The sequence below is a fragment of the Odocoileus virginianus genome, chromosome 30 (assembly GCF_023699985.2).
Source record: "Odocoileus virginianus isolate 20LAN1187 ecotype Illinois chromosome 30, Ovbor_1.2, whole genome shotgun sequence".
Taxonomy (NCBI): Eukaryota; Metazoa; Chordata; class Mammalia; order Artiodactyla; family Cervidae; genus Odocoileus; species Odocoileus virginianus.
The window spans coordinates 43,369,216-43,486,755 of NC_069703.1; the positions used below are offsets into that span (position 1 = coordinate 43,369,216).

At 54.0% G+C, this 117,540-nt stretch overlaps 6 protein-coding genes and 2 long non-coding RNA genes across 12 annotated transcripts; 2 read left to right on the forward strand and 6 right to left on the reverse strand.

The window, feature by feature from the left end:
• Window positions 1-4,103: 4,103 nt before the first annotated feature.
• On the reverse strand, window positions 4,104-33,836 carry EIF4E2 (eukaryotic translation initiation factor 4E family member 2). 3 transcript variants are annotated; one of them, XM_020896025.2, is made up of 8 exons: window positions 33,727-33,836; window positions 25,882-25,996; window positions 24,718-24,852; window positions 20,571-20,675; window positions 18,874-19,026; window positions 18,635-18,771; window positions 11,889-11,967; window positions 4,104-6,691 (listed from the first exon to the last, which is right to left on the reverse strand). In XM_020896025.2, the coding sequence occupies exons 1-7, from the start codon at window positions 33,744-33,746 to the stop codon at window positions 11,922-11,924; spliced, it is 711 nt and encodes a 236-aa protein (XP_020751684.1). In that variant the 5' UTR covers window positions 33,747-33,836; the 3' UTR covers window positions 4,104-6,691; window positions 11,889-11,921. The 3 variants fall into 3 exon arrangements, with proteins under 3 accessions (XP_020751684.1, XP_020751685.1, XP_020751683.1); XM_020896026.2 differs by lacking the exon at window positions 11,889-11,967; XM_020896024.2 differs by lacking the exons at window positions 4,104-6,691; window positions 11,889-11,967 and adding an exon at window positions 16,640-16,905.
• A 1,686-nt stretch (window positions 33,837-35,522) lies between these two features.
• Window positions 35,523-41,013, reverse strand: LOC110138702 (acetylcholine receptor subunit gamma). Its single transcript, XM_020895915.2, has 12 exons — window positions 40,959-41,013; window positions 40,613-40,752; window positions 40,299-40,343; window positions 40,034-40,143; window positions 39,342-39,497; window positions 38,412-38,509; window positions 37,920-38,120; window positions 37,634-37,748; window positions 37,334-37,448; window positions 36,423-36,639; window positions 36,103-36,236; window positions 35,523-35,818 (listed from the first exon to the last, which is right to left on the reverse strand). The coding sequence occupies exons 1-12, from the start codon at window positions 41,011-41,013 to the stop codon at window positions 35,645-35,647; spliced, it is 1,560 nt and encodes a 519-aa protein (XP_020751574.2). The 3' UTR covers window positions 35,523-35,644.
• A 6,136-nt stretch (window positions 41,014-47,149) lies between these two features.
• On the reverse strand, window positions 47,150-54,502 carry CHRND (cholinergic receptor nicotinic delta subunit). The gene is made up of 12 exons (XM_020895912.2): window positions 54,360-54,502; window positions 54,000-54,145; window positions 53,550-53,594; window positions 52,914-53,023; window positions 52,649-52,804; window positions 52,387-52,496; window positions 51,417-51,617; window positions 50,206-50,317; window positions 50,002-50,116; window positions 48,744-48,948; window positions 48,536-48,654; window positions 47,150-47,610 (listed from the first exon to the last, which is right to left on the reverse strand). The coding sequence occupies exons 1-12, from the start codon at window positions 54,409-54,411 to the stop codon at window positions 47,428-47,430; spliced, it is 1,554 nt and encodes a 517-aa protein (XP_020751571.2). The 5' UTR covers window positions 54,412-54,502; the 3' UTR covers window positions 47,150-47,427.
• Window positions 54,503-54,928: 426 nt separating this feature from the next.
• On the reverse strand, window positions 54,929-60,418 carry PRSS56 (serine protease 56). Its single transcript, XM_020895911.2, has 13 exons — window positions 60,204-60,418; window positions 59,460-59,570; window positions 58,793-58,846; window positions 58,469-58,658; window positions 58,107-58,206; window positions 57,859-58,018; window positions 57,479-57,621; window positions 57,047-57,209; window positions 56,676-56,852; window positions 56,424-56,588; window positions 56,276-56,344; window positions 55,774-55,880; window positions 54,929-55,428 (listed from the first exon to the last, which is right to left on the reverse strand). The coding sequence occupies exons 1-13, from the start codon at window positions 60,304-60,306 to the stop codon at window positions 55,132-55,134; spliced, it is 1,839 nt and encodes a 612-aa protein (XP_020751570.2). The 5' UTR covers window positions 60,307-60,418; the 3' UTR covers window positions 54,929-55,131.
• A 15,369-nt stretch (window positions 60,419-75,787) lies between these two features.
• LOC110138698 (uncharacterized) lies at window positions 75,788-77,252 on the reverse strand. The gene is made up of 3 exons (XR_002314273.2): window positions 77,201-77,252; window positions 76,206-76,241; window positions 75,788-76,052 (listed from the first exon to the last, which is right to left on the reverse strand). It is a non-coding gene; the product is annotated as an uncharacterized lncRNA (long non-coding RNA).
• Window positions 77,253-77,322: 70 nt separating this feature from the next.
• Window positions 77,323-92,163, forward strand: LOC110138697 (uncharacterized). The gene is made up of 4 exons (XR_002314272.2): window positions 77,323-77,522; window positions 77,727-77,804; window positions 88,888-89,086; window positions 90,289-92,163. It is a non-coding gene; the product is annotated as an uncharacterized lncRNA (long non-coding RNA).
• A 518-nt stretch (window positions 92,164-92,681) lies between these two features.
• ECEL1 (endothelin converting enzyme like 1) lies at window positions 92,682-101,353 on the forward strand. Of its 3 annotated transcripts, XM_070459118.1 has the most exons (19): window positions 92,683-92,837; window positions 93,810-94,699; window positions 95,395-95,463; window positions 95,569-95,679; window positions 95,756-95,848; window positions 96,037-96,161; window positions 96,780-97,002; window positions 97,197-97,289; window positions 97,518-97,616; window positions 97,855-97,929; window positions 98,131-98,234; window positions 98,515-98,573; window positions 98,671-98,722; window positions 99,312-99,379; window positions 99,541-99,665; window positions 99,995-100,060; window positions 100,402-100,497; window positions 100,702-100,778; window positions 100,916-101,353. In XM_070459118.1, exons 2-19 carry the CDS (start codon window positions 93,914-93,916, stop codon window positions 101,013-101,015), a joined length of 2,421 nt encoding a protein of 806 aa, XP_070315219.1. In that variant the 5' UTR covers window positions 92,683-92,837; window positions 93,810-93,913; the 3' UTR covers window positions 101,016-101,353. The 3 variants fall into 3 exon arrangements, with proteins under 3 accessions (XP_070315220.1, XP_070315219.1, XP_020751569.1); XM_070459119.1 differs by lacking the exon at window positions 100,402-100,497 and having other exon boundaries at window positions 92,682-92,837; XM_020895910.2 differs by lacking the exon at window positions 97,197-97,289 and having other exon boundaries at window positions 92,684-92,837.
• Window positions 101,354-113,846: 12,493 nt separating this feature from the next.
• Window positions 113,847-116,965, reverse strand: ALPI (alkaline phosphatase, intestinal). The gene is made up of 11 exons (XM_070458457.1): window positions 116,688-116,965; window positions 116,491-116,607; window positions 116,265-116,380; window positions 115,899-116,073; window positions 115,647-115,819; window positions 115,256-115,390; window positions 115,094-115,166; window positions 114,860-114,994; window positions 114,585-114,776; window positions 114,247-114,363; window positions 113,847-114,139 (listed from the first exon to the last, which is right to left on the reverse strand). Exons 1-11 carry the CDS (start codon window positions 116,755-116,757, stop codon window positions 113,847-113,849), a joined length of 1,596 nt encoding a protein of 531 aa, XP_070314558.1. The 5' UTR covers window positions 116,758-116,965.
• Window positions 116,966-117,540: the final 575 nt, after the last annotated feature.

A 117,540-nucleotide genomic window follows, 5' to 3' on the forward strand; every position in this document is an offset into this window, starting at 1 on the left:
AAATAGTATCATACAGAATAGCAGTTTCACTGCCCTAAAAATCCTGTACCCACCCCCCATTATTCTCCCTTCTCCCCTGCAACCACTATTTTTTTTTTTTTTTGCTGTCTCCATAATTTTATTTTTTCCAGCATGTCATGGAAACACATGGTATGTAGCCTCTTCAGACTGGCTTCTTTCATTTAGTTTCTTGCATTTAAGTTTCCTTCATGTTTTTTCATAGCTTGATAGTTCATTTCTTTTTATGTTACTTAATAACATCCCTCTGTATAGATGTAGCAGCTTGTTTATCTATTGAGCACTTATTAAAATAAGGAAAAAAACACCCTTCCTTAGAAAGGAGTACAAAGCATATTCCAGGGAGAATGAGACCGTGTGGCAAAGGCACCATATGATGGTGCTGTGGGCTGGGCATAGCTGGGCATTCCAGGGGGCAGGCGTCAGCTTGCCTGGGCTGGAGAGGGGACTGTGGAAGGAAGGGCCCCAGAGGAGGTGCTTTGCTGGAGCCCTGGGCTTCTGGGAGAGAAGGCGGAGGCATGACAGGTGCTGGAGCGGTTAGATATTATGTTGCTTCGTGTTGACCTGTGTCTTGAGGAATTTCCTGCCCAGCTTATGGTGGGTTTCAAACCACTCATCCTACCCCTTCCTAGCAGCTGCAGCCTGGAAAAGCTCACCACCGAGCCGTCACTTTATAAATATGCTGTAAGAATTTCCCAGGAGGCCAAGGGCTCAGAGCCTGGACATTTAGCACCTTTGTGGCCAAACTGGCAGGCTGCTGGTTGTCACTGGTGCTGGGGTGTAATTCACCAGCTAACAACAGGCTGAGAGCCTGACGCCATTGTATCTCCAGAAGCAGGGTGGCTATGGGAGTTGGTAGAGAAGTTGCTCTCTGAATTCTAAGACTGTCAGATAGATCCTAGGGATGACTGTGGCCTTAAAGGCCATCTGGTCTACCCTAGAATGGGCCATTGGAATCTTCCCGGTAAATCCCCCACATACGTGACCTTCCGGCCTCTGCTCGTTCACCTGCACTGCCTGCACCAGTCACTCCATCTATAGACAGCTCAAATTATCAGGAAGCTTTTCTGAAACTGAAAGCCTGTCTCTATCTACCCAGAGGTCCTGGTTCCATGGCACAAGGCCATTTTTCCATAGTCAATGAGCCATTTGAAGCCCTTCACCTGTCACTCTTCCTTTGTCCAGACTAGAGGACTTCTGTGGCCACCCACCTTCCCCCACCAGACCCACCATCTGCATTAACCCTGTGTGTAGTTAGCTAGTCTCCCTTCTTCCAGAGAAATGAATAAGGTTTCTCTTTCTCCAGTTGTCAGCACACCTCCTATCTCCTGCCTGGCTTAGTGCTGAGCATCCATATTTCTGGGTTCTTGTCTGCTCCCAGGCTGCTGGGCCCACCCTTTCCAAGCTGGGAGACAGTTCGATTTTCCTCTGACAATACGATCTCGCACCAACTGGCCCTTATTCTTTTTATGCTCTGATCGTCAATTAAATGATCCTTTCTGGTGCCCGTGGTCATTTGGTGGGCCTGCACCCATTCGGGACTTCAGCTTACCAGTGGTTGTTCTAGAGGTCCAGTTTTGGTATGGTGCCCTTTTCCTGCCTTTCCCCCTGGTATGGTTTACTTGTGACCACCTTACCAAGCCTTAACTTGGGAGAAGACAGTCTTACCATTGGCCCATCAGCCGGTGGGGTGCCCCCTTCCTTTGGCCTCCAGCTGCCTGCCTTGTGTATCTCACCCAGAGCCCGTACAGGGCTGGTGGGGGGAGTCTGTGAGGCTCCTTGATAGGAAAAGGGCTCTGCCTTCCACTCCTGGGGCTCCCACCATGTCCTCTTTCTGCTGGTCCTTCAGCAGCCACACCTGCTCTCTGGGGCCCCTTTCTTTGCCCTCTGCTCCTTTGGTTCTTACTGTTCCTCCCCTCCCACTGTGGTTAGGGTGGGGGGTGGCCCCGTTCAGCTTTATAAGCATTTTTTAAAATCTGAGCTCATGGAAATGTTTCCCTCGTGTCAAGTGGGGCTCATGTTGATTTACCGTCAGGCTGGAAACCTACATCAATTGCGGGCTGGGTGCTGACTTAGGACAGGCATTGGGGAAGGTGGAGGCTGGTGGGTGGAAAACAGGCAGAGTTTCCCTGAGTAACAGGCTTGCAGGCGTTCCCCCTGGTGCTGGCACTGATGGAGCTGCTGGAACCTGCTCTGGGAAGCAGGAACCCGGGCGCCACCATAGAGCAAGATCTGGATGTTCAAATCAAGCATGGCCCCTCGAGAAACTTCTGGGGCTTCTTATATTGAAATAATTTTAGATTTATCCAAGAGTTGCAGAAATAGTACTGAAAGTTCCCATATACCCTTCACCTGGCTTCTCCTAGTATTAGCATCTTACATAACCATGGTACACTGATCAGAACTAAGAAGTGAGTTTTAGTACACTGCTTTTTTTGGGGGGGGGGGGGCATGCATGTGGTATTTTAGTTCCCCTACCAGGGATCGAAACCATGCCTCCTGCAGTGGAAGCACAGAGTTCTAACCACTGGATCCCCAGGGAATTCCCTGATACATTGTGAGTGTGCTAAGTCGCTTCAGTCCTGTCTAATTCTTTGCAACCCTATGGACTGTAGCCTGCCAGGCTCCTCTGTCCATGGGATTCTCCAGGCAAGAATACTGGAGTGCATTGCCATGCCCTCTTTCAGGGGATCTTCTTGACCCAGGGATTGAACATCTCCTGCATCTCTCAAACATCGCCTGCATTGGCATGTGGGTTCTTTACCACTGATGCCACCTGGGAAGCCCTCCCTGATACATTACTCTTTACAAAACTTCAGGATTTTTTCAGATTTCCCCACGTTTCCCATTGGTGTCCTCTTTTTTCTTGCCCAAGATTCCACATTAATCAGTCATGTCTCCTTCCCTTCTCTCAATCTGACAGTTTCTGGATCTTTTCTTTTCTTTCATGATGCTGACCCTTGGGAATAGTACTGGTCAAGCGTTTTGGTATTCTGTAGACTGTCTCTCAGTGTGGATTTGTCTGATGTTTTCTCATGAGCAGACAGGTTATGAATTTGGGGGGAAGACATTAAGTGTCCTCAGCACGTACCAGCACACATGGCGTCAGCACGACAGTGGTGCCATGAACCTGGATCACTTGGCAAAGAGGGTCTCTGTCAGGCTTCTCCACTAACAGTTACTATTTTTTATTTTCCACACATGCCCTCATTAGAAGGGAGTCTTTTCTTCTTATTATTCTTTGGCACCACCTTGCAGCTTGTAGGATCTTAGCTCCCTGAGCAGAGACTTGTACTTTGGCAGTTGGCGGACCACTGGATTTCTCCAGCAGGGTGCACTTGAGTGCTGGAGAAGGGACGAGCTCTGGCCTCATCTCAGTGGTAGCAGTGTGTTCCTGAAGCTGAACAAGCTCAGGCCAGTTTCGTTCCACCCTCAGACACCAGCACCAGGTGAGCGGCATCCACCCCGAGGCGCCTCCCCCTGGAGTCACTACCTCCTTGGTTTTGTCTCCTTCAGGCCTTTTTAGTGGCTGAGTCAACAATTTGATCATCTTGTTAAAATAACTTGCCTGGTTTGTGCTTCCACTTGGACCATGGCTGATAGACAGAAAGGAAATTTCTATTGAAATGCAGTCTCAAAACTACACTGCTTTAAATCTTTTGTAAGGCTTTGCATTAAGTTTCATTCTCCCCTGGTATTTCACATGGGCAATGGTCACTGGAATGCGTTACATGCCCACCTTTGGGCTAAATAAAACATTCCAGGCTAAGACCCGGGGTGGTATCTTATTTCCAAATCTAAATCTCTGAATTCCAACATTCCTCATTCCAAATTAAGAATTAAAATTAACAATGTATTTTGGTATTAAAAATGTAAATTAAGTTTTGGCAATGATTAATATCAATTAGAGAACAGTATTCTGATATTACATTCATGTAAATGATACTGGCAGTGTCTGGACTCTTCCACATATTTAGTTCTGGAATGCACTTAAAAAAAAGACTCAGGTGCTGAAGGGCAGAAGCAGGAAGCAAAACACTACTATTCTCCCCATTTTCCACTGTATTAAAGAGTCCACAACCAGGTTCTTGCTGATATTTTCCATTTATTACTGCAGTAGACAATTGCTCTGAAAGTGCAACACTAAATCACTCTTGTCACAGCCTCTGCTCCTCCACTGGTAAATACTTGGAAATTCATTCTTGGAGCATCGTGGACCACAAGCGTCTCTCTGGGTGGAAAACTGTGACTGCCAATGTCACAGGGCAAACATACACACACACACACACACACACACGAACAGGAGGGTAAGAGGAGAAGAGCACTGGCGAGGTGTGGAGCCAGTTTCTGGGGGTCCTGGGTACAGCCGGCCTGGGCATAGGGGGCGCCCCACCTCCAGCAGCCACACCGCATGTCTGCTAGGTTGGCAGATGCCTGGTGTACCTTGCTTCCTGTTTCTCCGGAAATGGTGACACCATAACCGCAACTGCGTCCTGTCTGTGTCACAGAGGTCCATGGAGTCATTAGGAATTGAAAAGACCTCGCAAACTAGTGTGGAAAACAGGTGGTTTGGAGAACTAACTCTTCGATCCCTGGTTTAAAGCTGTTAGGCAGAAGATCTGGAACGTTCTAGGGTGAGACACTGCCTAGCAGAAATAACTCTTGTTCTAGCCAGCATATTTTTGATGGGGAAAAAATAACTTTCAAATACTACAAAGACAAAGAGGAAGGCAGGGGGCAGGGAGTGACATCAGCAGCTCTAGAAAACACGAGACTAAGAAATTAAAACGAGAACCCCCACCCCCCCAAAAAACCCCCACAAATATGGACAACTAAGCACTCGGTCTGACAAAACCTTCACTCGTGAACATGTAACAAACATATGAACCCACACACACATACTAACAGTCAGTCAGGTAGATGCCCAGAGGGCAAATCCAAACGTCCGCTCTCTTTGGGATTTTCAGGGCAAATCTGAGTTTAGGCAAAAGTGAAGACCTCCCTGGGGTCTAAACTCAGGAGGCAGCGTTTGTCCCCTGCTTGGGCCAACGTTGCTCCTGTATTTGTCTGAGCCCTTCACAACTGTCTGGGCACTAGAGTTTATTCTTCATACTCCTGGAGTTTAAATCATTGCTAGACCTTCTCTGATCTAACTTCACCTGCAATGGAAGCACCTCCCTTTTTGGCCCCTGTTCTTTTATATGCCTTTGTTCTTTTAGGAATAAGCACCCCAAGACAGTGGTAATGAGAGAGTGTTCAGGAGTTGGAAAGTAGGAAGAGTAATATAAATACCAGAAGGAAATGCCTGTTACTCTCCTATCATTTCTCTGAGACCAGGTGGTCAAGGACCCCGGCCTACAAGGATAGGTTTTAGGGGAGGCCTTAATTTAAGGTACTGCAATCTGTGCTCACAAGAGCCAAGTAAGATGGCGCTCCTCAGAGGTTGCTGAGGACTGGTCTTCGGTACTTATTCCAACCCTAGGTGCTCTCTGACCTCTCTGACTTCAGTCCTTCTGGAGTCAGATCACCCGGCTTCTCTGGCGTGTGCCTGGTCATTTTTAGAGCCTGCCTGCAACAGCCCACAAGCTTTGTGTTGGGCTTCCTGGATCAGCACACACCAGCTAACACATTTACCGGGTGATGAGGACTGACAGCAGCGTTCTCCACCACTGCAGACAGGAAGAGCCATGCAAAGAAAGCCGTCCATCACGGTCACCTTTTCTCCAGATGTCCCAGTTTTGAGATCACAGAACTGACCATGTTAACACCTGGCAGCAGCCAACTTCTGCTTCCCTTCCTCCACGAGGGGAATGCAAGAACCCACAGCAACAGGCTGGACACAACAGGTCCTGCCCATCTGGGAACCTGGGTCAGAAAACACCCTCAGCTCCAAATCCTGCCCTTGGAACCTCTAGTACAACTTCGCTCCTCATCAAACTGCAGTTTGGTGCAGTTTAATTTACAATCATACCTTCTAAGCTGCCTCAGTGAGACCTGTGTGGCCCACTGGTTACAATTCTAAGTGCAGCAGTGCCTAAAAGGAAAGAGTCCCACAGGAGGGAAGACTGGAGGGCGTAAGGCAGGAAACTACAGAATTAGTAACACACATTCCAAAAGGGTGGCCTTGGGGGACGAGGGGTGTGAAATAAACAAAATGTCCCAATAATTTAATGGCAGATCTAGAAGAGAGCGTTTATAGCTATTCTGGGACTCTCCAACAAAACGCTTTTCCTGGACGCACAGACATTCATAATACTGCTCACTCTCAGTCGACAGCTCTGCTTGTACACATGGTCACGATGCCCTTCGTACAGCAGAGGCGAGCACGACAGAGTGCCCGGGAGGCACCTGGACAGCACACAGCAAGACGAAAGGCTGGACTTCCCCCCATAGAACCCCGTTAAAAAAAAGTCTGTCTATTACAAAGTCACGTGTTCCGTTTTTCCCGCTTTATAAAGTCAGCGACGCTGGAGGGTGTCTAGCGGAATCCGTCCTCCAGGAATGAGTGCAAAAGGGGAGCACGCGGCTCGGGGACGTCGCTTCGGTGAGCAGATAGGGGGCCAGCCGGAGACCTCCCATCCGCTTCGACACACACACACATACAGAAAAGGATTATTGCCAGCTTGTGTACTCTCACAAGGTGATTTTTGTATTTCGAAAGCTTGAATTGTCCCTGAAAGAAAAAATGGGAGAAAAGAGGGCATTCAATACACAGTGTCATCTCCAGGCAACACACACACACACACACACAGGGGGAAACCTGAGCTCGGCAGCCCTGGGGCCCACCTGACACCCTGGGACCTTCCTTCCTTGCTCATCTAATGCCAGCATGGCCATCTGCCCCACAAGTCCCTTCAAACGCTTGGGCTCAACTGGTTGTAATAGCAAGAGGTCAGAAACAACCCAAATGCATGTGACCAGGGGACTAAATATTAATGGGATAATGTGCAGCTTTTAAAAAGGGGGAAAGATGCTCTCTACTGAGACTTCTGAAAAGAAGTCTTTCTCCCAGAGAGACCAATAGGTTAAGGTGCAGAACAGCATGTGCATGTGACGCGCGACTGTCTGTGTAAGCAGGGGTGGAGGAAATAAGGTTTTTATTTGCCTCAAGTTAAGCCATACATACTAAAACGCTGTAAGGCTCCATGGGAACCAGTAACAGTGGCTACCTGGGGCGTGTGCTGGCAGAGGAAGGGGACTCTGGAAACTGGGCTGATGGAGAAAGAGTGGAAGGGAAACCTCTTTTTCTGTTTTCTTACACACACATATGCACACAGAAAATGTTTTAAAAAACTGAATCATCAATTTGTATTACATACTCAAAAAAGAGAAACAAAAAAAACCAACCAACCAAAAATCCCTTGGTTCAAAACTTACAGCTGCTTACAAAAGGATATTCCAAATCTGGATACCCTTCACTTTAAAAACCTGGCATGTACATTTAAGTGTGCATGTGTATGCATGTGTGCGTGTAACAGATCACAAGATATCTTCTTAGTTGCCTTCTAGGGGATGCAGACAGGTTTGACTGCCCACTAGCAACCTCTCCTGTTTCAGCCTAGAAATCCAACACCTTAGCCATTTTAATCCCAAAATCTCAGGGGTGGAAGGGGCTTTAAAAGTCACTGCACCTACTACTCTGGCCCCAGGCTTTGGATTTAAGTTTGTGTGAACTTTTGAGACATAAATTCTCATTAATCTGATTTTGGATTCATTTCCTCCGTTTAATTTTAATGGCACATTCTAGAAGCTTTGGTTTTCACTGACTTGTCGGAGAATTGCTACAATCGACTGGGTATCTGGCAACTGGACTGGAGAGACTTAATACTGATGAATACGTATGCTCAGCCCAGCCAAACAGCAGTGTCTTCCTGCCGATGGCTAACCAAGTCTCCCCCATGATGGTGGCAGGCTGACAGTATCTTACAGCCCTCACTACATAGACAAGTAACTGCAGATAAGAACGCTGAGAGGGAAACCGGAGCTGGCATGGGTGAACTCTGGCTGGGAAGAAACTGATATTATCTCAAAAGCCCACTGGCAATTTTGTAACTGACACGCATGACCATGCAGCTCCATGATCAATGCTACTAGAATTTGAATGATTTCCATCTAAGGAGTTGACTGAACACAAAGAGAACTTAGTGGAGTGATCATCTTTTTAAAGGAATGTCCAAAAGGACAGACTCCCCTGAGGTGCCACAAGTAGCTAGCAAAGAAGGAGGCATCTGATAGTGAGACAGAAAAGCAGGAGTCACTGAGGTGTGCTAGTTGAGTGCCCCCAGGAACACCGTGCTGCAATACCGAGGGCTGTATGATGGAGAACGCCTCTAAAAACAAAGAAGTGGTTGGGAAGGAAGGATTTGTTTGGCTTCCTTCTTCCCCTTTGATGCCATCTCGATCCCCATGGGCAATCTGGTGGCTCAGATGGTAAAGAATCCTCCTGCAATGCAGAAGACCCAGGTTTGATCCCTGGGTGGGGAAGAGCCCCACAGATCAACTGGATCACGAAAGTCAATCAGCAGGCAGACCAGAAAGGCAGGGCTTCGGGAAAGCAGAATCAGAGAATCTTCTGATTATGGGAAAAGGATCTATCTTGAAGTGGGAGAGATGCCAGGCAAATATCTGGACTCAGTCCTTTCACAGCTGTTTAGTGATGTAAAGAAGAACATTCTCAGGATTAATCATCCCAGTGAGCAGGACATCTTATCTTCTGGGAGAACTCCTGTGCTGTGCTGGAGCTGGGCCAGAAACAAATTCTCTCAGGTGGCAGGTAAACTGAAGAGCTCTACAACACGTTCCCGTTCATAAAGAGGTAATATTTAATTCTACTGTCATAGATCTCTTCACAGAAATCCTAACAAGTCAGAAACATTCTAAAGTTTATTTGCAAAACAGAAATGGGGAGGAACAGAGTAATGGAGCTAGAATCCAGCTGTTTTTCCTCCAGAATCTGATATAAAAGAAAAACAGAGAGGAACGAGGGTGGGCAGCCTGATGACGACAGGCTGAAGCAGGCTGATGGCAGTGGGCCCCTCAGGTCCAGCCTTTGTTTAAAAAAAAAAAAAAAGTGGGTTGAAAACAGCCTGGTGCCAAATTTAGTCTGAGGAATGTGTTCACCTCAAAGCAGCTGAGAACTAACCCTCAGCTGTCCCTCACCCCAGGCTGCAGTGTATAGAGAGATGAGAAGATGGGAAGGGAAAAGGTAGACAGGAAGTGGCAGAGACCACAAGCAACTTTTTTTTCCCCCTAAAGATGGGTTTCTGTTCTTTTAAAAGCAAATTAAAATTTAGACAATTAAGACTGAGCACTGAAAAGTTAGACCCTACAGGCATCTTGCAGTGGGCAGACTATTGGCAAGGTTTATTGGTTTTGTTTTTTCAATGGTTCTTAATAATATAAAAGATCATTCAGAAGGAAATGATAACATGTTTTACATCATGGTCTTCAGGGAAACATTCTCTGGCTATTCAGCTGCCCAGCCCAGGCCAGCTCTGGCTTTCTCCTCGTGCCCTCCCTGCACAGTTAATAAAACGGCAAAACACCTAGGTTCACTTGGGTAAACTTCAATCTCTCATCTCTGTGAAGTGACCACATTAACTTCATTCCCCATCAGTAGAGACCACTGCTCTGCGCATGCCAGTCTAGACATGCAGGGACCCAGAATCTCCGCCCCTATCCCCCAGCAGCTAACTGGGACTTCTGCTGAAGCTATGGTTAACAGTGCCATGCTTATTTGTAACGGTAATAGAGGTCACATGACCCAGTCCTAAAATATCAGCAGCCACATGGAATGGCACAAAACAGCAGATAAATTGAGGAGAAGTATTTGTGGTTCAAGAATTATTTAACTAGCAGTTTATCCCTTCATAGATCATAATCTACTTGGTGGGAGAAAAGGCAGGGAGGATGAGAAGGCTTAAGACCTAGGGGGCCTCTGAAATGGCAGCTAGTATGTGCATCTTCTTGGAACACCCAGTTAAACACTTTCAAGGTAAAATTAAAACACATGAAATAAAAAAATCCTTCTCAAGTCTGTCGTGACAGGGAAGTGAGCTGGGTTTTTTGTTTAGATTCGAATATTCCTCTCATTCTCCCAAGTCTGTGCTTCAAGGAGAATACTTAACCCATTGAAGGAATGTACCCTTCAACCTGCCCCGTGAAAATGATATGGGGGTGGGGTGAGACAACAAAAAGAACAAAGAGCCTACAAAATGGCAATTATGCAAATATGACTGTTCAAAAAAATTCAAAGGTATTTTTCCTGGGGAATCTAGCGCCAGCTGAAGGGAGAGGGAATAATTTTAAGTTTTCTTCTATTCTGTCTCTTCCAACTTCATTTTAAAGCCCTCTCCCACGACACCAAGACGGAACCTAAGATGCTGTTGAATTTTAAAGGTACCATCATTCTATGTACTTTGAGAGGTAAACACTGCCATTAAACTATGACAAAAACCTTTCTTATCACACTCAGTGTAAGAAGCCCAATTTTAGGGATCTTCAAAGCAGAAAAAAAAGGAATTTTATATGTGATCATGCTGTTAAAGCAAGTCCCATATTGCACCAGGACTCTGGAAATTTAACTTATGGATGTATTTTGAATGCCTGCTATTTTCCAGGCTACAAGTCAATGTGTCAGTATTAGAACTAATACATGTTTTCATCCCTCTTTGATATACTAGCCACCATCTCAGAATTCTATATTGAATATACTTTACAGAGAATCACTTTGAATTTCAATTCTGAAAACCTAGCATTATCATCTAAAAGCTGAATTCGGGATGAAGGAATTAAATTATTTGAAAAACAGATATGAGTGGCGTGAGTGTACAGGAATTCTGGGACTGTCTGTTACTTAGACCCCAGCCACTCGCTCTGTCCCTCAAAGGGTCATACTCTTTTTGGCTCATCTAGGGAAGAAGGGAGGTCTCCTTTCCTGGAAAAAGTCCCCCTTGCTTCCTGTTCTGAAGTGGAGTTCTGCAACAACTATTGCAGCTGGCATGTTCTTCTCCAATTTTAGAAACTCTCCATTTCTTAGAGATGGGGTCAGGGGGTTGGGGGCAGGGATAGTTAATGTCCAAGGATGTGCTTTTGGGCCAGGCACATGCAGACACTGTCCCTGTAGCCATTCCTCTCATCCAGAATAAATTCATCCAATCCCTTCTGCTAAAGAGACAGACATGGACTTGGAACTCCCTTAACTGAAATATAAATATTCTTAAAATGAATGCTTCGCTGACCCAGCCTTTGCTATCCCAGGGCCCCTCTCTGCCAGCAAACACGTGTTGGTCTTGCCATGATACAACCTGGAACCATGCTTCCTACACAGCCCTGAAATCTCCCCTATCCCCCACCATTCATTTTAGCCTTTGAAACTTAGAGGTTCCACCACTGTTTCCTCACAACTGACAAACACCACCAGCAAAGGAGACACACCTCTCGCCTAAGTCATACAGGGGCCAGAGGAACTGCCCCATTAGTCACAGGACACTGCCAGATAGCTTAAACATGGCCACGTCGGGAATTAAATTAAAAAAGACCTCTGGTCCATTTATAGTCATGAAATGTCAGCATCCAAAGAGACCAGAGACATTAGTCCATGGAACCTCATTTTCCAGATCAGAAAGCAGAGGTGCAGTGAGGCTCATCAACCTACCCAGGGGTTCACTGGGAGACACATGACCCAGGGAGGAAAAGTCAGCAGCTCTGGACTCAGTGTTTCCCTCCAAGACGGTGGGTGCCTGGCAACAGGCTCAGTGTTGGCAGAGATAAGCCTGGGGGCAGATGTGGAGGGTCAAGCCCTTTGGAGGAGGGTCCTACGGCTGGGAGGGACATCACAGGGTTACAGAGTAAGATAGACGAGGCCCTACCCTGAGTGTGAGAGACAGAGGGGGAGCGTCCGATCAGCGGCCGCTGCTGTTCACCAGGCCATGAAACTCCTCCCAGGCCCTGGCAAACCAGAGACAAAAAAACACAACAGCACATTCAGATCAGAGGCTTTTTAACAAAGAGAGCAGACAAGATAACCCCACACCCCAATTCAGATACCCTCAAGGTCAGGTGGGGCCCACCGATACCTGGAAGCACAGCTGTGAGGGTCCCCGCCTAGACTTTCCTGTTAAGCAGGGTGGCTGACACCTTTCAGGGGCACCTGGCACTTCTGGCTTGTGCTACTGTCCCCGAGAGGACTTCCACGTCCTTCCAGACACTCCTTCCACAAGTCTACTGGGGAGGCCACGGGAAGTCAGATTAAGTTCACCCACCATGGGAGACACTTCCAATTCACTGAGGCGAGGGGCAACAGCACTTTCTGTCTTCGGGATGTGAGGAGAGGAGGCAGAAGTGATTTTTCTCCATCAGGCCTCACCCTGAGGGGAAAGGTAGGCACCCAGCAGCATTGTGATGCTGATGCAAAGACGGGGTGAGGAATGAGACTGCTTCCTCTGCTGCCATACTTCACACCTTCTAACCTTTTTCAACTCAGATCCCAAATTCATGTCAGGTTCCACGCGTTTCTGATAATACCCAAGTAATGATTATCTTAAAAAATTGTATGTGCCACACCATTTCCAAGGACCAAACTCCTTTGAAATTCCCCAGGACCGATGCTCATAGCAACTTTAATGCTTACTACCTGAATTTAGCAACTGGAGCTAGGAAGGGATAAGGAATGTGACTGAGGGGCAGAGTCTCTTGGATGACGTTCCACAGAGAACAAGCCTTGGTGGCTGCAGGCCAAGCACCAGGAGAAAGAGGCTCCCTCATGCCTCCGAAGCCCTGACCCACCTCAAGTTCTGAGAGGAGCTGACGTCCTTCCTTTTGGCCTGAGCCATTTTTCAGCCACTTAGGGGCAAACTGTCAGGTAACTTCCCTGGGAATTATACATAAAATGGGTAATTTGGTGCCTTTGAATCTAAAATCCCTTACCATCAATTATTCCATTCGTGGCTTAAAGGGGTGAAATACTCATGGTAACAACATAGAAGTTTAATATGTTAAATTATTTGCTCACTACAGGTTTAATATTATGGCCACTAAAACTACACTTCATCACTAGGTCTCCTACAGATAGCTTTTCTTCTTTTCTCAAATAGGAAAGGATGAAGCAAAGACCTGGCCCAATAAATTCATTCTTCCACGCAATCATCACATCAGTTTCATTAGTTATTTCCCGTTTGAAGAGCAACACTTATAAGTTAATGATGTAGCTCTCGGAACAAGAGACTGATCCACAGTCAATAGTTTCTTCAGAATATCGCCAAAATCCAGATACATGTATGTTCACTGAATGGAAGGAAAATGTTAAGAGTACCCAGTAAGCATGCGTCTTGTCAGTTCACAAACTCAGTTTCCATAGAAAGACATGTTTCACAGCTCTTTCTGGAGAGATGGTAACACAATGAACTTTGAGAGTCCATCAGTGATGGCAGGAGGTCATTTCACTCTTCACTCCAAATGAAGATAAAGAGAAAGCAAAATCTGACACCCAGGCAATGACCCAGGAAACACCCTTTCTCATTCTAAGAGTGAGGTTTAAGTTATATTTAAGCAAGTTAGATGTCAACAAGAAACTGCATGGCTGTGTTGAAGGTTCACCTCACTTATCCTTTAGTTTCCAGAAAGGCCTACACTAGTCCAAATGGAAGTTCTCTATGTCAAGAACTTACAGAAATATGGATTTCAGAGTTCCCCTCTAATCCAGTTTAGCATTAAACTGCCCTCCTATTTTCTTCAGCAGTATATTCTTTACATGGAAAACTTCAACATGAAGAATCTGGGCAAAGAAATTTCCTCAGGTGGATTCAGTGGAGACAAAACCACTGCTCACAGTCATTGGTACAATCGCTGGTTCTCAATGATTGACTAAGTAAACCAACCGCCTAAAACTAGGTGCGAATGTTCTAGCTATTTTCCACCTGGCATCCCAGGCATATATGTAATTTTAAAACTTGTTTCTCTGAAAGGTAAACAAAGAACAAGTTAAATGTTGTATCTGTCATGTAAACTGAGTTTCCTAAAAACTTTTTTATCCCCCTATTATCCTAATACAACCTACAGGGAATTCTAAACAGATTCAAATGACAGGGTAACAATGAGTCCTTTCAAGACCACTTTTCACCAGCTGGCTTACCAGAGAGCAAATTCTAAGGGCAGAGATCTCATCCCTTAACTCTGCATTTGCCCCCACTCTGGCGCAGCCCACTTCACAGCCTTGCCCTCAGCTGGCCCTCACACTCACAGATGAGCTGGGCCTCATGCTGGTCTGGGTTTTACCTTGCACATCAGCATAGAGGGGCATTTCCCAAAAGCAAAGCCTGGCCAGCAATGATGCTGGGTGACGCAGCACCCCCAGCTATGATTTAGCCGTGGCAAGAGAAGGGATGGTTGCTCCCTACCTACCAAATTCAATATTTAAATAAAATGAAATCTAGATGTGGTGGAGTCCCCATGATTTGACCCATTTCTCCTCTAGAACAAATGAATAAAGACAAGTCACCTACCCTCAGCTCTCTGTGCAGAGGAGGCTGGTCAGTCTTCCCAACACTGTGGCCCACCAAGTGCAACAGGCCCTGTCTTCCCCTTCCCATCCCAGGCCAGAGGCACAAAGGGACTCAACAGACTATTCCAAAGAGGGATTTCCTCACAAAAGACACGGCTGTTTTATACGGCCCTGTGACCCAAGTCTTCTCCTGGTGGTCCCATGATTCTAGGGTGCAAGTCTGGCTGTGTTATGAGGCTGTCCACCGGCACGGACCCAAACCTCTGAAACCTCAGCCGCACACCTAACACTTGATTTAACCATTTTCCCACTTCTCAGTGGGCCCATGCACCCTTAAGGGACTGACTGTTAGCAGTAAACAAGGGTGCGAGGCAGCAAGCAGCATTCCCTCTGCAGCAAAGCGGCTCACCATGCCCCTTGCGCAGTGGCAGCGGTCACCTCAGCTCAGCAAGTGGTGCTAGCAAGGAGCGCAGCAGGAAAAGGCCATGAGCAGTGTGATGAAGGCAGGCTGGGGAACTAGACACTTGAAATAGGACGTTGGAGACTGGACGGAAACACAGCAAGGGGGAGGGACACCTGACCAAGAAAGCTAAGCCACCCCTAAAACACTCCCCTCACCATTTCCAGGACCCCTAATCTCCAGAGTACATGGGAGAGAACAAGTGTTGGCTCTTTCCTCCTCGTGTCCCTTCAATTCTCAAGTCCAAGCAGTTGCTGTTCCTTGACTCAAACACAGCCACGCCTGTGGGAGAGCCACGGGGGAAGGACAAAGCAGAACAGTCCTGGCTTCTGTTCAGATATGGCAAGGCTCAGAGGGGTCAAGGTCAGTTTGGTGCTTTCCGATCAACTCTTACTCTGGTGGGTGGAATCAGGCTCAACCTCTGCACCAGCTATATTAGCTGAAATTAAGATCAATACATGTGGACATCACAGCGGAAGGCAAGAGGGAAAGGGCCATAGAACGTCATTCTTTGACAAATGTTGAAAACATAGAAAATATGTATTTCTACACATCAACCATCTCCATCTTTTAGGAACTTTAAGTAATTTGGGGTAAGTGATCACAAAAAGCAGCAATGACAGGGCCACCTCCAGGATGCTCAGCCCACGTGCTAGTCCTGATGTGTGGTCTGTGGGATCCCAGGCCTCATGGAGATGGATGGGCAGTCAGGATGGCACAGCTCAGGGCATCACTGCCAAAACGGAGCAGCACAGCCACTTTGGAGAACTCCACACTACACCCACAGTCACATTCACAGATGCTATCAGGTCACCTGGCCTAGTGTCGGCAGAAGTGGTTTATTTATGGTTTGGGTGGAAGCTCTAAAAAACCTAAAGTCACATTAAGCCTTGCTAGATTTCTCCATGCAGGTTAGGGGCCTGAAGACCAAGTTGCAGCACATACATGCCGAGCCTCAAAAACACATGAGGGGTTGGGCCATGCTGTGGTCAGATGTCCTAAGGAGCAAAGTCACACAGGACAAAGATACGTCCCCACCCCCAGGTCCTGGTGCACGACAACCCTAGGGACTGGGGAAAGGGAAGGGCTAGAAGTTTGCAAAGTGTAAACAGTATGAGCTCAGAAAGGAAGACGAGCTGGCTCCAAGGGGAGAACAGAAGGGAAAAAGCTTGCAGAGAGCTTGCGGTTGGGTGGTTTTGGCCAGTGAGGAAAGCCCACTTACACAAAGCAAGGAAGCTCTACACACACAGCGGCACACAGACAGAAGCAGGGCTTTACCTCCAAGCAAGAGATATTTTTGAAGTAAGACAAATGAAGTCAGCCAAGCGAAGGTCAAGATCCCCCTTTCCAACCTGATGGACTTTTGAGCTTAATTCTAAATCAGAAATCACTCTGTTCCTGTTCTCAGCATGGCTGGTGGAAACTTAAATACCAAAAAAACTGGGGTCTCTTTCTGAGAGCCAGATGTCACCTCAGTGTCGGACCTCAGCGGAGATGGAACAAAATACCGTGTGATGTGATACCATGAACTTATGGAAATGAGGCTGCATTCCCCGGATGACCCTCCACGGAGAAGTCTGTGCCATTCCTTAATATGGTGACAGTCAGTCTGAAAGGCCACTTCTTTGATGCACCATAAAGAGCAAGAGCATGAGACAAGCTAGTTTAGCACCATTTATTAAGTGATCTCAGCTGTTGTTGTAGCTGCTGCATGTCAGCCTGTTCTTAAAACATAAAATGCTCTTCCAATTCCTCTTGTCCGGGACGGAAGGGTCTTCCAGGTAGCACACCAACAGAACAAGAGACTCCGATGACGCCAGCTTCAATGACGGTGCCATCCAGAGAGGGAGAGGGTCATGGCACATTCAACCGCGGCTTCCAGAGGTTTTGAAAAAGGAGCCTTTGGGAGCCCAGCCTGCCTGGCATTCTAGTGGAAGTGCAAAAGGTTGGCACGTTGGGAGAGAAAGAGAGGGAGCCGCGAGGGGAAAGTGGCATCTAGGTGTCAAGGAGGGGTTTCTGGCCCCTGTGGCTGCAAGGCTGGAGGACTAGGCAGACCTCTGATAAAGCAGCAAGCAGCAGACTAAGGCACCAAGCCCCAAGGCTAGCCTAGACTCTATGGACCTGTACACATTGCTACAGAAGTCAGGAAGAGCTGCTTCAGGGTATTTGAAAGGGAGAAGAGCGGAGAGGGGAGAATTGAAAAATATCTCTTTCCCTTTCCTATCTGGGTGAAAAGGTTGCTTGGGGGTGGGGTGGGGGGATGCGGGGGGCATTTGGGAACACAAGAGTCCTAGGAAAAGTAGGTGTGGATCTCTCCAGCCTAGACTGAGTCTGGCTGGAGGGCAGAAACTACTTGTATTCCAGAACAAAGAATAAGAAAAATCTGCCAAGAGAAAAAGAGTGCTGACCCAGGGCTGCCAAGGCAAGCCCTCAGGGTCGTAATGGCTAGTAACTGCTAGTGGCTGTGATGAGCCACACCCAGCCATTTCATACAGACCACCTCCTATGGCAGCATTCCCAGTTAAAAACTGGAGCTTAGCTGGTATGAGCCAGTTCCACCCACAACATGATCTGTAAATGCAGGGGAAAAGATTCCCAAATGATCTGCCTGCTGAGCCATTATTGGGCTCATTACTATAATGCTTGTAATAACAGTGTGATGATGTTATTACTAACAATGATGAGAGCAATAATCCTTGACCCTGTTAGAGCATACTCCATCTGAGGACCTTCAATTACAAGGACTGAATCAGCCTCACAAACAACCCTGCTCAGTAAAGCACTCTTACCCCCCACTTTTCCGATGGGACACGTGAAGCGGAGTGGCAGACTTTTCAAAGGCACGCACTGGTATCTGAGTCAGAGGACAGAACTACACCTATGGGTCCTGACTCCTAGCTGCCTTGCTCTCCCTTCACATGTGAGAAAACTCTTAACAGCCACTCCCCACAACGTGTCTGTAACACCCAGAGTTTATTTATGATCTTCGGTCACTGAAGGAGCAACCCTGGCCAGTGATTCTCACTTGTGGACGTCCAGCTTCACTCCCCTGGGTCCCAGGTAGACTGCCAAGCTAACTTCCCCTCTGGCATTCCTGCTCCCCTTAAGAGTCTACCCTCACACACACACTATTCTACTTCCACTTCAACTTCAGCTCTGCACACAAGGAAATGGGAGTCATCATTCCTGGTAAAGAAGTCAATTTCCCAGGACAAAGAGAGCAGACTGAAGCTAACAAGTTAAAAAGACATGCAAAGTGGAGTGAGGGACAGACAGGGAGGAGGGCCTCACTGTTCAGTGCAATTATTTTATAAACTGCAAGAAAAAGAAGAGCACTTTGTCTTTCATTTTAAGATAGTGGTTAGTGAACGAAAGACAAGACAGCCTGTGTGAATACAGCAAGCCCAGGCGGTTCAGCTGGGACTCTGCAGAAGGGATCTCTCTCATCCAGAGCACCCAGGGTGCAGGCAGGCAGAGAACCACACCAGCAGAGAACTGCTATGAGTGGACAGAAGCACTGGGGGAAGACTGGTCTGTCCCTTCTCCTTAAGTCAGTCTCCTGGAAGACCATATTCCTCTGGACCCAACTAAGGACCTACTTTTGCTGAACTCAGGGACATGCCCCTCACACCCCCCCAAACCCCCACAACACATACTTGATGCTGTCGGTGTGGGTTTTGTATTCCATAATGGTGTTGGGAGGTAGGTTAAGCACTCGCCGAAGCGTATCCCGTATTCGGGCCGTGGTGGCTTGATCGCTGGCAGTCTTATTCCATATGGAAATAATGTCCTCCTATAGGAGGGACGACAGAAGGATTCATCAAAGGAAACTGGAGGCAGTGAGAAGAGCAGAGGTAACACACATGAAAGCAGACCTGCCCGCGAGGCGGCTTACCTGAAAGCGGACAGAGACCACAGCCCCGCAGATCTCCTCCCCAACCATGAACTGTTCCCCCAGCATAGCCAAGATGAGATTCTCCCAGCAGCGGGATGCCAAGCCCTTCCGCAGTCGAATTATCCATTTTCCACCATTTTTATTTGCATCATCCTGTAAAAAGAAAGTATTAAAAGTTAAAATATCATCTCACAGCATTAGGGCCAAGGATTCATGACCACTGAGAAGTCTTGCCGTTTTCCAACTATTCAACTCTACAGGAAAATGTGGTAGGACTATAGGCAGAAGAAACGAGAAAAAAGAAACACAAGGTGGGGATCCTTGCAACCAGCCATTAAAGAAAAACAGCCAAACAGACCCTTTAAAAATAATCCTCTTTTGGGAACTCCCTGGTGGTCCAGTGGCCAAGGCTCAGCACTTTCAGTGCCAGGTCCAGGTTCAATCTCTGGTCAGGGAACTAAGATCCCATAAGCCATACAGTGTGGCCAAAACAAACCAACCAACCCTCTTTGTTGAAAACTACATTAAAACGAAATAATGTCAGATTTCAAACACAGATCATTCCTTACTTCATTTGCTAAAAGTTTATCATGTGTCACCATGTCCCCAAATACAGACATGAAGTCACGATCTCTACCCAGATCCAGTCAAGTAAAGCAGATGGACAAGAAAACTAATTACAGTAGTATAGTCTGACAAGTACCACTGTAACAGAGGCACACACAGGAAGTTTATGAAGAACAGGACAGTCAGAAACACCCAGGAACAGGAAAACATTTCAGCTGGGTTGTAAGGACACAGAAGTTAGCCAGGTGAAGGGCTCCGCGGGCACCAGGAAGGACACGGCTGTGTGCAAACACTGACTGTGAGGCGGAGACGCAAAGAGGAAGATCTAGCTACATGAAGGGAGGATCTGGAGAGGACAGGTGACAAGTGCTGAAAGGTAATTAGGTGTAAGATCATGTGTGCAACAGAAAACTGCATAAGATTTTTAATTAAGGTATGTGTGTGTGTGTTGTGGGGGCAGGGGTTCCCTGGTGGCTCAGATGGTAAAGAATCAGCCTGCAATGCAGGAGACCTGGGTTCGATCCCTGGGTCAGGAAGATCCCCTGAAGGAATGGCTCCCCACTTCAGTATTGTTGCCTGGAGAATCCCCGTGGACAGAGGAGCCTGGTGGGCTACAGTCCATGGGGTCACAAAGAGTCAGACAGGATGGAGTGACTAATGACTAAGTACAGCACATGTGTGTGTGATCAGAGTCTTCTGGAAGAATGCTTTGGCATCAGAATAGAGAAGATAGACTACAGCAAAGAGATCACAGAGCTCAGCTCTGGGTGTCCGGTGACTGCCCCTAAGCTTATTTTTACTCACTTTAACCATATGTATACTATGGTAATATATTACACACACACACACACACAAAACCAGTCTATGGGAAGAGTAATCCACAAAAATCCTTCAATGTTGTTACAACACCATGTTAGTGAGAGAACAATCTTTGAAAACCATCCACACAAACAATGGAATCGAGGCTTCTTCCTAGGGTTCCCATTTCCAAGAATGTACCAAACTGTGACGTAGCTTTCAAAGAAGACTTTAACCAATGCCCGGCACTAACCCCCAAACCAAACAAACAAAAAACCCCCGAAAAACAGAAAACTTCCTCAGAAAAGCAGTCTAAGGCTCTCAGTTCTCACCTCCCACATGGGTTTAATTCCTTCTTTGAAGAGATGGAAGTCGCTGTGGCCTGTCAGGTCCCCGGGACGCACCATGTGGCTGTAAAACCTCCAGAACTGCTCCACCTACAGAGAGAGGATGGCAGAGTCAAAAGAGGTGCCTTCTTTTTGTTTGAGCGAATGTGAGATTTAAGAGAAGAGCATAACCATGGAAGGCACTCTGCTAGTGGCTCTACTTTTTGGAGGACAGATGCTCATTCTGGGGATTGTGGGGGAAGGACAGCAAGTTAGAGGGAAGCAGACTGTCTATTTTGATAAAAAAATAATGTCACACTGTCAACACAAGAATAAACTCTTTAGATGAGAAATGCCAGCCTCAGCCAGGAGCCTTATTTGGTAAAATGTCAATACACATCCTCCTGTGGAAGCCACAGGAGAATCACCACATGCTCTAGGAGGTCTTTGTTTTACACAATAAAAACCACTTAGGTTTGAGGTATATTCAGTGCCATATAACCTCAGCCTGAACCAAATCACTTAAAAAAAATACAGTGTTATTAACAGTGTGAGTTAACTAGTCATTGTGCTCTACAGTACACGCCCAAGACTTATTTATAACTGCAAGTTTGGGCACTTCTTGATCAGAGGTTTACTGTCAAAACACAGCATCAGCTACTCTGAAGTACACTTTATTTCTATGTAGTTACTGAGCATTAAGTGACAGAATCAACCGCAGGCACTACGCTATACCACGGTGCCCTTGCTAAGGCCCAGACGGTCCAAAAACCAAGCAGGCCTTAGCTTCCTCACTCAGGGTTTAAGTTTCTCTTCTTAGCTATAAAATTTCTCTTTGCTCCTCCTTCACAGTCCTGTTAGAAAATCATACATATTTCTCTGTAAAATGTATGCTTATTTATATTTATCACACTATTTCTGTTTTTCTCACTAGTGATTGGATAAGAAGAAATTAATTACTTCTCTGTGTGTGTGCATGCGTTCATGCTAAGTCACTCCAGTTGTGTTCAACTCTCTGGGACCTTATGGACTGTAGCCCACCAGGTTCTTCTGTCCATGGGATTGTCCAGGACAAGAATACTACAGTGAGTTGCCATGCCTCCCTCTAGGGAATCTTCCCACCCCAGGGATCGAACTCACATCTCTGGCATCTCCTGCATGGGCAGGTGAGTTCTTTACCACCAGAGCCACTTGGGAAGCCCTTGATCACTTCCCTATTCCTCTGCAATTCACAGAGAACACCTACAAAGTACTGGGCAGTCAAGTGCACACTTTACAAGGAAGGAAAAAATCTGAAACAGTCTGAAGAAAGCAGTTGGCATTTGCCAAGAAACTGCTGAAGAGGCTCTAAATAAACATGAAGCAAGATTCCATAATGTGCAGGTAAAAACAGGTACCATGCAGACAGAGATTCAGGTCACACTCCGAGATCTGGGTATCAACTGAGGAGAAACCCTAGACTGTGTGAAATGGTTGTGCCTCTCGATCCTCTAGAGCACAGAAACCTGGGAAACATCTCATGTTACAAGGAAATTAGGAACGAAGCCATCTGCAGGACTTCAACACAGTATTTCACCTCAGCAAGTGCTATGCTTAATGATACCCAGGGATCTGGGTCAGTGAATGGTCCTATGCATACAATGAGCAATAATCTTTTCCCCACCCTAACACAGTGCAAAGAAATGAAGCTCGCCTTCTAGAAACTGTGGCTCACTGTGAATGAGGACTTGAAAGAAGTGGTGGGGATAGAGCATACCAATCACCTCCAATCCTCCAGTGGAGCACTGCTTTATTAACAGTTTGGTCTCCACCAATCTGGGAGCCATTCTCTACAATCTTATAGCCAGAATTCTATACCCAAATCACGAGAGATGAAATAATAAGCAGGTCAAGAAACAGTAATACTATAAACCTTTTTTTTTTTTTTCATTCTCTTAAGGCAACTTGCATTTTTGAAACTTTCAACTGGAACCAAAAAATAAATATTTAAACTTAGAACATGAAGTGCAGAAAAGACTTTAGAAATCATTTCAACTACTTTCTTTGCTTTATAATTGAGAAAACGGTTTCAGAATTTGCCCCAGCTCACAGTCAAGCAGCAGAACTTGTGATCCCCGAGTCCAACACTTTTTCCATTTCAAGATACAGTTTCCTTAGTCACCTCAAGAACTTTTAAATGTTGTCAAATACTAGGATCAAGGACCAGTGGGAAATACTACTTTAGCATCATTAGTTTCACAATGTAATTACTTTTCTGTGAGGAATACTGTGGGACATTTCCCAATGCCTCGACTTACATGACATTGGTGAGTATAAAGCAGTATTAACCCAAGATGATGCTGATGATAAAACTGTTCAACTTAGCATATATGCCCAAAGAAAACAAAAACTCTCCTTGCACAAGCTGGGAAAATTCACACATGCTTTTTTTAAGCGGGAAAGAAAAATGCTAGAAGTAGTTGTAATTATGCTAAAATAACTGAACAAAATCCTGAATGGTTCAGTTTCTTCTCTCATCCTAAGTGCTTAACCAATTGTTCATAACATAATGGCTGCCATTTTACCCTAAATGTCTAGCAACCTATCAAAATTTTTGTGGATTCAGGAGTGTTAGGATGATATGGATAATTTTTTAAATTCTACTGTTCTCTCTTCCAAGAATTCCTTCCTCTTATCACTTGTTCAAATTTTCTGAATTCAATCTTAAACCCATCTTGCTCCCAAAGAGGCTTCTCCAGGCTGAAATGAATCCCTTTATTCTGAACTGCAAGAGCATCCTGGCTATATATGTACCTCCTACTGTCTCCCTGTATTAGAAATTCCTGGGCATGTCTTTATTTCCCTAAGGGCAAGGTTTTTTAGTCATTTTAGAACCCTATTATGCCCCAAATTCATTCAACAAACTTTTCTTGAACCATACATGTACCAGTGCACAGCTACTTTTAATAATTCAAAAAACTAAATTTAACAGTAATAAGAGAGCACAGGCCAACTAATACAAGATCTCTGCTTGTGGCTGAAATATCAACTCAACACAGTAATCAGATGATATGATTATCATTATATAGGCATATCTGATTAATAAACAGATAAATAAATACAGCCTGTCTCGTAAACAAACACTGAAAAACTGGAGCATCCTGGCATGCATTTTGGTATATGGAAGACTGAAAGAATGTAGGCTTTGGAAGGTGGTTTTTACAGCCTACCCAACCTGAGTCTCAATACTGGTTCTGCCACTTAATCAAGTTAATTATAACTGACTTGAGACATCAGATCAGATATTTAACCCAAGTCTCATTTTTCTCATTTGTAAAATATGGATAACATCACTGACCTCATAGGGCTAGCATAATGATCAAAGGAAACTATACAAAGTGACTATAATTGTGTGCCCTTCCTCTTTACTAATTTATTTTAAAGTTTACTGTCTATTATAGTTTCCTTTTCCAATGTCTGCATTTTAAACAGAATGAATACCTTAGTAACTTCAAAAAAATAACGAATCCTGCATTTGATTCTGCCCACACATCAACTGTACGAAATACATAACAATCTTCACCAAACAAGACTGGCTTTAATCACAGACAAGCCTCTCAGGGTTTACAACTCTAGTTTTCTGTGAGGAAGATGAGACAGTGTGTGGGCTAACTGTACTGACAGTGCCCACAAAAAAACAGAAACTTCCTTTTCCTTCTAAACACAGAACAAAGATGCTAGTTTATGCATAATCACTGACATATCCAAAACCCAATGTGAAGTTATTAAAACAAAAACTTTTAAATTTTGTTCTCAATTTTATTGACAAGCTTCATGAGGACACCACATACTATAAAATTTTTTATCTCCCATGACACTTTGCACACAGAAAGGACTCCAAAAATACCCACTTAAACGAAACCAGTATTTTTGTATTATCCCCATCTGATCAATTCCACAATTTATGCACTTATTGATTCTGACATATGTTGCCTACGGATATATATAATGAGAAACAGAAGAATGAGCCAATTTAGCTTTACAGATTCAGGTCAGTCAACTAAGGAAACCAGAATCCTATGCAGGTTACCAGGAGGGTAGATAAACACAACCATGTAAATACAGACAAGAATGTACTACCGAAGCTTAGTACATTAAACCACCAAGTACTCACAGAGGCAAAGGTGCCAATCTGTTTGATATTCTGTTCATAGCTCTGTGAGCTGGTGGGACGGCCAGGGGTTCTCCTGGAGTACCAGAAAGTGTAGTTATACTGCAGGGGGTGCTCGGCTGGCCCAGGGACGACAGCCTGTGAATCAAAGGAGACGTGTTAATCTGGGAATTTTCCACATGCTCTGAGACTGAGAAAACATTTCCCAGTGTCACCCCTTACCACCTCCATTAAAAAGGATACATCCTCAATTACCTGCAATGGGCTCAAGACTCTGCTTACATGGTAAATTAGTGGTTAACTGTCTCTACGTTCCTGTAATACTTTCTCTGTTCTTAATGCTTTCAAAACTTTCTACCTCCTACCATGAGTATTTATGCTTGTATCTCATCTCAACATATTCCCAGGCCAAACACTGCCTCCTCTATGACACCCTATCACTTGCTGGCTCATGACACTGGGCAAGTTGCTTAACCAGTTTGCGCCTCAGTTCCTTATCTGCAAAATGGGGAAAACAATAATGACCACCCTCATGGGGCTGCTGAGAGGCTCAAATTAACAGATGTGAAGTGCTTAGTACCATGCCTGACACACAGAAGTACTCAATAAATGACAGCCTAGGATTACTGCTACTGTTAAATGTAAGTGCCTTGATTCATGCTCACTCACTTGTGTCCTCTTAGCATGTAAAATGCCTGCATTTGGAATGTACTAAATACTGTGATAAATGAATTAATGATTGCTTTAATATTTCAAGAAAGAAACTGAGAGATCTATCTCTTGTTCTCCAAAATTCATTTCTTCCAAGTCACTTTCAGCCTGAATTATTATCGACTAAAGAGTCGAACATTCTAAGTGATGGGCAGGATTTGAAATACTGAACAGCAGCTTCTGAAGCAACTAACACCCTTGCTAAATTCCAAGATTAATCTCCCCCACCTCAGGCTCAGAGAATGTTGGAAAGCGAGGCAAGAACTCAAGATCCTGTGGCAAGGGGAACCTTCAAAGTCCCAAGATGAACTCCAGTGATGCAACAATCTTTTTTGAGAACAAAATCAGATACTACAAAACCGGGTGTAATCAAGTTCATGAAGTATCCTTCAGATTTCACAAGATCACCAAGTCCCAAATCCAAAGGCAACGACATCTGTGCAGCACAGAACTCACCTTCCTCTTGCTGCCGCTCTGACTCTTGTCTCGTTCCGTTTTTTCCTTCTCACCATCTTTCTGTGTGCTGTTTTCTTCATTCTGATCATGGTCCCCACTGTCATCATCTTTCAATCTGAATGGAAAGGCAAAACAACAGTACCCCATGACTGAGCTAATTCTTGTTTATCTAACTTATTCTTGCTTATCTAAGGCCACCAAGTCAGATGAACTACCATGTAACCAACCAGAGGTCACTCAAGTCACAAGCAATGAGGTGCCCATGAAAGAGGGAAAAGGAAACAGAAAGGCAACTGGGAGGATTAAGCAAAAATGAAAATGTGCATCAGCTAATTTGTGAATTCCAGAAAGCACCATGTTCTAGTTTTCTAAAAGTCTGCACAAAGAAGCAAGAGGTAAACAGTGTAAGGAGTTGTTTTCTATGCCAAAAATAGTCAATAATGAGGAGAATTTCTGGATTATATAACTGTTTCGGCATTTCAAGTGAACCTGAGAAACTTCCCTTTCTATCCTGCCACTTCTAACTATCTTTCCTACCGTTCCCCACTGCTAGGGCTAATCATTTAATTTCCAAGCTTAGAACTCTCCACTGTCCTATGCCCTTCCATGTCCACCATGCAGGATATAATACAAGGAAAGATTCTTGTAAGATTCTCTACAACTCGACTGTCAACTGGCATCCTCTTTCTCTCTCCCCGCCTCCCAAAGCAACCCAGATTCCCACATCTGTGCTATATGCAAATACCACCCCTCAGCCTAAGGCACCATCCCTCCCACATCTGTTTTTCCTACTAGATAGAGGGGGCCCTGGGTTGGTGTCTTATTAACCTTTGTATCTTCAGCAACAATGGCAAGAAGATGCTGGATTGATGTTAAATGAAAAAGAAATGAAAGGAAGGAAGAAATGTCTTCTTGCCGTGTAAGTTCAGTCATAAATACATCAGGTGCCACCCTTTCAGGAGCAGTGAACCTACACTCAGTGCTGTGTTTTGGTTTGCTATGACTTCAAACTCACTTATTTATGACTTAAATGAAGATGCTGTTTTGAGATAAGAATGAAGTGTCAGTTCAGTTCAGTCACTCAATCATGTCTGACTCTTTGCAACCTCATGGACTACAGCATGCCAGGCTTCCCGGTCCATCACTAACTCCTGGAGCTTGCTCAAACTCATGTCCATCAAGTCGGTGATGCCATCCAACCATCTCATCCTCTGTTGTCCCCTTCTCCTGCCTTCAATCTTTCCCAGCATGAGGGTCTTTTCCAGTGAGTCAGTTCTTTGCATCAGGTGGCCAAAGTATTGGAGCTTCAGCTTCAGCATCAGTCCTTCCAATGAATATTCAGGACTGATTTCCTTTAGGAGTGACTGGTTGGATCTCCTTGCAGTCCAAGGGACTCTCAAGAGTCTTCAACACCACAGTTCAAAAGCATCAATTCTTTGGTGATCCACGTTCCTTATGGTCCAAGTCTCACATCCATAGATGACTACTGGAAAAACCAAAGCTATGACTAGACAGACCTTCATCACAAAGTAATGTCTCTGCTTTTTAATATGCTATCTAGGTTGTTCATAGCTTTTCTTCCAAGCAGTGTCTTTTAACTTCATGGCGGCAGTCACAATCCGCAGTGATTTTGGAGCCCCCCAAAAATAAAGTCTGTCACTGTTTCCATTGTTTCCCATTCGCCATGAAGTGATGAGACCAGACGTCATGATCTTTGTTTTTTGAATGATGAGCTTTAAGTCAGCTTTTTCACTCTCCTCTTTCACTTTCATCAAGAGGCTCTTTAGTTCTTCTTTGCTTTCTTCCATAAGGGTGATGTCATCTGCATATCTGAAGTTATTGATATTTTTCTCAGCAATCTTGATTCCAGCTTGTGCTTCATCCAGCCTGTCATTTCACATGATGTACTCTGCATACAAGTTAAATAGGCAGGGTGACAATATATAGCCTTGATGTACTCCTTTCCCAATTTGGAACCAGTCTGTTGTTCCATGTCCCATTCTAACTGTTGCTTCTTGACCTTCATGCAGATTTTCAGGAGGCAGGTAAGGTGGTCTAGTATTCCCATCTCTGATAATTTTCCAGTTTGTTGTGATCCACACAGTCAAAGGCTCTGGTGTAGTCAATAAAGCAGAAGTAGATGTTTTTCTGGAACTCTCTTGCTTTTTCTATGATCCAATGGATGTTGGCAATTTGATCTCTGCCTTTTTCTATATCCAGCTTGAACGAATGAAGTCTATCAGGATATTATGTGTAGTCATTCATACGCACTAGCAGGTCAGTAGGCGAGTAGCCCCTGCTGGGGGCTTATTAGCAGAAACAGATAAAGAAGGAAGCATGGTGAGGGAACATTTAGACTATAAATACTGAGTGTCGTGTGAGGAATATCCGAGTTTCCATCTGAGCAAAGTTGTCCTTTGCTGATCCTGCTCTGTGAAGATCTTGAGCCACGCGCTCCTGCAGTGACCAAGGCGACTCTTTGGTGGGCAGTGGTGTCAAACCCTGCAGCAGTCTCTGAAGGGAAGTGACATTAGCTCTGCTGTGGTAAAGCTGCCTCCTTTAGCAGTGGTGACAAAATGTTTAGCAGCCCTGCAAAGATCAGCCTGCCCATCACCACCAGTGCTGGAGTCTTCTAGCAATAACTAACTTTTATTTTGGAGCTGGCAGCTGGACTTCAGTCCCTAATTGGCAAAGCCTTCTCACCCAGTGCCAATTCATATAAAGGTACACCTGGAACTAAATTTGGACTGTATTCCTTTCATCTCCCTGTGCCTGGAACAATACTGTGAGTAATCTACCACTGGTTTGGAATATGTTATGCTATTTTCTTTACCAGCTAAAAAGACATCAGCATGCTACTGGCTTATGAAATTACTGTAACTCCCACAGTGGACCTGTGTTAAATAAACTACTGGTAAAAAAAATCTATCTCTGAGCATATTCTGTCACCCTCCAAAACAAAATACTAAGGCTCTCAGTGAACATAAAATTCACTGGATCTAGACAAAAAATGGAAGGTGAATTCACAAAGATAGTAAGAATGCTGTTAGTCTAGAGCTGGACCATCAACTTATGGATCTTTTCTGAAATCACTTTTCTGGCCCTACCCAGTCACACAAAATTTGGCAATTCTCAGGACAGGTACTAGAAGTGGTCAAACTGTAACTCAGACACAGGAATACCTTGGAGCCATTGTGGGTTTGAGTCCGCATCACAGCAATAAAGCAAGTATCACAAGAAATGGAGTCACACAGATTGTTTGGTTTCTCAATGCACTTAAAAGTTATGTTGACACTACACTGTAGTCTATTAAGAGGGCATTAGCAATACGTCTAAAAAAAGTATGTATCTTAATTCAAACCTTAGAGTGGACAAACTACATATGTGCTGGGGTGCCCGCTCTGCCCATTTCACAGCCCTAGCTGTAGGATATACTCCAGAGATCGAGCACTGTGCCACACCCAGCCCCAGCGCCTCCCTGGCCAAGGCAGGACGATGAAAGGCACTGGTAGCCCAGCCTGGCCAATAACCTATGCCTCAGTGCCTTCCTCAGATTCCTCCCTGAGGTCTTCATCCAGAAGGTGAAAGATCTTACAGATTCAGGAGTTGGGGCAGTCAGTCATATGAGCTGCATGTAAGAAAAGCCATGAGGGAATAAAGACAATAAGCAAAAGCAGAGAAGGCCAGGAGGGGCAAAGGGGATGGAGCAGATGAGCAAAGAGTGGAGAGGAGAACAGGGTTTTTCGTGATGCTGCCATCTCTTTGGCTTCCCTGGACGCCTGGAAGACGTAATGGTGTTTACAATAACTCCTTCCCCATTATGAAATTTGAGTTCGCAGGGTTTCCTTTTGAAGCGGGGCCTGTCCAAGCATCCAAGTCCCACAACATTTACCAGCACACTGTGTGTATCAGATATTATGAATACCTGACACACAGTCTTTTCCCTCCTTTCCGTCCAGTGGTATCAACCCACCTGCAGTCCCCAGCCTCACCCCTCTGTTGTGCTCATCAGCTGGTCTTTCAAAGAGCTCCTCTTCCCCTACTTAATTTGTCCTTTAGGACCCAGACTAAGGGCTACTTTCTCTTGAAAATATTCCCTGATCTCTCTCTAGGCTGAGTTGGGACTCCTTCTTCTAAACATCCCCATATATTCATAAATGTTTTACTTGTCCTAGCTATACCGTCAGTTTTTTTGTCTCCCGATTACAAGTATTTCATGTTTGTTTGTTTTTTCAATTGCTTAAGTCCAACATAGCTTCTAATTCTCTTCTTTAGGGAATATCCCAGGGACTCAAACCACTTCTCTCTTCTCAGCCCCCAACTTCCCACTATACCATCTGGGGTCCTTTCCCTTCAATCCTGGTTGAAAAAGGGAACAGTTGCTCTAGCACCTCACATTTTGCCAGCTCCAAGCAAAGGATGTAAGTTCCTTTCTTTTTAGTGCTTTTGCTGCTAACCACTACTGGGAAACAGAAAAATAATATCAAGAATAATTATGTCAGAGAAGAAACAATGCTACTGTGACCCTGGTCCCCAGCTCCCGACTCCCTTCTAAAACTTTAACTGGAAACCCTAATGGACCTTCACCTAATGCTGTTATTTCTTGAGGGTGGAGCTCTGCTCTCTGGGACAACACTTAAGGCAAATCATTCGCACCCTATCTTCAGAGGCTACTCTTTCTTCCCAGCTGGATGCTGGATTTGAGCAAAGATACTATCCAGGTGGAAATATCAGTGCTCCTTAGACTCAGGCAGACAATTAGCATCTGAAGCTATCCATGCTGTGGCGCCTAATCAGCTCACCCAGCTTCTGCCCAGGTATGTCCTCATACTCTGACTAGACAATTCACAGCAGGTAGAAAATTGGGCTAATCCACCTTCACATGTCCAGTATCAGGAAATGCGGGCAGAAAACAAACACATTTAACACATGGATTTCTAAAATCAAGGCAATACAAGGCAGAATAGTAACTGCCAAATAAGTGGTTCAGATAGTAGGCAAGAATGGGCCAAAGCTAACAAAGAGAGAACAGGGACAAAATAAAATCTGGCACCTGGATTTGAAAACCAAGCTCAACCCTGTAGGGACTGCAGTACTTAGAAAGCATTTTAATGGTTTTACATTTGAATAGGAGCAACAGCAATGGCACCTACTGACTTGATGGCGGGGGTGGGGTTAGGGGGCAGATTAGGTTACATATGTAGGCCACACAGAAAAGGATACTAGAACTCCTCTGCAATCTGAGCCCATCAGATTAGACTAGAATACTCAAATCCAAGCACTGGATATGTAGGACTCTGGCAAACTGAAACATGTCCACATGTCCTTAGGAGCCAAGTGGTGAAGAATATAAACCAAACAGTCAACCACTGGCCTACAAACTTGCATTTTTTTGCATTAAAAAAAAAAACAAAAACAAAAACCTAAGGGTTGGAGTGCTTTCTTCAATTGTTAATTTCAAATGAAAGAGTTTACTTTTTTCTGGTGAACAGCTAGAAGACAGATGTTTAAAAAAATCTGGCTCAGTATAATGAATAGTTAATAACTGGAACGAATTAAAAATGACTGAGGTTAGGGACTTCCCAGATGGTCCAGTGGTTGAGATCTCACACTTTCAATGTAGGGGGGCTCAAGTTCAAACTCTGATCAGGGAACTTAAGATCCCACGAGCCACAGGGCACAGCCAGAAGAAAAAAAATCCGGGTTAATTTTTGTCAAGATGTGCTTGAACCAACCTTAAACAACCTGAGTATGAATCTCACCATATGTGGCCCTTCCTGCTGTGGGCAACTTATTTCATCTCAGAGCGTCTCATTTTCCCTATTTGTAGAACAAAGTAACAAGATCCCTCTTACAGGGTTGTTTGAATCAGTTAATATGTGAAAAGCAGCAAAGTGCCTATGGAAGCCATTATTGCCATTCTCAAATTAGCTTACTGCAGACCAAGAAATGGAGAAGGAAACGGCAACCCACTCCAGTGTTCTTGCCTGGAGAATCCCAGGGACAGAAGAGCCTGGTGGGTTGCTGGCCATGGGGTCGCAGAGTCGGACACGACTGAAGTGCCTTAGCATGCATGCATTGGAGAAGGCAATGGCAACCCACTCCAGTGTTCTTGCCTGGAGAATCCCAGGACAGAGGAGCCGGGCGGGCTGCCGTCTCTGGGATCGCACAGAGTCGGATACAATTGAAGCGACTTAGCAACAGCAGCCCAAGAAATGATTTGGGTAGGAATGGGCCAGATGACCCATAAAGTGTCTTGAGATGAAATTTTGATTTCTTCAGTTTGGTGGAGAAAGGAGTATAGGGTTGGCAGAAAGCTCCACTGAGGCAGGACTTCAATCTAGAGCTAAGACTTGCAAGGCTTAGGATGGGGTTTTTGTTGTTCAGTCACTAAGTTGGGGCGGACTCTTTTGCAACCCCATGGACTATAGCCTGCCAGGCTCCTCTGTCCATGGGATTTACCAGGCAAGAATACTGGAGTGGGTTGCCATTTCCTTCTCCAGCGGATCTTCCTGACCCAGGGATCAAACCTGCTTCTCCTGTATTGGCAGGTAGATTCTTTACCAGTGAGCTACCAGGGAAGTCCCTGAAGATGGGGGGTGGGGTAGTGGTAATCAGTATAGAGATGAGATCAGCTACACAGTGGGCTACAGAAGCAAACTCCCAAGACTTTTTTCAAGTAGTAGAGCCCTTTCAGCAACCAGGAAACATCCTGAGGAGCTGCCAAGAGTGCTGGAATCCAGGACCTATGGATTTGCACACCAGCACTCACTGTCGTGGAAAAATTCCTATTTCCCCTCAGCAACAGTGGGTCACAAACTAAATTAATGGTAATTCCACTTTACATGTATCTCACTCTATTTAACACTTTACAGAGTACCTTTAAGTGTTGCTGAATGTGATTTGAACCTTATCACACCCAGTGCAGCAGCAAGACACTCATCACTAATGCGGTTTGGATTAAGAGGCTCAGAGACTGGGTAACTTTCCCGCTGTCAAATAGCTGGTAACTGGTGGGTCTGAGGCTGGAAATCTAGGTCTCCGGAAAAGAAGATTGACTGCTAAACTATTAGAAGAAAGCCAAGAACAAAAATCTACCTCCAGATACAATCGCTGGAGGGAAATGTGCAAAAATATTACGCATTTCCTTTCTGCACCTCCAAACTGTTTGATGCTGAAACTAGCACTCAAACGATAGATAAGGTTCACCCGTTGGGTGAGAAACTGAGTTCTGGGAGAGTGTTTGGAAGGGGGGTAAAAGCGGAGGAAGAAGAAAGGAAGTAGGAAGGATCTCAGGAAGACGATGAAAATTCCGTAACAGAGCAGCCGCTGCGCTTAACGCGGCAGCCACATTACCTCACCGCATCCTCGCAACTCTATGACATGGGCTGTTACGGTCCCTACTTTGCAAATGAGAAAACTGAGACTCAGAGGAGAGGTGACCTGCCTAGGCCAGAAAGGTGTGTGAGAAGAGCTGAATTCAGTGGCAGGGCGGCCAGGCTGCGGAAACACCTAAACCGTCGAGGTCTCCGCCCCTCCACGCCGCGGGTAACCCGCACTCGGGCGGGGCGTCCCAAAATCTCCTTCCGGGCCGCACGGCCACCTCCTGCCCACCGGATACTGCACTTCGCCCTGGGTCCATACGACCCTGGGGTCCCCGAGACCCCTGCATCCCTCGTCCCTAACCCCCTCTTTCCCGCTGGCAGCTCAGGGCCGGCCAGACCGCAGCCCGAGTCAGAGATTGTGGCCTGTGCCTCAGTTTGCGCCGCCTGCAGTCCGGGCGGGGGTGGGCGCAGGGAACAGTTGGGGGGAAGGGGCCCTGGGGGGCGGCCACGCGCCACTCACGCGTCGAACTTGTTGTTCATCCTCTCGCCGCCACCGTCGCCACTGCCTCACGAAGTGACTTCCGCTCCCCCAGGTCCCTCAGCCTAGGCTCCGGCCACTTCCGGTTGCTCAGGGCACAGCGGAACGTTGGCGCGTTGGCCGCGTAGGGGGCGGATATCCCGGGATGCCTTCCTCCTGCGCAGAGGCGCTCAAGTTTGGCGGCGTGAAGTCGGTCTCGCTTCCTGTCCCGGTCCTTGTTCCTGCCTGCCGCCCACTCGCCCGCCCTGCTTAGCCGAGGGCGTCCTGAACGCCTCCCGGGGCGGGCTCCGAGAAGGGCAGCTCCGAGTCGCTGAGGGAGCCGGCTCTTGCTACAAATCCCGACTCTACCTGCAGTTGGGCTGCGCGATCCTGAACTGTCTCCTAACCTCCCTGACGCTGTTTCTTTGGTACTAGCCATCCTTTGATATACTACCCGTATCTTCACGTTGCCTTGTGGATTGATCGAGATAATCAGTGTCCAGCTCTACACAAGGTAGCCCTCAATAAACGGTAGCTATTGTTCATCTTTGCTTACTTGTGTCAGGAACTACAGAGCTCCTCTCCTCCTTCGGAGGCAGTTAGAGAGGGTGAGAGATTCACCCCAGGTGGCTGAGCTTGTAAGAGGCTTACAGGAACCAGCAGTGGTCCCTCCATCATCGAATTACCCGCTGCTCCAAATACACAGCAGTGTGTGCAGCGCGCGCACACACACACACACGCTCTGGAGTGAATGCAATGAACCTGCTGATGAGTGATTCCGAAAGCCAGCAACCCTGGCTATTTCCAGGGTCTTGCTGCCTCGCCCCAACAATGTCCTGTTGTCAGGACACTGTAACATTTTTAAAATCTTCACCAGCACCTTTGATCCTGTGATGAAGGTAGGTAGGAACTGCTATCTGTGCCCATATTTACAGATGAAGACACAGGATCAGCAAGCACAAATGTGCTTGTGTCTTGTTACCAGTAGAATTCAGGGCTCAGGCTCCAGCCGTACTCTAAAAGCATGGCCTTCCCGACACCTCCCCCACCCCACCTGCCCCAAAGACCAGCTAGCCTCCTTGTTTCCTAACCAGGGCCAAGGGAGGCTGGTCAGGGTCTCCTCTCAGGATCCCTACTTCCCTCCCTAGCTCTTTTTTTTTGTCTTAACCATCCCTTCAGACCAGTGCAAATTCCCTGGCCTTTGAGAAGAGAAGGGAGAGGGGTCCATTTTCCAAGCCATAGTACTTTCTTAGAATGTCTAAGATTGGGTCAGAGTTGGGAATTCTGAACTCCAAACCTTATTTATCCACCATTGTTCTGGCAAGCCCTTTTTACTCTAGGCCCCAATTTGCCCAATCTAAACATAGGGGAATAGTGACTCTTGCTTATCTGTAATGCTATGAGAAGCTTTTGAGAATGAAAAAAGAGAATAAAACTCATAAAATGTTTGGTGCCTACAGCCCCCATAAAGCAGGCAGATACCACCTGGAGTGGGCTGCCTCCCTTTCAAGAGAGCATTGGCCGCCACTCTTCATTTCTCTCTTGACTCCTCTCCTTCAAGAGGCTGCAGGGAACTTGCAAAAGGGAAGAGAAGCCCAGGCCTGGAGGGCTAGGACCTTGTCTAGCTGGGGACAGGATAAACAGAGTCCTTAGGGTTTCAGAAGTGATGGGAGTTGACAACACCTTGCTGAAGTGAGGAGAGTGCCAGGACAAGCAAGCCAGTGCCACGTGCATGCTGATTCCACTAGCACACTCTGCCCACATCCCAGCCCCAGTCACTCCGGGGTTCCAGCTCTGTCTCTTTATTTCCCCAGCTTTTCTCACATATCCCCCAAGAGTGTTTCCCAAAGAGTATACTCATGACCTCAGGAGCAGAACACAGCTGATAAAGACTCCATGTGGCTAGTAGCGATCGGTCAGCTCAGTCAGAGGAGGGCAGATAGGAGCGGGGATCCCCGGGAAAAGGCAGGGCGGGCACTCGGTTGTAGTGGGCCATGAGGAAGATGCCAGCAGTGCCACAGACAAAGAGCGAGAGCATGGCCAGGAAGCAGACTCGATCCAGCACTCGGCCCACCAGGAACCACTCCTCGTTCCCCTGAGGGTGGAAGGCAGGGTAAGAGATGACCAGAGGTGACACCAAGGCTGGATCTCTGGAGCACCCTTAGCCATCCAGCAGGCTTCTGCTCTTCATTTCCATGAGCCCTGCTCACCTACTTCAGGTCTGACCCTGGCCTTTTCCATGGTCCCATGGTGCCACTCCCAATTCCACTTTTTCCATGCCATTGCCATACCATGGCCACCCCACTCATCCTGCCCCCATCTTAGGTCCAAGTTTGCACACTAGGTGTGCAAACTGTACCCCACTCCCTGCTGACTTACACTGTCAAAGTGAGTCTGCTGGTGCCGGGCACGGGCAATGAGGTTGCAGGCCTCCACGCAGGCCTGGATGGCCGGGGCAGCCTGCTTCAGGCTGCCACACCACTCAGGGCTCTTCCCTGACTCTGGACCTTTCTCTGTTGATGATAAAGGGTAAGGTTTGGGAGTAGAACTGGGGAGGAACAGTCTGAAGAAGTGGCTCCCGCTTTCTTAAGGACCCCAGCCCCTCTCCCCAAACTGGACGTTTGCCCACCCCTCATCCGCTGTGCCTGGCACCTTGGTCAACAGATGACCCTTCCTGTCCATCACATCTCCTGCCTCACCAAGCTTCTCCAGCGCTGCCCTCACCAGCCCATTGCGCTGGCGCTGCCGGAAGAGGAGTTCACTGCGGGGCAGGCAGAGGGCTACCTCCTCCCCAGCTGTGATTGGCCACCCCGAGGAGGATCCATTCTGTAGCCGGGGCCGGGCATCCTGCATGGCTACTGGGGCCAGTGGGCGAACATGCATCCGCAACAGCTGGGGCAAGAGCTGCAGGAACACCTGGAGAGATGTTGTGTGTGGCTTAGCCTAGTGGCCAGCAGACCTTCCTGGGTGACCGGGATTGGGAGCAGAAGGTGACAATTGGCACAAAGAGTTTACATGATGGGGGCCCTGTGGCAGCCTGGCAGGGGCAGTGGCTTGGCCCTGCTACGGCTTCCCTGTTCTGTGCCAGACACTGACCCAGGGCCCCTAAACTTTTGTGCATGTCAGAATCACCAGGACACTTGTCATAAACACAAGTTCCTGGGTTCCACTCTGACCCAGCATGTCTGGGGCAGGCTTGGGGATCTGCCTTTGTAACAAGGGTCCCAGCTGACTGCTTCAGGTGGGCTGCAGCTCACACAGGCCCTGGAGCCACTTGACCCAGGCAGAATCCTGCCTCTACTTTCTTGCTGTGCGACCTCGGCAGGGCTACTTAACCTCTCTGTGCCTCAGTTTCCTCATGTATAAACTGGAGATGAGACCAATACCCATTTCACAGAAGTCTTATGAAGGTTAAATAAGTTAGTATATGTAATATGCCTACCACAGAGTAAGCACTGTATATTACTCTTGATCCATCTGGGCATGTGCTTCAAGATACACATGGGGCCAGTTTGCTGCTGAACGTGGTGAGGAATGTGCCCAGGGCCAGGAGGGTGTGTGAACAGACAGGGCAGGAAGAGGCTGAAGTAGGCAAGGGTAGGGAGCTTGCCTTGCGGACCCCTCGGGCCATGGAGTGTGTGTGGGGGGACCTCAAAGACACATTGAGTACGACCACAGCGTTCACGACAATGAGGATGGTCACCACCAGGAGGAAGGTCAGGTACCTGCAGGGCAGGATAGGCAGGTGGTGGGGCTGGCCACCTCATCCCCAGATACCAGTCCCATCCTAGTGGCTGATTCCCCCAAATCCCTGGGATTGAGGAGGGTGGGGAGTGGCAAGAGGACAAGTACCCTGCATTCCTGAGAAGGGAGGAAAGGAGGTGGGCTCAAGCATGAGAGCCAGCCTTACTTGCTGATGAGTGGCACTGCCTGGGAGGTCTCGGGCACCTTCTTGGCCACGAGGAAGAGGAAGACGGTCTGGGCCAGGAGCACGTTGATGGCGACGGTACACTTCTGGCCCCCCGCTGCCCATGACCAAGAGGCCCTCAGAGCGGATCTCAACCTCCCCACCGTGGGACAGTACCCTCCCCGCAAGGAGTCCGTGCCCCTGGTGCCAGGTTCGGGTGCCATTCGGCCCTCCCTGCTCCCGGTGCCGCTGGCTGGGCCACAGGCCCCCTCCCACCAGCACTAGGTACCCTTGGCAGGAAGGAAGTAGATAAGGATGGCCACGGAGGAGATGAGGACACAGGGCGCGATGATGTTGATGACATAGAAGAGGGGCTTGCGCTGGATGAGCAGGTAGAAGACGACCTTCTGGTGGCCTGCCTCCTCGGCTGGGGCTGCCTCGTCCAGCAGCATCTTGGCTGGCCGGTGCCGGATGGCCCACTCCCCGTTTTCTGCGGGCAGCAGGCGGGGGTGGGCACAGGGACTGGGGGCGGGCCGATCCCGGCAGCCCACAGAGCCCAGTGCCCACAGGAAGCACCACTGTGCGGGGATGGATGCTTGACGCCCCTCCCGCCAAAACCGGAGTCACTACCAATGAGGAAGATCAGCTTTGCTGGGCCTTTAAACGACAGGCTTTTACGGTTCAGAGGAGCTTTCACCTTGAGTGACACGGGAGGGGGCGTGGTCTCGGTCAGGCCCCGCCCCCACAGCCAGGTCCTGCACGGACCTTGGATGGAGATTACCTGTGAAGGCCTCGGGGTCAATGAAAATCCATTCGATGGTCTGACCGTCTTCCTGGCTCAGCTGCAAATTGATCTCATTTGTACTGTAGGTCTGGGACCTGGGAGATGGGGGTGGTAAAGAGGATAAATTGGAGTGTGTGTAGACTCACCCAGGCGGTCACACAGACCGTCACCTGAGGGCAACTGAGGGCAGTTTTGCCTCAAAAAGCTCAGTCAAGAATTTCTGAGTTCTCCACAAAACCTTGGCAGGAGATGGGGCGGGTCGGAGCAGAGCAGGGAGTCTGGCTCTCGAGGTCTGGAGAAATTACAGAGTTTAAGGACCAGGAGGCTGAAGCTCCAGCGTGTGCCTCCTGGTAGCCAGAGCTCCGGCCCACCCGGGCTCCCTTCCTTCCATTGCCTCCAGGGCGGAAGGGGCCGATGGCGAGAACAGGAAATACAGCCTGTACCCCTCTGATCTGTTTCTACTGAAGAGGGTCTCCCGACAGGTTCCCTTATTATAAAAAAAAAAAAAAGACTGCTTCTTTAAAATACGGGGAACCCATCCCACAGACCACTGTCCCCCCATTGATGGAGGAGGACACTGAGATAGCCCCGGTCTCTCTGTGGGTCTGAGGGTGCAATGGTCTAATGCATGTGTGCATGTGTGTGTGCACGTGTGTCGTGGGCGTGTGTGTGCCTTCTCGCCCACCCACCACAGTCCCTGATGGTTGTCTTTGGCGCATGGGTGGGGAAACTGAGGCAGTGAAGGAGGATGAGTGAGGCATCTGGGACTTAGCAGGGAGGGTCGTGGGCATCTCCAGGTGTCTGGGTCCCAGGGAGGTGGAGCCCGGCTCCCCACCCCTGGCCGGAAGCCTCGGGTCCCCACCTGGCCAGGACCCCTCTTTGATCGGCTTGAAGAACCCCCCACCCCGCATGCATGGGCCTCCTCACTGGAAGATGAGGGAGCAGTTCTGCCAGTCGAAGGGAAAGTAGGTGACAGAGACGGGGCAGGAGGAGCGGAAGATGGCCGGCGGCAGCCAGTACACACAGCCGTCGGGAGACACGAGCACGTTGCAGTAGAGGGCCACCTCGAACACGCCGTCCACGCTGCGCACAGGCCAGGTTGTGGGGCTGGGGGCCCGCGCCCCGACAGCCCCTGCTAGACTGAGACACCCCCCACCAATCCTGACCAGTCCTCTGCCCTGAGTAGATGGGGCCCGGGGACACCAACCCTTCCCAGCCACCAACCATACCCCTGCCTGGTCCCCCTCCACCCGGGCTTGGGGACCACTGCCTCCCCTAACAACCTCCCGCAACACCCACCCTGCAAGGCTCCCTAGCCCCAGCTCTCCTCCATACGGGTCATGACCGCGACCGATGGTGGTTAAGCTCCCCGCTTGTCCTGTGCCTACCGAGGGAACTGTCCTTGTCCCCAGGGTAGCGGGGAGAGCAGCCACCCAGGCAGCCCAGCCCTGAGGCGGTGGAGCCCGGGCTGGATCAGTGCCGCTGGTTCCTGGGCCCCATCCTTAGTCCCCGCACCCTGGCGCCCTCAGGGGCCCCAGCTGCTCCCTCTGTTCACCCTTCTCTTTCCCGGAGGCCCCCTTGTCCTGTGGGCCCTGCCCTGCCCGGGCCCCCCTCCTCACTTGTTCTCCAGCACGATGTCTGGCCGCCACACCATGGTGGACGGTACCCGCAGCACCCACAGGCCACCGTAGTCTTGAGGGTCCCAGCGAAGCCGGTAGTCACACCACTGCTGCAGGGGGAGGGGCTGCCAGACCCCATCCCACCCCCAGGAAACAGGCCCCCTCCCGGAGGCAAGATGGGGTGGGAGGGGAACAGGCAGCCCTGAGGGGCCTCGGGGGCCCAGAGTGGGGCTGATGGAAGGAGGGCAATCTAGTGGCTTCTTACCATTTCTATCCAGACGTTGGTGGTGAGGGCCTCCTCTCGCTCATTCTGAGGATGCAGGACAGAGGGCAAAGCCCCCATCATGGACCAACTCCCCAGATGTCCCTACAAGACCCCAGCCTCTTGGGCAGCCCCCATGGGAGTCGGCCAGCTCCCTGGTGGGCTGCCCAAGCCCTGTCTCTCTCCGCTGTGGGCCCTGCCTGCTCCTGCCTTCTGGAGCCACCCCTTCACTCCTCAGCGGGGTCCCAGGGAAGCAGTAGGCTGTCATCCTTGCCCCCACCCCCCACACACACACACACACACAGGCCTGTGCTCACCAGGGAGATGAGGTTGGTGAGGGTGAGCTTCAGGCTGACGTTGACCACGTCCAAATCGTGCTCGGCGGGCCTCAGGTGGGGGTTGTAGCCTTGCATCAGGTCCCCGAGCAGACGCTCCTCCTGGTTACGGGTCTCAGCCCCTGGAGCAGACAGTGGTGAGCCTGGGACACAGCCTCTGGGGCAGATCGGGGCGGGGGGTGGGACATGGGAGGGGGTGATATGGAGAAGTGGGGAGCTGGGGGTGAGGGACAAGCCTCTGTAGCGCCCCTCCCCAGGCCCTCCGTCCCCTGAGGCCTTGGGCTCCTGCTCCCGGCCTCCCCAGGCCCCAGACCCCCTGTGGCCACACCCAGGCAGAGAGCCAGCAGCGGCAGAAGGAACAGCGGCCTCTGGCCCCTGTGCATGGTGCCACGGTTCTCTGGTTCTCTGCAGGGATGGGGTGGGACTGCAGTTCCCCCCCAGGGCTGGGGGTGCAGCCTCCGGGGCTCATATAACAGCCCACATTCTCCCACCCCAAGCCACCCCGGCCAGGCCAGCCCAACCCCGCCAGCTGTCTGACCACAGCATTGCCAGCTGTCCCCGCGCGGACACAATGCCGGGCTCAGATTACCCAGGCTGGGGAGGACGGAGGGGCTCCATCTGCCCAGACCGTCCGGCCTCTGTCCCCACTCTCAGGCTTAGTTGACCCAGTCCTCCGTCTGCGTCCCGGCCGGGGGCTGAGGACACAGCTGGGGATAGATGAGCATGGGATATAAAGGCAGAGCGCTGAGGAAAGATCCCGATTGGGGCTCCCTCGAGCCTGGTCAGGATTTGGGGAGGTGGGAACGCTGATGGGTAAACACGTTTGGTGCTTGAGTTTCTGTGTCACGTGGTTGAGGCCCCCAAACCTGAACGCAAATGAGAGCACCAGGTGTTGGGGTCCCCCGGTCTCTGAGGCAGGGAACTCTGGTCTGGTGAGCTTTAAAGGAAGGGGGACCAAGGAAGATTTGGGACACAGGCTCTAGGGAATAGGACAGCCCCTGAGTAGGGGCTCCTCAGTGGGGCCTCAGCATCTGTGAAATCATCCACTCATGGAGTCCCCAGCTTGTGGGGGGACATAGCGAGGCCAGGGGGACCCAGGGATAAGCCTGAACAGCTCATGGGAACTCACAGTCCAAGGAGGAGGGGGAAGCCAGGCAAGATGAAGGGTCTGATGAGGGGACCCAGAGGGCCCAGGAGGGCTTCCCTCATAGCTCAGTCGGTAAAGAATCTGCCTGCAATGCAGGAGACCCAGGTTCGATTCCTGGATTGGGAAGATCCACTGGAGGAGGAAATGGCAACCCACACCAGTATTCTTGCTTGGAGAATCCCCATGGACAGAGGAACCTGGCGGTCTACAATCCATGGGGTCCGCAAGAGTCAGACATGACCTAGCGACTAAACCAACCAACCAAGAGGGGCCAGAAAACCAGCCCCATCCACGCTGTGGATTGTGGTCAGCGGGAGGGTGGGCTGAGGCTGATCTAGGCACCGAGGGCCCTGCTGCCAGTGAGCCACCTGTCTTCTGACCAGCTATTCCTAGCAGACAGCTCAGCATGACCCAGTAGGTGTGCAGGTTCCCACACGTGCCGCCCACCCTTTGGCACGCTGGAGGAAGGCTGGGCGAGGTCTCTGAGGGCTGGAGGGAAGGCACCATCAGAGGATGTGTCCTCCTCCCCCCAAGTGAATGGCATCTTTGGTTATTTCAATGTGTGACAGTGAAGCAGAAGTTAGCCCACCTGCCCTATCCTTGGAGATCCAGGTGAGGTTGGCTCAGATCCCAGCCCCCTGCATCGGGCCACAAGGCCCTCCTGTCCTTGCCAGGACTTCAGGGTCAGCGGGTAACAGTAGTGCCCCTGCCTTCCCTGAACTCCCTTGCTCTCACGTTTGGTCCTGCTCTGGACCCCGCGCTCGGTTTTCCTGGTCAACCCTGTCCCCAACCCGAAAAGCTTCACTCTCACCACGCATCTAGGTGTGTAGCCCACTTTCCCTGGAGTTTACAAAGCCAATGGCTCCTTTTCCCCACTTCACCCCCGGTTCTCCCCAGACTCAATTCTGTCACCTCTTTTGCAAAGCAGAACCTCTTCTCTTCTCTGTGCTAAGTTGCTACAGTCGTGTCTGACTCTATGATCCTATGGACTGTAGCCCTCCAAGCTCCTCTGTCCATGGGATTCTCCAGGCAAGAATACTGGAGTGGGTTGTCGTGCCTTTTCTCCAGGGGATCTTCCCAACCCAAGGATCGAACCCATGTCTCTTAGGTCTCCTGCATTGGCAGGTGGGTTCTTTACCACTAGCACCTGGGAAGCCCACCTCCTCCTCTCTGCTCACCTCCAAGACGATGCTTTGCCAAATATCATTAATGGCGTCTTCCCCATAATCATGGACCACCTACTGCCCGCCCTCCTCCACCACCCCCAGGCATAGATGGTGAGCTGATTCGCGACATTTCTGACTTTCTTCCCTACAAGTGTCTGGGAAGAAAAAGGAACAGTCTGGAGAGTGACTTCCTTTTGGTAGGAGCTGTACCTCCTTCTTCTGGATGCAGGTTTTAACTCCCGGTTTCTCCACTTCTGCTCTGGGAGGTCTCCTTGGTGATCTAGGGGCATCTCTGAGGAGTGGCAGCTTCTGCCCTGGAGGTGTTAAGGTGGCGGGATGGGAACCATTGGACTTCCCTGGTGGCTCAGTGGTAAAGAATCCACCTGCCAATGCAGGAGACTTGGGTTCAATCCCTGAGTCGGGAAGATCCCTTGGAGAAGGAAATGGCAACCCACTCCAGTATTCTTGCCTTGGAAATCTCATGGACAGAGGAGCTTGGCGGGCCACAGTCCACGGGGTTGCAAAGAGGCAGACTTGACTTAGAGATTAAACAACAACAGCTTCAGTTCAGTTTAGTTCACTCACTCAGTCATGTCCGACTCTTTGCGACTCCATGGACTGCAGCATGCCAGGCCTTCCTGTCCATCATCAACTCCCGGAGTTTACTCAAACTCATGTCCATTGAGTCAGTGATGCCATCTAGCCATCTCATCCTCTGTCGCCCCCTTCTCCACCTCCCTTCAATCTTTCCCAGGATCAGGAAACAACAGCTTGGAACCCAGTAAGAGAAAGCCTCCTGTAGTCCTCACTCACTGTCTAACAACACTGCCACCTTCTGCTCCAGAGGCCGGAAAAGCAAAATGCTCATTTCCCAGGCTCCCTTGCAGGCGGGGCGGCCATGAGATGACCTCTTCATCGATGGGGTGTCTGCTGAAGTCAGCTGAGCGATTTCAGCTTTTTCTTCCTGCTAAAAGGGTCAGAAAAGGCTGACCCCTTTCCTGCCTTGCAGATGATGTGAAATACGGAGCTGTGGCAATCAAGATGCTACCCGAGGCTTCAGGCTGGAGGACAAAGTCAGCAGGTGAAGGAGGGAGGGCTGGGCAGAGAGCACAGAGCCGGGTCCCTCACAGCTTTGTGGGGCAGCTGAGCCAGGGAAGCAGCTGCCATCTCGAGATTCTTCCCGTATGAGAAAGAGGAAACCTTGATGTTTAAACCATGAGTCTTGGGGATTTTCTGTTCCTTACAGCCCAGCACATTTCCTGATGGATTTATTGCCCTTTGAGAGAGGGTGGGTAGCTGTGCTGGCCTGGGGAAAGTGTGTAGGGACTCCATCTGGCTTCATGGGAAGCTGGCCCCCTGTGGGTGTGACTTCCTGGGGAGGGAAGAAGATGGGGTTCCATGTCACTCAGAGGGTGGACCAGTCCTGACAGCACCCTGGGGCTGGAGTGCTGGGCAAGTGGGTGCTGTTGGGGGACCCACTGTGACCCTGGGAACCTGCTCAAGAGGCATCCTTAGTCGGGTGGGGCATTTGGGGGCTGTGGCTCAGCTGGTAAAGAATCCACCTGCCATGTGGGGGACCTGGGTTTGATCCCTGGGTTGGGAAGATCCCCTGGAGAAGGGAAAGGTAACCCACTCCAGTACTCTGGCCTGGAGGATTCCATGACTATATAGGCCATGGGGTCACAAAGAGTCGGACATGATTGAGCGACTTTCACTTCACTTCTCTAGAAGGTTTATAGCCAGCCACCTGAGCAGGCTTGACACTGAGGCCTTGCCATTGGATTGTGTAAGACTTGCCGCAAACAGAGCCACCGTGTGGCAAACAGAAGCAACAACAGTGGCCGAGGGATCTGATTTCAGCCTCGCCGCCCTTACACATCTCTGAGTGGGCTTCCCAGGTGGCTCAGTGGTAAAGCATTGCCTGCAATGCAGGAGACGCCAAAGACATGGGTTCGGTCCCTAGGTTGGGAAGATCCCCTGGAATGGCAACTCACTCTAGTATTCTTGCCTGGAGAATTACCATGGACAGAGGAGCCTAGAGTGCTGCAGTCTACAGGGTTGCAAAGAGTCAGACATGACTGAGCACACACACACACTATTTAGACATCTCTGTGCATGAGACAGAGACCCTTCCCGAGTTGGTGGCCAATTCCAGGGAAGACCCAGACTCCCTGCTCATTTGAAAGGTGTAAGTCTAAGCTAGTTTTCCTATTGAGAGGGGGTAAAAACTAAAGATTTGTACCTTGAATTTTTGGAAGGTTCATGTTGGACAGCAGAAGTAAGTAGGGTCAATTTTGATTTTAAATAATTTCTCTTCTCTTCAGTTCCATGGAAAGATTAAACATCTTTCCTTCTATATACCTGAGCTCACGAGGTCACTGATTCCCTCTGAGGGATGTGGGCTCAGCTGTGAGTCTCAAGCCTGCACATCAAGGAGGTGAAGAATGAGTTTTTCTGACCTGCCTCAGTCCCCTCTCAGTTACCACGCCAGGCCTGGATGTAGAAGGCCCCTGTGAGCGCCCAGGGGCCTGTTCTCAGTGACTGAGGCCCACGAATGAAGAATGAGATAAAAAGCCACCCCTTAAATTTGCAGGACACATGTAACTACTGTGACTTCTCCTAGCAAATTTGATCTTCAGAACACCTCATGAGCCGGACTTAAGACACACTTTGCAGGTGAGAAAACTGCAGCTCAGAGATGAGGGGTGGTTGGCCCAAGGTGGTCACACTGCTAGTGTAACCCCAAAATGTTGTCTATTGATACAACAGACGTTTACTATTTCACACAGTTTCTGAGGGTCAGGAACCCAGGAGCACTTGAGTGGGTACTTCTGGCTCAGAGACTTTTGGGTTCATCCGAAGGCTCCACTGTGACCGAAGGGGCCCCCTCGGCTGGAGGATCCACTTCTGAGGTCACTCACAAGGCTGTTGGCTGGAGGCCTTAGTTCCTGGTCATGTAGACCTCTCCACGGGGCTGCTCATCATGCCAGCCGGCTTCCCCAAAGTCAGAGAGCCAGCTGACCATGAGTGAGGGCCTAAGAGCAAGCGAGCAAGAATGTGCTGCCATGTCCTTCACTATCTACCCTCAGAAGTGACACACCATCACTTCCGTCTCAGTCTACAGGTCACAGAGACCAATCTCGGTGCTGGGTGGGAGGCGCCGCCCAGGGTGTGAGTACCAGGAGGTGGGGGTCCCTGGGCCACCCTGGAGGTAGGCGACCACACAGAACCACATCCTCAAAGAATTTGGCCCTTGGGATAGGATTGGTGGGGGCTCCCTTTGGGGTAGAGTTGTCAGATTTAGGCAGATGTAGCAAAATAAAATAGAGCGTTCCTAGTTAAATTTTAATTTCAGACAGACAGTGAATCATCTTTTTTTTTTTAAGTATATGTACGTCTCAAGTCTTGCCTTGGCAACCCTACTTTGGGAGGAGGAATAAGTGCCCATCCCTGGGGGGGATGGCTGAGTCCCGAGGCTTTCAGATGGTGCGTCTGACCTGAGCTGAGCAGGCTGACCTCTGACTTCTGTGGATGATGATGACCTTTCCACACCCGTCCTCAGCTTCCCAGAGGGACCCAGAGAGAGTGGCCGAGGCTTAAAAGCCTAGGGAAGGCCATTCTGCAGTCCTAAGGCTCCCATGTCAGCCAAGAAACTCCTTCCCTAGTAGACATGGAGAGAGAGGCAGCCCCAAACTCGGCTCCAGGTGGGGCCTCAGATGCCCAAGGCTTAGGGGTCGGCAAGAGGGGGTGCTGTTGGAGCAGGGGAGGAAAGATCCAGGATCCCACCTGCTCCACCCCTACTTGGGGGAGGGGGAAGCTAGAAGATGCCTTTGTCTCTCTGACCCCTCACAGAGCGGTCCAATAGGCCGGCTCCAGTGCAAACTCCCTGGTCCCTAAGCCAGCCCCCTTCAGGCGTGTGTGCTACGTCGCTCAGTCCCGTCTATTTGCAATCCAATGGACTGTAGCCCAGGCTCCCCTGTCCATGGGGATTTTCTAGGCAAGAATCCTGGAGTGGACTGTCATGCCCTTTTCCAGGGGATCTTCCCAGCCCAGGGATTAATTTACATCCCTTGCATCTTCTGCACTGGCAGGTAGGTTCTTAATCACTAGTGCCATCTGGGAAGCCCAAGCCAGCCCCCTGCCTCCCCACAAATCACCTTGCCCCACCCCCAGCCGATGTCCATGATCAGACCTTCTCCAGGGGCTCCAGGTTTTATTTGCAAAAGAACCACCGTTGAGAGGTGGGGCTCCCCGCTCCATTCCTGGACCTCAGATGTCTCTGCCCCAGCCTTGCAAGGACTGACTGGGCTCAGGTCTCAGGGCCGAGATTTGGCCTCCCCAGGAAGAGTTGGTGATCTCTCAGACACCCCTGTCCACACAGCTACCTGCCCCACCCCCAGCCCCTGCAGGCCCATCCCTTTCAAGGCAAACCCCCTCCCCCCACACCCTGAAATGGCCTTGGTTGCTGGGCTGGGCCAAGGGCTCTAGATGAAGCGCTTGTCCTTCTCACGGTAAGAGAAGGGGTCCCCAGGGAAAGGCTGGGGTGGAGGCTGGTTGTAGGCGCCCTGCAGGAAGATCCAGGCTGTGCCCACCATCATGATGGGTGTCACCACGAATAGGCAGAGTCGGTCCACGGTGCGAGCGACCCGGTTCCAGCAGTCCTTCTCCTGGGGCCAAGGGTGACAGAGACAGTGGGGTGAGAAGGGCCCCCAGACCACAGAATCCCACCCCAAGCTGGGGCCCCGTGACAGATGCACGGCCTCAGCATAGCTGTGGGGGCTACCTCGGGCTTGTAGCAGATGGGAGGTGCTGGCGTGTCCCCAGCAAATACCCAGGCTCCCCTGCTCCCCAGCGACTGGCAGGGCTGGTTATCCGGGAATGTCCAGAAGACAGAGAGCAGGGCCATGGCCTCCCCTCAACCACGTGGTGCTGCCACGTGCCTGTACGTGAACTGAAAAAAGTACCCCTATCTCAAGAGAAAATTTTTACAAGTTGTATACATTAGGGGTAAAGGACCTGCCTGCCAGTGCAGGAGACCTAAGAGACCCAGGTTCGATCCTTGGGTCAGGAAGATCCCTTGGAGGAGGGCATGGCAGCCCACTCCAGTATTCTTGCCTGGAGAATCCTATGGACAGAGGAGCCTGGCGGGCTACAACCCATAGGATCACACAGTCGGACATGACTGAAGCGACTTAGCACATATACACACGTACAATATTGAACAATCATATAAGGCAGCCTTTTAAGTGTCTGGCTTTGTCTGGAGTTTCAGGCTTGGAGCTGACCAAGGACAGAAAATGATTGGCAGCTGGGAGAAAGAAGGGACCCTAAGGGAGGTCCAGAGTGTGGCCCCAATAGGGCAGAGCTGTGTGCTTGCATGTATACCTGAGTGTGTCCCTGGCCACACACACTGCTATGAGGTTTTAAGCAGGGGCTCCCCCTCCCTTACAGGCCTGGAATCTGCACTCACCGTTCACTCCTTCATCTAAGTTGGCAGGTATCTCGGAGGGGAGCTGTGCCCCCTTAAGACAGGATATGCTTGATTAGTGCACTACTTGAACACCTGTACATGGCAACACCATGGCTACTCACCTCATTGTAATTGTTCTGGTCCTTCATGTGGTTGACGATGAAGTTGGCCCCATCTACAGCTGGCTTCAGCTCGTTGAAGAGTTCCTGCTGGGCCTGCTCAGAGCCTGCTGGAGGCTGGCCTGTGGACACCAGGTCAAGGGTGTGCATGAGGCCTGCGCTTACCCCACCTCCCACGGATGGGCCAAACTCCAAGACACTGGAGACTCACGTGCCGTGGTGAGGCGCCGAGCCAGCCCATGTCGCTCTGACTGCTTCTCAAACATGAGGTCACTTCGGGACTTGAGTGAAAAGTACTCCTCTGCCTTTGAGATGTAGCCCAGGGAACTGCTTCTCCGGATCAGGGTCCCGGGGCTGGGCCCGTCCTCCGCCGGGCGGGACATGTGCAGGATCTCGGGAAGGGTCTCCAGGAAGAGCTGGGCAGGTCAGAGGGGCCATCATACAAAGTGGGTCAACTTCACTCATCCAAATATTGGGGCTCCACCCCTGGCTGCCACAAGGTGTTCCCCAATCCATCATTTATCCCCCTGACCCCTACTGATGGACACTTAGGTTGCTTCCAGTTCTCCCTCATTACTCAGCATAGAGAAGAACTCATTGGTTGAAAATGAATTCCAGGTGAAAAACAAAAGGTCAGAAAAATGACCCAAATGCTGAGCTAAGACCAGAAAAGTTGCTAAACGACCCCCATCAGCTGTCCCCAAACAACCAGGTGGCCCTGCAGAGGCCAAGAGGCAAGGACAGCACCCCTCCTGGGGACCCTGCCCCCACAGTTCTCACTTTGTTTTGCATCGAGGTATAACCAATACACAATAGAATCAACAAACCACCATCCTGTAACCAGGTGAAATTCTGCAGAAGCATTTCACTGTGTAAACACCTCTCAGATAAGAACTTTATCTAAGATGTTCCCTCCTGCCTGTGTGTGTGTGTGAGTTGCTCAGTCCTGTCCGACTCTTTGAGACCCTATGGGCTGTAACCCACCAGGCTCCTCAGTCCAGGGCATTCTCCAGGCAAGAATACTGGAGTGGGTTGCCATGCCCTCCTCCAGGGGATCTTCCCAACCCAGAGATTGAACCTAGATCTCCTGCACTGCAGGCACAGATTATTTATCTGAGCCACCAGGGAAGCTCCCCTCTTTCCTGCCTGGCCCCATCAATTCCTATGCAGCCCCAGAGGGAATCACCACACCCAGACTTCTAGCACTAAAGACTGGTTTTGCCTGTCCTTGAACTTCACAGAAAGGAAATCTTGCAGTCTCTTTAAAGTCTGACGTTTGGGTAACATTCAACCTGGGGCAAGTCGAGAAGCCGGGGTAGCAACACCCCCCCCCCCAACCCATGTGCACGTGCGCATACGCTCCACCGCCGCCGGGTACCACGCCGCGTGCCCGTGCACGCATGCGCTTCGCTCATTCCGCTGCAGAGAGGCACTGGACAATCTCCAACTCTTGGCTACTGAGCCCTCACCTTCTTCACCCGCTCAGACAGCACGTGGGTGCTGGGTGTGCGGAAGTGAATGTTGAGCACGATGACACAGATCACCACGACCATGGTCACCAGCACCATGCCAAAGAGCAGGAACCTGTGGGCGCAGGTGCAGTTTGGAGCCCCTGCCCAGGGTGGGGACTGGTAGGGTGGGGTGGTGGGGGGCGGTCGGGGAGGGCCGCTCACTTGCCGATGAGGGGGATGGCCATGGACGTGGCTGGCAGCCGCTTGGAGATGAGTAGCAGGAAGACAGACTGGGCCAGGAGCACCGAGATGGCCATGGATGTCTTCTCGCCACCTGGAGGAGCCTGTCCTTAGTTATGACCTCTGGCCCGGGGCCTGGAGGGTCTCACGGTGGCCCCCTGCACTACTGTCCACAATGCTATGGTGCCCAGGGCTCAGGAGCTAGAGCGCTTGGGTTCCCATCCATCTTGCCCCTTATTGCTGGGTGACCTTGGACAAGCGGCCTAACCTCTCTGTGCCTCAGAGTCCTCAACTGTTAAAAGTTGGGAGGACAGAGTGAGACAGTGTGTCTTAAATGCTCCGACTCTGCCTGGCACTGGGTGAGGGCTCAAGGAACACCTGCCATCCTCGTCAGCCAATCCCTGCCATTCAGCCCTCCTAGACCACAGATCTGCTGTGTCCCGCCCGGTGTAGAAGCCCCAGGGTGTCCTCACAGCAGACTAACACTCCTGTCACCCCTGTGCTCAGAGACCCCAGCCCAGCCCTGCCCTGCCCTGCCCACTTGAGCCCCTGAGAAGCGCTGTGGGGTGGGCCCCGTGGTTACAGACCCCTGGGCCCCGCCCCAGTGCCCCTTCTCGGTCTGCAGTGCGCCTCACAGCCTGGCTCTGGTTCCCACCCCACCACGCCCAGCTGCACTCCCAATCCTGTATTCTCCACCCTCTGCCAGGGTCAGGGCTGGGTCATATTTGTCTCTGGGACTCACCGTGCCCTGCTCATAGTAAATGTTCTGGAGCCAAATGACCACAGATGACATGTGACATGACACCTTCTAGAACCAGCTGAGTATAGATCGCATGCCCCCTGCCCTGGCTTCCTAGAGACCCTGTGATCCACCCATGGCTCCGCAGCCAATCTCTCCCCAGCGGAGGGAGACTCTAGTGTTCTCCCTAGGGTCTTGAGAAGCCCAGCATGAGAGGCAGAGTGAGGTCCAAGAGGGATGGGACTCCCTGGGGCCCTGTCCACTTAAGGGATGTCCCACAGGGTCACAGAGCCCTTCTGCTGACAGGCCACGTGCTCTGCACGCATAGACCCTGGGCAGGGAACCCCAGGAGTGGTGGCTCCCCTGCCAAGTGGCTCCCGGGGAAAGTGAGGGGCAGGGCTGGGGCGGCCGAGCTCAGGGGTCCGTGGGGAGGGGTGCCAGGCGCTGGGCTCACAGTCAGCCGGCAGGTAGAAGACCAGGTTGATCATGAAAGAGATGAGCACGCAGGGCACCAGGATGTTGATGACGTAGAAGAGCGGCTTGCGGCGGATAATGAGGTAGAAGGTGACGTCCTGGCGGTTGGGACTGTCCAGCGGCGCACTGGGGTCCACGTTGACCCTGGCTGGCCGGTGTACTATCTCCCATTCCCCATTCTCTGAGGGAGACACGTGGACGCCTTGGGGTCAGGCTAGGCAAGGTGGCCAAGGAGAGGCTTGGTGCAGGATGGGGGGCTAAGTGGTGAGTGAGCCGGCCAAGGGGCTCAGCCAGTTCTGTCTGCAGGGTCCTAAGGGGGCTGGGGGGTGGGGACACAGAGGAGGGTTCACGTTCTGTTTGTGGATGTCTTTCCCTGGGGCTTGGGATGAATGTTTCACTCTACAAGGGCAAAGTTTTCCTCTGGGATGGATTTTTTTTTTTTCTCCTTGGGAGAAATAAAAGCTGAGGCCATATGTGGTTCAAATAAGAGCCTTGGGGAATAACAAAGCAGTCAGAGGAATCACTACCCCCCTCCATGATGTACCAGCCTTGGGATGAGCAGGACGTGGGTCTCCTCTGACAGACAGGGGCAAGTGGTTGGGCCCCATAAAAGGTCTGAGCCTGGTCACAGATGGGGGAGGGGGCCGTTGGGAGGGGGCAGCATTAATACCATGTGGAAGACACACGGCACACACATCAGATGACAGCCAAAGCCCCAACCACCCCCTGGGCCCTCTGGGGATGGGAAAACTAGACCACGCCCCTCATCCGTCGGCCAGATCGACCCCAGGGACCCTGTCCAGACCGGGAAGGGTCTGTGTCCACCTGCACGTCTGTGTACCGGTGTGACCATGTCCCCGTGTATGTACACACACGTGCAGCTCTGTGACTGTATCTGTGGGCGGGTGTGCGGGGGAGCCTGGCCACCCAGGAGCTACTGCTCCCGGCACCTGTGAAGCCCTCGGGATCGATGATGATCCACTCCACGGGGTAAGAGCGGCCGTCTTCTTCATCCTGCTTCAGGCTCAGGGTGATCTCCTTGGTCGTGTACTTGAGCGAACTGGTGAGGGCAGAGGGCAGAGGGTGGGTCTCAGCCACTGGCTGGGGTCACGGTGGGGATGGGGCCTCTGCTTGGCCGGGGGCGGTGTTTGCCTCCCTCGGCCCCTGGCAGGATGCCCTGGTGGGGAGGGGCGGTCAGAGAAGTGGGGGCACCTGAACTTCAGGGAGCAGTTCTGCCAGTCGAAGGGGAAGTAGGTGACCGAGATGGGGCAGGAAGAGCGGAAGATGGCAGGCGGCAGCCAGTAGACAGAGCCCGAGGGGTAGATGAGCACGTTGCAGGAGTAGGAGATCTGGAAGGAGCCATCATTGCTGGGAGACACGGACAAGGGCCACAGTGAGTGCTGGCCAGGGTTGGGGGAGGCAGACGTGGGAGGGCGGGAGGGGGGGCGGGGGGAGGCAGGGGGGGCTGCGGCTCAACTTGTTCTCCAGCACAATCTCTGGGAGCCACACCATGTCAGCAGGCAGGCGCAGGACGCTGATGTTCCCAAAGTCTTCAGCATCCCATTGCAGCCGGCTGTCTGTCCAGCCCTGGAAGCCCAAAAGTAATGTCAGCAGTGGGCTCTGCTGTTGTCTGGGGTCCCCCACTTCCCCCCTACACCTTGTGCTGACCACTTCCCTGGGGGGGAAGACTCGACAGGATCTGGGGCTGGAACAAAAGAGGTTGGGGGAGGTGGGTACAGAGTGGGACTCAGGTCTGTCATGTACAGCTGTGTAGGATGTGCACTGCACAACTAAGGGAGGACTATTTCCATAGTGGACATAGAAGACTGACTGATAGCTAGCAGACAGCGTCTTCTAATAAAATCAAGCTGCTGAGAGAGTGTTCCCTGAGAAGAAGATCCTAATTCATCGAAGGCTCTATCTGGGCTGTGGTGGCACTAGCTGGTGAGAAGAGTAGTTGGGTCTGGGGTTTCTCAGGAGGCAGGGCCCAGTCTGTCCTGGAGGACAGTGTCTGAAGCAAGCTGGGGATCCCCCAGCAGAAGCGAGCACAGGGGAATTTGGATGCTGCATCCTCTCTCCGACCCCCTGGCTCTGCATGGGGTGTTCTCCTTACCTGCTCGATCCACACATTCGTGGTGAGGGTCTCTTCAACTTCTTTCTGTAATCAAACAGGAAGCTGGTGCCCCAGAGGCCGGTACACATTCCCCAGGTGCCTTCTCCCAGCTCCCACCCGGGGGGAGACCACGACGATGACCCGTCCCCAGCAGTCAGGAGTGGATGGACAGATCAAGAAGCAGGGAGGGCACATGGCCTCTTGAATGTGTCATGGGTGCAAAATGGGGTGGGGGGGGAGAACCCAGAACTGAAGCTGGAGTGGAAGGGGCAACACCTGAGGTCTGCAGGCAGCATGGGGAGTGGAGAGGGCCTGAGTGCACTTCCTTGGGAGAGGACCTACAGGAGCTGGGGCTGGGGCCTTGACCTTCCTCCTCAGGGCCATCCCAGCCGGACCTCCGGGAAGTGGTGGCTGCTGCCCTTCCCCCACCAGCCAGGAGGGGCCCCTCACCAGGGAGATGAGGTTGGAGAGGGTGAGAGCCAGGGAGATCTCCACGCGCTCCTCTTTGTGCGCTGCGGGCCGCAGTTCCTTGTCGTAGGCCTTTTCCTCAAACAGGTGCCGGATCAGCCGTTCCTCCTCGTTCAAGCCCCAGCTGCCTGGGGAGGGTGGGGGACAGGGGCCCAGGGAGGACGCTGCCCTGAGGTCCTGCTGGGCATGCAGTGGGATCCAGGGTGCTGGCCCCTCCAGGGAAAAAATGGCCGTGGGAGTGGGGAGGTGGGCCTGATGCTGGGAGAGGGTGTCCCGGGCCAGAGGAGGAGGGAGGAGACCATGCACTGGGGACCCTTTGGGGAGGGTGATGGCCATTCTTACCGCACACAACCAGGGCAGCCAGCAGCCCCAGCATTAACACGGGCCCTTCCATCCTGTTCCTCTGACTGGGTCTTGGGTCTGTCCTCCGGTCAGCAGGGCTGGGGAGTGTGGGTGGGTTCCAAGTGGACAGGTGCAGGGTGGGGGTGTAGAGGGGAGGGCAAAGGAAAGAGGCAGCCGGAAATGCAATCTGACACCTCTAGGCTCTCTGGCAGGGCAGAGAAACTGGGGCAGGTGATGAGGGGGTGGGGACAGGGACTGGCCGGCCGGGGCAGGAGCCGGGGGACCTAAGGCAGAGGGACTCCCCACAGCTACCGGTGAGGGTCGGAGCTGGGCGGAGAGGCTGAAGGCTGGGGGCAGCGCTGGGCAGCCACGGAACAGGGCAGCAGGGACAGGCAGGTCGGCTGCTGCCATTTCTTGGGAGGCAGACCAATATCTTGAGATGGGGGCTTTGCAGCCTTCCTCCAGTGTCTTTGCGACCTCTATCAGCTGAATCTGGAGGCTGGGACCTACCCCTCGAGCCCCAGTGTCCCCCCAGCCCAGTCCCACCCTAAAGAAGCTCTAGAATGGTCTTTGTGGATCATAAATAATGTTTATTTAAGCAGCTGTGATTTTCTGGTGGTGCATCTGAGAAGACACATGGAGCCCTAACCTCCTGCCCCCACCCCACTCTGGCAGTGACGGTTTGTCATCGTGCTCCTTGATCCCCTCCCAGGCCCTGGAGCAGCGGTCCTGATGGGGGTGGGGGAGACAGTGGGTGGAGAGGAGACCCGGCTCAGGGCCACCTGGCTGGGGGCACGTGAGGGCTGAGTGGGTGGCGCCCCTTCCTCCCCAGCCCTCGGCCCTGCCTTGAACCCTTGCGGGCTCCCTCGGGCTCGGGCTCTGCCTCCGCCAGGGCTGCCAGGCGGAAGGCCTGCAGGGCCTGCAGCAGCAGCCGGGGAAGGCTTCGGGCCAGCGTGGCTGGTTCCAGACCCACCAGGCCACCGAAGACCACGTGCCGGCCCCCCAAGCCTGCCCAAACCCAGGCTCGGAAGAGCCCAGTCAGTGTCTTGGAGCCCAGATCTGCCAGGACCTGCAGAAAGGGAAGGCAGACAGCTCAGGGGCCCGCAACCCCACTCCTGGTCCCCCTCCTTCTTGGCCCAGAAACTCAAAGGCAGAGCTACCCTGTCCCCAGCCCCTCCCACTAATCCAGCACATTTCCTGCTCACTTGGACATGCCCACATTCCACTCACAACTCCTCTCCACTCCTTCACACCTACCCAGCACCCAGCTCACATTCAGCTGCCCTCCCCATAGCCATCCCCCCACCTGTGGTTGTTGGGGGAGGGTCCTTTCTGTTCCCCCTCCCCAGCAGGGCTGACCCAGGTTAGCCTTCCCAGGCCACTGTGAAGGAGTCTGGGAAGCCTGGGGACCCACCTCGTTAAAGTCCATGGCCAGGTGCTCCGGGGGCACCTGCAAGATCCAGGCGTGGGTGCCCTGGAGGGTGGCCAGCTTCTGCCGCAGGGGCTCCAGCCCAGGGCAGCCTGCAGGAAGAGGAGAGACCTCAGGAATAGGAGAGAACTGACGCTAGTATGGAGTCGGGGTGATATTCCCACCAGAACCTCGGGACACCTCCCAGTGGGCAGACCTCCACATGCTGGGACAGGGCAGCCGAAGTTCAGAGGGGTTAAATGGTAACACAAAGCCCAGCCTCTGTGGACACTGGAGCGGGCCCCAAATCACAAGTTCCACAACACCCCCCCCCCCACCCCGCAACAAAGAATCATGCGCCCTGCTGCGAGGGAGGGCGAGAGCGGGTCTGACCGCTGCCAGATGGGGTGAAACTGCATCCCAGCACAGACAACCGCGAGAGTCCCCTCCTGGACACGGCCTCCTTTGGCCGGCTCCCCTGGCGGCCGCCGGTAGAGGGCGTCATTACCATTCACTTCCCCGCGCCGCTCCGACCTTTGCTTAGGGAACCGAGCGCCCGCAGCCCGGGGAGGCGATCCTAGGGAGACGCAGGGTTAGGGGAATGGCGCGGCCGCGCTGGGGTGGGCCGGGGCTGGGCTGCGAACGGCTTGGAGTACCTGAGTGCAGCCGCTGCTCCCGGGAGGGGTGCCTGGGAGGATCCCGGAGCGACGGAGCGGGGCGAGCCGGGGCCGGTGCCAGGCGACGCACCCCCGGGCGCGGGCCGAACAGCTCCTGGGCCCCTCGCAGCAGCTCCAGGAGGGTGTGCGCCAGCGAGCGCAGCTCTGCGGGCGGGACGAGGGTCCGAGCGGCGGTCAGACGTGGGCCAGACCCTGGGGCCCTCCCGGCCCAGCCCCGGGAACCAGACTGACCACATCGCCGCCGGCGCTGCAGACACTGCTGGTGCGCCAGACGCGCACAGGCGCCCGCGGGCCCCAGGCATAGGTGGGCGTAGAAAGCGCAGGGTGGGGCGGCCTCTGTCTGCGGTTCCTCCGACGGGTCCCAAGCCAGAAGCTCCCTGCAGCTGGGCTCGCGGCTGAAAGGAGAGGCTGCCGGGGGGCGTCAGGGATTAGTTTACCACCTCTCCCCCGCTTTAAGTCCTAGCCCCGCAAATCCCTCCCGGGAGGAAAATAAGCTTTCTCCACGCAGGAGCCTGGGGGCCGGTGGGATGGAAATGGGCTCGTCCCAGGGCAGTTATGGGGCACTCTGGGCAAGGGGTGGGGGTGGGGGGAAAGGTGCTCACCGCTCATCTGCTCCTGGAGCCAGTCCTTGAACACAGCCACACGGGTGTAGACCCCAGGCTTCCCTGGCTCCCCGCATCCGTCCCCCCAGGAGGTGACTCCGTACAGGACCTCCTTGGGGCGGGGGCCGGGCTCAGAACAGGTCAGGGGGCCTCCCGAGTCTCCCTGCAAGGACCAAGAGAGAGAGGCAAGAGAGAGGTCACTGGATGGAACCACCTCATCGCACCCGCCCCCCCCCCCAAATGACACCCTTATGCCTGGTAGGGTCAGGCAGCTCTGAACTCTACTGGGGTTACCACACTTGTACCCATTTTAGCGATGAGGACACAGGGGTGCAGAGAAGTTGAGTGACAGCCTGATTGTAGAAGGAAAGGAGGCAGTCCCGCCGCCGGGGAGTGGCCCACTACCACCCTCCGATCTGGCAGGGCTCATACCTGGCACGAATCGATGCCCCCGGCCAGGTAGCCCGCACAGAGCATGCTGCTGGGGCGTAGCCCTGGTCCTAGGGCCCTCCTGCAGGTGTCGGCGCTGAGCAGGGGCACACGGGCCTCCCTCACCGCCTCGGCCTCTGGCCCATCTAAGGGAAGCCGTGGAAGGGGCTCAGGCCTGGACGGCAGGGGTCCTGTTTTAGGGTTCCCCCTTCCCACCGCCCTCCTTGATTCTTCCCCACTTGGTGAGATGGGCATCATTTTGCAAAGATAGCTGGGCATAGGTCAGAATCCTTCCACCCCAGCCTCCCCAAGCTTCATCACTCCAGACCCCCATTTCCCCCACGACCCCGCGCGGCTCACCCAGGCCCTGTCCTGCCTAGTACCTTCGAAGAGGGCACCCCAGCCCGCGATGGCGCAAGGAGTGCCTGCAGGGGGCTCCTGGGGCTCCCGGGGCAGGCACACGGGGCGCGCCGCCCCTGTTGGGCTCACCGGCGTCCACAGCTGCACCAGGGCCAGGTCGTTGTGGAAGGTCCGAGGGTCAAACTGGGGAGGGGGTGGCGGCGCCGTGTCAACGAGGCGTGGGCTGGGGGTGCTGTTCCCAAGTCTGAGGGCCTGGGGGCTGCCCTCTCACCTTCGGATGGGGCACGATGCGGTTCACCTGCACCTCCCCCGCCGGTTCCCCCCGGGGTCCCTCGGCCAGCGTCACGGTCCACAGAAGCTCGTTCGGGGCGCTGCGGCGCGAGACACGCAGGATAGGAATGCAATAAACTTTCCCCTTGGAGACCCTGCCCTCAGCCCACGGGTACCACCCACCCCCCCCAGCGAGCCGGAGGCCGCGGACGGTGCGTCCGGGGGAGACTCCGAGCCGGGGAAGGGGACGGCCGCCGCCAGGGGGCAGCAGAGACCGCGCCTCGCGCGCGGCGCCCCAACCCGACGAGCAGGGAAGAGTTGGAGGCCCGCGCTGGGAATCCCGGGCCCGGGGACCCGACGTACCCCGCGAAGCAGTGCGCCGCCGTGAGCACCCAGGACGCGGCCACCAGGACGCCGCCGCACAGAGGCTGCCCGCCGAGCTGCAGCCTCACCAGCCAGGGCCAGGCCCCCGGCGGTGCCGCGCTGCCCCCCACAATGCGGCCGTGCGCCCGCGTCACGTTGACGTCGCCCGGGCGCCTCTCGCCACACGGCCCTGGAAAGGCCGAAGGGGCACAACTCAGGAAGCACAAGTCCTGGTCGTCCTAACCATCGAGACCCCTCCAGGGTCCACCCTGAGCTCAGCCCTGCTCCCCTCTCCCCCCACACCCCAAGCCTTTGCAACCTCACCTGGCTCAGGTGAATCCTGCAGGAGGGGGGCTTGAGGCCTGGGACGCCCAGGTGCTGCTGAGAAACACACCTCTGAGCCTCACTCACGGCCACCCTTCCCCTCTTCTCCACTCCAGGCTGTGCCTGAGCCCTCTCCCCGCCTCAGGGAGCACCCCAAACCACCCCCCCACCACCCTGCCCAGTACTGTGTGTGTGTTAATCACTCAGTTTCCGACTCCTTGCGACCTCATGGTCTAGCCCATCAGGCTTCTCTGTCCATGGGATACTCCAGGCAAGAATACTGCAGTGGGTTGCCATGCCCTCCTCCAGGAAATCGTCCCCACCCAGGGGTCAAACCCAGGTCTCCCGCATTGCCGGCAGGTTCTTTGCCCTGTGAGTTACTTGGGAAGGGTCTATTTCAGCAGCCATAAACGGCTCACTGTTCACCAGATGAGCCCAGACTGTGCCAGCCCTCCTGCCTTTGCAGGTGCTGTGTGCCCAAGCCTGGTGGGTGTGCCCTTTCCACCTGGGGAGACCCTCCTCTGCCTATTCTTGGTTGCAGCCCCACCCCCTCTGTGTGTGACCCCAAGAGGGTGTGAGTTCTGAAGGAAGGGATGGGGTGGACAGGAGAAGAGGCCTGGGGTAGTTGGGGCGAGCTCACCGGGGCATGGGGTGGTGTGGTTGGCACAGCTCCGGCACTCATGCAGTCTGTGCTGAATCTCCATTGCCACCCGATTCACCGCCCACTGGGCGCTTCTCTGGGCAGCCTGCAACACCTTCGTCCCCTGGGCGGACAGAGCTGCCGGGGACACAAGTCCCTTACGTGGTGTTGGGGAAGAGCCCCAGGCTTGTCCACCTTGCCCCAGCCATGAGCCCTGAGTTGGGACACCCTGGAGAGAGGCAAGCTGGGCTGCCGGAGTCCCGGGAGGGAATTGCACTCAGCCACCAGCCCCGGCACTCAGAGCAGATAGGCTCGGATGCTCGGCCTGAGATAGCTCTGCGATTTCAACCGGGCTGGGCTGGAGTCCTTAAAAAACGAGGGCCTTTCCTTAGAACACCTTGAAGGAAAAACAGCACCCCAAAGGTGCAGATATTACAGGATGCGGGCTTACGGACACAAAATGACCGTGGTGGGTCGAGTTTCCCACCTTGGGGCCCAGATAGCTCAGAGGATGCTGCCCTGGGCCCCTTCCTCCCTGCTGGACCCAGAACCTTCCGGAAAGCATACCTTTTGGCAGTACTTGCCAGCTGCCCCCTCCCTACCCCGCCTTGGTCTCCCCTTTCCTCTCCCACCTGTGTCTCAGTTCTCGCCCCTTCTGCCAGCAGAGGGGGGCGACAGGGGCGTAGAAGGGGCCAAAGGGCCCTGTGAGCGGAGAGGGTAAGCTCAGGGCCCCCTGCCTGAGACCCCTCCCCCTTCCTCGGGCCAGCTCACCTTGCAGGGTGCTGGGGGGCACGCGCATGTACAGCGGGTGCCCGTGGGCAGACCGTGGGTCTGGGAGGGGCGGCAGCAGCAGCAGCAGCGCGGCCAGCAGCATGGTGACCCTGTCCCTGCGCTCCGTCCCCCTCGGGGTCCGCCCTCCAGGCGCTTATCCTCGGTGCCTGCCTCCTGGGCACTGAGTTCTCGGCCCTCGGACCATCTGACTCCGTTCTCTCACTTCAAAATGACCCGCTTCCCTTGGCCCGTCCCTCACCTGGCCCTTTACTCCCAGGAGCCCACAGGGGGAAATGGGGCCTGGGGCAGGGGGGTGCTATAGAGAGGACAGACTGCGGGAGGGGGGCCGGGATCGGGGGAGGGAATGGGGTAGTGGGCTCACCTTTGAAGTTTCATCATCTGGGCTCTGAGGCTCCCCCCTGCTGTCTGTCAAAGGAGCCCTTGTTTCTGCGGCTCCATCAAAGGGGCCTGGACTGGCCAGAAGAGCTGACCGTTGGGCTGGGGGCCAGGCTGAGGGGGCTGGTGGGCAGGTCCTGTCTCCAGGGCGCAGAAGAGGGGGATTCCCATCCGCCTCTATTCCCTGAGGAGTTTACGGCTATGTTGGGGGTGGGTGGGTGTGTGTGCAGACACCCCTGGAGGGGAGGAGGCAGGGGGCGTCTGAGGGTCTTCTGCAGCCCCGCCCCCTGAAGAGGTGCCCAAACTCCCAGCCTCTCTGCCCCTAATTGCTTGGCAGCGTCCCTCCCCAGTGTGGCCATTTCTAAAGATGATCAAAGCGCCCTAATTAGCGCAGTAATTGCCGCCCTGGGAGGAGCGGGGTGGGAAGAGATGGAGGAAGGCAGACGCTGCAGTGGCCCCGAGGGGAAGGCGGGAGATGAAAGTCCCCCCCACAGTGGCCCAGTTCGGGAAGGACAGGCCCCAGCAGCCTCTGCCGCTCTCCCAGACCCCCTGCCCTGCTCAGGGCCCGCTCAGGCTGCCGGGGCGGCATTGTTCTCAGTTGCTGTGACCCTGATCTGGCAGAAGAGTCTTCTGGCATCTCATGGGAAGGGGACAAATGGACAGCTCTTAGGGGCCCACGTCCCCCACCTGGGCAACAAGGAACTGCCCCCACTACCCCACAGAATGTCCTGGGACCCGAAAAACTATCCTGGTGCCCCCATTCATTCTGGTGACCCCAGGGTGCCTTTGGCCCGGCCTGGTGCTTTTTTCAGAGTAGATCTGTCATGACATCTGTTCATTAACATTGTCCTTTCTTCTCCAGCTTTTGCTCCTTCTGCATAGGTGAACACAGCCTGATGGGAACCTGTCCTGCCTTTGACAGGACAGAACTCCAGACCTACAGAGATAGCCTGAGTCAGGGGTCCCATGGGGTTGATGGGTGAGAGGCAGAGAGGAGGCAGCCGGATCCAGCAGCTTCTCCAAGTTCCTCCTTCTGTGCCACTGTGGGCAGCAGACAAGAAGCTTGGTTTGTTTCTCCCTGAAATTCTCTTCCCCAGAAGGTTGCAATGCCCCATGAGTTTGGTTCTCCCCAGCCTCTCTGGGGCACTGATCACAATGAGGCTCCCAACCCCTGGAACTCCAGTCTGAGTCAGCTCAGCCCTGTCCCCGAGAGCCAGTCGCCAGCATCTCTTCCCAAGTCTGCATTTGGTGACATCACTTCTGTATCTTGAAGTCAGCTCTGGTGGGAATCAGCGAATGCTAACAATCAGAGCTCTTTTGCCCCGGAGAGCCAGTGATTTGGCATTTACCATAACACCACTGCATTGTTCAGTTGCTAAGTCATGTCCAACTCTCTTCAACCCCATGGGCTGCAGCATGCCAGGCTCCTCTGTCCTCCACTATCTCTGGGAATTTGTTCAAATTCTTGCCTATTCAGTTGGTTATACTATCTAACCATCACATCCTCTGTCACCCCCTTCTCCTTTTGCCTTCCATCTTTCCCAGCATCAGGGTCTTTTCCAAGGAGTCAGCTCTTCCCATCAGGGGCTAAAGTATTGGAGCTTCAGCATCAGACCTTCCTGTGAATATTCAGGGCTGATTTCCTTTAGGATTGAGTGATTTGATCTTGCAGTCCAAGGAACTCTCAAGAGTCTTCTCTAGCATCACATTTCGAAAGCATCAATTCTTTGGCACTCAGCCTTCTTTATGGTCCAGCTCTGACATCTGTACCTGACTATTGGACACTGCACACCTTTTTCCCCTCACTGATTACACCTCATAAAAATAATACCTCTGAATCAGGAATGCTGTGAAAATACTGAGTCTATTTACTGTCCCCACTTCCCCTCAGGATAAGATCCCCACCATTGCCAAGGAAAAATTAGAGAGCTCACAGCATGGACTGCAAGTCCGCTCAGACCCCAGCTCACCCTTCTTTTCCCTTCTCTGGCCCCTCTGCCAGTCCTGTTCCCGTGGCTGGATCACGAACCCTCCCCTCTCCTGTGTCTTGACACCACCCCAAGTCCAGGTCAGCTTCATTCACTTCCACAGGTCACCTCTTGAGAACTTATGTCTACATCCACATCTCATGAAATGATTCTATTATCAGTGATGGGTGCACCCGTTCTTTACCTACTTCTCCTGTTGGACCATGATGGAGAGGACTTCTGGCCACTGTCCCAGCAGGTCCTCTCATCTCTGTCACCTCACCCTCTTACAGCTTCTTCAGAGCAGTAACTTCTCTGTTGCAGGCTGTCCAGTGGGGTTCTGCCTGTTTAAGGGGCTCAGTCTCCATCTTCTAGAGTGGACAGCTCCCCCCTCTCCCCAGCCCCTGCAGGGCTCATTGCTGAACTCTTGTCAGAATCTACGGTCCCCCCCCCCCCCCCAGGTCCCTCCTCTGAGTGGATTGGATAAAAGGACAAGGGAAAAGGGCCTTTAGGGATGGCAGTGTTGGCGAACAGAGTGTCTTCCCTCACAGCTCCAGCCAGGCAGGAAGGAGGGGTGGAATTCCTTGAGGAATCAAGGAAATCCTTGCTCCAGAATTAGGGAGCTGGGAGAGGGAGAGACTGGCATTCCAGTGCCCAGTGGAGGTCCCCCCTCGCTGACCGGATGGGGTCTCCGGAAGTGCTGAGAGGGGAGGGGCCCACATCCCCCGATCTCCATGATGTCTGGTCCCTAAGCATTTACAGAGGGCCTTCCATGTGTGTCCACAGGCCTGGGGGTTGGCCCCCAGTGTGAATGAGACTGGTGGCTTTTGGAGAAAAAAGGTGGCACAGTTAAGACGCTGCCAGCCCTATGTTGCCATAACGCATGCCTGGCAAGCAGGACAAGCCACATAAGGTGCTGGGATCCCCATGCAAAATGAAAACGCAGGGCCCCTTGTTCAACAGTTGTTAAGAGTTTCAAGATCATGACATGCAGAACATTAAACCAAATGTGGGGCCTTGCAGAGCAAGGGGAGTCACCCTAAGAGAAACCTCCGTCCGCGGCAGGTTGGGCCCCGGCCCTCCTCGTTTTCAGTGAAAAGGAGCTACAGCAGCCTTAGGGCCATGACTCTGGTTCTAGGGCTCCCTGGCCCAGGTGAATCAGAAGCAAGGGCCTTGTCTTTCTGCTGATGTGGACACTGAATCTGGGTTTCCCAGGTGGCTCAATAGTAACGAATCTTCTTGCAATACAGGGAATGGGGGAGATGTGGGTTTGATCCCTAGGTTGAGAAGAGCCCCTGGAGGAGGGCATGGCTACCCACTCCAGTATTTTTGCCTGGAGAATCCCAAGGACAGAGGAAGCTGGTGGGTTACAGTCCATGGGGTCACAAAGAGTCGAACTCAATTGAGCTACTGAAAACACACACACACACACACCCCGACACTGAAGAATAAAGCGGGAGGGGAGACCCCTACTTACCCTCCCACCACCCCACGAGAGCTCCTGAAGCTCCGCCTACACTTGGGGAAGGGAAAAGTGAAAGTAGCTCGGTCATGTCCGACTCTTCGCGACCCCATGGACTATACAGTCCATGGAATTCTCCAGGCCAGAATACTGGAGTGGGTAGCCTTTCCCTTCTCCAAGGGATCTTCCCAACCCAAGGATCGAACAGTCTCCTGCATTGCAGGCGGACTCTTTACCAGCTGAGCCACGAGGGAAGCCCCAAAGAGAGGGAGAGGCGCTTTAATCAAGTGAGAGCCTGGAGTCTCCATGGACGATGCCCAGGAGAAGGTTCTAACCTGGAGGGTGGAGAAGGCTCAGAATCTGGCCGGATGTTGGGACAAGAGCTGTGTCCTGCAGTGACAAAGGGGCCTCTGTCCGGCACAGTCTCGGGCAGGCCTGAAAAACCTAAATTGATTTAAATCTACATCCTGCTGTGTCGCGATTCCCCCTGTAAGCTGGTGGGAGCCACCTGCGGTTGTGAGCTTGGTTCTTTGATGTCTGTCTGCTACAGAGAGTAGGGCTTTCTGCCTCATCCCCATGGTGTCCCCAGCACCTAGATCAGAGCCTGACACTCTGTATTTGCTAAACAGATGACATGAGGGCTGGCCCGTCTTCTGGCTCCAGGGACTGGCACATCAACTTCAATCTGTCTGAAGCCATTCGGGATCTCTAGGTTCCCCGGCCCCCGTGGGCTCTTCCCCATCAGCTGCCTTTCATTGCAGCGGGGTGGGGCCTGGTCGGCCGCCCCCCTCTCGCTCGGGCCCACGTTCACTCGGCCTGGTCTGTCCTCTCCTCTGGAGTGCGGGTCTCCCTCGGAGTGCAGGTCAGTGGGAAGCAAGACAGGGTTGAGGGTTGGTGGGAACCAGCACTCCCCATGGTTATCTCTGGACCAGCAGGTGGCAGAGCTGGGGTCTCCCCCTCACCTCCTGCTACCCTGTCCTTCCTTTTTTCCTCCTGGTTTTCCTGGGGCTGGGGGCAGGACCTCTGTCCAGGGTGCGAGACGAGGAGGGGCTGTTAGTGACACCTGCGGCCCCTGCTTTCCCAGCCTCCCCTCCAGGTCGCGGGCTCCTGCCTGCGAGGTGAGCTGGCCTTGTCTGCCGACGCTCCTGCCCTGGGTGCCCCCTGAGGCCAGAGTGGCTCCACCTCACCCCTCCTGCAGGTAGGAGCAAAGTCTCAGCCCCAGCCTCCCACCTGCAGAAGAGGGAAGGAGAGAACCTTGGACCTTTTTGTCGATACCTTGGGAAAGTCCCAGCAGGCTTGGATCGGGAGGCCCCTGTAGGCCCTGGTGACACTTGTCCTCTGGGGGAGGACCTTTCCCACCTCCCCCGTCAGGCCCCTCCAGGCCATGGATGTGTTTGCCCCTCCCCTCACCCCAAACCACCCTGACCTTCTGGCCCTGCCAGGGGGTGGACAAAAGGGCAGCTAGGTTGGGGGGTTGACTAACCCAGAGCTGACCAGGCCACCTTTGAGGTTAGTGTCCCAGGACATGATGGTGGGACCCACAGCTATGCCAGTTTCTCGGGCCAAACATGATCAGCTGGACACAGAAGCATCCATGAGCCAGCTGCTGACATATTGAAATATGAGGAGAGGGGGACTCAGGCTGTTTTTCGGATGACAGGCTGCTTCGGCCGTGATTCAGAGCTCAGGCCTGGGGGTTCTGACTGTACCTCTGGGTGATTTGGGGTGAGTCACTTCCTGTTGAGGGTTGGATTGCATTCCCCAGAAGATGTGTTGATGTCCTAACCGCCAGAACCTCAGAATGTGATCTGATTTGGAAACAGAGTTTTTGCAGACGTAAAAAATTTGAGAAGGTCATACTGGAGAAGGGTGGGCCCTTCATCCACTGCGCTCAGTTGCTTCACTCTTTGTGACTCCAAGGACTATAACCCGCCAGGATCCTATCAATCCATGGGATTCTCCAGGAGAGACTACTGGAGTGGGTTGTCATGCCCTCCTCTAGGGGATCTTCCCAACCCAGGGAGCCAACCTGGATCTCCTGCGTCTTCTGCACTGCAGGCAGATTCTTTACTGCTGAGCCCCTGGGGAAGCCCCTGTGTCTTTGCAAAAGAGAACAGATCCAGAGGCAGACGCTGGTGTGACAATGAGGTAGAAACTGGAGTAGCCACAAGCCGAGGACTTCTGGCCTCGGGAAATAAGAGAGAGTCATGGGACAGAGTCTCCCAAATAGCCTTTGAAAGAGCATGACCCTGCCAGCACCGTCATGCTCTTGGCCTCTAGCCTCCAGAACTGTAAGAGAATAAATTTCTGCCCAGTTTGTAATCATTTGTGATGGCAGCCCAAGGAAACATACACTTCCTGTTCCTCAGCCAGTCTGGGAAATGGGATAATATCACCCGTCTTGCTGAGAGGCATGAAGGACACCCGCTGGGCTTCCAGTGAAGGGCTGGCAGGGACTGTTATTATTGCTCTAGATCGGCACTTTGTACACGCTGGGAATCCATAAGATGCTGTCTCCCGGCACGAACACGATGAGAATAGCGAGGGCCCGATCCTGGAAGGCACCAAGGGAGATGTTGGTGCCTCGAGAATGGAAGAGAAAGGGACCTGGGGCAGCAGTGTGGGGATGGGAGAGGGGCTCCTCAGGTCCTGTGCAGCCTGATGCTCAGAAGGTGTCTGAATATTGGGGGTTCCCCTTGCCCCGAGGGCCGGTCCCCAGGCTTGGCTTGTCTCCTTCAGCTTGTCAGCTTTAGCTGTTGCTCTGATTTCTCCTGCCCTTTGGGCTGTACTTGACTATTCGTTTTTTCCTTTGGCCACACTGCGAGGCTTGCAAGATCTCAGTTTCCAGACCAGGGATTGAACGTGGGCCATGGCAATGAAAGCCCGGTATCCTAGCCACTAGGCTACTCTTGAGAGTCCCTCAGACTACAAGGAGATTAAACCATTCAATCCTAAAGGAAATCAACCCTGAATATTCACTGGAAGGACTGATGCTGAAGCTGAAGCTCCAATACTTTAGCCACTTGATGGGAAGAACTGACTCACTGGAAAATACCCTGATGCTGGGAAAGATTGAAGGCAGGAGGAGAAGGGGATGACAGAAGATGAGCTGGTTGGATGGCATCACTGACTCAATGGACATGAGTGTGAGCAAGCTCTGGGAGATGGTGAAAGATAGGGAAGCCTGGTGTGCTGCAGTCCATGGGGTGGCTAAGAGTCGCACACGACTGAGCGACTGAACAATAACAACACCAACAAGACCACCAAGGGACTCCTAGGCTGAACTTGACTTTAAAAGGGAAAGGCAAGGGTGCTGCTTGGGGTTGGGGGCAGAGTGCCAAGTCGGGGGCTGCCCCCTGCAGGCTCCATGGGTGTCTAAGAATGGACAGGTCCTAGACCTGCACGAAGGACTTTCTGTGGTTGGCGAGACCCCTGGCTTCTGACCGGGTATGTTCAGCAGGGGTCACAGGCATGGAAACACACAGACCATGCCCTTCACACCCCCAATTCAGAACCCAACCTTTTGTGTACATCCCATAAACCATTCAGTCATCATCCTCCCCCACTCAACCCTTTCCTTCTGGAGCAGTTGGGAGAAGAAGGGGGTCATCCCCACCCTCTCCCCTCCCCCAGGCTCATTCTGGCCTTCTCCAGCAGGGTCAGCCCCCTACCCTCATCACTGATATCCTGCAGGGGTGGGAGGAGGGTCCCAATGCTTTTCCACTGTAATCACAGACTCCAACTTTTTTGTCTTCATTTAGTGCGAAATGTTGGAGAATTCAGGGGAATTTTGCTAAAAATACCAGGAAAACATGAGCAAAATACAAAAACTCAAGTCCAGATGAGTTCGTAGAACATGAGCTCATGTCCTACTAACAGTGTCTTCCCCGGGTGGGTACCACTGTGGGCGGGGCAGTTCACCCCATAGGTTGAACCATATGAAGTCCATCAAAGTGGTCTGATAAATTCAAAAGAGCTACAGCAGATTTTTTATTTTATTTAAAAAAATTTTTTATTTTATAGTTTCCCAGGTGGTGCTAGTGGTGAAGAGCCCACCTGCCAATGCAGGAGACAGAAGAGACATGGGTTCTATCCCTGGGTTAGGAAGATCCCCTAGAGGAGGGTATGGCAACTGACTCCAGTATTCTTGCCTGGAGAATCCCCATGGACAGAGGAGCCTGGTGGGCTATAGTCTGTGGGGTTGCAAAGAGGCAGACACAACCAAGGCAACTTAGCACAAGCACATTGCTGATTAACAATGCTGTGATAGTTTCAGGGGGACAGCGAAGGGACTCAGCCATACATACACATGTATCCTTTCTTCCCTAAACTCCCCTCCTGTCCCGGGTGCCACATAACATTGAGCAGAGTTCCATGTGCTGAACAGTTGGTCCTTGTTGGTTATCCATTTAAATACAGCATATAGTACATGTCCATTCCAAACTCCCTGATTATTCCTTGCCCCCACCCTTCCCCCGGCCACCATAAATTCATTCTCTGTGAGTCTGTTTCTGTTTTATAAGTTCATTTGTATCAATTCTTTTTAGATTCTACATATAAGGGAAGTCATACGATATTTCTCCTCTGTCTGACATACTTCACTCACTATGACAATCTTGAGGTCCATCCGAATTGCAGCCAATGGCATTATTCATTATTTTTAATGACCGAGTGTATATTCCATTGTGTATATGTACCACATCTTTATCCTTTCCTCTGTTGATGAACATTTATGTTGTCCCCATGTCTTGGCTATTGTAAGCAGTACAGCAGCTTTATTTTAAAATGTCAATATTTACTACATGCCAGAAACTACATCTTTCTCATCATTTAAACATGATAGAAACCTTTAGGAGAGAAGAACACATGTAAGGCAAAACTCTTTTAAGTTAAATATGTGTGCAATTTTGAATACCATTGTTCAACCCTGTGCAAACCAGTCCACAATTGTGCCTGTTTCCTCTCATTTTCTTCCTTGTCTTCCTTGCTTGTGATCTCTCTCCATAAGTTTTCTTTTTCTTTTCTCAGCCTTGCCATCAGCTGTTACTTTGAAATTTGCTAATTTAATGCCTTCAATTTCTACTATAATATTCACATCTCTCCCCACTTCTACATGAAAGATTCTCCCTAATCAATACTTTTTATTCTTATGGCTTTCCTATCTCTTTGTTAATATGAGATGATCTTTGTAGAACACATTGTCTCTCTGATGAAGAGACATTTACTAGAGTTATGTGGTTTCTTCCGTTTCCTTCCATTTATTTTCCTTTATGAAAATAAACAAAATTTTAAAAATTATATTTAAAGTAGTCAGATCCCTTCTCATAGCAATATTTCTATGCATTTAGTGCTCTAAATTTCTACCTGTATCAGTGCAAAAATAGATTTATGAAAATGGTTATTATTCACTGATTATGGCTATTTCTGACAGGGAGATTTATTTTTATTTTGTTTTGCTTCTTACCTCTTCTTTGTGCTTTGTCAGTTAGCTTGAACTCTTTAAGCATTTGTACAAATGCAAAACATTAAGAGTATGAAAGCAAAGTGCAGGGCATCGAGTAAATACCTTATCACTGACACAAAGTTGACTTAGTGCAGTATCTTACCCAGTAAATATTAACGTGGAAACTGCTGGAGCATAAGCAATTTCTTGTGGCTCTATGTAATACAATCTATTAGACCTTTAATAATAATTATTTGAGGCAGGTGTTATCAGACCCAATTTGCAGATAAGGCCACTGAGATGCAAAGCTATTGAGTGACGTGGCCAAGATCAGCTCACCAGAAACGAGGAGCAGAGAGAAAGAGCAATCCCACCTGCTGCTGAAGGCCACTCCCTTGACCACTGCCCTGCCCTCCCTCCAGAGCCCACGGGGACCTCCCGGCTGCTGTCAAGGTTCACTGAAGGCTCCTGACACAAAGATCAAAGGTTCTTCTCGAAAGGATAGAGGGTTTGCCTCCCCGTGGGGGGACACCTGGCTGTGCTGAGGCAGGAGGAGGCAAGGAGAAGCAACAGTGATGGCACTTGGGGGTAAGGGTGGGGGGTCTACGGGAGGCAGAAGAAGCGAAGGGTGGGAGACCAGGGGCCTGGAAGGGCTGGAGCGAGATGGGAGACTGGAAGCCAGGGCCTCAAATGCCACTGAAGTCCTCCCAGCATCCATCTTGCACCCCTAGGTTGGTTCTGTCCCCCCAGGGCCCTGGAGGTCTCAGAGGCTGAGTTGGGGGTGGTTCAGCTACTCCCTGAGTCCAGCTGCAACCCATGGAGGAGAAGGGGGAGGACAGGGACCCCAGGACCCTCCAGTTGGGCATTTCAGCCCCCTGCCCAGAGCACCAGACCCTATCACTCAAGGCCCAGTGGAGGCTGACAGCCAGGGCAGGGGACCAGAGGTTGGCAGGGAATGGCATAAACTCCCCGAGGCAGTGAGCGAGGCGTAAGCAAGTCTCCTTGCCTGCCAAACCCCCTCCCCTGTGCATGCACATGTGTGCGTGTGCGCATGCACACACACACACTGAAATGCAGCCCATTTGCACGGTAATGGCTTTGCGACAGCAGGAATTATCTGCAGCATTAGTGGCAGCCAGGTTGGGGTGGAGGGTGGAGGGCAGGCTGAGGGCAGGGGCCCCAGGCTGAGACTGGGGGATACCAAGGGAGGAAGCAGGCCCCTGGGGGTGGGACCTGGGGGTCTGGAGACGCTGCAGAGTCCGCGGCATGGGTGGGATACAAAGGGCTTGGTGAGGGCCAGGGCCAGGTGGTTGGCCCCTGCCACTGATGTCCAGTCCTTTCCTTCCTGTGTCCAAGGCCTGTAAGTGGACAGATGATCAGGGGCACTAACTCAGGACCTGAAATCATGGCTAAGCAGCCCCTGCGTCCTGGCCTGGCTTCAGGGCTATGTCTGCTACTCAGTCCTGGGCTGCTGCATCCTCTGACAGGTTGGGGGGGCAAGGGTGATGAAAGCACCCCTCAGGAGGGGAAGACATGTGTGTGCGTGTCAAGGGGTGGCAGGGTTGGCATGAGCTATTTCCCTCTGTGACTGTCAGAACCTAGGAAGCAGGGCCAGGTTATCCAGCAATGCAGGGGGCTGGGGGGTGGGGCAGTTGAGGAAGAAGGATCCCTTCCTTCCTCAGATCAGGAAACTGAAATGAGCCACCACCTGGGTCTTCAGCAAAAGCCTCTGAAAGGCTGTTTCAGGGTGTGGACACTGGGGCCTGATCCTTTCCCATACCCCCTTAGCCAGTGGGCCTTGGCAGGGGCTGCAAAGCCCCAGTTTAAAAAACAAAACAAAACAGGAGCAAGCTGGAACCTTCCAGGCTGCTCGGGATGCTAAGGTTGCGGTGACGTGGGGGTGGGGCTGGTCCCTGGAGTACCTAGTGTCCCACCCTAGGGCTCTGGTGCATCTGCCGCGGGGGTGCTGGTGAGTCACGCCTGTCAGTCTGACAATAAAGCCGGGCTCCATGACTCTGGCGGCAGCAGAGCATTCTGCCCACCTGTGGGCACACCCAGATTGCATTTGCTGAAATAAATTGCTGGAGAAAATAAATCCTGCACACATGATTAATGGGAGGCAGGGAGGCAGGCAGCCGCCACAAAGAGCCGCTGGGGAGCAGACTGACAGTCGGGCACAAAGCCAGCGCAGCCGTGGGGCCTTCGGGAATGGGCTCTGGTGACTGCGCAAGCCACCAGGTCACTGTGGCCCTGGCACTGCCACCAAACGGGGCGTCTGAGGCTGCAAGCCAACAAGACCCCGGGGGCTCTGACAAACCCCTGGCTTGACTCTCCACCATTGTGGGCAGGGCAGAGGGGGCCGATCCTGAGTTTGGAGCCCCCCAGACCTGGGCCTGACTGTCCCTGGTGACGGTGGCTGGTGGGGGTGGGGTGGTGGGCTTCCGTGGGCCAGAGTAAGGAAGTAAAACCAAGGTCTCAGGAGCAGAGACGAGGGCTGTGGAGAAAGATACTTCTCTACCGGCCAGTGGTGAGTCCTTGATGAGTCCTTGACCTCCTCTCTGAGCCTCAGTCTCCTCATCTGCTCAATGAAGCTAGTACCCGTGCCTCCCACGTAAGGCAGTTGAGAGTCGCAGCTGAGCCCATCTACGCATGGATGTGGGGCACACAGGGAACTGTACCAGCAAGTGAAGGCATAGTCAGCATCTCTGATGTGCCTGTGTTGTTTCAGGGACTGGGGTACAGTCCCTGCGCACATGGGGCTTTTAGGCTGGTGCCAGGCAAATGTTGATGAAATAATAACGGTATAGTATATATAATTTCAAATGCACAAGGTGCTGTTAAGAAGACCTGTATGCTGGGGGACACAGGCAGAGGCGTGACAGTCTGGAGGTAAAGACAGGCTTCTCCAGAACACTGAACACAAGTGAATGTGAGGCAAAAATGCAAAAGTTCAGCGGTGCATTCTGTTGGTGAGGTTGTGGAGAAAGTCTGGTCATTGCCTGGGAAGGGCAAACAGTCCAAGCCCCATGCAGGGCAACTAGCAATACCTGCTCAAGTACCTACCCAAGTGACACGTGCTCTCACTCTGTGACTAGTACTCTCTCTCAGGGCATTTTATCCTACCTATCCATACAAAAACATGCAACCACCTAGGTACTCATCAAGAAGTGAATGGATGACATAGACTGTGTGTAGCTACACAGGGCTTCCCTGGCGGCTCAGAAAGTAAAGAATCTGTCTACAATGCAAAAGACTCGGGTTTGATCCTTGGGTTGGGAAAATCCCCTGGAGGAGGGCGTGGCAACCCGCTCTAGTATTCTTGCCAGGAAAATCCCATGGATAGAGGAGCCTGGTGGGCTACAGACCATGAGGTCCCAAAGAGCTGGACATGACTGAGCATGCATGTAGCCACACACTAGAATACAATACAGCTGGAAAAAAGGAACAAGGGGTCTACTGTTATGGAAAGAATGTCAAGATAGATTTAGTGAAGACAAAGTGTACATAATATGCTTCCTTTTGTGTAAGAATGGGTGGGTGGGGGAATAAGAGCATAGATTTTAACTTTGTGCTGAAGACTTCATAAGAAATTAATAAAAGTGCTACCTGGCAGGTGTGTGTGGGTTGGAACCAGGGGCTTGAAACAGGGTTGCTGAAAGGCTTTTTACTTTGCATTGTTTTAATTTTTTAATCAATCCCATGTAGATATTATCTACTAAAAAGCAATTGTTAAAAATAATGTTTAAGAGACTTTGTTTCTTCCTGGAGGATGGAGGGCTCTCTGGTGGAATCTGTGGGGCGGGACTGAAGGATCCAGAAGCCCTGGGGCGGATGTTGGTCACTGGATAAACTGACTGACTCTAGGCCCGCCTTCAAGTTGGAGTGGCCGGAGAATACACTCTGGCCAAACAAACCAGCTTTGCGAGCAGTTAATCCATCCAATCTTCAGAGAGGGATAGGAGCTGGGGGAAGGGGGACCACAGCACAGGACTCTGGGTCCTGTGCTCGCAGGACGACCGAGGTCTTCGCGGGTGGGGCTGGGGAGTGACCGAAGCCTGGACCTCGGATGCCCGCGGGCGCAGAGGGAGCAGGATCGCGCAGAGAGCGTTGGATGAGACGCCCGCCACCCGATGGGGGTTCAAGAGAGAGAAAGGGTGCGCGGCTCCGCAGGCCACCGTAGACCTGGGGCTGAACCGCAGACCCTCCGCACCCTGACCCCGAGGACGCCCCGCCTCCAGACCGACAAACCGGGGGGATCCGGGGTTGAGGCGGCGGGGGGCGGGGTTCGGCCCCCACGGGGAGGCCGAGCAGGCGTGGGGCGCCTCCTGGTGGCCCTCCGTGAGAGACGCAGGCCTTGAAGAATCAGCAAGCCCTGGACCAAGTCCCACCTTCCCCGCACCCCAGGGAGGAGTGGGGGCGCTAACTAAACCCACGGGTCTCACAGGTGGAGGACAAGGGATTCGAACTGGGGAGACCCAGGGGGAGATCTTGGGCGGTTGAAGGAAGACCTCAGTGACGGGGGCTACCCCAGGGACCCCTGCCTGCGGGAGTCAGTTTCAGAAGCACTGCCCCTCACGACGACCCCATGCCTCCCAAATCCCCTCCCTCTGGCCTCCCCAGTGGAAGGGCACAGCGGCCTGCCGCCTGCCGTGTGTTCTTGTTGGGTTCAGGGAGTGAGCCTTCAGCGTTTTCTGCCCTCGCCCGCCGTGTACCCTACCCCTCCCCTCCCCCTTTTCCCCAAGATAGCTACTCTCTTGTTCTCTGCAACGTCCTTTACCTACTTCAGCCCCGAACCTGGGCAGACTTGCCCATCTGTAAACTCCTGAGTGAGCAAAGTCAGCACCGATGAGGCTGAGTGGGACCAGAGGGCAGCGTTGCAGAAGGTGGTGCTGGAAGGAGGGGGGCACAGAAAGTGGAGGTGGCTAGGCTCCCGATCCCCACTCTCTGAGACATGGGGCCCTGGGCCTGGGATTTGGGGCTCCCCCTCACCCCATCATCATGCCTAAGAATCTCCCCTCTGGGAGGCTCCCAGGCCTTCCCTGCTTCCCAACTAGTGTGTGCGTGTGTGTGTGTGCACGCGCACACATACACACTCACATACACTCACACACACACACACACACACACACACCAGGCTGTGCTGGTCCTCTGAGCAGAGCATCTGAACCAGGCCATTCCGGGCTTTATCAAGTGTTTGCACGTTCTGGCTCCACTGAGCCTCAAGATCCGCCCATACTGCAGATGAAGAAACTGAGGCATGGAGCGGTCGATGGCTTTACCAAAGTGAGTCAGGATCCCCAAGTTTACGCACGAAGCCCGCTGAGGAGTAAAAGGGGGTGTGGGGACTTGCTCCAGGTTTCATCTAACTGACATGGTCATGGCTGGGGCCTGGGGGAAATATGACAATTAATGACAATTTGTGAAGTTTGCTGAACCATTAGGATGTGCCAGACCCGATTCTAGGCATCCTGCAGGAACTGACTCAGGGAGCCCTCACAGAAGCTTCATGCTGAAGCGGCTATAAGCACCCCACTTTACAGATGGGGTCTGACAGAAGCACAACAGAGGTCACACAACCTGCTGGGGTCATGCCACAGAAAGGATGAAGCTAGGACTTGGACCCAGGCAGGCCAGATCTGCTGTCTGGGCCAGTACTTCTGAGGTGATGCCAGAGGGGCAGGCCACCCCGAGGTCTGTCTCTGTCCTTTTTGCTCTTTCTGAACCACCTTGTCTCTAAGTCTTATTCTGGGCTTGCCCCATCTTTTCCTCCTCCAGAGTCCCCTCAACCCAGCAAACGCTGTCTCATGGGGCCCAGGCTATTGTGTACCAGGGGTTCAATGGGCGGGGGTGCTCCTTGAATGGTGTGGGAACTTGAAGCTGGAACTTACCCTTTTGTATTGGCCCCCTTTCTCCATAGAGCAGGCAGTCCATGTGGCTGAAGGCCTTGCCCATTGACCTAAGCCAGTTCCAACAGGGCCACCACCCTACCCAGTGCCCTACCAGCCCAGGAGGCTCCGGATCAAGTAGAGGGACATCGAAGACCAAGGCCTGCCTTGAAGCCAGGCCTCCAGCCTGGAGGCCGAGTCCCCCTTGGTGGCTGGCCTGCTCTGCTGGGCTGCAGCCTTGGCTAAGGCATCCTTGCCTGTACTCTGTACAGGCATCTCGCCTCTTTGCACACCCCAACCCCACAAGTCTCCATCCCCCCCCCCCAGCCCCATTTCTTCATTTCTTCTTTCTCCCAGCTGTATCTGTATTTCTGGGTATCTCTGTGGCCTGTCTGTCTCTCTGCCATCCTGCACCCCCACCCACGGTGTCCCAAGCCCTCTCTCAACCCCTCCACCCCCAGGCTCTCCCACCGTCCCAGAGCTTGGTCTTCAGGAAGCCTCCTTCTCTCCCTAGCTCTCTTCTCAGCCTTGCTGGGGGCGGAGTGGGAGCAGGAGCACATTTCTTGTCGTCCAGGCTTAATATCTTAATGCAAAGCCATTACTCACCCGGAGTCCAGGCAGGGCAGGCCTCTCCCCTCCTCGTTTGTCATCCAGAGTGAAGCCTCTGCGTTGTTCCTCGGGGATCAGATTAAGGCACTGACAGGCCGGATGAACAAATTTAGCTGCCAGTGCCGCCGCCTCCTCGTTCCCTCCCGCCCCAGCCTCTCAGGCTCCCGGCCCCTTGAACTTTGAGTAAGGGGAGGTCTGAGGCCTCAGGCAGTCCTGTTTCTTGGTTCTGGTCCTCCTCACCTGGCAAGGGGTTGAGGGATGATGGGCGATTTTCTCCTGAGTGAGCGAGAGAGAAAAGGAGCTAGGTCCAGAGTGACCAGGACCCCTGGGAGCTATTGGACATTTACTATGAAAATAGAACAACCAACACTATATATGTCGTCCTTAAAGCCTGCCAGGCCTGTTCGAAGCCTGTTACTTGACTGTATTCACTCATTCAGGCCTTGTAACAACCCTATGAGGCAGGTACCATTAGTATCTTCTTGGCAAGGCTCAGAGAGGCTCAATGACTTGCTCCAGGTCACACAGATAGTGAAGTCTATGTGCTAGTTATGGTGCTTTACATTTTTGTTAATTTTCTCAGCACAATATCTGTGGAAACCAACAAGGACCTACTGTATAGCACAGGGAGTGCAGCTCAGTATTCTGTAATAAACTAAGTGGGAAAAGAATCTGCAAAAGAATAGATACTTACATGTATTTTTAAAATCTCTTAATACTATAATCATTCAAGAGGAGATATCTAATCTGACATTGTCATGAGTAGAATAAGTATTATGTAAAAATCATGGTTATAATAACAATAATTTCAGCTGAAATAAAGGCAAAACAGTATCTGTGGAGACGGATTAGTGTCATTCCCCTCTTACAGATGAGAAAACTGAGGAGTTTGCCCAGATCTGGAGCCCTCTGGTACGGCTCTGTATCCCACCCTGGTCCTGCCTTCCCTTTCTCTTGCGTCCCAGGGCCAGGCTTGTCTCTGTGCTCAGCCATTTTGGGGAAAGCAGTAGTGTGAGGCTTCCTGGCTTGGGCTGTCTGCCCCTCAGCCCCATCTCTGGAGCCACATCCTCCACCAGAGCTCTCGGTTTGCAGGGGCAGGGTTCAGAGTAACCCATCTTCCTTGCCCCTCTCTCTGGCCTTGTCACTGGGCATCTGCTGCCTGGAACCCAAGTCCCAAAGCTGAAAGCCGAGAGGTGCCTCCATGGGAGGGGCAGAGGAGGGGCTGCAGAGCCCACCTGGAGCTTTCTTGCTGCTGCCTGGACAAACTCTTTCCACTTTCCACATCAGCCTGGTTCCCATAGTAACCACTGGCTTGCTGTCTCCTAGCAACTGAGTGGTCCTCAGAGTGGGAGGCAGAGCAGTGGAGAGTGGCTGTCATTTGAGGCCAAAGAAGTTGAGTTCAAATCCCAGCTATGCCAGGTCATAGCTGTGAAGTCTTCAGCAAGTCACTTAACCTCTCTGAACCTCTGCTTTCTCATTTGAGAAATGGGATATTGTTCAAGGATGAAGCATTTACGATTAAGTCAATCATCTGGGAAACTGTGAAGCTAGGCAAAGGTGTGGAATGAATGAGAGAGGGCCAGTGGGGTACTGCTAGATCTGGTAGGAGCAGTGGAAGGTGGGGCCTGGGTTCTAGGTGGGATTCTGGAATGGGTGGGCCTCCCCACATGAAGGACCCCACCTGGCAGCCCCCCTCAGACTTCCTGACTCTTCAGACAACCACAGTCCAAAATCCGATGCTTTCTGTCATCATTTGCCCAGGGACCCTTCTAGAGGAACCACCTCGACAACAGGTCTGCCTCCTTCTTAAAACTACAAGATATAGGCTCCAAGAATTGGGTAAGTTCTAAGCTCTGTACCTATGTTATTTAATTTTACCCAATAAGACAGGCTTTTCAAAAATTCATCCCAGTGTCAAATGTGAAAACTAGGACTCAGAGAAGTTAAATTACATGGCAAGCTCTGGAAGCTGAGGGGAGACACAGCTGATACTGGAACCTCACTTCCTAACGTCTTTCCGGGGCTCTCTCCTACGAGTTAGGAAGGAATGGGCGAGGGAGGGGTCACCTAAGGATGGAGGTGCTGGGAGAGGGAGGGAGGGGGCTCCAGGTCAGGGCCGGGAGCACGCGAGGTAAGGGATAGTGTCAGGGTATGGGACAAGGAAAGCTCCCGGTGCCCAGGGAAGCTTGGGGGGCGGGCGAGGGGGATGAGGGACGAGGGAGGGGCGGGAGGCCTCCGCCCTGGGGACCAGGAATTAGCCGCGTTTCTCCGCACCGATGGGCGGAGGCGAGGGTGGAAGGGAGACGGGCAAGCTCAAGGGGCAGGTTGGAGCCGGCTGCCCGAGAGTCCCTGGATGGAGTCCGCAGAGGTCCAGCCTCCGGCCAGTCCGTCAGCTCCCTCGGCGGGCGCTTGACCCTCGGTCTCTGCCCTCGATAGATTGGGAGGGGACGGGGAGGCCGAGCGGGTCAAGGATCAATATTAGCGAGAGAGCTCGTACTCCCGTTCCCTGTTTGGGTGCGCATCTCCCAACCCACGCAGCTGAACACCCGCCATGCTCCCGCCCAGCCCCCTTCTCGGGCCAAGGCCGAGGTCGCTGCTGCAGCTCGGGCCGCTTGATTCAATTAACTAATTCCCGACAAGACAGATGTGCAATTCCGCGTTGCCTGCCATGAGAGGAGATGGAGCTCCTCGCGGGCGGGGGAGGGGGGGCAGAGGTGACGTCACGGCTCGGCGATGACGTAATGGGCGCCGGCCTGGAGTCCCACAGCGAACCGGCCCGCCTGGGTCTCTGCAGTGAGTGTGTGCTTGCGTGTGTCCGCCTGTGTGTGCGAGTGCACACCTGTGTCTCCGGGCGCTGCGCCCCGCCCCTCCCCCCTCGGGAGGGACGCCCTTGGAGGTCTCCGCTGCATCTACCATTTGGTCCAACAAGATCCCTAAGGGTGCGACCTGCCCCTCCTCTCCTCCCCTCTTTCCTCCTCTTTGCCCTCTGAATTTGCCTCCCTCCCCAGCCTTGCTCCCGAGTCTCTTACCTTGGTGGAGTTTTCTGGTGAGTGCGTGCAGAGTGAGGCCCGCGCGTGTGCCTACACACCCAGGCGTGCACATGCGGGTGCACACAGGGCCCACTCGGACACAGGTGTATGCCCACAGGCGCAGGCTTCCAAACATGTGAACAGTGGAGCCCCGGTGCATAGAAAGGGACCCAGGGGACCACAGCAGTCTCCCAGCTACACATCCACACCTGTGCACACATGCACAGCTCTAGGTCTGACTGCAGGGTCCTGCAGGCCCCCCCAGACCTTCAGCCCCCAGCCTCTTGTGGGAGGGGAGCATTGAGGAAGGGGTGGCAGAGCGGGAAGGGAGGCCCTGTCAAGGACACCAGCAAGGAAAGGGGGGAAAAAAATGAAGTGGAAGAAATAAAATCAAAAGGCTTTTAAGGCTGCTCTCCCCAAGTAGTTGATGTCTTGGCTGCGATTGCCGGCAATGAAATATTGTGCTCTCTGATCGCTTAATGCAGGGAGCCCCGCAGCCCCCCTCCCCCAACCCAGAGGCAGTCCCCTCCCCTCTCCTCCCTCCCTCCTGCTTCCCTCCTCTCCCATCTTCCCTGGCAGATTTGCCTCCTGGCTCCAGGAAGGGTCCAGAGAGTGTGGTGGAGGGCACAGCTGATGCCCACTCCCAGCCTGGCACCGACCCCAGGACATGCTCAGGAAGCCCCAGCTGGCACCGGGGGCCCCAGCCCAGAGCCTGGGCAGGAGGGGCGAGCCAGCTCTGGGCTGGGACTCTAGCTCGTGCCTGGAGGTTGTGCCCAGGGCTCTCCTTGCAGAGATGTTGGGTTTGGGGACTTGCACCCGCAGCCGGGAAGAGAGGGACATGGAGACCTGTGTCCTGACAGGGATCCCCAGCACCCTGGAGGGGCTGAGGCTCTTGGAGATTGTGTGCGGGTGGGGGGAGGGGGTTGGCTAGGCGGGGATGGGTGGATGGGTGGAGGGAGCCCTGGCCTGATTCTCAGCCTTTAGTTAGAAACTGAGCTTAGGAATGTTTAAAAGACCTGGCTTTCAGCCTCAGCTCCATCACTTCCTGGCTCTGTGACCTTGGGCCAGCTCTGAGCCTTCTGTGCCCGAGTCCCACACCGGGGAGGAGGGAGCAAATAATAGAACTGGCCTCAGAGGGTTATTGGAGGATTAGAAGAGAAAATATATGCAAAGTGCTCAGCATAGGGCCCATGCACAGGGAGGGGGATGCATAAGTGGGGCTAATTATCTCTGTAATTTCCCCACCGACTCCACTTCCCCCCCATGCCTGGACTTCGAGGGGCCTGAAGCAGCCTCAGAGGTGGTGCAGCCCTCCACCCTTCTCCTCCTCCTCGTCTCTCACCCTTGCTTCCACACCCCACCCCACCCCCAGGCAACTGTTCTCTGCGCCTTTTCTGTCAGGGCAGCCAAATTGGCCAAATCTCCGTAATGCTAAAAAATTGGCCCATTAGCCGGCAGAGAACACAGACGGAAGGGGAGAGCGGTGTGCATCCCTGCCACAGATGTGCAGGGACGGGTGGGGTGTGTGGGGGCGGGGGGGGGGGATAGGGTGGGGCTCCAGGTCTCCCCAGGGATCCAGCAAGGCCCGGGGAATGGTCAGCTGCCAGTGTGTGTGTGTGTGTGTGTGTGTGTGTGTGTGTGTGTGTGTGTGTGGTTGGGGCCCCACTCTATGCCAGACTGTCTGCTGGGGGCTTTCATAGCATCACTTCATATAATCTCAGCAACAGTCTTGAGACTTTGACCCTGTAGTTATTCCCGTGTTGCAGATGAGGAAACTGAGGCTCAGAGACAAGACATTCTCAAGTTAGGTAGCTCTGTGTGTGTGAGGGAGAGGACTTACACCCTGGTCTGAGACTGCTGGCCCCCTAGGTGTCCCGGTGACCCCCGAATCCCCCAGGAGCCTGGCTCCTGAGGTCTCTGTCCTGCCTCCTGGCCCTGCCCACGGCGGGGGGTTTCTCACTGCACTGGGGCAGGTGACAGACCGAGAGGTCACCTTGTTGGGATCAGCCACACCCAGCTGCTCCTCGGTGGAGAGAAGTGGGGTGTGGGAGGAGTCCTGGGTGCCCAGAGGAGGATGCTGGAGGGAGATTGACGGCTCCAGCCTTCCCTGCTGGAGGTGCTCAGGGGAGGACTGCCCACCTGGGCATGATCTCAGATATTATTGTCCCCGTGTTTGGATGAGGAAATGGAGGCTTAAAGAGGCCGAGTGATGTGTTCACAGCTAGGAAATGGTGATGAATCCATATTCATCTGACTCCAGAGCCTGAGATGTTTAATCCTTTTGCTCCAGCGATGGAAAGCTACCTCACTGGGTGTCATGTCCTATTCAAGGACAGCTTTAATCCTGAAATTGTTTTCATTCACTCTTTCATTCTATAAATATTAAGTACCTCCGAGTGCCAGCACTGTGGTCCGGGGACACGTGATGGGTAAGACCCTTCCCTGTGCCCGGCCTGGCTGCTGCCTGCAGCTCCCTCAGACCTGCAGGCCCTGGGCAGACCCTGGCAACCTCTGTGCTACTCAGCCATCTCTGCTATTCCTATCCTCTCTTGATCTGCTGACACACAGATGCTAGTGTCCCCAAGCTCTGTGGGCACCGGTGTCACCATGCCTGCCCTTAAGAGGCTGAACCGGCTGCAAATGGTTCCTTCTTCTGCAGCCCCCAGCCTTCCCATGCCATCAGACCTCAGGCAAGGCAGCAGGTACCAGCTGTCCCCTGAGGATCTGACTGTCCTCTTGGCCCTCCCGAATGCCCAATACAGCGAGGTCCATGCTCCGGGTTGAAGAGAGAAAAGCTGGGAGGCTTGGGAGCAGCCTTCTCTCCTGGCTACCATCTAGTCCCGTGTCCTGAGATATCACCAAGGGCGCTGCTGAGCTGCATACCCTGCCCGCCCTGTGCAGCCACCGCCCTGCCCACTCTAGGTCTGACTGTTCACCCCCGACTTGGCCACCATGTGCGAGAGATAAATGAGCTCCCAGAGTTGTGGTCCAGAACGTGAGGGGATGGTGAGGGAGATGCAGCACTCTGGCCTCTGTTTGGCTGGAGACAAGATTAGAATCCAGCTTCTCAAGTTGTACAACTCCTATAGACCATTTTCTTCCCTCCAGCCCTGGCAAAGGTCAGCCACAGGGAGGCTTGGGCAGGACTGCCAAGGCCCAGCAGGGCGATGGGATGGCTGGCGGCTGCTGGGTCCTCGGGAAGCTGGGCCAGGAGGAGGGGAGGTCTCTGATTGCTAACTCCTGGGTAGACCAGGTGGCTCTCTCCCCACTGCCTTTTCCCCTTGTCCTCTGGCTTGATTCCATAGGCTCCTCGACTAAGAGGTGGTGATGTATATTAGTTATGACTTTGGCTTTATTATTGGGCCGTTTTTAGTTCAAGCTCTTCCTCTGCTACTTGCTAGCTTTGTGACTTTGGGAAGCTCCTTCCTTAGAAGCCTTGGCTTCTCTAATGTGAAGTGGAGGAATAATACTGGCACCTACTTCTTGGGTATTATGAGGGTTCAATATGATAAAGTGTACATATTATTGGACTGCGAGGAGATCAAACCAGTCAATCCTAAAGGAAATCAACCCTGAATATTCAGTGGAAGTATTGACGCTGAAGCTGAAGCTCTAATACTTTGGCCACCTGACGCAAAGAGCCGACTCACTGGAAAAGACCCTGATGCTGGGAAAGATTGAGAGCAAGAGGAGAAAGAGACACAGAGGATGAGATGGTTGGATGGCATCAGTGACTTACTGGACATGAGTTTTAGCAAACTCTGGGAGATAGTGAAGGACAGGGAGGTCTGGCGTGCTGCAGTCCATGGGGTTGCAAAGAGTCTGACATGACTTAGCAACTGAACAACAACAAGAACCATTATTAGAACAGTTCCTGGTACAGTGATGGCAATCACTGATGGCAATGGTGGTGGTGGTGATTTTGATGGAATTGATGACGATAATTGAGAAAGTGATGGTGATGATGGTCAGAATTGTCATGATGATGGTGGTGATGGCAATGAGGCTTGGTGGAGATACTGATGGTGCATTTGTCAAAAATTATGGTAGCAATAGAGAAGATGGTGATGATGCTCATAGTTGTGATGGTGATGATCTCAGTGATGATGATTTTAGTGGAAATGAAGATGATGGTGAATTTGGATGAAATGGTGATGATGATATAGAGAAGGTAATGGTGATGCTGCTGCTGCTGATAATGGATGGTGATAGAGGTGCTGATGGTGGCAGAGATGGGGATGATGAAAAGGATAGGGTGATGCAATTTCTTGCTCACAAGAAGGAGAGAACAGGTGAAGAGAAAGGGAGTATGAAACAGGTGCTGATCAGTGACCTTCCACCTGCCTCACCCAGCGTGGCCCAGCTGCTATTAGCCCACCTCCCCCAGCTAGCCTAGGAGAAGGGAAGGGCTTTGCTTCTTTCCAGCCTGGCACTGACTGGGCATTAGTTTGGGCTCTGATCTGACCATAGCCTCTTGGCCTAGACCTCTGGGGAATGTCCCAGTCCCGATGGGCAGGCAAGCCCTGGTTCTCCTGCCCCAAGGGGCTTGTCAGCAGATGACCGTGGTGTCCAGAGAGGCAGGCATGGCATTGTGCATGGGCCTTGGACAGGGCTAAGGCCCAAGGTTATGGCCCTTCCCTCTGAGCTCTGAGGAGCGTCTGGCAGGCTCTGTAGGAGAGGACAGTTATATGGCTTGGAGGGTCAGGTTGACATAGTGCTTCTGAGTTTGGTATCAGACCACTTCCAATCCTTTTCCACAACTGATGAGCCAGGGGGTCTTTGCAGATTCTTAATCTCTGAATCTCAGCTTTGTCACTGTCCTGACACACAGGCTAATATGGTATCTACTTGATAAGAGTCATTTTTGTAATAATCCTATGAGTTAGGAGCTCAGCAAGCTGCCTGGCATCTAGGAGGCACTCGGGAGATGTGGCTTTTTTTGGCTCTGCTGAGCTGCACAGATCCTGGCCAGGGCCGGACCCTGGGTACTCATGGGCTGGGCCAGGGGCCGGCGGCGGGGGCGGGGGAGTCTCCAGCCGCTGGGCCTCCTGGCAGGCGGGCTGGGTTGGCAATCTGGGCTCCGGTGCCCTACCTCCCTGTTCCCTTCCTGGCCGCCCTACCTCCCGTTGCCTTCCTGTGCCAGGCGGCCAGCCCTCGTTTGCCCCCACCTCCCAGCCTCCCCCTGTGCCCTCTCCACAGGCTGGTGAGGGCTCTGACGTGTGAAATAAAAAGGGATTTTAATTACCTCTCAGCAAAACAGCAATTAGAGAGAATCACAGCACAACAGCAGTCCCCTCCCCCACTCCCTCCCCCTGCCAGGTCTGCTTTCCCCCCTTTTTCTCCAGCCCCCACCCAAGCTCTGAGGCTGGATGAAACAGGATGCCCTCCATTTCAGCCCAGACCCCTGAACCCCAGAGCTGGGGGGCGTGTGGCAAAGGGCAGGAGGTGGTCTGTGCTGAGGGCAGGGCAGGGGTATCTCCATACTGTGGAGGCAGCCAGCACCCACCCACCTCTCTGGGGTCCTCGTGGGTCCCCCCAGGGATATGCATCCACTGCGTGTGCCCTGGTACACACTCGTGTGCATGTGTGTCTAGCACGTGTGAACACCCATGTGTGCATGCAAGCGTGTCAGCAACCTGGGGCAGTGCAGCCCTCAGGATGAGCCTGCCGCGCTGGGAAAGCAGCGCTGTTTCCAACAGGCTTTTAAAATAATTGCCTGTGACCCTAAGCCATAGCTCTCTGTCCTCTGTCCGCCGGCCGCCCCCGCCTTCCTGGCCCCCCCGCTGCCAGGGGTCACTTCTCCGCCCATCGTCCATCAGCAGAGCCTGGGACACCTTTGCTGCATTTGGGGAGGGGGCCAGGGAGGGCAGGGCGGGGTGTCCCCACAGGTGGCCTGAGTCTGGGGGCGGCTGGTGGTGGGTGGCTGATTGAAGCGGTAATTGCAGGCAGCAGGCCCTAGCTAATGCATGTTGTGATTAAGCCCCATTATGGAGGGAGGCCGCTCAAGCATGGTGGTGGGGGTGGGGGGCGGGAGGTGGGAGGAGGCTGATGGTGTGGGGGCCTGTGATGGGGCTGACTGACAGTCTTCTCATGGGGAGGGGGAGCAGACGGCCACTGTCACCTCTGTGGTCCCCTCCTCCTCCAGAGCTGCAGCCTGCCCAGCTGAGACGGGAAAGCCAGAACCTAGAGGTGGGAAAAGACCAGCTCCCCCCTACTCCACCCTGCCCAAACACAGTGCTCATTCCTGGGCAAAGGTCTGAAAGCCCCTATTCAGTTCTCTGGGGGGCCCCGCCTGCTTCTGTAGAGTGACCTTTAATCCTGGGGTTCCTGCGGCTGTGTTGGGTCCCCGGTAACCATCAGCCCCTCAGTCTCAGTGCCGAGGAACACATGTCACTGGATGGCAGAAGCCAGAATGGCTGCAGTGGAACTGCTGACGTCAGGGACCCCAGTCTCACCCCACCTCACTGGGAGCCACAGGTGCTAATCAGAGGCCCCTGGCTCAGATGGTAAAGAATCTGCCTGCAATGTGGGAGACCCTGGTTTGATCCCTAGGTTGAGAAGATCCCCTGGAGAAGGGACTGGCAACCCACTCCAGCATTCTTGCCTAGAGAATCACATGGGCAGAGGAGCCTGGCAGGCTACAGTCCATGGGGGTGCAAAGAGTCAGACACCACTGAGTGACTCACACTTTCATGCCCACCGGAATGAGGATAGAGCAGGCCCAAGCCCACTTGCCCCTGGCTAGGTGGGCCCTGAGGTCTGGCCTACTTCTCCATGGAAAATGGACTTCATTTCTCTTCTTTCACAGAGGCCCAGAGAGGTTACACAACTTCCCCAAGAACACACAGTAAGGGCTTTGTGTTAATCTAGTATTCCAGCCTGGCCACTCACCAGCCACGTGACTTTGTGACAATCACTTCATTTCTCAGGGCCTCAGCTGCTGCCTCTACAGAATGTGTGTGCACAGTCACTGTGTTGTGTCCCACTCCTCGTGACCCCATGGACTGTAGCCCAGCAGGCTCCTCTGTCCATGGGATTTCCCAGACAAGAATACTGGAGTGGGTTGCCATTCCTTTGGTGATACACATAGCACCAACTCCTAGAATTCTGAAGATTAAAGGAGATAACTTGGCACTTAAGCCCAGGACCTGGCCTGGGAGTCAGCTGCTCATATTCTTACACAAACTTGGCTCTTTTGCTCGTAACTCCTATGATAGGCACAATTCCAAGAGGCCCCTCAAGATCCCTGAGCCCTGGTGTACACACGTACTTCTCCCTGCTTTTCAACCAAACATAAATCCAGGTACTATTATGAAGGGATGTTGCAGAGGTAATTAAGATTCCAAACCAGTTGACCTTAAGATACGGAGATCATCAGACCTAATTACAGCAGTTTCTCGGGCTGGTGTCTGAGAGGAACACAGATTCAAAGCAGGACAAGAATTCTGTGCTGGGGAGACCTTTCCACTGATGACTTTGGAATTGGAAGGGCCACAAGGCATGGGATGCTGCTGAGAGCAGCCCCTGGTTGACAACCAGCAGAGAGGCACTTTGATTCTTCAGCTGAAGGAATAGAATTCAGCCACAAACCATGAGGTGGGAGAGGAGCCTGGGCCCCAGAAGAGACCCCATCCCTAGCAGACCCGGACTTCGGCCTTCTGAGGCCCTGAGCAGAGAATCTAGCCGTGCTGCGCCTGGACTTCTTACCTGCAGAAACGGGGACAATAAACTTGTGCTGTTTTAAGTTACTATGTTTGTGGTGATTTGTTATCTGGTAATAGAAAACCAAGAACCCACTTTGGCAGTTTGGGCAGAAGGCCCTGGGACATCCCGCTAGGAGGGAGCTTGGTGCCAGGCTGAAGGTGTGCCAGCTCCAGGTGTGGCTGCTACTTGGGACCTGTGGGTGTGTGCCCACTGCTGGTACCTCTGTGGGGACAGAGCACCTGCCTCGGGCGGTAAGGGGTGGAGGGGAGGCAGACCCTTGGCAGCCAGGGTTCTTGCTTGTGGGCCTGCCTAGGGCTGGGGCCCCTGGCATCCTGCTGCCCATCCTCAAATCTGACCTATCACTGCATCCAGAGGATGTCTCAGGGAGCCCCTGGCCATGCATCGCCCCACACCCCAGGCTGGGAAGGCCTTAGGCAGAGGTGAGCATGGATATTCATGGTGAGCATAGGTGTTGGATAGGAGCTCTGATTCTGGAGTCTTACTCTCTGTCCCAAAGCTCCTCATCAAGGACAACTCCCTCCAAAAAACACAGCTTACAGGGGGGTCCTACCCAGGGCCAGACCTTGGGCCCAGCCCCCTTGAATCCCTCTGAGTCCTGCTGTCCCCTCCCCTCTGCAGCCGTGCTTTCTCTCCTACAAGGAACGGTTAGTGGCCCTGGCTTTAATTAGCTAACGATCCTCTTCAGCTCCAATCACTCTAAAAGATGAGAGTGCTGGGGGAGGGGACCTGAGCCTGGTGACCCCGTGAGACAAGGAACAGGCCCTTCAGGGCATGCTGGCTTCTCCAGGCTTAGCCCAGCCTGAGCCTCCCTCCTGGCCAGCACAGGCAACGGGTTGTGGTGACCCTTCCAGGAAGATGTGTCCCAGGCTCCAGGGTCCACCTCCCTGTTCCTCACCCCCTGCCTCTGGGGCCTTGTATCTGGCAGCAGGAGCTGAGCCACTTGTGACCTGTCTGTCAAACAAGGGGCCTGACTGTCAGAGCTTGGACAGAGCATGAGCACAGGAGCTGCCCCACACATGTTACTGCGGGGGCTCCACCACGGCTGTGGGGGGGCTGGTCCAGATCTGAGCAGCTGCCTGGTCCACTCAGCTCAGGCCTTGCACCAGGCTCCATGGTGGCCACAAGGGTCACCTCTGTCTTGCAGGGAGAAGCACTCAGGCAACCTTACTCGGATGGAGACCTGCTTGACCCTGGGGACTAATGGGGTCTGGGAAGCTTGAAATGGACCTAAAGGAGGACAGGAGGGCTGGGGACGAGGCACTTGGGCAGAGGGTGGCAATGCTGTTAGACGGTGAGTGAGGACTACAGGAGATTTTCTTTTAATGAGTCCCAAGTTGTTGTTGTTTAGTCGCTAAGTTATGCTGGACTCTTTGCAACCCCGTGGTCTTTAGCCCTCCAGGATCCTCTGTCCAAGGGATTCTCCATGCAAGAATACTGGAGGGGGTTGCCATTCCCTTCTCCAGGGGATCTTCCTAAGCCAGGGATCAAACCCAGGTCTCCTGCATCATAGGTGAATTCTTTACCATCTGAGACACCAGGGAAGCCCGAGAATACTGGAGTGGATAACATATCCCTTCTCCAGCAGATCTTCCTGACCCAGGAATCGAACTGGGATCTCCTGCATTGCAGGTGGATTCTTTACCAGCTGAGCTACCAGGAAAGCTCCCAATACACTCCCCATGGTTTAAGTCTTTGAAAGCAAGAATGTTTTGGGGATGATCCTGGTGATCCAGTAGTTAAGACTGGGTGCTTTCACTGCAGAGGGGCATGAGTCAATCCCTGGTCATGGAACTAAGATCCCACATGCCGCACAGCACAGCTGAAAAAAAAAAATAAAAACAAGAATGCATTTGTACATTTTTCTTATGTGAGATAAAAAGCTGCTCTAGAGGTTGGCAGGTGATGCCAGAGAAGAATCTGCCCAATGGGGATGAAAGCCTACCACAGGGAGGACAGGAGAGGGGAAGAATGCCCTCTCTGTCATCTGATGGGCCCCAGAGTCAAGGAGAGATGTGTGTGAGGACTGAAAGTCTGGGCAGGTTTGTAGGTGAGGGCGCTGCCCTTGGGGTGAGGCTGGCCCTGGAAGATGCTTCACATAGGTTGTTCTATGTGCTGACCACAGCTGTGTGAGAACTTTCCATGATGATCAAATATGTCATCTGTTCCAGACTCTGGGCTGCACAGCTGGCTAAGATGCAGGTGGTGTGATGGGTGTCCAGGGAGGACAAGCCCCCAGCCACAGAGGTGGCACAGGACCAGAGAAGAGAAGCTGGCATCCCAAGAAGGATGAGTGGCAACTGGCCAATGGAAGAGGTGCTGGGAGACGGTTGTTCCAGCTGCCGGAACAGCAAGTGCTAAGGCTCTGAGGTGAGTGAGAGTCTCCCAATAGAGGTCTGGGAAATGACAGTAGATCAGAGTGACCTACTTCCCCCTACTCACTGGGGGAAGAGAGGTAGGGGGTAGGGAGACAGAGAGAGGAGAAGAGGAGAGAAGGATGGGGAGAGGTCACTGCCTTGGGGCCACTGAGGTGTGAGTTCTATCCTGGGGGTGAGGAGAGGCACTGGGGACCAGAGGTCAGTGGGGAAACTGGGACAACTGTCCAGGTTGGGTTGGGTATAGCAGGCTGTTGGAATCTAGCGGAGGAGCTCAGCTGGAAGTCAGCACTGGGGAGACTCTGGAGCCCAGCTCAGTGAGGGCCAGTAAGTTTGGGGAGGAGAGGGACCAGGGCAGGTAGCCCCAGAGCCGTCCCTCCAGACCCAGGAATCTGAAAGCAAATAGAGAACAAGTTCCCTAGCCCCTTGCCTGATCAGGAGCAGACCTCACTGGGAGCTCTGGCAGGACTGACAGGTGCTAGCAACAGAGAAGGAAGAATGAAGGCACAGGCTGGGTGGTGGGGTACAGGGCCCCTTGGGGTCCCCCAAGGGCTGCTGCGGGCACCCAGCTTTCCAACAGGAGTCTGAGTCAACACAGTGATGGCCGCCCAGCAGCTCCGTCCTTTCCCCACCCCCTCCCTGCCACCCCGGCCACTTGGGAGAGTCATTTCATTTCTCAAATTAAAAATCCATTCTGTGCTGTGAATAATAGATGGGATGAGCCCTGGGAGGCTGGGAGGACGGGAAGCTGGTTGGGGGAGATGTTTTCCAGGGCGAGACAGATCCTGCAGCACTCTCGGTGGGGCAAGTGGACTGGTGGAGTGGGGTCGAGTCAGGGGGCATCTCCCAGAGCAGAGGCAGGGCTGCGGGGTTCAGGTTTGAGCAGCGGGCAAAAACAGAGGCACAGGCTGTCCCCACACATACAAGCCAGATGGGTATAGAAATGGGTCTGATCACCATAGGCTCCAGGTGGGGCCAGGCTGGCTTCAGGTCAGCAGCCCTCCTGTGAAGTCAAACACTTAGCACCTGACTTGGTGGAAATTGAGCAGACCTGAGTCCTCAGTGTGGGCACACAAGGGGTTGCACCCCTCCCCAGGCATCCAGACCTGGGGATGCCCTGCCATCTGGGAAGGGGAGAGGTAGAGGGTCCCCCTACCTCTGCCCCCAGCGCTGCCCTCCTTTTCCCTCTCTAACCAGCTCCCCTGCTGCCCGCCCACCCCTGAAACCGGGCATCCAGCTGCCTCCTCTGGGCTTGGCTGTGTCCTTTCATCCTCCTGCTTCTCAGTCAGAAGAACAAGACAACGAGAAGGGACACTGGACACTGGGAACCTCAAAAGGAGAGTGAGGGAGCCGGAGGCCAGATACCTACCACCCTCCACTCATCTCCACTCAGCTCTGCTTTCTGAGGACAGAAGTGCCTGGGAGGCAGGGCTGGTCACTCTTTATTGGTGGGCGGTGCAGGGGGGTCTAGGACTGACGGGTCCTGGGCCCAGTCCCCACTCAGCCCCCGTGGGCCCTGGTGGCTGTGCTCAGGCCTGGGGGAGCCTCTGGGCTGGGGGTGGGGGTGAGGTGCTGTACAGAGAGAGATGGAACCAGGAAGACAGGGCGGCCGGGCCAGGGCAGTTGGGAGGCAGATGAATGGATCAATGGCAGCTGGGCGTTTGGAAGAGGGCTGGCTGTGAGGGAGGTCTTATGGCTGACCTGGGAGGAAGGGGGGATGGAGGAGGAGCTGAGGGCCTGGGTCCCCCACCTCCCAGTGGCTGGAGCGGCAGAGTCCCTGGGGAAGCATGTTTGCCTTTGTGCCTTTCTGTCGGAAGAGAGTCGGCTCCCTGAGACAATATCCAGTTTTATATTTCTTGGAAATTTCACGGCATTCATTTCAGGGAAAATAAAAGCTGTCATTGCTGGAGAAATGATACCAATCAGGGCCTGAAAAGGCTGGGAAATTATCCTCCTGGAGACAAAATGTTGAGGGGAAAATGCAGATTAAAAGCACAAAGAGGCACTTTACCACCGTCCTGCCCTCCCCTCCCCCTGTACGGAATCACCACATTTTACATAACTCCACCTTCCCTGGGTGGAATTAATTGTACCCAAGAAGAACTAACTCATGGGTCAAAGGAGGACTGTGAGATGGCCAGAGATGGAGACAGAGAGTATCCAGAGTGGTAGCTCAGAGGTGGACACAGAGACAGACAAGGGACAGGCAGGATGTGGGCAGAGGTGGCCACTTAGGGCCTGGCTGATAAGCAGCCCCAGGGAGGGGACTGGACAGTGGGTTCTTTAGTCCCTGCCTCACTGTGGTTTTTATTAGATGGGGCCCCATGGCAGTCTCAGGCAGTCTCCAACTCCGTTTAGGTGAGTCCTGCAAGCTGGAACCCTCAGGCCTGGGAGCACTGGTGCTTTGTGGGGTGCCCTGCTAGGGACCATGGAAGCAGAGTGGGTGGACAGCTCGGGGTAGAGAAAGCAGAGACTCCGGAAATGGTATCATTCATCCAAGAAACAAGCCCTGAGTTCTGTGTGTCCTGCATGGACCAGGCCCTGCTGGTACAGTGTGAAGTGAGGTCTGGCAGCAGCAGGCTGTGTCCAGGGGCTGGGAGTCATGGTAGGGAGGTCCCATATTAAAAAAGCAAGTTGAGGAACTTCCCTCCTGGTCCAGTGGTTAAGATTCCATGCTCCCACTGTGCAGGAGACAGGTTCAGTCTCCAGGAACTAAGATCCTATAGGCCATGCAGCACAGCCAAAAACCTACAGACAACAAATTCAAATTGAACCAGAACAAAGAAGTGGGTGGATAAATTCATAGTCCCCCATCCTGACCTGTCCCTCACCTCTCCAAATACCAGGGTCCTGAGGTCCAAGGGCCTGTTTGAGGCAGAGCCCGCAGGCCCCCGTGCTGGCTCCTGCAGGGTGGGTTCTTTCATTACTTTCCAGTCGTTTTCTCCCCCCTGGGCCAGGGGCTTCCAGCGGGTACTACGGCCAGCCAAGGTTTGGGGGCGGTGCTGAGTCTGGCCCTGTGGCCCCTTCTTGTAGCAGTCTCCAGAGCTCTTCCCCCATCACTGCCAACCAACACCCAGGCGCCCGCGGTGGTGGAGGGGAGGTGGGGAGAGGTGGGGAGGCGTGGGGAGAACTGAGGGGTGGGCCTGGGCATGGACAGGAGCTAAAGGAGAGGATTGGGAAACCCCCGGATTGAAAGCGCTCTGGTCCAGGCGGTACCGGCACTATTTCAGCACGCCCCACAGCCTATCCGTGAGTCCTCCCTGGACGGTGCTCCAGTCCTGTGGGCTGGGCTGGGCTGGCTCATCGTCTCATCAGCTTTAGCTTGAGCCCCTTTCAGACAGTCTGGCAGGCAGCCCTGCGTGGGGGTGGGGGGCGGGCATCGAATCGGAGGGGACATGGGACCCTCATTCCTCTCGGGACTAGAATTCCCGAGCCCAGAATCGGTGCCAGACCCTTGGGAGCTTGTTCCCGCAGCCGCCTTCCCCGCCCCCGAGCTGCCACCGAGCTGACAGGTAGCCGGGATGCAGGCAGGAAGAAGGAGGGGGTGCGGGGGGCGCGCGGAGGAGGGTGGAGCCGCCGGCTCGCCCCCTCCCTCGGGGCCGGCGGGCGGCGCAGCGCGGCGCGGCAGCAGAGGAGGCGGCGGGCGCACGGAGAGAGCGGCCGCCCGCCCCGCTCCGCCCGGGCTCCGGCTCCGGCTCGGGCTCCATCTGCGCTGTTTCCGCGCCGCCCGAGCGCGCACCTGCCGGGTAAGTGGCACCCGAGCCCGCCGCCGCCGCGGCCACCGTCAGCCACCTCCGCCGCCGCGCCGAGCCTCCAGGCTTTGTCTGCGTCCTCGCGGCTCCGGCTCCGGCTCCGTCTCCGGCGGCGACTCGCGGGCTCGGTTCTCCGGCTCCGCGGACTGCCCGGCGCCGGCGGGAGGCTGCGCACCAAGAGCTCGGGGCGCACCGGGCCAGCTCGCTCTGTGCCGGGGATGAAACTTCGTCCAAGTTTGGGTTCCGGGGAGAACCTGTTGAAGCCGGGAGGGGCCGGGGGGCGAGGACGCGGGACGGAACCGGTTCCAGGTCTTTTAGGGCCGTCGGGGCTTTCTCCCTGATCCTGGGTGGGACGGCGCGCCGGCGCGGGGGCTTGGGGAAGGGACTGGTGAGGGTTCTGACCATTGAATAGAGAGGACGGGGCCGGGGATGGCTCTGCGGACAGCCGCGAGGACAAAGTTTGGTTCTCGAGTCTCCTTCTTGAGCATCTAGTTCCAGTGCGGAAAGCTGAAGGCGGCTTCACGGGCCGCAAAGACGCCGCACTGACCACACCTCCTTTTCCCGGCCTCAGCTTTCCCCCTCCCCCCATCTGGCCTTGGCTGTAGCAGGTCGGGGGCAAGCAATGCAGAGGAGAAAAACAGCCTTTCATTGACGGCCTACTATATGCCAGGCCCGGTGCCCAGCGCTTTATTACAGGGGCCTCCCCAATCTGCGGCGGGCACGTGTGTGCAGGGACAGAGGACGGCAATGGACGGACGGTGCCTACAGTGGCTGGTGGCCGCTGGGAGCCTTCTACCTCCCTCCATTCCCGAGTGACGCAGGGAGGCCAGGCCCCAGGCCCACTCGCTGTTGGGGATTCCGGGTGGCCTCCAGCCTTTGGACCTAGGCCTGTACCCTTCCTCGTCAGGCTCGTGGGTCCCGTCGGGCCCCAGTGCCTTTCTGAACCTGTGTCTACTTTTCCTGCAGCTGCGGCCCAGGGGCCATGCAGAGGCAGGCTGGGAGCCTGGCGGCCCGGAGCAGCCTGCTGTAGCAGAGACCGCCCAGGGCTGCGCGGCGGCGGCAGCGGAGCCATGGAGGCCCCGTATTCGATGACAGCACACTACGACGAGTTTCAGGAGGTGAAGTACGTGAGCCGGTGCGGTGGGGGAGGCGCGCGGGGAACATCGCTGCCCCCCGGCTTCCCGCTGGGTGCGGGGCGCAGCGCCACCGGGGCCCGAGCCGGGCTGCCGCGCTGGAACCGGCGCGAGGTGTGCCTGCTGTCGGGGCTGGTGTTCGCCGCGGGCCTTTGTGCCATCCTGGCCGCCATGCTGGCTCTCAAGTACCTGGGTCCGGGGGCGGCGGGGGGCGCCGCCTGCTCCGAGGGCTGCCCGGAGCGAAAGGCCTTCGCGCGCGCCGCCCGTTTCTTGGCCGCCAACCTGGACGCCAGCATAGACCCGTGCCAGGACTTCTACTCCTTCGCGTGCGGCGGCTGGCTGCGGCGCCACGCCATCCCGGACGACAAGCTCACCTACGGCACCATCGCGGCCATCGGCGAGCAGAACGAGGAGCGCCTGCGGCGCTTGCTGGCGAGGCCCGGGGGTGGGCCGGGGGGCGCGGCCCAGCGCAAGGTGCGCGCTTTCTTCCGCTCCTGCCTGGACATGCGGGAAATCGAACGGCTCGGCCCGCGGCCCATGCTCGAGGTCATCGAGGACTGCGGGGGCTGGGACCTGGGCGGCGCGGCGGAGCGCCCGGGGGCGGCGGCGCGCTGGGACCTCAACCGGCTGCTGTACAAGGCGCAGGGCGTGTACAGCGCCGCCGCGCTCTTCTCGCTCACCGTCAGCCTAGATGACAGGAACTCCTCGCGCTACGTCATCCGCGTGAGTGAGCCACCCCCGCAAGCCCCCGTCACGGGCACCCCCACAAGCGGCTAGGAACTAGGAGTGCCGCGGCCTGGCACGCCTGCCCCGCGCGCCCCTTGCGCCCCGTGCGCCCGGGAGACCGGTGCGGAAGGGGGAGGTTAGGGGAATGGAGGGGAGCGCACACCGGCAGAGCGCGGGAGGAGGGCGCAAGTAATTTCCCTCGAGTAATTGCGGTGTTTAGCGGAGCCGCGGGAGCCGCAATTTCCCAGCCCTCTGGCAGGCGGTGAGAGCTCGGGGAGGGGTGTGCTGATGGGCTGTGGTGACAGGCCTGTCGGGCTGGGGCTGGCTGGAATGCCTGAGAGTGGGGGCGGGCGGGGGTCAGCTGTCAGTGCGCGAGAGAGTGCCCCTCAAGGGTGGGGAAAGGAAAGGATTTCAAAAGGAAAGACAGGGACGGGTGGCGGAGGCCTGGGTGGGGGGTGTAGGGAGGGTGGGGGCCGGGGAGCCATACCCATTCAGTCCCCAGTTTAGGCCAGTCAATCAGTCCTGGGGGCTTAGACCAGCTGCTCTGGATTTGGGACAGGCGCTGTTGTCTTTATGCTCCGGGGGCTTGTGACAGTGGATGCCTGGCAAGTCCTCCGTTTGCCTTTTGGAAGGGGATTCAGTCTGTTTGCAGGAACCCAGAGTGTTGATGTCTGAACCCCATCTCTCCCCAGATTGACCAGGACGGGCTCACCCTGCCAGAAAGGACCTTGTACTTAGCTCAGGACGAGGAGAGCGAAAAGGTGTGGGACCTTGGGATGGGGTTCCAGGGAAGCCCTGGGACTCTGGGAGGCATGGACCGGGGCCTGGCACCGCCTGCATCCTTGCCCTGCCCCTTCCTGGTGCAGATCCTAGCAGCATACCGGGTGTTCATGGAGCGCCTGCTCAGCCTCCTGGGTGCCGAGGCAGTGGAGCAGAAGGCCCGGGAGATCCTGCAGCTGGAGCAGCAGCTGGCCAACGTGAGCAGGCGCCGGCTTCGTGCTGGGGGCGGGAAGGCTCGGGCGGGGCTGGGTCAACCCTGCCCTTCATCCCCAGATCACAGTGTCCGAGTATGATGACCTCCGGCGAGACGTTAGCTCAGTGTACAACAAGGTGACCCTAGGGCAACTGCAGAAGATCACCCCCCACGTGAGTGCCACCCAGCCCTGCGGGGTGGCAGGGAGATGCTGATCTTGAGACCCCCGGGCTGTCCCCTCCCTGAGGCCTTCCATGGCCATGGACTCCTGTGACCTCTGGTCACCTCTCCCTGCCCCCTCCCTGTCTTCTGTGGTCCCTGGCACACCTGGTCCCACTGTCCCCATCCGTGGCCCCCCCAGCTGCGGTGGAAGTGGCTGCTGGACCAGATCTTCCAGGAGGACTTCTCGGAGGATGAGGAGGTGGTGCTGCTGGCCACAGACTACATGCAGCAGGTGTCGCAGCTCATCCGCTCCACCCCCCACAGGTAGGGCTTCCAGTCACCCACCTGCCCCCACCCCCCAGTCCCTCCCCTGCATCCCAGAGCTATCTGCTTGGAGAGCTTTGAATCCCTGCCTCCACTTCTGTCCAGTGTCCGCATTGGGGAGGCAGGTGAGGAGCACTGGAAAAGGAGTCCTGATCCCTAGGTTCAGACCTGGCTGTCCCCTCTACTGTGTGGGACCCTGGGCAGGGCCGGGAGCTTCCCGGGCTGCAGTTTTCTCATGTGGGGATGGCAAGACTTGAGTGAGCCTGAAGTTAAAAGGGGACACTGTGGCAGTTACTCTGCTCCCCCAAGGCCACCGGGAGGAAAACCTCCCTGGCCTCTGCCCCATCTCAGGAAGGAGCCGAGGCCCTTCGGGGCCAGCTCTGAGATAGGCAGTCACCCCAAGCACCCACTCTCCCACCACATGGCAAGTGGAAAATGGTGCTGGCCCGTGCTCCAGGAGCACCCAGCGCTTTCTCGCTGGCCCGAGGCGTATCTTCTCCCTGACTGGGGCTGGGAGGACCTGGAATGACCCTCAGTCCTGTGCAGGTGCTTGGTCCTGCCTCGGGCTGGGAGCTGGGGGTGGAGCGCCTGTCGGGACCTGCTTCACCTGGCCCTTAGGATCCTGCACAACTACCTGGTGTGGCGTGTGGTGGTGGTCCTGAGTGAGCACCTGTCCCCGCCGTTCCGAGAGGCGCTACATGAGCTGGCCCGAGAGATGGAGGGCAGTGACAAGCCACAGGAGCTGGCCCGTGTCTGCCTTGGCCAGGCCAACCGTCACTTTGGCATGGCGCTTGGTGCCCTGTTTGTACACGAGCACTTCTCGGCTGCCAGCAAGGCCAAGGTCAGGCTGCCTGGCCTTGGGGGGTGGGGGAGTGGGTGCTGAGCCGGGGATGAAGCTTTTGCATGACTGTGGTCCAAGTATGAGGAGCACGGGGAGCCCCGCACATCCCCCCTGCAGTGAGGGGCACCGGGCTCAGGGAGGGCTGAGCCCTCTCTGAGCCTCCAGGGTGCTCCTCACTGGGCCTCCTCCCCCAGGAAGCCTACCTGGTTTGTCAGCCGCAGGACGCTCTCCCCACCAAGCTCCTGCCCGGCCTGCTCTGCCATGCTCAGTGGGATGGCCTTAGGAATGTACGTGATCTTTGCTGGGGCAGTTAGCCCCTTCCAGACCAAGCTTCCTGTCAGGGTCCAGGGCCTGAATCTCTTACCTCCAAGGTCTCCCCTTGGTGCTAAGCACCAAGTCCTGGGCTTCGGAAGTGGTGCTGAATAATTGGGGGGTAACCCTTGCTCCAGGTGCTGGGGACCCAGAGCTATGGCCTCCTGAATTGATCCCTTGATCCTTGACCCCTGGCTCTGCAGGTACAGCAGCTGGTAGAAGACATCAAGTATATCTTGGGCCAGCGCCTGGAGGAGCTAGACTGGATGGATGCTGAAACCAAGGCGGCCGCGCGGGCCAAGGTGAAATGGGATCCTGGTCCCATATGTTGGTTCCATAAACACGCATTGAGTGCCTACTCTATGCTAAGTGCTGGGATAACAAAAGAGACAAAGATGCCTCTATGGAGTTGGCATTACCCAGCCTCCTCCCCCCCTTCCTTGAGCCCTACTCCTACATTGGCCCTGGAGCTTTCTCCCTTGGGGGGTTAGGGGGCTATCTCCTGAGGCCCCAGCCCACCCCTGACCCTCTCGCTTACAGCTTCAGTACATGATGGTGATGGTGGGCTACCCGGACTTCCTGCTGAAACCCGAGGCCGTGGACAAGGAGTATGAGGTGGGCCTGCCCGCTGCCCCTGCCCTAACCAGCCACGCTTCTCCAGGCCTATGGCCAAGACCCCCATGGAGACCAACCACCACCGCAGGGAAGGAGCCAGAGCCCTCAGCTGATGGATGCTGGGAGGGCACGGGACCTGCCGGGTGCTGGTCTGGCCCTGCCCCCTGGGCTGCTGCTGAGGGCTGCTCATCCCCTGTGCAGTTTGAGGTCCATGAGAAGACCTACTTCAAGAACATCTTGAACAGTATCCGCTTCAGCATCCAGCTCTCAGTCAAGAAGATCCGGCAGGAGGTGGACAAGTCCACGTGGGTACCTGGCCTGGAGCAGGGGTCAGGGGTGCCACGGGGTGCCATGGGGACAGTGTTTCTTATCAATGCCTGGAGGAGGGCACACTGCCTCACAGACATGCTGGCATGGGGCGGGGGGACTGGGCCTGCATAGGGTGTGGGGTCCGCCTGGGAGAGGCCCAGGACATAGCAGTAGGCTGGGACATCAGGCCATCCTTTAAGGAGGAAGAGGCTAGAAGGTCGGGTGGTAGGGGACGGAGTGTGGGTTCCCCCAGCTGACCCCAGCCTCCCTCCACAGGTGGCTGCTCCCCCCACAGGCACTCAATGCCTACTATCTACCCAACAAGAACCAGATGGGTAAGGAGGCGTGTCGGGACGGGGTGGGGGTGGGGTTTGGGGGTGGGCAGGGCCTGGAGGTGGGGCGGGTCTCCTGCTGACCACGCCCTCTTGGCAGTGTTCCCCGCTGGAATCCTGCAGCCAACACTGTATGACCCTGACTTTCCGCAGTGAGTATGGGGCCTGGTGTGAGCCAGAGTCCTGGCCATGGCCTTGTCTGCGGGGTGGGCAGGGAACTGCTCAGACTGCCTGAGGCTCAGGCTGGGCACAGGAGTCGTGACAGTTGCAACCCTGGGTCCCCATGATCCCATTTCATTGGTTATTTAGAAAAAGGTGTAGGGTTTTTTTTTTTTTTTTCTTTTAAATATCCGGAGTCCCTTTTTACTTGGGTTGAGGCTTCTTTGGGCATTTCAAAAGTGAAGCAATCTAGGAAAAAGATATTAAAGAAAAAAGATCTAGGAAAAAGGCTAGATCCCATATGGGGTGCCTCAGTTTCCCTCCACCCCTGTTTCCACCCACCCCGTCGACTGCCAAAATCTGTTAGATGTTATTCTTAAAAGAGCTTGCAGGTATCGCTGGCCCCTTTCACATGCCCCACAAGGAAGCTGAGGCATGAGAGTCCTGGGACAGTGGAGACATTGGCCTTCCTGGGCTACCTCATGGCCTGGCCGGGGCTTCCTGAGGCCGTCAGGGCAGCAGCCCAGTGGGGCTCTCAGAGGCCGGGCGAGGCTGGGGCCTGACGCTGCTGCCCCGGCCCAGGTCTCTGAACTACGGGGGCATCGGCACCATCATCGGTCATGAGCTGACCCATGGCTACGATGACTGGGGTAAGGCCTGCAGGCAGCCTGAGGGGGTGGGGGACAGGCACCGGGGCGGGGGGGAGGCAGGGTGGTGAGAACTAATTGAGGCCCCATAGCCCCCTCCTATGCCTGCCGGCTGGCGGGTGAATGGACAGGGAGCCTCAGCCTGTCCTGCCTGCTGCCCACAGGAGGGCACTATGACCGCTCGGGCAACCTGCTGCACTGGTGGACTGAGGCCTCCTACAGCCGCTTCCTGCGCAAGGCCGAGTGCATTGTCCACCTCTACGACAACTTCACCGTCTACAACCAGCGGGTGAGACCCCACCTCGATGTCCCTGGGGTCCCTCAGGTGGGCCTGCCTGGCCAGCACAGACGAGGCGCGTGCACACCCCTTGGCACACTCCTGGCCCTGCACAAACCCGGGACAACGGTCCCTACATGCCCACCAGGGTCCAGGTGCACACTGACTTGGGTGCGTACGTGAGTTCACACAGACTCACACGCACGTGGGGCACAAGGTGTGGGAGCCCTACCCTGACTTTCTGGGAAAGGGAAGGTGGGGCAAGGGCAGCGCCCAGGGAGGCCAGACCTTAAGGAGGCCAGAAGGCCTGGGCAGCCTCCGGCCTCTTCGCTTCCTCCCAGGTGAATGGGAAGCACACCCTCGGAGAGAACATTGCGGACATGGGCGGCCTCAAGCTCGCCTACTATGTGAGCCGCCCCTGCCATGCCCTCCACCCCAGCGGGGAGGGCTGGGGGACCCTGAGGACTGGGCTAGAGACCTTGTCACCCCTCCCCCCCCACCCTGTCCTGTTGGTCTTGGAGGGGAAGGTGCTGTGCTGGGGAGAGGGCCTCCTAAGTCCCTTGACTTCTGGGAAAGCAAAGAGGGTTGCCTGGAGGAGGTGGCCCCTGCCTGGAGTTAGCCTTCTGGAGAGGGAAGAAGTTAGGGACCCGAGGGCTCAGCCTGGTGGGCGGTATGTAGAGCTCGGGTGGGAGACCGGCTGGCTGAGTGCCCCGCACAGGCACCCCAGTTCCATGCTCTGCACCCCCAGGCATATCAGAAGTGGGTGCGCGAGCACGGCCCTGAGCACCCGCTGCACCGGCTCAAGTATACGCACAACCAGCTCTTCTTCATTGCCTTTGCCCAGGTGGGCCGGGTGGGGGCCAGTGGGGTGGGGTCAGCTTCCAGCCTGTCTCCCACGGGCCACTCCTCAGAGGCAATGCCCACCCCCCCAGCCCCAGGCTGTGATGGGGAATGAGGACCTAGTGTGCGGAAGGAGTGGTTGTACAGGCTGGTCCCTGGACTCCTGGCCTCACATCCCTGCTGCTCCTCTCCCCCCATCTGGCCCCAGAACTGGTGCATCAAGCGGCGGTCGCAGTCCATCTACCTGCAGGTGCTGACCGACAAGCACGCACCCGAGCACTACAGGTCCGCCCCCCTGCCTGCCTGGGCCTCATCCCCTCCTTGTGTCGGGAGGGTGGGCTGGGGGTGGCCCGGGTGGGGTGGGAAAGGACAGCTGGGGTCTGGTGGCCCCTGGGACCCACACTCTGTGGGTCTCTCCCTAGGGTGCTGGGCAGCGTGTCCCAGTTCGAGGAGTTCGGCCGGGCCTTCCATTGCCCCAAGGACTCGCCCATGAACCCTGCCCACAAGTGCTCTGTGTGGTGAGCCTGGCCGCCCACCTGCGCCCCCCTCCCTCCCTGCACGAACCGCCTCCCGCCAGCTGCTGGGGCAGGCATGGACCCGGCTCTGGTCCACTCGGGCGCCCCCCCCACCACCCTCACCTCCCCGGCCCTTTTGGGACTCTGCACCGCCCCACTGTCTCCCACTCCAGGAGAGACCCAGAGCAGGGCTGAGGCTGGGCTCCAGGAGGGCGTGGGGCAGAGACTCTAAGGTCTGCAGACTGGGCTTTTGGGAGCCAGAGCCTCCACCAGTCTGCGCTGTCCAGGCCCCCCACCTTCGCTGTGTTCTTGCTGCTGAGTCTGGTCAATAAAGCTGCTCTCCTGTCGCCTCGGCCTCCTTAGGGGCCCCCAAGCAGGTGGGGCTGGATGAACTCCTTACCTTAACGGAATGGGACCTAAAGAAGACCTTCTTGTCCCCTCCTGGTGGTCTCAGCTGAGCCGACTCTGTCCCACCTCCCCAGCTCTTGTCTTTCTCACCAACCACCCGCTCTGGGGCTTCCCCGAAAGCTCAGTTGGTAAAGAATTCGCCTGCAATGCAGGAGACCTGGGTTCGATCCCTGGGTTGGGAAGATCTCCTGGAGAAGGGAAGGGCTGCCCACTCCAGTATTCTGGCCTAGAGAATTCCATGGATTGTATAGTCCATGGGGTTGCAAAGAGTCGGACACAATTGAGCAACTTTCACTTTCACTTTTACACTTTCACCCAGTCTGCCCCTGCTCCCCCACCTCAAAAGTCTTGCCGAGGCCCCTGGACCAGCCTTGTGGGGACCAGAATGCCATGCCCAGTGACCTCCACCCCAGCATGACTCTGGGACCTGACTTCTCCTGGGTGTCCAGAGTGGTGCCCCACTTACCACTGCAGGAGTTTCTGCAGTGTCCCCAACCAGTTATGGAGCCCAGGCCAGGCTTTGGCTCATCTTCTTGGAGAAAGAGGACATGACACGTGACCTGAAAGCGTCCTCTCCAGCCTGGGGCAGGAGCTCCTGGGCAAAGAGAAGGAAGGGAGTGGTGGGGGACAGGGACGGGGGTGGGGGGGCCCAGATGTGGCCGTGGGAGGAGGGGAGGAGATGTGCTGTCTTGGACAGGAGGGCAAGGGGAGGGAGGAGCCCCTCTGAGGGGTCCCAGCCATCTGCGGTGATGAGGCTGGGCATCCTTCCTCTTCCAGGCCTGTTTCTGTTACATCAGGGGTGGCCTAGAGAGGGCAGCTGCTCCTGGGGCCCTGCCCCGTGCGTGTGGCCTAACCTGTCTCCCACTGCAGAGGTGAACCTCTTGCTGGTCCAGCTCCTGTCTTTATGCTCAGAGAATGTCCGTCCGCCGCTCAGCTTTGAGAGGTGCTCAGAAAGTCTCTGTTATCTGAGCCTTGGATGTCGCAGCCTCGGGGAGGGGAAGACAGAAGGCACACCCGCCACTCAGACTGAGCCACAGAGGAGGGTGCAGGGGGGTCCACAGAGGAGAGGCAGGAATGAAGAGGGGACCCCATAGAAGGGGGAGTGGCCGAGTCCCTAAGAGGCAGGGCTCTTCACACACACAGGCTGCAGGCATCAGTCCAGGGCACAGAGCCCTGCTGGGAGCTGCCTGGCGGGGTGGTGAGGGTGGTGATGGTGGTGAGGGGGCCCTCATATTCAGGGCTCCTTAGAGGTGCTGTGTTTATGGATCTTCCTTGGTTTCCTCTGGAAGCCTCTTTCCCCCTGGGTTGGGCATGTACATACCATGTCCTTTGGGGAATGAGAGCAGAAAGACTGTCTAGCTCCATGTCTCGACCTGCCCCCCACCTCCTGGTCCCATGCCTCACCACCCTCCCTCTGGTCTGGGATCCTGGTTGGAAACTAGATCCTCAGGCACCCCCTCTTGCCCCGCCCCCGGATCCCAGAGTGGCCCAGCTCCACCCAAGACAGATCCTTCCTGTCTCCCAGCCGGCACAGGGGAGGCCTTTGGGGCTAGGTGGGGCCAGTGGGGTGAGACTCCAACAGGGAGTGCCGTGAAGCCCAGGTACTCCTGGGGCCAGGTTCCTCCCCTTCCCATCTGTACCCAGCTGAGGGGGCCAGTGGGGTTGGGCTTGTAGGGGAAGGTGGGCCCCTGGGATAGGACACGGGGTTCCTGGCCTCCAGGCTAGTTCCGAGCTGGAAGCTGGGAAGCCTGAGAGTCTTAGCTGCTGGCCAGGGCCCTCATGCCCACTTGTGTCCCAGTGGGGACCACCCACCCTCCTGGCACGGTTGTGGACAACAGGCCATGAGGCCACTGAAGACCCCCTCATCCTGATGGATTCCTGCTGGGCTCACAGTGATGACATCACTGCTACCTAGGGCTGCAGGCTCCTTGCACCTTTCCGGGAGGACAGAGGGAGACCAGTGGTCAGAGGGATCGCAAGCCAAGGGCATCCCAAGGACAGTATCCCGGCCCTTGTGCTAAGTTGCTTCAGGCATGTCTGACTCTGCGACCCCATGGATTGTAGCCCGCCGGGCTCTTCTGTCCATGGAATTCTCCAGGCAAGAATACTGGAGTGGGTTGCCATGCCTTCCTTCAGGGAATCTTCCTGACCCAGGGATCGAACCCATGGCTCTTACATCTCCTTCATTGGGAAGCCCACCCCCCACCCCCACCCTAGCCCTTAGGGACCATGAAACTTAGACAGCCAAGGACCTCAGAGCTACAGGGTGGCCCTGTAGGACACAGTCGTGACATGGGTGTCACCCATTGGTTCCCAGACTGCTTTTCCAAACAGATCCTGAGAGCATCCTCATTGCAACCCAGTGAAGTGGATGGAGGACAGAGGCAGCCCCTTTTACAGACAGGGAAACTGAGGGGAGTCATGTGCCCTGCCCAGGGTCATGCAGCTCATGTCGGCTGATGGACGTGTTTTGGTTGCTGGGTCCTCTTGAGCTCCGGATGTCCCTCCCACCCTCAGCATCTCCCCTCGATGAGTTCTGTTAGGAAACCGAGCACACAGCATAGAGGCAGCCGCTTCACTGTCCAGCAGGCCCTGTGCCTGCAGTCCAGCTGAGGATCCACTGGCCATGATGCTGACCCAGCTCAGCACAGCTGCCCACTTGGCCTCAGTTTCCCTTGTGTTGGCTGAGGGGCTCAAGTGCCGTGGTGAAGGTCCTTCCGGTTGTGCAGTGATTCTAGAAGTCGCTGCGGGGCAGCTTGTCACAAGCCTGGCTCCATCCTTCCCCGAGGAGGAGGATGGCTTGGCCCACAGCAGGGATCCTCTGAGCAGAGCTCATTGGGATGACAGAAAGCAATCTGCGACTAAGCATGTAGCAGCAGGGAAATAAAGGAGCCGTGGGATGGTTTACCACTGCGCTGAGGCTTCCAGGCATCCACCTGTGTGCCCTCATGTGTCAGGCATCACGGTTCTGCCCTCCACAGCTTTGAGGCCCAGCCTTGAGCCCCGGGGGTCACTCCTGCCTGACCTTGGCCAGTGCCTCACCCTCTCCAGGCCCAGGGGCATCACCGGTGGCCGCAGGGCTGTGGATGAGGGGGCGGGCCCACCTGTGCTGGCCAGACGTGGGCCCCTCCGCCACCCCAAGACTGCACAGCTGCAGCCCCAGCAGTGAGAGCCCCAAGCTGAGTCCTCAGAGCCGTTGACGTGTCCCCGAGCAGCCCTGCCCCCCAGGCCTTTCCAACAAGTTCAGTGGAGCCCACATTCAAGTTTCTGACACCTGTGTGGTTGCTTGTATGCAGACCCAGATGTCCAGCACCCCAGGGACCCCAAGCTCCCCAGCCCGTGAGGAGCCCTAGAAGCAATGTTTTCAAATGGCTAGAGCCCCTGTTCCAGGCATGCTAGGAATCCCAGTGTCCTTCATGAGCAAATACCTCTGCAGTGTTCTCAAGGGGGGTGGGTTCCTCCTCACGTCCCCACCTCTGTACCCCCATGTTGGGCAGCACCCTGAATCCTTCCCTCCCCAGGGAGCAGGTGGAGTCAGAGACCTCACCAAAGGGCTGGTTGCTGGAGGGCCCCTTTCGCTGCCTCCTCCTCTGGTCTTCAAGGCACTGTGTGCGTGCTAAGTCACTTCAGTTGTGTCCGACTCTTTGCGACCCTATGGACCATAGCTCACCAGGCTCCTCTGTCCATGGGATTCTCCAAGCATGAATACTGGAGTGGGGGGTTGCCACGCCCTCCTCCAGGGGCTCTTTCCGACCTAGGGATAGAACTCACGTCTCTTATGTCTCCTGCACGGGCAGGTGGGTTCTTTACCACTAGTGCCACCTGGGAAGCCCTCCGGGCACCTCACCCCTCCCCTAAACTGGCTTGAGGAACCCACTTTCCCTCAGTACAATAAAAAGAGCAATTTCCCAGTGCCCCTGCCAGCTCCAGGCCTGTCCAGGGGCTGAGTTCTGGGCTCCTGAGGCCACCCCTAGGCCACTCTGCCACAGGACAGGACAGAACAGGGCAGCGCGCAGAGCTCCAGAGTCCAGCTTCCTCCTCTGTCTCCCCCGTCCACCTGTGTAGGAGCGTGGACTTGAATCTAGAGGGGTCATCGCTGAGCAGGACCCTGGGTCGTGTCCTCTAGCCCCCAAGCCCACGTCTGAGGAGAGACTGTAGAAGGGAGTGAATTGTGTGTGAAGATCTCCTGGAGAAGGAAATGGCAACCCGCTCCAGTATTCTTGCCTGAAAATTCCATGAACGGAGGAACCTGGCAGGCTACAGTCCATTGGGTCACAGAGTCAATGGCGTTTCCCCTGCTGGCAACTTGCGAGGGGTCACAAGACACCTCAGTCTCCGTCCCGGCCTGCGGGGGTCCCAGAGGGCTCCTGGATAACGGAGACATTTTCCGCTTTGGAGCCAGGCAGCCTCCAGGGTACCTGTCACTGAATAGCAGGTGACCACGTGAGGCGGTTCTTGGGAACATTTTACAGAAAAATGCAGGCCTCCGAGCACGTTATTTATAATTCCTTCATGGGATTATTGAAGGTTTCAGAACAGTATGATTCTCAGCCCATCCTCCCCCTAGAAGTCCTTGCTCTGCAGGCTCCATTTTCCTGAAGGAAACCCTGAATTTGGACAGCATGTGGCTGAGCAGGACTCTGGCAGCATGGACTTTACCTTGAGGCTGGGCAGGGCGGATGTCCTCACCTCGAAAACCACTGGGGGTGGGGAAACCACATCCTGAGGCCCCCTCGCCTTTGGGGAAAGCTAGTTACACCCTGTTCTGTCCTGTCCTGTCCTGCGGAGCTATCCAACCCTGGTGGGTCTCAGCCCTGTGTGGTCAAGGGGACCCCAGGCTCCTAACCCTGCAGACCTAACACCAGCGTTTGTGTTCACGGGACATGGCTTGTGGCTCATCTGGGGCCTCTTTGTTGGCCCTGGTGGGGTTCTCAGCCCTCACTCGGTTACAGGCCACCTTTGAGGTACCAACCTCAGGTTCCACTGGCTGTGTCCCCCCACCAATAGTATGGGGGTGTTGTTCATTCGCTCTCTGCCCTGTGGCCCGCTGTCCTCAACAAGGGCCCGGCCCAGCCAGGCCCGTGGATGCCTCCCTCCTTCCCACGCTCCCTGCCTCCTGCACAGGGTGGGAGGCTCCCACTGCAGGGGCTGCGGGGGACACACCGCCCATCCCTCAGGTCCAGCCCTCTGAGCAGCCCTGCAGCCGGGCTGTGGGCCAGCATGAGCTCACCGGGTCAGAGGAAAAGGACATGGCGCCTGGCTCCCCGACCTCAGCTGGGCCCGGACCTGCGAGCCTCTGGCTGCTGCTCAAGCCGATTCACTGGGCGGCAGGCAGCTCAGATCCCCAAGCCGCGATCCCATGGTGCTGCGAAGCCACGTCTCTCCTTGTCTATTTTGTGTAAATAACATAAAAAACCTTCCTAGCTTCCCATGGGACCAGACCATGGTGGTCACCGCTGACAGAGGTCTGAAGGCAACGACTTTCCTGTCACTCGAGGAGCCCAGTCTGGGGTGGGGGCAGAGGGGGTGCCCTGCTGCTGATGACCAGGAACTGGGACATCTGGTGAGCTTTTCTAATTATCTCACCAATAAATAACCTGTTTTCATGCAGGAAAATAAAAAGTGAGTGGCATGTCTTTAATTCTTACAAATAGGAGTTCCATTGTGTGTTTATGACTAGTAAAAGCACTTCTTACTGGGGATATAAAAGGGGGAAAGGGCTAGAACCGCAAAAAGCTGGATGCTCCCTACTGAGGTGGATGGTGGCCTCAACATCTGGATGGGGGGGCATCCCATCCCTGTTTCTTCCCTGAAGGGCGGCTCCAGAGACACACAACTGGCTCCCGGGCACCGTGCCAGGCACGTTGGCACAGGTTGGGTATCCCTGGTGGCAAGGGGATGTCAAGGGGACTCTGGGCTGTGGCCTGGATTGTGTGCGGGAGCAACCCTGAAGCTCTGCTCACCTGGAGGAAGCAGGCCCTGTGTCACTTTAGATCAGAAAGTGCGACTAAGAATATGACTCAACTTCCTGCAGGTCTCTGGACCCCTCAACCCCACCCCCACCGGAGACAGGGATGGGGGAGGCATCCTGGAAGGGACAACAGCTGGTCATGCAGATGCTGAGCAGGTGGGGAGACCTGTGTCTGGAAGCAGGGGGGGTCACAGCCTCAGATGGGAGCATCAGCCACAAGGTCAGGATGGTCATCTCGTCTGAGGTCTCCCGAGGTTTCCAGGCAGCACCTGTGCCTGCCCATCAGGAAGCATCCTGTGTGGTCACCAGAGCCCCGCTGGGCTTGCTGCAGGGACCAGGGGGGGTGGGAGAAAGGAGGGACTCCAGGAGCCGGGGATGGGCTGTGCTACAGGTCTGGCTGGGACTGAGCCTGGGGCTCCCCCTAGAGCCCAGTCTGAACTCTGCAGGGAGTGATGCACCGGTAGTCATGGGGAGTTGTTTGTCTTAAGAGTCCTGTCCGGTTGACTTCTCTTGTGGTCCAGTGGTTAAGAATCAACTTGCAGTGCAAGGGATGTAGGTTTGATCGGTGGTTGGGGAACTAAGATTCCATTTGCTGCCGAGGAGCAACTAAGCCCACATCCTGCAACTACTGAGCCCATACTGTAAGAGCCAACCCAACATAGCCAAATAAAAATTTTTTTTAAAGAGAGAGTTCTTACTAGGGTCCAAGGATGACTGGTCTCCCACTCAGATCTCAACTGGTTGGTTGAAGGGACATCAGGCCTTCCAGGGTGCCTAATTTGTGTCTGGCTCTCCCAGGCTTTATCTCATTCCAGCCTTGCCACAAACCTGGGCCGTCAGCCCTGGTTCCCTTGGTGGTTCAGCAGGTAAAGAATCTGCCTACAATGCAGGATCCCTGGGTTTGGAAGAACCCTTGGAGAAGGGAAAGGCTACCCACTCCAGTATTCTGGCCTGGAGAATTCCATGGACTGTATAGTCCATGAGGTTGCAGAGAGTCAGACTTGACTGAGCAACTTTCATTTTCACTCCTTCCTGGAACTTTCATCCTGATGGAGTAAAATTTATGTTTGGGGCAGGACAAGGCAATCTAAGCATAACGCACTCCCTGCCCATAGTGGGCCCTCCCTAGCGTGCAGCCTGCACCTGCATTATACATGAAGCCGACCTTCTTGAAGCTGCGAATGCCTGCTCTATCATGAAGATCAGGGTTGTTTTTTATTTTTTCTGACACAGGCAGCATAACTCCTTAGTATGTTGCATTTCTTTCCCAAACCCATAAGGGGTCCTGGGACCTGTTGCTCACTATGTATGTGCTTGTCTGGACTCTGTATTTTTAGGTGAACTTTGTATAAAATATGGCTGTCTCCTCTGAGTGTATTATCCTTTATTTCAAAAATGGGTGGGAACAGTCCTTGGAGTTTTCTGAAAAAAATGGGTGGGAACAGTCCTTGGAGTTTTCTGAAAGACTTCCTACTGGGTTATAATCTTCACTTGGCTCAAATAAAATTTTCTATTTGGGGACTTTCCTGGCAGGCCAGTGGTTAGGACTCTGCATTTCCACTACACGGGGCAGAGGTTTGATTCCTGGTTGGGGAACTAAGATCCCACATGCTATGCAGTCAAAAAAAAAAAAAAAATTCTCTATCTCTTCTCTATATGCAATGGTTTTGACCAGGCACCCACCCTCCAGCATGGCTGTCAGGTATCCTGGGGAAGAGAATGTGGGCACTGCAGCCAGGGGGCTGACGCAGTGTTCCTTCCTCATTTGCTCACTTCTGTTGGATTGAGACTGGGTAAGTTGAGTGTGTCTAGCTAAGTAGATCTATAGGTTATATGATCTATTGTAGTTTTAAACAAATGATTCCTCCCAAGCAATCAAGTGGGCTTACAAAAATTTCTTGTAAAGAGACGGCAAATAATACCTGTAATCCATACCAGGTTAAGTGGTTGCTACTTCCTCCCTCCTGACACATGCTCATCACCCATGGTACAGAGCTGATGGGAAGGCAGCCCTAAACATAAAACATTAAACAAAACCAAACTGTTTGAAGCACCCCCACCTCCATCATCATTGGTTTGCTCTGGGAGCACCTTGAGATAGTCTCAATAACAGCATGAACCTCCCTGGTTGACAAGGCATTTAAAACCTTAGCTTTCAGGGCATGAAGACAACCCCCCACAGTTTTTTCCCCGTGATGTTTAAAGCGATATGCTGTTCTACCTAGTACTTTTTGATATTTCCCTAAGCAATGATAAATATTTGGAAGGCTCTTTTAAAGTTTCTTGTGTAATAGCATAAGACAAAAACACCTACCACCAGGCAAACATTTATTCTTTCTGCTGCAGTAAAAATGGCAGAAACAGTGAACAGAAAATGATCTGTCGAAAAACCAAAAGGCATTTCTTTGTCAGCAAATACCTTTGGAAGATGTAGAGAAAATATTGCTGTAGATTGAAGAAAAAGTGTTAGAGCAAATTACCCAGTGTGGGAGGTTTGCTATAGTCAGTTGGCTGAAAGTACAGATGTTTCTACACATCTCAGCTTAAGGTATTTGCTGGATTCTGTTCCAATAATGAAATACACAAACCACTTTGTGTGTGTGTGTGAGCCACTAAAGGAAAGATGTGGCAGGGAAGATATATTTCCAACAGTTCACACTTTGTTTAATAAAAAACACTGTCATGTGGGGAAAACAGTGCAAGTGCACCCACTGATGGAACTGCTAGTGGGAAGAATTTTTTCCCAACAAAACTTTCACTTATTTATTCCTGAGCCTCATAGAAAGCTAGTGAGGAAAAGAGCAAACATCAGGAGCCATGCATTCCATCTCTCCCATGAGCTGTTCAGACAGCAGTGATGGTCCCACTATTGTGATTTCGTTGGTTGATGTGTAGGTGACCTTCAGGTCAGTTCAGTTCAGTAGCTCAATCGTGTCCGACTCTTTGCGACCCCATGAACTGCAACACGCCAGGCCTCCCCGTCCATCACCAACCCCTGGAGTTCACCCAAACCCATGTCCATTGAGTTGGTGATGCCATCCAACCATCTCATCCTCTGTCGTCCCCTTCTCCTCCTGCCCTCAATCTCTTCCAGCATCAGGGTCTTCTCAAATGAGTCAGGCCTTAACACAGTATAAATGTGTGCATTTCCTGTGTGAGGCTTCTTGTAGACCCAGCTTGGTTCTCCTCCAATGTCTTCTCTCGGAGGTGTACCTGATTTTATTGCCAGGTTTCATTTGAATCCAGTGAGGAATGGGACAACTCTGCTTTTGTATCTTGACCCAGCTTGAGACTGAAAGTCTTGTGAGAAGATGTGGTGAGGTGCAAATTCAACCACACACAGGATGGCGGAGAAAAGAGTTGGGAAGGATTTAAAGAAAAAAAAAAACAAAACGATTCTGGATGATAAAAGCTGTAGAGGCAGCAGAACCTGCAAAGCCCATCTCTGGTCAAACTATTGCAAGAAAGAACTAGAAGCCTCAAGAGCACATAAAATACAATAGGAGCCATCCATGGTGTTCATTTTCTAAAACCAAGATTGTCCAAGTAAGGGAGAAGCTTCATGATAGATTCTTGGTAATGGGATTGAGTGTGACCTTGAGAATATTCCAGATTAACTCCACAGAATGAGACATCTTTATGGCAAGGTATTGAAGGGAGCTGGCATGAGTCCTTCTGCCCTCTTTCTTCCTGACTCCCTTTCCTTCTTAAAGGTCAATGTGCTGATATGTCTCTAGGTGACAAGCATGTTGACAAAAATAATCTATAAACAATCCATAATGTTAATAGGAATTGTAAGGAGTTTTATTTGAGCCAAAGAAAGGACTATAACCTGGAAGACAGCCTGCTGTCTGGAGGAAACTGGAAGAAACTGCTCCAGAGAGACATGGGTTTCAGCATGGTTTCAGAACAAAGAAATAAAACAAGTCATGGATACATTCCTTCAAGGTTTAAAAAAAAATCAGATCAGCACATAAAGAGAGTCAGTATGGCCTTGGCAGCTGGGAAGGGAGTCCCGGGATTGGACCAAGATTGATGTCCCAGAAAGGGAGGAATTTTTAATTTTTTTTAACCTGGACATTCTTTATGCCTACTCAATGTGCCCTTTACTTAAGAATTAAATTAGATGTACAAAGTATGTTTGATAGGCCAAAAATCAAGTTAACTCATGTAAGCCAGAATGAGTTCCCCATACCTGGTATGTAAAAATTTATTTTATCAGCAACTATCAGTCTTAAGCAGTTAAAAAAAAGCTTGAAAAAAATAAGCATACTTTCTCTGCATCTATACTTCATGGTAAAGATTTTAGAACTGATGCTTGAAAATGTGTCCGTGGATGTGATTTTGTGCCAACACTTGGACCTATACACTTTTTAAAAGCTTGGAAACAGAAACTGTTTTCGTAAGTTAGGTTTCATTTATGTACCATAAAATTCACCTTTTTCAAGTGTACTATTCTGTAGTTTTTCTTAGAATATTCAAAGTTGTGTGACCATCACCACGAATTCCAGAATAATCTGTTTTTCAAACCTGTGGTTTGAAAATGAAGAGTTCCCTTAGGAGTTGAACCCATTTATGAAACATAAACAAGCAGCTCTTTCCCTTTGGTTTGTTGGACCAGCTAACTGACAACAGAGAAGGATGAACCACACAAGCTGCATTGTAACAAAATGCCTTTGCGCAGTTGGTGGGTGGAGTGTAAAAACCAGTCCAGTGGTTTAGTAAGGCCCTCCTTCCATTCAGCTCCACAGTTTGTGACGGTCACTAAAAACCAGAGTTGAAGCAAACTGTCCTGAGAGCCTGGCCTTTAGATTGATGTTTTACAGTGTGAAAACAAAATTTTAGTAAATAAGAAAGCATATTCAGTCATATTAACATTTCCAGTGAGAGAAAAATGCTTTCCCTGCAACTTTTTAAAAGTACAAAGAAATTTGTAGTTTTGTAAAATGTATTGGAAAATATGGCTGTCTTCAATCCTATAAAACTCTTTGGAATGTGTCTGTGGGGTGGGTTATATGACTCAGACAGTAAAGAATTTGCCTGCAATGCAAGAGACCCGGGTTCAAACCCTGGGTAGGGAAGATCCCCTGGAGCAGGAAATGGCAACCAACTCCAGTTTTCTTGACTGGAGAGAGGAGTCTGGCAGGCTCCACTCTCACTTTCACTAACACTTTCACTTTCACGTACTCCGTGATTTTATATGGGAGGGGGTGCTCCTGAATGTTTTCAGACAGAGGTCAGAAATGTTAGGAGTCTGGACTTCCTCTCCGGTTTCCCAGCTCCCACCTCCACCCCCACAACAGAAAAAGAACCAGAATAGAGTCTTCTCTCCTCAGTAGCCAGAAGAATATTTTCTAGTCTTCCGGTCCTGTTATGTCCCTGCTCACAGCCTTCCTCCCACACTCTGGATGAAATTCCACCTCCTCCCCCATCCTCCCATTCCCTCAGCTTTGACCCTCTTTAACAGCCCGGGTCCCCAACTAGGTCCCCCTGCCCTGCACCCAGCCCTGCCCCGCTGTCCTTCTGTGTCGCCTTTGGTCTTTGCTCAGTGTCAGCCCTTCATCAGCCCCTCCCTGACCTCCTGATGTGACCCTGACCCCTCTCACACAGACACACACTCTGCGCCCTCTCCCAGGGCTTCTCTTCCCACACACATCACTCCTGTATCACACTTGAAACAGTTTATTTCAGGGCTGCTTCCTCCCTCCCAGGAGTGTGGGGCCTGTGTCCCCACCCCCAGCTCCCCCGCTGCTCCTGGGATCCCCCAGCCTGGAAGGGGCACCGGGGCCACCCTCACAGCAGCTGAGGGACCTGGGACAAGTCTCCTCTCCTCTGTGTCGCTGTCCCCTCTCTGTAATGGTACCACTGGGTTCCTAGGAGGGGCCGCTTAAGATTCTGTGTCCAGGGTCCCCCGGAACTCTTTGCCCCAAACATCTCCTTGGCCCCCAGATGCCCACAGGGTGGGTTCCAGGACAGGGAGCCACGCCTTCTCGGAAGCCCCGCCTCCAAAGCCACGCCTCCAAGAAGCCACGCCTCTCGGAAACCCCACAGTCCCAGGGTCTCCTGAAAGGCAAGATGTGGGTTCCAGCCGGGCCTGGGACCCCTGGGACCAGCTTGGTCCTCAGGTTGGGCTGTGGGCAGTGGGGGGAGTCTGGAAGGTCCGAGCCCCCTTACAGGGATCCGGGGTGGCAGAACACAAAATCTCAAGCCACTGAGGTTGGGTCGGGAAAATCAGGGCCTCAGTCTCCAGGATGCTCTGGGCCACGAAAGGCTGTGAGCTGAGGCTGCTTGGTTGCTGGGAGGTGAAGCTCTGGTGGTGGGGCTGAGTCACGGGTCCTGGAGTGGCCGCTAGCATAGCACTCTGGGGTGGGGACTCTGAAGTGGTAGCTCAGGTGGGGCCTGCGCTGGGAGATTTTGGGAAGGAGAGGGGGAAACCCCAAGACCTGGAGTTGGTGGGGGTCAGTACAAGGTGGGCACCAGCAGCAGCAGCATCGCCCCGGCCAGCAGCGCCAGCAAAGGCGGGCTGGCCGCCAGGTGCGCGGCGTCGGAGAGGCCAGAGGGGGCCTGCAGATTGCAGTCGGTGTAGGGCTCCACGCAGCCCGCAAAGGCCATGACGTGCGCCACGAAGGTCTCCTCCTGCACGCCGTGCACCAGGTGCGCCTGCGGGCCTCGCGCAAACACCGCCACGTCCTCGCCCCCGTGGGTCTCGCTAACCAGGGGCACGGCTGCCTGCTGCCGGTACGAGGGGTCCTCTGGCCAGAAGGTGGGGAGTTAATGTGACAAGGGAGGCAGCCTTCTCCTCCCCAGAGTTCCTGTGGCCAGGGTCCCCACCTCCCAGCGCCCCACCCACTACACTTACCGCTTATGCTGTCATTAACATCGGGCCTTGAGCCCCCGCCAAGCACGTAGCCAGGGCCATTGCCATAGAGGATGGAGGTGTAGGACTTGTTGTCTGAGGCCTTGCTGGGGGCCAGACCTGCAGGGAAGAGGGGACCCCGTGATCACACTGACCCCAGCCTTTGGGGTGCCTCCTGTGTGCAGAACCCAGGCAGGTCTTGTCTGTTCAGTGACTTAATCCTCACCAGAGCAATCCAGGGCAGTTGCTGTTATTACCCCACTTGACAGATGAGGAAACTGGCTCAGAGCACTTTTGCCTCGTAACTTAGGGGCGAGGACCTGCCCTCTCCCTGGGCTTACCGAAAATGGAGGTCCCACGCAGTGTGTAGCCACCAAAAGTGAAGACATGGGAGTGGTCTGCAGTGACAAGGATCAGCGTGTCCAGTTCGCTAGTGAGCTCGTTAGCCTTGGCGATGGCATTGTCAAACATGACTGTATCAGTCAGCGCCATATAAGCTTTGCCTTCATGGTGACCGTGGTCAATGCGGCCTCCTGCAAGAAGGTCACATATAAGATACCAAACCCACCTTGATGGCCCTCATCGCTCCTCTGTTCCCCAAGGGGCTGCCACTCACCCTCCACGAAGAGGTAGAAGCCCCGAGGGTTCCTGCTCAGCACTCGCAGGGCCGCCTCTGTCATCTCCTCCAGGGTCGGGTCCTTGGTGGGGTCTTGCTGAACATTATACTTCATGTCTGCCGGCTCAAAGAGGCCTGTGGGAAAGGAGAGCAGTGGTGACTCTCAAGCTGGTGATTGGGGTGGCCCGTGGCACCCATCCCGGGGAGGACAGTGGTTGTGGGTCGGGTCGTTACCCATGAGGTGTGTTACACTGGAGTCATTGGCCGCCTGAAGGAGCGCCGTGCGGTTCCACACATACTGGGCTCCCTGGGAGGGGCAGAACCAGGCTTCAGCCCATAGCCCGACACCCCAGGCCCGGCCCCGCTGTACCCCCTGCACCCATGAGCCCACATCACCTGGTGCTTGGCCTGCCACTCCTGCACCAGATTCCGCTTGTCCTTCCGGACTCCAGTCTGATTGACATCATATGGGTATTCAGGGTCTGGGGTCCCCTCAGGAAACATGTACTTTCGGCCTCCACCCAGGATCACCTGGGACCAGAGATTAGGGCAGGTGGGATTGGGGCCTGGCTGGCCCTTTACTCCTCTCACACAGCCCCTACCTCCCCCACCAGGTCTGTAGGTATCGCCTGTCCCCACCTCCTACATGGTGCCACCTCACCACACATACACACACATGAAGCCATGGAGACCCCAAAGACCCCAGGGCTGGAGGTTGCCTGGGACTGTGTTGAGAGTGTGCCCCACCACTGGTGCCCAGCCCTGCCCCGTGTCCAACATGTCGCACATCAATATCCATGTTGTTGACCAGTTGTGTGGCGATGTCCTGGCAGCCATACGTCTGTGCATCGGCAGGCAGGTCAGCGTCTGAATACCAGTCTCGATTCACAACGTGCGCATAGGCCCCGGCTGGGGAGGCGTGCTGCACCCTGGTGGTGGTCACCACTCCCACTGACTTCCCTGAGGGTGGCAGAGGTCACGGTGGGCCACTGAGGTCTCTGAGCCTGTCCCTGCCCAGGAAGCTGACGCCCAAGCCCACCTGCTTTCTTGGCCCGGTTCATCACAGACGTGACCTCATTCCCACGTGTCGTGTTGCACTGGTTGTACCGGGCGGCTGCACTTACACCAATGGTTCTGTAGTTGCCCTTGACCCCACACAGGTAGGCGGTGGCAGTGCCTGCGCTGTCTGGCACCTGTCTGTCCACGTTGTATGTCTGGGGGCAGAGATGCCTTCAGCTCTGCTGGGGTAGACACCCAGCTCCTGACCCACGCCCTGGGCCCATCCTCACAGCCCCCGGCCCCTATCTCAGCCCCCAACCCTCCTGGGACTTTCCTTCCTACCCTGCTCCCTAGGCCCACACCCACCCCTCCAGTGTAGACCACCCTGAGGTCACTTGGCCCTTACCTTGGACAGAGCCACGTATGGGAACTGGTCCATGGCCAGGGGTGTCTCAGGTCCCGGCTTGCCATCCATCTGCCCCTTTAGGATCCGAGTGGCTGTCACCGTAGGCACCCCCATCCCTGAAGGTACACACTATGTCAGGTCTGAGTCCCCGGGGCCAGCCTGGTCAGCTGGCAGCCCAGGGTTCCAGGGTGGGGGGACAGGGGGTGGACCAGCCTAGCGCACTCACCATCCCCCAAGAAGAGGATGACATTCTTGGCAGCTGTCTGGATGGGCTGCAGCTTCTTAGCCACATCAAGGGCCTGGGCTGCCTGGCGGTTCCAGAAGGCGGGGTCTTCCTCCTCAACTGCCCAAGGGGAGAGTGGAGGTCAGGTCAGCCTGGGGCGGCCCCCTGTGAGTGGGGGGTGCCAGGAGCTGCCTGGTTACCTGGGATGAGGCCGAGGGAGAGCTGTAGCCGCAGGCCCAGCAGCAGCAGCAGCAGGCAGGCCCCCTGCATGGCTGTGTGATGGCGGAGGGTCAGGATGGGACCTGGGGAGGCTGGGTCTCGGGCAAGGCTGGGACACCAGGTACCAGCTGCAGCGCTGGCTGCCCGGGCTTAATTCCCTGCTATAAAAGTCTCCAGTGTCCCTCCCAGTGCCCCGGGTGGCCACACCCTGCCCCTCACCTGCCCTATGACTTTGAGCCCTGTTGCCAGGGGGACGTGGTGGGTGTGGCTGAGCCAGCAGGGGTCCTGAGAATTCAGGTCCCTCCCTCACAGGATGGTCCCCAGCTGTCTGTCTCCTCAGGGTGGGGTGGGGATTACCGTGCAGAAGTCTTAGGCCTGAGGAACATTTTCAAGGTCCTGACTGAGGCTCCTCCCAGCCCTCTGCTCACCAAGTCCTGTGGGAGAACCATCTCTCCTTCCTTCACGTGTTCAGTGTTTTCTGAGACTCAGCCTTGACCTGATTTGGTTCCCAGTGCTGAGGGACACAGCCTGGGCCAGGGGCCTTGGTTAGTTCCCTGGTGCCCTGAGGCAGAGTTCTATGGGGTGGCCTGTCTGCCCTGCCCCCTGCTCAGCTCCTCACCAGACTTGACCTGGGCAGGAGGTGTGGGCACTGGGCTAGTGGGGGCCCCTGGGAGCCTGGGCCCAGCTTCTGCTGTGGAGAAGGATGGGGCTGGAGGTGAGAGCGGAGCAGGGGCCTTGCCTGTGTCTTCAGTTCCTGAAGTGCTGGGTCTGCACCGCTGTTTGTGTTTGTGTGTGTGTGTGTGTAAGGTGCCTGAAATCGGTTGACAGGTGTGG

Coding starts and splice junctions, on each gene's coding strand:
- EIF4E2 (XM_020896024.2), bottom strand. CDS start 33,746: ATGAACAACAAGTTCGACGC. Junction 20,676..24,717: donor AGATTGGCACCTTTGCCTCT/GTGAGTACTTGG, acceptor CTCTCTCTGTAG/GTGGAGCAGTTCTGGAGGTT. Junction 19,027..20,570: donor GAATTAAACCCATGTGGGAG/GTGAGAACTGAG, acceptor TTCTTTTTACAG/GATGATGCAAATAAAAATGG.
- LOC110138702 (XM_020895915.2), bottom strand. CDS start 41,013: ATGCACAGGGGCCAGAGGCCGCTGTTCCTTCTGCCGCTGCTGGCTCTC. Junction 40,344..40,612: donor TCACCAACCTCATCTCCCTG/GTGAGCACAGGC, acceptor CTGCATCCTCAG/AATGAGCGAGAGGAGGCCCT. Junction 36,640..37,333: donor TGGCCCGAGGGGTCCGCAAG/GCAAGCTCCCTA, acceptor ACATCTCTCCAG/GTGTTCCTGCAGCTCTTGCC.
- CHRND (XM_020895912.2), bottom strand. CDS start 54,411: ATGGAAGGGCCCGTGTTAATGCTGGGGCTGCTGGCTGCCCTGGTTGTG. Junction 48,949..50,001: donor TGTCTGAGCGGGTGAAGAAG/GTGAGGGCTCAG, acceptor TGACCTGCCCAG/CTCTTCCTGGAGACCCTTCC. Junction 48,655..48,743: donor TCGGCGCCTCACCACGGCAC/GTGAGTCTCCAG, acceptor TGGTGTCCACAG/GCCAGCCTCCAGCAGGCTCT.
- PRSS56 (XM_020895911.2), bottom strand. CDS start 60,306: ATGCTGCTGGCCGCGCTGCTGCTGCTGCTGCCGCCCCTCCCAGACCCA. Junction 58,659..58,792: donor GCAGGATTCACCTGAGCCAG/GTGAGGTTGCAA, acceptor CGGCCTTTCCAG/GGCCGTGTGGCGAGAGGCGC. Junction 56,853..57,046: donor GCTCCAGGAGCAGATGAGCG/GTGAGCACCTTT, acceptor GCCCCCCGGCAG/CCTCTCCTTTCAGCCGCGAG.
- ECEL1 (XM_070459118.1), top strand. CDS start 93,914: ATGGAGGCCCCGTATTCGATGACAGCACACTACGACGAGTTTCAGGAG. Junction 95,680..95,755: donor TGGAGCAGCAGCTGGCCAAC/GTGAGCAGGCGC, acceptor CTTCATCCCCAG/ATCACAGTGTCCGAGTATGA. Junction 98,723..99,311: donor TATGACCCTGACTTTCCGCA/GTGAGTATGGGG, acceptor GCCCCGGCCCAG/GTCTCTGAACTACGGGGGCA.
- ALPI (XM_070458457.1), bottom strand. CDS start 116,757: ATGCAGGGGGCCTGCCTGCTGCTGCTGCTGCTGGGCCTGCGGCTACAG. Junction 116,381..116,490: donor CATCCTCTTCTTGGGGGATG/GTGAGTGCGCTA, acceptor GTGTACCTTCAG/GGATGGGGGTGCCTACGGTG. Junction 115,167..115,255: donor AGTGGCAGGCCAAGCACCAG/GTGATGTGGGCT, acceptor TGCCCCTCCCAG/GGAGCCCAGTATGTGTGGAA.